Source organism: Helicoverpa armigera, chromosome 11 (assembly GCF_030705265.1).
Source record: "Helicoverpa armigera isolate CAAS_96S chromosome 11, ASM3070526v1, whole genome shotgun sequence".
Taxonomy (NCBI): Eukaryota; Metazoa; Arthropoda; class Insecta; order Lepidoptera; family Noctuidae; genus Helicoverpa; species Helicoverpa armigera.
The window spans coordinates 528197-659009 of record NC_087130.1 but is presented as its reverse complement, the minus strand read 5'-3'; the positions used below and the strand labels follow the sequence as shown (position 1 = coordinate 659009).

The 130813-nt window shown below is 36.8% G+C and overlaps 15 protein-coding genes across 23 annotated transcripts; 6 read left to right on the top strand and 9 right to left on the bottom strand.

Moving 5' to 3' along the window:
- Positions 1–55861: 55861 nt before the first annotated feature.
- On the bottom strand, positions 55862–58289 carry LOC110375982 (mitotic checkpoint protein BUB3). Its single transcript, XM_021334296.3, has 4 exons — positions 57924–58289; positions 57274–57498; positions 56926–57196; positions 55862–56810 (listed from the first exon to the last, which is right to left on the bottom strand). The coding sequence occupies exons 1-4, from the start codon at positions 58134–58136 to the stop codon at positions 56521–56523; spliced, it is 999 nt and encodes a 332-aa protein (XP_021189971.1). The 5' UTR covers positions 58137–58289; the 3' UTR covers positions 55862–56520.
- A 401-nt stretch (positions 58290–58690) lies between these two features.
- Positions 58691–67211, top strand: LOC110375973 (brefeldin A-inhibited guanine nucleotide-exchange protein 1). Of its 2 annotated transcripts, none has more exons than XM_021334284.3 (3): positions 58691–59091; positions 60821–65709; positions 66570–67211. In XM_021334284.3, the coding sequence occupies exons 1-3, from the start codon at positions 58968–58970 to the stop codon at positions 66708–66710; spliced, it is 5154 nt and encodes a 1717-aa protein (XP_021189959.3). In that variant the 5' UTR covers positions 58691–58967; the 3' UTR covers positions 66711–67211. The 2 variants fall into 2 exon arrangements, with proteins under 2 accessions (XP_021189959.3, XP_063892942.1); XM_064036872.1 differs by lacking the exon at positions 58691–59091 and adding an exon at positions 59282–59437.
- Positions 66795–69005, bottom strand: LOC110375976 (actin-related protein 2/3 complex subunit 1A-B). Its single transcript, XM_021334290.3, has 4 exons — positions 68851–69005; positions 68671–68764; positions 68508–68590; positions 66795–68270 (listed from the first exon to the last, which is right to left on the bottom strand). Exons 3-4 carry the CDS (start codon positions 68578–68580, stop codon positions 67219–67221), a joined length of 1125 nt encoding a protein of 374 aa, XP_021189965.3. The 5' UTR covers positions 68581–68590; positions 68671–68764; positions 68851–69005; the 3' UTR covers positions 66795–67218.
- Positions 69006–69178: 173 nt separating this feature from the next.
- LOC110375977 (translin-associated protein X) lies at positions 69179–70859 on the top strand. Its single transcript, XM_064036870.1, has 4 exons — positions 69179–69361; positions 69527–69764; positions 69941–70356; positions 70547–70859. Exons 1-4 carry the CDS (start codon positions 69349–69351, stop codon positions 70732–70734), a joined length of 855 nt encoding a protein of 284 aa, XP_063892940.1. The 5' UTR covers positions 69179–69348; the 3' UTR covers positions 70735–70859.
- A 1649-nt stretch (positions 70860–72508) lies between these two features.
- LOC110375975 (aprataxin and PNK-like factor) lies at positions 72509–76650 on the bottom strand. 2 transcript variants are annotated; one of them, XM_064036868.1, is made up of 7 exons: positions 76451–76650; positions 76177–76254; positions 75713–76088; positions 75250–75503; positions 74869–74966; positions 73198–73364; positions 72509–72781 (listed from the first exon to the last, which is right to left on the bottom strand). In XM_064036868.1, exons 1-7 carry the CDS (start codon positions 76544–76546, stop codon positions 72555–72557), a joined length of 1296 nt encoding a protein of 431 aa, XP_063892938.1. In that variant the 5' UTR covers positions 76547–76650; the 3' UTR covers positions 72509–72554. The 2 variants fall into 2 exon arrangements, with proteins under 2 accessions (XP_063892938.1, XP_063892939.1); XM_064036869.1 differs by lacking the exon at positions 72509–72781 and adding an exon at positions 72822–72985 and having other exon boundaries at positions 76451–76649.
- A 208-nt stretch (positions 76651–76858) lies between these two features.
- Positions 76859–79258, top strand: LOC110375978 (oxysterol-binding protein-related protein 11). Its single transcript, XM_021334292.3, has 5 exons — positions 76859–77146; positions 77976–78137; positions 78479–78576; positions 78787–78865; positions 79069–79258. Exons 1-5 carry the CDS (start codon positions 76961–76963, stop codon positions 79183–79185), a joined length of 642 nt encoding a protein of 213 aa, XP_021189967.1. The 5' UTR covers positions 76859–76960; the 3' UTR covers positions 79186–79258.
- Positions 79259–80387: 1129 nt separating this feature from the next.
- Positions 80388–80876, top strand: LOC110375980 (cytochrome c oxidase subunit 6B1). Its single transcript, XM_021334294.3, has 2 exons — positions 80388–80528; positions 80654–80876. The coding sequence occupies exons 1-2, from the start codon at positions 80464–80466 to the stop codon at positions 80817–80819; spliced, it is 231 nt and encodes a 76-aa protein (XP_021189969.1). The 5' UTR covers positions 80388–80463; the 3' UTR covers positions 80820–80876.
- A 201-nt stretch (positions 80877–81077) lies between these two features.
- On the bottom strand, positions 81078–84544 carry LOC110375979 (cytochrome c oxidase subunit 6B1). The gene is made up of 3 exons (XM_049850794.2): positions 84403–84544; positions 81916–81999; positions 81078–81342 (listed from the first exon to the last, which is right to left on the bottom strand). Exons 2-3 carry the CDS (start codon positions 81993–81995, stop codon positions 81174–81176), a joined length of 249 nt encoding a protein of 82 aa, XP_049706751.1. The 5' UTR covers positions 81996–81999; positions 84403–84544; the 3' UTR covers positions 81078–81173.
- On the bottom strand, positions 82019–84251 carry LOC110375974 (uncharacterized protein). Its single transcript, XM_021334286.3, has one exon. The coding sequence runs from the start codon at positions 84109–84111 to the stop codon at positions 82201–82203; it is 1911 nt and encodes a 636-aa protein (XP_021189961.3). The 5' UTR covers positions 84112–84251; the 3' UTR covers positions 82019–82200.
- Positions 84545–85110: 566 nt separating the features above from the next.
- LOC110375985 (histone-lysine N-methyltransferase E(z)) lies at positions 85111–98823 on the top strand. Of its 3 annotated transcripts, XM_064036759.1 has the most exons (19): positions 85111–85323; positions 85634–85817; positions 86076–86291; positions 87101–87243; positions 87389–87457; positions 87588–87665; positions 87828–87920; positions 88048–88196; positions 88489–88652; positions 90309–90409; positions 91581–91689; positions 92429–92524; positions 92757–92887; positions 93229–93377; positions 94964–95070; positions 95753–95942; positions 97236–97426; positions 97757–97922; positions 98483–98823. In XM_064036759.1, exons 1-19 carry the CDS (start codon positions 85249–85251, stop codon positions 98541–98543), a joined length of 2472 nt encoding a protein of 823 aa, XP_063892829.1. In that variant the 5' UTR covers positions 85111–85248; the 3' UTR covers positions 98544–98823. The 3 variants fall into 3 exon arrangements, with proteins under 3 accessions (XP_063892829.1, XP_063892830.1, XP_063892831.1); XM_064036760.1 differs by lacking the exon at positions 87828–87920; XM_064036761.1 differs by lacking the exons at positions 87588–87665; positions 87828–87920.
- Positions 98824–99201: 378 nt separating this feature from the next.
- LOC110375984 (FAD-linked sulfhydryl oxidase ALR) lies at positions 99202–101047 on the bottom strand. Its single transcript, XM_021334298.3, has 3 exons — positions 100697–101047; positions 99897–100090; positions 99202–99819 (listed from the first exon to the last, which is right to left on the bottom strand). Exons 1-3 carry the CDS (start codon positions 100805–100807, stop codon positions 99657–99659), a joined length of 468 nt encoding a protein of 155 aa, XP_021189973.1. The 5' UTR covers positions 100808–101047; the 3' UTR covers positions 99202–99656.
- A 532-nt stretch (positions 101048–101579) lies between these two features.
- LOC110375994 (cytosolic Fe-S cluster assembly factor Nubp1 homolog) lies at positions 101580–107181 on the bottom strand. Its single transcript, XM_049850815.2, has 9 exons — positions 106996–107181; positions 106840–106920; positions 105636–105796; positions 104223–104324; positions 103656–103746; positions 103162–103233; positions 102430–102623; positions 102004–102190; positions 101580–101805 (listed from the first exon to the last, which is right to left on the bottom strand). The coding sequence occupies exons 1-9, from the start codon at positions 107024–107026 to the stop codon at positions 101771–101773; spliced, it is 954 nt and encodes a 317-aa protein (XP_049706772.2). The 5' UTR covers positions 107027–107181; the 3' UTR covers positions 101580–101770.
- Positions 104682–110921, top strand: LOC110375962 (tektin-3). 2 transcript variants are annotated; one of them, XM_049850814.2, is made up of 11 exons: positions 104682–104804; positions 107691–107830; positions 107909–108160; positions 108312–108402; positions 108594–108735; positions 108879–108976; positions 109094–109213; positions 109408–109540; positions 109803–109933; positions 110210–110364; positions 110649–110921. In XM_049850814.2, exons 1-11 carry the CDS (start codon positions 104760–104762, stop codon positions 110857–110859), a joined length of 1518 nt encoding a protein of 505 aa, XP_049706771.1. In that variant the 5' UTR covers positions 104682–104759; the 3' UTR covers positions 110860–110921. The 2 variants fall into 2 exon arrangements, with proteins under 2 accessions (XP_049706771.1, XP_021189946.1); XM_021334271.3 differs by lacking the exon at positions 104682–104804 and adding an exon at positions 107449–107613.
- A 218-nt stretch (positions 110922–111139) lies between these two features.
- LOC110375961 (cytochrome c oxidase assembly protein COX11, mitochondrial) lies at positions 111140–112661 on the bottom strand. Its single transcript, XM_021334270.3, has 4 exons — positions 112300–112661; positions 111935–112090; positions 111662–111829; positions 111140–111496 (listed from the first exon to the last, which is right to left on the bottom strand). The coding sequence occupies exons 1-4, from the start codon at positions 112534–112536 to the stop codon at positions 111353–111355; spliced, it is 705 nt and encodes a 234-aa protein (XP_021189945.3). The 5' UTR covers positions 112537–112661; the 3' UTR covers positions 111140–111352.
- Positions 112662–117318: 4657 nt separating this feature from the next.
- Positions 117319–130366, bottom strand: LOC110375960 (longitudinals lacking protein, isoforms A/B/D/L). 4 transcript variants are annotated; one of them, XM_021334269.3, is made up of 6 exons: positions 130141–130361; positions 129430–129636; positions 128740–128997; positions 127195–127444; positions 126086–126157; positions 117319–119721 (listed from the first exon to the last, which is right to left on the bottom strand). In XM_021334269.3, the coding sequence occupies exons 2-6, from the start codon at positions 129601–129603 to the stop codon at positions 119363–119365; spliced, it is 1113 nt and encodes a 370-aa protein (XP_021189944.1). In that variant the 5' UTR covers positions 129604–129636; positions 130141–130361; the 3' UTR covers positions 117319–119362. The 4 variants fall into 4 exon arrangements, with proteins under 4 accessions (XP_021189944.1, XP_021189941.3, XP_021189942.3 ...); XM_021334266.3 differs by lacking the exon at positions 117319–119721 and adding an exon at positions 120486–122607 and having other exon boundaries at positions 130141–130366; XM_021334267.3 differs by lacking the exons at positions 117319–119721; positions 130141–130361 and adding exons at positions 120486–122607; positions 129776–130049.
- Between the last annotated feature and the right edge of the window lie 447 nt (positions 130367–130813).

Sequence of the window (130813 nt, the reverse complement as noted above, 5' to 3'; positions counted from 1 at the left end):
ATTTATTGAAGCCTATGCTAGGCTTTGTTTTATCCGAATGCGTGAATAAGTTTTCCAGTGCACGGATGAATCGCTGACAAAAGCCAATCAAATATACCGAGCCAACTTTTGTATCCTAACATTTATAATAATTTAAGCATTTAATCGTTGGAATGGTCCACGATACATCCTATATGATATTAATTTAAATCTTGGTATTCCTAGTATATTTGATGATCTCGTAAATTGATCAAAAGGGTATTAGACCACGATATTGGATAAGTGCAATATCACCTTAACAAGCTCGTGATGACACATAAAATCTTCATGTGACATTCAATTACAATGGAGTCTATAATTGGATGAATTATTTTAGTTGTAACGGTATTGTTGTCTTTGTAATTATCATCATCTCATCATCATCTCAGCCATAGAACGTCCACTGTTGAACATAGGCCTCCCCCTTTGATCTCCACAGATACCTGTTGGAAGCGACCTGCATCCAGCGTCTTCCGGCGACCTTTATAAGGTCGTCTGTCCACCTCGTTGGTGGACGTCCTACGCTGCGCTTGCTAGTCCGTGGTCTCCACTCCAACACTTTTCGGCCCCATCTGCCATCTGCTCTGCGAGCAATATGACCTGCCCATTGCCACTTCAACTTGCTAATCCGGTGGGCTATATCGGTGACTTTGGTTCGTCTACGGATCTCCTCGTTTCGGATTCGATCACGTAGAGAAACTCCGAGCATAGCCCTCTCCATAGCTCGTTGAGCGACTTTGAGCTTTGAGATGAGGCCGATAGTGAGAGACCACGTTTCGGTGCCGTAAGTCATCACTGGTAACACACATTGGTTGAAGACTTTCGTCTTGAGGCACTGAGGTATGTAGGACGAAAAGACATTGCGTAGTTTCCCGAACGCTGCCCAGCCGAGTTGGATTCGGCGGTTGACCTCTTTCTCGAAGTTGGACCTACCTAATTGGATTACTTGTCCTAGGTAGATATATGAGTCAACAACTTCGAGTACCGAGCTTCCAACAGAGACTGGGGTGGGCTCAACATGGACATTTGACATAATTTTCGTCTTGTCCATGTTCATTTTCAGGCCCACCCGTTGTGAAACTCGGTCGAGGCCATCGAGCATCATACTGAGTTCCTCCATCGACTTTGCCATGACTACGATGTCGTCGGCAAACCGAAGGTGAGTGATGTATTCGCCGTTGATGTTGATGCCAAGTCCTTGCCATTCCAGGATTATGAATGATTATAATCAAGTCAATCAATATTATTAGACATTAATTTGAAGGTATGTTTTGTGATTAGAGGAGTGAAATCGGACTGCCCTAGTAAACCTCTTTGGTCTAGAGCCTAGTCGCAGAGCGCGAGGGCACCATAGGGAAATGTCATCATGTCATCAATCATGTTCGGTCATCCAAAACAAAAAAAAATAAAGCCGCTACGGTTAAGTACTCGATTAAGTTAGGGACAATATAATAATGGCGTCCCAGCTGATTTTCGGCCATAGAGGCTGTTTTCATCTAACAAGATCAGCCAGCTGCGCAGGACATATTATAGTGCACAAGCAAGTCCGATGAAACGGCAATCCAAAATAGTAAGTACCAAATTGGGATATGTTTAATAGCAGGATAGAGGCTGATTCTGATAAAATCCTACATCAAAATTTTGTTAAAATTAACCCCATTGCGGTTACTACAAACTATAACTGACAACTGTACAGAAGAGTAAACATTGTATAACGGTAAAGGTGTGTTAAACAAATATTGTCACAAAGGTATAAAAACAAACGCTAGTAGCAGCAGATACAAATATGTTCGTAGTGCGCATGAATATTAATTCATTTGTTTTAATTGCTTACTTATCACAGCTCGCGTTGAAGTGTAGCCTCGGCCTTATGACCGTGGTGTGTCTTTGATTTCGTAACCAAAAGCTTCAGTCAAGCTTTGTAAATAACTTTACTATTTGTTAGATTAATGTTACAGTAAAACCAATACGACTGTTAATTATCAATTAATTCGAGCTAAATGGTAATAGAGTGGACTAATGAAATGCCTATAAAGAAAGAAAAAAGTTTACCTACAATAAAAAAAAAATATGGCAGTGATATGCAGAAATAGGCGGTCGCTCCATGTGATAAGATAATTTTTTCAGAAAACCCATTACAAAATATACTAGTATCTATCTATAATTAGACAGAGAAAAAATCTAATATTTAGCTAAATATCAAATATTCGAAATAACACGTCCTTACCGGAGAAACAAAAAGACAAGGCAACAGTCACGAAATAAATCATAATATATTATTCAACATTCACACCTAATAACTACTTAGAGTATTAAGTTTCAGAAAAAAACTACATAAGATTCGGAAAGGTACGTAAATATGTATTTCTAATTTATTTGTGGCAACTGACGTAATTTTGTATATCGACATACAAGTTTATATTCTTTCTGCCTAAATTCATGTTACAACATGATTGGTTAAAGGACCTAAGTAAACATTTGTTCTTGCCCTTATTTTCTTAAAAACCCTTCTTTACACACACACTTCTTAATACATTTTCTATCTCTCTAAAAAAAGCGAAAATAACTGTTGATTCCAACATTATGCGAAATGTTGTATAGGTACTGTAATGTAGTACAAAAACATACTAAAACTCACCATCATTATTAAGTTACTAAATTAACACTCTGTTCTATTATACCTAAGCTATTATAAAGGGGGTTTACATCAAACAAGCGAAAGATCATTCTAACCCACCTATCTTTCAGAGAGAACTACTAAAGAATGCTACGTCTGTTAACATTAAAAGAATCTAAGAAGTAAAATGCTGCGAGGGTATATATTCTCGTTCTAGTTCCTTATTTAATTGGTCTAAACGCACCCTGAACAAACTAGTGCCCAGCTGTGGCACAAACATCAAAGTTGCAGTTTTTCCTGACAGCGCACAGTGATTCACGCTCCATACAAAGGCGGCCATAAATACGAAACTCACAAATACTTTTAATTAATTCATTTTACACGTTGAAACATGTTAAGAGAAGTGTAAATTATTAAAATTTATAACATATCCACATTCATTAAAAAAAAATATCATTACTATTTAGGTGTAAAAATGTCTCGCAGTAATTTTGTTTTAGACGATAAACCTAGAACATGTCATACTGCGACTTTTAATGAAAAATCTATATAAATAATGGTTATTTATATTAAAAACAACCATAAAGGAATAAAATAAAACAACAAAAATACATGAACAACCTTTTTTGCAAATACACACAAAACACAAAATATACCAGAATACATTCAAGCTCAAAAGTATTTACTTCAAACAGATAACAAATCTAGTACAATTTTTGATAGTACACCTTTTGTTTTTGACAGGGAACTTTCGTAAACCTGTTAGGAAGGGATCTGAATGAAGAAGTTGATGGTTCAACTTTGTCAGACTTCTGAGATACATGTAACTCAATTCGCTCTACATCAATATTTTCAACTACATTCAGCCAATCTGAATATTTCTCTATGAACTTAGACCTACTACGATTTGATATTGCCCAATAATGAGAAATTCGTTTACATACATTCATAATTTTATTATTTAAAGTCTCTAGTTTGACATTTTCAATGTCATCCGAAAGGCACGATGTTTCTGTCAAAGTATTCAGGACATGTTTCATTTTTCATTTGGACTACCCTCTTTAGAGTGCCAAATGTCAAAAATAGTCGTCCTCGAAACAGAACATTTGAAAACTTTACCTAAAACAACATGAAAGCTGAACTTAAAATATAAAGTTTTTTTCTTTACTATGGACATGCATACTTTGACACTCCTTTAACCCAAGAAGGGGCAGAAAGATGCAGATGAAACTTATATGGTTTTATAAGAACATCCTCTTGATTCGAAAAACATTTGCCTCAAGTGCAGCACTGAGCAGCAAAAAGTTATAGGTCCAAATGAAATCAAAGTATACCAAACAAATCTACAAAAACGCTACCTTCAATAAAAAAATAAAATAAAATATTAAACGCATTAAAAAAAATAAAAAAGTAGTTGATAATAGAAGTACATACCTTGGTCTTGGACCTCCATACTATCAACATACGTAAACACTTGATTTGGAATAGTGACACTCAAAAACAAAGTGTTAAGTTTTGATGACTCGCACGTTGCGATAATTAGACTCGAGATGCGCTAACTTCCGATGCACAAAAGTGAATAATAAGTTGCCCTTATGACACTGGTATTTAGAGTTTTCGGAAGCTTCTTAACTTGTTAATCACTTAGTAAGTATGTAGATCTAATGGGGATGAGCCAATGACATTTTTCGATTTATGGCCTTAGAGTGAATCACTGTGCAGCGCAACATACCAATCGTTGCGGTAGGTCGCGTGCCAGATCATTATCAGGACACAGTTAATCAGTAAGAAATTCTTTCCTCCTTCATTCAATAGAGACTGCGCAGAATAAACAAGATTAGTTCAGTCTATTTGTACTTACATCTTATTTTTTGTACACATCGGTACCTTTAATTAAAGGGACTGCAACTGGTCCGTTCGTCGTCGTTCGTTCAAAGTTTCATTCATTCATTCATAAGCTTCCCTGGAAGTTGTTATGGAAACTGGATTCTAGTAATTACAAACTTCATTCAGATTATAAGCTTCGCGAAAATTATGCAACCATCAATACTAGATACAATTAACTCAATTAAGGCTGAACATAATAAAATACACATGATTTAAAAAAGAAATTAAAACAACCTGTAACTCATCCTAAAACGGTACATCAACAAAAACAAAAAATGACAAAGTACAGTACAAAATAAGGAGCACCTTAAAAACTGTCCAATAACGTTAATACTCTATAAATTGTTGATTATTAAAGAAAAACGCGTTTACTTCATGTAACAAAGACGAAAGTACCTACAGCGTGATCTATGACACTTGTCGACATAATTCAACGCCCCGCGGCGCACGCGCACCGCGCACACTCATTATTTTTAAAACATAGCTCACTTATACGGTGATATTGCTGCAAAAAGTTGCTATATATTGCTGTAAAAAGTCTTCAGTAAGGAAACTTAATGGCTGCCTGTTAAACGAGATTCCTCCTGCGCAGTCGCAGCCATTAATACGATTTTCGATTAACTGAATATGTTATTTTTTATGTAAGCATGTAAGGCGTATATTTCATTCATAAGTTTAAGATTAACGCCTTATTATGGACTGGTCTGGTGACGTCGTTTTGCGAAACATTTTGTTTGTGAGCGAAAATTGTTTGTTGTTCATGTTATTTAATTTGAATATTATGAACCTTGTAAAGAAGTTGACAGAACATCATCATCTATTTAGCCTTTTCCAACTATGTTGGGGTCGGCTTCTAATCTAACGCAGCAGAGGACCAGTCTTTGACATGGATCGACTGCCTACAATAGTCCGGACTCGAATCTAAAGCTTTCATTTATGGCTTAAAGTGTTAAACCATACTTTTTAATCAATACATACCTAGAACTCCTGATCACTGAATTAATCATTAAAATCACATAACATTACCGCTTCGATTTGCTGATCGACAAAACTATATCGCTTGACTTTATTCATTCATCGCTATGAAAACGGTTAAGAACACAATCATGTCTAGGCGATGTCACTATTACCTATATAGAATCAAAAGAATGTAGTCCATCAAATTGCATAATGCATTCCAGTATGACAAAGAATCAATTGACATCGCAAATAAACTTGGTATTTTCTTCTATGAACATACGTCATAAAACTGATGCACTTGGACAAATCGATTTTATTGTCACTCTGATATTGAACATTTATAAAATCACTGAACTAGAATGTCACTTGCCAAACGCAACATCAAGGGTCAAATAGATTAGAAGAATTAATCAGAAATGAATTCCCCTTTATTCCTTTTTATTAAGAGTTATAATTGTTGCTATTGACTCCACTACGTAGTCATTCGTCTGTATGAGTCTTGGTCGCTAATCATTCCACAGTATCAAACTCTGGACTTTGCGCTGTAGTTTACATTTCCACAACTTATGCCCTTACAGAAGATGTATATGTACATGTATACAGCTACAATCTTCCCAGTATTATTATGTCTGTCAAGAACAACTGTTTCCGAACATGACACATTGCTAGGCTACCACATTTTTGTACTATTACGACGAAATAATTCATTTTTAAAGAAACAAAACATGTTTAATCAGACACATTTAAGTGGCATCTAAGTAAGAAGAAGGATCATTAAAAACACAGTGGGACGTTAACCGGCTAGGCTAGGTCGGCTCCTAATTACGTATTCAACTACACAAAATGACCTATAACACGATTATATTGTGCGCTTTACTACTATTACACAAGTGGTTTCTACTTGCGTTAGGTATCGGCTGGGACCTGGATGTTGAGTACCTACTGGAAGTGCAGTATTCATTGTTTATGTGAGGACGAGAACGAGGGAGAAGGAAAAATACTTTTATTATTTGCGCTAAATAGTCTAATGAATTCTATTTATGTTTTTCTTTATTTTGCTTAAACTGCCTTACTGCTAGGTAAATACCCTCTTAACCTTCCATGTATTTATTTCTCTATTAGTCTTATTTATTTTGTGACGTAAGAAAAAGGTATCTTCTAGTGCAGTGAGGGGGCTCCTTGAATATCTCCTAATTTACACTAGGTGTACATTGGCAATTTCATGCTATATCTTATGGATTTTACCGATTTTTACGTTACTATCTTATGGATTCTACAGAACCGATTATTTAAGACATTTCTGTCCCAACATAGCATAAGCCGTGCCCATCCGTTTGTCATCCCAATTGATCTAGCCAATGTGGGCTTTCATCTTTGAAGCATCATCCTTGCGAGCTGACAGAATCTAAAGCTTGTCTTAGCAGAAGTTAGTTATAAGTTCACTATTATTTTCGTGAGCTAAATATTGTGATAGTATACCGATAATAATTTTTATTAAATTCATTGTTCTAACACTTCTAGCACGCTAGTCCGTTGTGCGGAGATGTGCTTGCTCGTAGTTGGGGTCAAGGCGCGCCGCTCACATCACACGCGACCCGGGCCGCTTCCAGACGCAACTGCGCCCAGCTACAACATCTACGTTTTGCTAATGGAAATCTCATAATGCTTAGTTATTGGGATGGGTCCTTGTTTTTGCTAGGATTTATAAGGGGTACTAATGGAACCCGATATTGAATATAGGTTCAGTTTGACTGTCAGCATTCTACAAAGCCTATATTGGCTCAAAAAAAGGCTCGGAGGATGATAGGCATTGTTGGATCAGCACTTGAAAAGTATTTGATTGTAGGTAACACTTCATTTGTGTCCCTTTATGTATGAAAATGTAGCATTATTTCATAAAGATTCATCAATACCTAAGGATATATGAAAAATATATAAAATTCTCCTCAAAATAGTTTTTCAACATAAGGTAAGCAAAAGCACCTGTTACCCTTGTCAAGTTGCTGTCAAACATATACTGGTCAATTCGATGCTATTTGGAACTTCACACATCTTTGCAAGCGTACTTAATTCAGTTCAATTCAAATTCTTTATTTCAGACTTATTTTGTCCATATTATAATACCATGTGACATACGCAAGCATCAATTAAATATCTTTTATTACTGAAATTATCAATTATCTGCGTTAACAAGATGCTAACATTACCCTCGCATGTCAATCATTCACACAATTAATTAGCCAAAAGCCAAAAACTCACGCACATCGGCTTAAATTAAAAACAGTAACAATATAAACGTTTCATTAACGGTTAGAAATAACAGTTACTGCTAATAACCGTCACAGTACTTATTGTAGTTTGTGTAAGCGTGAAAATTATTAATTACTTATGTGAAATTATTTATATGAGGACTAACTATGGGATAACTGATGTCCTCTTAGCCGATTATCGGCTACGATGGTTGTTCTCATGTAAGGAGATTGCCATTGTAAGCCAACTGCGCAGGACATATAATAGTGCACGAGCATTAGCGAAGACACAAGTGCACTCACTATTCCCTCACTCTCATAGCCTGATGGGATACCTAACTAATAACGACCGAGATGGGATAATGTTTTTGTTCGAGCTGTTATTAAGTTTTAGCATTAGCAAAATGTTAAAACTTAAATAACCAAATTGTAAACAATAAAAAACATGGGGTTTGTAATTTTGTTGTAACTAAAAACTTTTTAGCGAAAAACTGGTTGTCTATTATTATAGTGCAAAAATTGCAATTGGGTTACTAAGTCACTTTGCCTCAAAGCCATAATAAAAAATAATTTCCACTCCAAAGATCCCATAACTTTCATAAAAAGGAAGATAAATATATTTCCTGGAATCAACACAAGTAAGACAAACATATTTTTACTTCCATCTCGCAATATTATTCTTAAAATAAAGTAAATTGTCTGCTTTACCAGGATATAATTTAATAGTTTCTAATCAAGAAGCGGTGATGAAGTAACTCCTTTTAGGCAGGCGGTTAATAGCTTCATTCGGGAGATTGGTCCGGGAATCGAACTTGGGGCTTTATATGTCAGGCACTAACTAACACTATCCTTATGAGAGAGCTTTCAATAAGCCGACAAGTAATGACATTTGTAGCTTACTGACTTTATACTGCGGGTTCACTTGAATTTTATGTTAAACTACCTTAAAAATTGACATGACAAACTACCCTATAACCTTTCTCAGATATTAATCTATCTCTACAGACAGTTTCACACAAATCGATTCATCAGTTATATAGTAAAAAGCGTAACAAACAAACGAACTCACATTAGCATTTATAAGTTAGGAATCCTCAACCTATCACCTCTGTATACGGATGTGTGACGTCATTGCGCAAGCGCAGAATCATTGGAAATGGCACGCGACGTAATTAATACTGCTGGGGTCACGAACCGGGGTCACCTGGGGTCACTGGGGTCTACAGATTGGTTTTTCGGCCGATATTCCAATATACGTTTGTTGTGAAATGTTTTATGAATTGTGGGTAATTGCTATCAAAATTGTGGCGAAGTTTGTTAGCGAAATGGCGTCGGTAGGTTACGTTTGATGATTGTTGGTGGGTCTTGTAATTGGTAGTAGAAAGTGTGTAATATTGTTATTAATTTTAATGTTTTGTTTAATTGTTTACTTTGAATGGATGTGTATTTAAACAATTAAAAAAATCGAGAGTGTACCAACACAAAAAGCTTTTTCGTTATTATCAAGGGGAATGCATAAAGGAGTACATAAGGATTTACATAAGAGAAATACATAGAGGAATATTAGGACAAGGGAGTACATAGAGGTAACACTTAGAACCGCAACTAAGCCCAAACCATATCGACAACAGGATGTGTTAAAGTAAACAAGGGAATGGTCATCCCATCTCCACCTATCAAATTCTTCTAGCAAGTAAAGAGAAATAATTATAATCTGTCGTCTGCATCTGTTTATACGAAAGGGTATGGTTGCCCGAATAACTGGGTTGAGGGGGTCAAATAGGCAGTCGCTCCTTGTAAAACACTGATATTCAGCTGCATCCGGTTAGGCTGGAAGCCGACCGTATTATAGTTGTGAAAAGGCTCGTGAGATGTTGAAGATGATATCAAAAGAATATCGTAAAGGCTTGACTTAGCTGAATGTCTTCTATTCCTTATAGTTGTTTAGTTTATACCTATTAAAAACAGTCTTCTCTATATTTCTTAACTGGCGTCATCAAGTTCTTAAGTAAGTCACGGTTTTTTATTATCTTCCAGCACGTGCCGACATCCTACTAACATTCTAACCGTACCACATTCAAAACATAACAGACCATTTCAAATGTTAATTAAAAACAAGAAAACAACATTAAACCGCAGATAAATATACTACAACGCTAATATTTTATGTAAATATAACGCTTTTCTACAACTGTTGAATAAGAGTAAATTCCTAACATACTCGGATCATATTACTACCAGTTTGAACTTAAATGTTATTTTTATAGGTTAAGTTTGCCCAGTGGTTTAAAGTGATATATTGTTATGTGTTATACTACCAAAATATAAGGTATTCATTACATAAACTTGTATTTTTATTATTGATATTTTGTGGCTATTGATGGCTATGGGCTCGCGCTCTATTATTTGGTAATTTAACATGACTGACAAAATTTGGGTGGGCCGTAGAAATGTTTGGCTTTAAGATTTAGAGAAAAACAGGAGTGTTGTTTTTTACATATGGTGTAAACATGCTTAAATATTTATTTATTTCCTCTAAATTACTATTGTATAAAAAATCTTAATCTATGTTTAAATTTAAGTGATTGTTTGAAAAATCTTAACACCAAAAAAATTATATCCGATTGAATAAATCCTGTTCAATGTTTTTAATCCTTAAATCCATTGCGAACATTTTCACACAATTTTCAGTATTAAAACAGCAATATGCATACTAAATTATAAATCGAATCTAAAATCAACAAACAAGATAAAGAAAATCATACAAACCCAATAACGGTTGTACAAAACAGACTAACATCATAAAATAAATTGATAGTCTCGATCCATCAATACAGTAACATCGTGTAACTGAATCCCGCGGTATTGTGTCACCGACCCTGCACGAATTAGCCCGAAGTGCTCCGACCATGTTCGCGAAGGGTTATTACGGAATTCTAGTAGAAATATTGAAGATGGATTTTCAGAATATGTTGTTATTGTTCAGAGTATGTTGGATAAGTGACCCTAAACTTCACGATAGATAAAATGCAATAACAGAAAAATAAAAGATTTCGATAATTGAGCACCTCATCGTTTTTGAGAAGTCGGTTAAAAAATTTTGCGCGGCAAAACAAGAACTGTAGCCCTAATTACATTATTATGATGCAGTGGTAATGCAACTACCTAGTTTGGCATGTTTCGTAGGTGACAAACTTGGATTTACTCTCTTTTTTGCTATCCATCTGTGTGCATTCATTAGCCTACTGAGTTATTAAAAACGACTTATAATATTTACCCTTACATACCATTTACCCTAATAATATTTCCTCATCTTGAAGCGTGAACTAAAACAGCTCACTTTGAAGCCGTGAACAGCTCAATAGCTCAATCGGTCGTGATGCAGCTCGCTGTATTTATACAGTGTTTATCGAGAACGGCTGAGCATCTATTTGTTTCGCTAAACGATCTTAATGAGATGCTGGTAGACAGCCCGTGATGTATTGAGCGGGAATAGATTTATTTAAGAGAGGGATTTGTGATGATGCTGTTGTGAGCTCTGTTAATTTAATTTTGGTATGGCTTTTGGTGATAAATTGGGTGAGAAAAGGAGCACAGTCCTATAATATAGTTATCATTCACCTGTTTCTTTCTAATTTTCTTCGTCACCCCACCCCAAATGATTTACTAATGAGTATTTGTTTTTTTTCGTTTAGTTTGCGTTACTTTTATCTTCTAATTTAGCATAGCCAAAAATCGCGAAGAACTTTATTATCATAAACAGTTGCACATAATTATTTTATAGCCATTATTGTCGAATATTCGACTGAATCTTAAACCTAACCTTCATTCATATCTAAGTCACGATACAACATTTCTGCGAAAATACTGAGCAAAAAATATTATTTAATAACACACGCACCTACTTATTAAGCCAGTTATTAAACTAACACTCAAAAATTACGTCAGTCAGGATGATAAATGGGTATTACAAAACTTTAAAAAAATCGCACCCAATGTCATACTTTCAAGATTGTATGAAATAGCGAGTATTTCTCATAATAGGCGCTCTTCGAACCAATACGTTATATCTACGATTGTGTTCAATGGAGACATAGGTCACAGGTTCAGGGGGGAGCCGTAATGACTTATTCATGATCCTCAATCGTGAGCACCTGGCTCTATTTACACGATCAACTCATACCGTACATGGAATCGATATATCGTAACATCGATTTTTTTAATCGATTGTAATCGGTCCTTTGATGAAGATTTCGGCAATTAGTTTAGATCAAGGAGTGTCCGAGACGTGGAACTGTTTGGATGATCATCTTCCGCTAGTTAAGCAAATTTTAATAGCTTAACTATGGTTAATTGATGATTTTATTGACATAGTGCCGGCAGAATCACCATAACGATTTAATTGTGCAATCCATCAACCTCCCACCTTGTGATTACAAATTACTTAAATATAGCCCGAGGGGGTGACAAACGTTTGAAGATATAACAGATACAACACACACAGTTTCACATTACGCACAATTTACTACATTTGCTAATATATAACTGAAACTCACACTATTTTTTACAGTTTTAACCAAAAAACAACATCAGCACTGCGGCACCAATATCTGCCAGTAAAACTTTGATGGGAATGAAGATTTATAAAAATAGATAAATTTTATAAAAAAGTTTTGATTTTCTTTAAAACCATCGGGTCAACTATGGGACGACTGTTTTGTTTAGTCTGCAGTGTGCGGTTACTCTTAAGATATACTTGCATTTTCTTTCTGCCATAAACTCCTAACATGCTATCTTCGTTCCAATTTTTTTTATAAATCTATAAACAAAACAAATATTGATAAATCATTGATCAGGAACCAATCTATTAAAGTAATCAAGCGTTGTAAATTAATGAAGCTCTAATTGACGCTCGTTATGTTTCATACAAAATCTCTGTTTGTTTTCGATTCTTTCAATACGTATTTACATCGATATAATAAAACTAGCTTCCGCCAACGGTTTCACGAGCTAAGTTTTTGGACATCGCTCTAAATATTTCATAACAAACACTAATTCTGTCAAAAGTCCTGACGCACAGACAGAAAAATAAGACAGGGTCAAGCCACATACAGTAATAGTATATAATTAGATCCTTAACTATAGCTTTCTACGTGAGAACTTGTAATTGTCCACTACCATTTGTAAGAGTTATTAAATACTGGCTAATGACCTGACACCTACACGAAAGTTATACCTCTTTCTAATCCTAAATACGAATGTTCATGTATGACCTTTTAGTGGATGTTCTATGAGTATAATATGGGGTTTTCAGACTTTTTCCCAATTCTATCAGAATTTCTTCAGTCACTCTTTATGTTAGGAGTACGATTTATTGACCCTTTCGTACAATCTTGCAGTTCTGGCCTCAGTCCTATTCATTGTAATCGCCCGTAAAAGAATTAAAAGGTTTATGACCTCTTTTCATTAAATTCAGTAGCCTCAGGTCGGTTTTCCCTCATAAGTAAGAAAGTTTCTAGACTTCCAACTTTCAAGGGCTTACTCACTAGAAAGTCACGGTAAAAAAACTTTACAAACAAATAGTAGTACCCATTAATGTAAGGCAAGTATTTAAAAGTGGTAAACAAGGCTGTCCGTTTGTTTTTATCACTGCGCGTCCCGCTGCGCGTGCGCCGATCAGAGAGCCGGTATGACTTCGGTGACGTTAGGTTCGGTGCAGACTATCGACACTACGGAGAATAATCTGATTGTCTGTGTGACTTGTAGGTAAACAGTTCAATTTAAATACATATGTATAAATTGTTACCAAATGATGTGATTGTATATGAAAATATTTAAGGCATTATTATTATTTACACACTTCCTAGAAATGCAAAATTCACAGTTTACCATCTCATTTCTGTGTATTTGATGTATACAACACTAAAAAGTCAAAAAGAACATACAAACATCTAAAATCTCCTTCTTTGTGGGAAGTTAATTAAAAACAATTGAAAACTTACAAATTACCAAACTAACAAAGGTATAAATCTTTTCTAAACGATATACAATAAAGTTTCAGTAAATACATCCTTCTCTTTCATCATAAAACCTGTGAATAAGTCGTAGAATGTTAAACACGGCGGACATTATGAAGATATTGTGTAGTCGTAATTATAATTACTAGTGCTGTGACTACATGCACAGGGCGGGACGGGGACCGTAAGGCTTAGTTCACATGGAGATAGTGACGAAGATTTATGCTTTTGAAGGAAATATATATTTATTTATTTATTTATCTACATACATTTACCATTACCATTACATTTACCATTTGCGATAAATGTGCCTTAATTAACATATAAATTATTTATCATCATCATCATCCTCCGAGCCTTTTCCCAATCACGTTTGGGTCGGCTTCCAGTCTAACCGGATTCAGCTGAGTACCAGTGCTTTACAAGAAGCGACTGCCTATCTGACCTCCTCAACCCAGTTACCCGGGCAACCCGATACCACTTGGTTAGACTGGTATCAGACTTACTGGCTTCTGACTACCCGTAACGACTGCCAAGGATGTTCAATGACAGCCGGGACCTACGGTTTAACGTGCCATCCGAAACACAGCCAATGGTGTCTAAGATATACTTAGAAAGTACATACAAACTTAGAAAAGTTGCATTGGTACTTGCCTGACCTGGGATCGAACCCGCGCCCTCATACTTGAGAGGTTGGTCCTTTACCCACTAGGCCATTATTTATATTAATATGAAATAATATCTGCGGTTTCATCTGAAAAGGTTGGCTTAGATTGTGCTAAGTATGTGTTGACAAAATGAATGAGCAAATTAAACGTAATTGTTGTTTTAAATGGAATATTATTAGGTAGCTACTTACGAGTTTTAAGATTTGCCTGCTATAACTAATCTATCTATATTTCTTCATTTATTGCTCTATGAGTTTCAAAGCGACGGTAACTCTTTATTCTTTCGACCAATTCACAACTCTGATGCACACTGGCATTCAAAACGCTCAGAAAGATTTTTAAAGGAAACTCAGGGCTTTATTACATCGTCAGAACTCGGCTTTAATACCGTTAGAATAACCAATGGTAATGAAGACATCAAAACCTGGATGAATATTACGTTAAATAGTAAAATTAAATGTGCAAGTTAAGGTTTAGATAAATACAGGAGACTATCCGTGTTAATGCCTACACATGTAATAATTGTTATTAAAGTTAATATATGTACCTTATACGCTTAACCAAATCACATGTCTGCAATGTAAATTCGGTGCTTAAATTATCATGTTGATTTTCCTTTTCCTACACTTTTTTTCCTGCTTCGATTTTCCGCTTGAATGCGTAAGTTTATCCTCAAGTTTTGGCTAACATACATAGGCACATACATAGGCAATAAGCGTAGACTAAGAATAGGTATACCTACATTGTTTAAACAATACTTTTTTCAAAAACCACGTTAAGGACTACCGTTAACCAAAGTCTCTCGTGCTACCAAATCAAATTATGCGCACCCGCAAGGAAAGTATGACGCTAAACACGATAATTTTACATACAAAGCTACCGCCTCTACACGGACAAGTCAGTAACCTGCAGTTTAATCGCTAATTGTTCAGCCGTACAAATTACTAATACAGCGAACGAACTGACGGCATATCGCGTGTTAGAACTTCACGCATCTCAATTTCTCGCCATAGAAAGTTCTATCGACATTGAAATCGATTAAATGCCAATGGGAACGATTAAATTTCGCATCGATACTCACTACTCGATGTTTGTAATCCATTCGATTTGCGGGGATGAGGAAAACTGTTTGTGCGAATAATCGGCCGTGGCAGGTTAGTGCTACCTAGCAATTCGAAAGATACATAAAGCACTACGCAATTCGAGTAAGTTTATTTTCATTTGATGATTTCAATCACTTTTTTATTCAGTTTTGAATGCCTTTAAATCGCTTTTAACTGACCAAAATAAAATTATGCTCACGTCCAGATTCCAGATATAAATTGGAATTTGTAATTAGTCCAGATTGTAGTAATCCAGATATAATTTGTCTCTTTCCCACCTATGTACTCGACCGGAGTCTTTCAGAAAACAATCAAACTGCGTCATGAAGTAGAATACTTATGTCATAAAAATACTCGTAACAAAAAAATCCGAACATTTTGAATATCCTCTTCTTTGGGGAGTCGGTTAAAAACATAAGGTACCAACTATCCAAAGCATACTTAACTAGATTATTTGGGAGCGTTAACTAAACAGACATAACTCACTAGATCCGAAATGTTTATCTCACTCCGTTTAATGTGTTTTTTATTCATGAGTTCAGATTGAGTTATCAGCTACACTCGGTACTGCGTCATTAATCTAATCAGAGATGGCGTTAGTCGAATTGTTTAGTTATTTTTTTCAAATGACAAAGATTTTTTTGTTATTCATCACTATCCTTACCGGCTTATATTTGTGAAACTGCGATATAAATTAATGCTTAATCATAAATGAGAAATTAATTCTTCTGTGTGTATGACTATCACATCAAAACTACGGAATCCATTTAGTTTCATCATGATGCAAAGATAGTTGAGACAACCTGAGAAAGAAAGCAATTTTTCACCCGGTTTCGGTAACTACTGATTTTTGAGCTTTATTCATTTACGAATAAAAATAGAATTTCAGTTCCCGTCAAAATAATACCTATTACCGCTCCTAAGTAAGCTACTAATCTAAATGTACTAAGAAAATACTACTGTTCATGCACGAGGCATTAATTCGCTATCTTCATAGGAGCAAAGAACTTCATATTTGCGCAAAATTTTCACGCTAATATTTTTACCGTTGCTGATATGCATAGAAGTCAAACTCGTTGTGAAAAGTGGTACCTATTCAACCTGACGAAAATTAAAACGGCAAAATTTGAGTATACACACACCTGTGTCTATTATCACTGTAAAACACACGTGTACCTACGTTAATTCCCGTCAAAAAAGGAAACAAAAATTGAACCTTATGTGCTTCAATTCAAGGTTGAAAATTGCCTGAAGTAGTATGTTCCTATAGAGCCTTAACTATTACGCATTTATCTGTGTTTCAAAAATATCAAAACCGGGCGAGGTTTGTTAATTACAGCCACACTTACAAACATGCATTACACGCTTATCCGCGGCATTCACAATCTACAATTACTTTAACGCGAATCGCGATTTACAACGTGCTGAAAAAACTGAGATTAGCAATTGTTTTCATTTCATAAAGCACGCGATTAAGTAAGATTTTGAACGGGACTTATAGCATGTTCTGCTTTTATGGTTCTGTAGCAAATATTTAGAAATAACTCTTTCTCTCTGACTCTTTTCTCATTTCTGAAATAAAAGGGTTACACACACGCGAGGACTATGAAAATTCAAAGTTAACAAAACGCATAAATAACAATCCTTTAGCTAATTTGAATAATTATTCCAAAGCTCATTGAAGACTCTAATACTAAATTAAAATCAGCAGACAGGAGACAACGCCGCGAGGCAAGCCTATAATAATGTACAATTTATGGAAGAATACCTTATTTCAATAATTAACTGACTTCAGGTCATAGTTCACTGTACACACTATGAAGAAATTCCCTTTTTATCTTCGCGTGTCGTAATTTCTGATCTCGTTTCGTATGAGATATGGCCGCCATTTTTCTCTGAGCAAGCGCACCCGCCCGTCTTACTAATTGGCCGATGACGATATGTTTAAGTTGCTATAATGTATGGCACCATCGAAAGTTTAAGAGAAACTGCCCGTGACAGATGACCGGCAAACGTTATTATTTCTGATAGGTTTATTAATTTTTATTGGGGCTTTTATAGTTATGCAAGCTGGTCCTTATGAGGTTGATGGATTAAGCTGACATTTTGCACGAATAGCTAGCATATATCACCATTTGTTTATGTAGGTTGTGTTCTCAATTTTCTAAACAATAAGACAGAAGTTTGAAATGTCCAAATGCCAGCGGATTTTCCGAGTTTTCCAAAGACACATACCGGATGTCAAAAAACATGTACCGAGTTTCACGTGTCAGTGCTTGCATCGGTAGTTGTTAATTGTTTGATTGTCCATAAGACAGGCTAATCAGTTTTTTCGATATCCAAGTAGAACTACAGGAATTACAAAAGCTTCTAAAACTCAGGCTCAGCAAAATTTCTCTCAAAATACAGCAAGTCTGACTAGACCAGTGAAACAAGAACTTAGAAAGACGCCATCGATCAAATGATTACGCATAAACTGCCGACAAATTGGTTATGTCGAATGCTAATCTATCACTCCTAACATCTGACAACTGAGATCGAAACATCTTAGATTTATCGATAACGATATCGCAATGCGTTGCTGGAAAAACTGCCGATCTAAATATAGTTGCGATGTCAAAATAGTAAAGTGTATGTTTTATTTTTGGACCACTATTATGCAAAAACTTTGCCCTATGAAGGCTGCAGCCAAGTTAATTTTATAATGTTTTTCATGATCATTGTCATGACAAATTAAAAATAGTAGGCAGAATAAAGTGACATCATTGGTTTCAGATCTTGCCTTTGTTAAAATGATGTATTTGGACCCGAATGCCTGAATAATTTATACGAAAACTAGAAACAGCATCACCAGATAGATTCAATACTCTCTAACTTTTTGTCTTGAATACTAGATTTGTTATAGATACGAGTATGTAGTTGTATTACAGATTTTTTAGTCTATGTAGCTATTTTATATACAGACATCTGTTCTGAAGATGACACGCACGAAACTGATGGCATTAACTTTATTTTGAATATTGTAATGCCTATTCTTAACATTTGCATGTACAGATATTGCTAAAAAGCTACTGTAAGCTTCTAGTTAATTGTCAGTTGCGAGTGCGTGCCTAAACGTTTAAATACTAACATAAGCTAACTTCTATAATTATTGATTTCGTTGCAAATCTATGGAACACATTGATGTTCTATGAAGGAATTTGTAATTGACACGCCATTTAATTTTGTGGTACATAGCAACCGCAATACATGAGAAGATTCGTTTCGGTTACTTATTGTCATGTCACCATACAGCTCTATACTTTGAGTGCCTATTTCATAAATAATTTATTGGTTACATAACATTATACTTACATGTTATGTAAATGTTTGTAACCACGCCATTAGAGTTAAAAATATCAAAATATAAAATGAACAAGAAGTAGTCTCATAACACTTACAAAATCGTATTGTGTTGATTTCATTCCAAAAGCGTGATAAATGACACCAATTTACTGAAATTAGAGATAGGCTGTTTAAGAGCTCAGTATCTCGCATTTTTTCGAAACTCACGTACACAGTACCGTTCCACTTATTCCAATAATTTGTTCACACAAAACTGTCAGTCTGTGATCCCATTAATGGCTGACCTGTTCTTTGTGACCCAAGTGGACCATTACCTGAATATTTTCTAAGCCAATGGTAACAAAAGCGCCGTCTATTAAGGTACTAATGTCGCGTTGAAATGAATCATTATTTTTAGTGGCAACGCCGCCATATTGGGAGGTCAATTTCTCTCGAACAATAGGAGGTCAGGTCAGCTTCGCGCCAAAAACGGACAAAATGTCAACGGCGATCTAGAAAACAAGTCAAGTACGTATTTGTGCGGAGTAAATTGCCGCCAAGATGAATTAATCGCTGGTTTATACTCGAAGAAGGTTGGTATTGTCGGCTTGACAAATTGTGCAAGGCATACCTTAATGGATGGCCAGGATGAAATAATACTTTTTAAAAGTTACTGTTGATAAGATTCAATATTACGATACTGTATATTATTGGTGGCTAGCCAAAAGAGAACATGTGCATTTACTATGACCACCTTTGCCTGATTTGCTGCACTCAACACATACAAGATTTTTTCCCCTTTATTTTTTCCCATCTATCAAAACCGTATCACTCCTCCAACCCATAAACACATAACCCTTCATACCGGGTCCACTTGACCCCTGACAGTTGACAGGCGGTGTGCGCCCGCGCCTCGGGCCGCCCCACCCCGCGCTGAGAAAGCTGTGTCCTTTGCGCGCGCATTGACGGATCGCTCACATTATTACGTCGGTGCCATCAGCGGGTAATGAGCGTATAGAATCGTTTTATAGAACAGAGTGGTTGATTTGATATAGATTTTTCCTTTTTCTTCTGAAAAAATTGAGACCTAGGTACGTTGTCCCAAAGTCACTTTTAGACTTTAATGCTGAAAGCAATTGAAGATCGCTGATCCCATTTTTTGTTACATAGCACTGCATGCCTTATTCTTCCAAACTCTGTCTGACGCGTTCACACAATTCATCAATGGATGTTAGGTCGTCTCCTTTTTCTATATCCATCCAAATTCATGCTTACCTATTTTTTTTCTAAATACAGGATAAAGTTCAAACGAGTTCATAAAATTGAAACACATTTGTGAAAGTTTTCAGTTTGCTTACAGCAACATCCACAGACAACCTACATTTTTAACAACTTATACCAATTTTAAACTACGCTAGTTCTGCTTTTTCCGTTAAATCAAATAACCGTGGAGAAACTAAAAAGAAACATGTTGATCGTTCTTCCTAAATTGTGGTGATTTTTTAATTCTCCACGCTCCGGCCGAGGAAATTATACATCGGTCGTTGTTTTTTACTAAATTGTTGTAACAGGAACAAATCATATCCTGTTCAAATAAAAATATCAGTTACAGAACTTACAGATATCAATTTTAGTTACTTTTAGATTACATGGAACAAATAAGGTGATCACAATTAAGATTTGTATTATTTAATTAGGCATCTGTGCACGCAGTTTCTTATAACAGACAACCATTAAAATGAAAATGATGTACAGGGTAATTATGATACTGGTAAGTCTTAATATTATGTACATACTAAGACCTTTGTAACCTATAAACACGGATTAGCTTTGACTTTGACTAAGTTCCTAAATAACATAAACAAGAATATTTTACGAATTATAGTTGCATGTTACGGCTAAAGCCTAAAGTGCAACTACACCTAGGCCGGTTACGTTTAAGTGTAAACGGCCATATGCGGCTATACAATGTGTCCCGGGCATAAGTGACCGCCCGAAATTTTTTGAATATTTGTACAAAATTAAGGATAATTTCTTTTATATTTTTGAAAAAAATCATAAAAAAAAAAATTATTGTCAGGCCTGTTAATAACAGGCTTTGCTCTTTTTTTACCGAGTAGGAGTCAATTTCAACTGACTGTATTTTTGCATTTGTTTGAAATAGCAGCAAACATTGTCCTGAGCTATTGTAGGAAATATCATGTAGTTTATTAATAAATTAAAAGAAAGTGATATTAAGGGGGCATTTATTGGACTTATTTTGGAAAAACTGAAAAAAAGGCGTTATTTTCTTTGAATTTTTATTTTCTTTTTTTTCTAATAAATGTTTTATTACATTTTTGTTATGTTTGATAATTTTAATTGATAAACTATGATGTCGGCTAGTCAATAAAGAAAAAAGAATTTAAAAAGATGTAAAAACTTAGGAAATATCTTAAAAAAACTGCAGCACGTCACAGTATTTACTAAAAATCATTAAAAAAAAACCAAAGGCGGTAAGTCCCAAATATAAAGGAAATTATCCTTAATTTTGTACAAATATTCAAAAAATTTCGGGCGGTCACTTATCCCCGGGACACATTGTATAACCACAAAATAACTGAAACAAAATCTTTCAATAGCCTGTCGCCTCTGTACTTTACGTACTCTGTACATTTGTCGGTCACATCGCTTATCGGAAAAACGTCTTGCGGCCTGTTATCTTTTATAGGTTGGCCAAATTGTCGAGCGTTATTTATTAAAATGACGCTGTCGACCCGCCCGGTGAAACGGGCGACATTTTAGCGGCCGTCCCGGGACAGGCGAGTCTTGGATATTGACAAATTGAGATAACAACATGATACTGAGACCATATTTAGACGTAGTGACAAAGTATTTGATGTCGTAAATTGTGAAGAATATATTGATTTTAATACTCTACGTATGTACTTCATGTAGTACATAATAGGTATAGATATCCAAGTGGTAAATTCGCTTCATCTACAGATACACATGTCTGCATCTTTGAAGATAAAGTACTTTAATTTTTAATATAATACAATTTTATGTAAATGACTTCTTAAATTAATTGTTCCTTTAATTCAAAATAACACCCGAAATTAAATTATGTAAATCAAAAACATAATGTTTCAAGTAATTTGGCGTCATGTGAAGAGATGAAAAATATGTCCCTTAAAATGAGTCAGGTACCACAAGACATGGCAACAAATCAAGTTGGTCGTGTCTCAAGTCTTGGGGACGATCCTTCAACAATTACTTAAAGGTCGTGACCAAAATATACTCATAAATTGTTATCGAAACGAGGGCGAAGCATGCCGATGACAATTATCCGCTATTACGCGTCCATCGACGAACAACTCGCGAACATAATCCTGCAACTAATGTCTCAATTCAGCGGCCATGCTTGCTTCCACGGAGCTTGAATTTAGAACTGTTTTTCTAAACATAGTCTTTGCTGCCAGCATCAATAACTTTGTTGAACAATTTTAAAACATTCTCTTTTTACTATCACATTTTAGAATTATGTTCGTATTTTAAAAGTTGTAAAGTCTAAAATTATACAACAGAGGTTTATTGAGGTGATAAATTAAGTTGGTAATAAGAAAATAATATGGCGGTCCATCAGTTGCAGTTGCTCGCGTAAAAAGCTTCTAAACGATTGCAAATTGTTGCTAGTATTGGAATCGTTTCTGACTTAATGGGCGTATTTAGTTCGACAACTTTAGTACCGAAGTAAACTATAAAAACGGTTCTATTCTCTTTCCAGACAGAATTCAGGTCTTATCGGTAATTGCGTTTACACGAAAGTGCTTCTTTTATAAAGCTTATTTTAATTGGGTAGACATAAAATCTTCACAATATTAGCTTAAATCTTTTTAATGTTCCTTTTTGATACAAGGAAATATCTTGTAACTGTTTTAAATTACTTTTCTACGATTTCTGAATCGACATGGGAACTATCTTAGAATCGAAATTCCTAACCGATACAAGTGACAGTTTGTAAGAGCAATTAATTATACCGATGCTACATAAACATAGTTAACTAGACTCGATTTCCTAAATCAACAGTTACTTCATTAATCGATTCGTGGGAAAACTAAATACATTTAGATTTAAGTTTCAAAATAAATAGATCAAATTAAACATTTAGACATGGCGCGAACGCGTTTAATATTTTAAATAAGGAATAATGCGCGCGTTCCGAACGTTTCAAATACCACAAATTCAGTATGGCGTCAGTTTTGTTTTTTTAGGCAAAGGATTCCTGTCATTATGCCCATATATTATCTTCACGGGGCGCTCGACTTGAGATAAAATTGTTGGTAACAAATGTTTCACGTTGTGTTTGATAAATTCCAGTTGATTTTATTTTAGTTTTATTGGAGTATGACACCGTTAATTAAGCAACATATTTTAAGGTAATTTAAGGGTCGTTAAAGTAAACGATGTTTGTTCGTGTTTTATGTCGGGTGTTACACAGTTATGACACAATTTTATCTGTAAATAGTTCCGTTTGTAATTTTATGTTTGTTTAAGTAAGGGTTAGACTTGTTCTATAAAATTATGTTCAGTTTTAATAGAGCCAGTGCAAGCTTTAAACATTAGTTATGAAGGTTGTAAATAATTTTATTTCATATGTTATTGACGTAAAAAAGAGTAGACCTTGCGTCATAATAATACAAAGTGTCATTTAAGCTTAAAATAAATTAGCCAAATAAAACGTATTTTTAGAATAACAATGAAATCAGAGAAATACTAAAATATTGTAGATATATCACGGTCTGACACAAATAGTGATAGAAGTTAAAGTTCACAAGTAAATATATGCGGGCCCTGGGGCACTAATTACATAATTATTTTCTAGAATCGGTTGAGACCGTCTTTACCTAATAATATACAAACCGTATATAAATATCCTTGCCAAGTAATTATTATAGTGGGTGATTTGGTGGGCAATTATTATAAAACACTAGTTATATCCCGCGGATTTTCTCAAATGCACTTAACCTTAAAAATTAGTCCAAATATTCAAACAAAGAGGTTTAAAAGTTTTTCCCTACAAAAGTTTATCGAAATCGGTTCACCCATTTTACATTGAAATGGCCGCAAACAAAATTTTCATTGCATTTTCAATATTTTTTTGATTGAGCCAAGAATTTTTCAGCAAATGAACCTGAAATGATATTTTTTGTATTTTTTTTTACTTTTTAGATAAGTGTGTTTCTAAATACAGAAAAATCCCTTCTATATGGCCTACTCAGCCCTGGGTCACAACGGGCGCTATCTGTCGCGTAACTCACCGTCATATCTGGTGATCTGTGAACGACGCGCGCCCCGCGGCTCCGTCCATCCCCGCACTAAATTATATATATGTATATTGTTATTGCCCACCAACTAATGTAATTATTTTAAACTATACGATTTTAGAAGGAGGTGATATTATACTGAATTTTGTGGTTTTTGTTTGTGTTTTAGTTAATAGGTTTAGTGACAAAAAATTGGTGATGATTTGATGTTGGTGTAAAAAGTTTGGTGGTTTGATGTTTTCGGTTTATTGGCGATATTTATAATTGATATTGAAGCTAAGATTTTTCAAGAAAATATTCTGAGGACAAAAAAAATCAAATACATAATATCATCACAAATCATGTCACTGTCGCATTACAGTTTCAGTTATTATACTGAAACTCGTATTATTTTTTTCTAAATCTTTGTCAAACTGAACCGTTAGTATAGTTCTCATCTTTAAGATCCTCTGTTTCATCACTTCCACCCAGCTTGCTACTACATAATCTAACAGTAAACATACAAAAATGCTTCCGAAAACGTCTCCTCAACTACACCTTGCATCCCAATGCGTCGTCGTTTAATTTATGCCACCGTGCGCCCGCGCCGCGGTCCCGCACCACGCGGCCCAGTGGGGCACTTGTTACCCCGATTTATGAGCATACGACGCTCCGCATTTTATTGTCTCAAACCCAGTAATGTCCCCTTCACGAACAACTTTTATTATTTATTAATTGATTCAAAACCTCTCTTGTCGATTGAATAAAATTTTGTTTATTACTCCCCTTTTGAAACGACATTTTTGAGGTGTTTTTTTTTTCTTTTTAATTTATCAGATACAGCTTAATAGATTTGAAAAATGGGAATAGATGCGACGAGATATTTTTTTGATATCAACAAAATTATGGTCGTTCGTTAGAAATAGGTGCTTACTTTCTAAATAAGATGAAGAGGCTGAGGTTTGTCTTTTGTTACTGATAACGATCTGTTGTCAGACTCGGAATTTAATCAACTAATTACATATGCATGGATTTGAATAACTAATTCAAGAAATTATGGGCGCACCTTATGGGTCAACGTTTTCAGTCAAGTTTTATTGCCTCTTTTATAGACAAAAACAAATAATTCTAAAAAAAACTTGACATGTCACATTCGTCTAAAATAATTCAATTCATAAAAGAACAAGAGACAGATCCTATCGAAACAGCGAATACGCAAAATTGGTATCGCAATATTTTCCTCATTCATTCATGATTGCACCTGGCGTACTAGACGTGAGATAGTGATTTTTCCTAGAACCGTTCACAACGAAATCACTAGCTCCATCTAGCTCGGAGCTCCACAAAGCGTGCTCTGAAACATAAACGCGGTACATTTCACCACAAAATTGCTTCTATTTACTCTCGTTTAGGGTTAATCCGTGATTGCACGCCGGTTGCGCTGATGAGAGGTTGCAGTCGAGGGTTAAAAATAGTGCTCGCCCTAATTGATGACCCTTCACCTCGAGCGAAGATGTACGATCTCTAGATACGCTCTAAAAGGGAATAGGACCTGCCTGCGCGTGGTTAAAAAGACATGGAATATTTATGTTGGAACACGGCTGTAATTGTCAACGACTACAGAATAGGTACAAGTATTTACAGTTAATGCTTAAGTATCTACAAGAGAATAAGGATAATTTTTTGTTTCAATAGTGTGTACAGAATTCTCTTTTTGACAAAAAAATACCTGTACCTACCTAGTAGAAGACTCTGCCGCTCCCTATTTACATAGGTAGTGTGCTAATTATCACAATACTTTAAGAAAATTAAAAAAAAAATTGATTGTAGATTATGTAAGGCTATCTACATATTAAATAAATTCTTCTACTCACGGCATGAATCCCTAAAAACACATTGTCTCTTCTAGTTGTATTATGTAGGTCTGTGACACCGTCGTGCTCCAGATGTGAGCTCGTGTGAGTGATGTTATGATCGTGATGTATGTACTGCCACTAAACGTATAAAGTACTGGAAATATTCACTTTATCGGAAATTCTATTAAAACCCTTTATTCTATTAAACCAAGAATGTTAGGAAAAGATAGCATAGGTAGGCTTCGGGCAAAATTTCGATTCGCCAAACTGTACTTCAGTTTGGCGAATCGAAATTTTAATTAGTTAAAATAAATAAGGATTAGTTAAAACACTATCATAATGGAAAATAAATAAAATGTCAAGCCTTCTATACGATGACTTTGTAACATATGACCTATGTAAATAAATAAAGTAAATGCGCAATTTATCAATATTTTTGCCAATGAATGTTTATAGTTCGAGGTCTCTTAATAACACCTGGGTTAAAACATTATGCGGGTTATAGATTTATTTAGTATATTCATACTTAATGGGTATAATTATTATCTACTACATCGCAGTATTTATGTTGTTCAGTGTAAATGGGTGGCTATTAAACTCGTCGTTACATTGTAAGCTTTGTCTGTGATGGCCATATTGCACCTGCAATTCCGGTACTGCAGATGTATGAAACAATTAAATAAACATATGTCCAAATATATAGAGATATCATAGAAACAGTGAATTGCTATAAAATATTAGCTAAAAATCTAAAATACCGAAAACAGCAACATTGACTAGTGTCATATCGATACATTCTCGATTCCCACATCTTTTACACAAGTGATGTAATTCAGTTTTATCTCTCAATCGATAGATTTGTGTCTCACACGCGCTCGCAACTCGAAAATATTTCACCTCTAAATGAAATGCAAAAAAACAATTTATATCGATGAATAGTTTATCTGTCGATAAAACATTTGAACGAGAAAGACGTGAGATATGTCGTGTGGCCCAACGTTAATTACAAACACCAGGGCGACGGAAATGTAAAACAGAGTGAAAATATTAACATGTAATAAACAACTGCGCGCGCGCACATAAGTCCAATGGAACATCTCATTTATTCGAAGAGCACTGATTAAATAAACTCCGAATACTCATTAACATCGTGATCACACGATAAACTAAATCGTACCCATTAAAACATACTGCCCTATACGCATTAGTCGACTCGAAAAAAATCGATACCAAACAACCCGATTCGTCACGGCGTGTGATCGATTATACGTCTACTCCAATTAATCGTTGCTCGATTATGGCTGTATAATTATATAATAATAAATCGTTTTGCATTATAAAGTTATTGATCTAATAAATGCGGCCCGACTAAGGTTTTGAGGTGTTATTATTGGGGGTAATGTCTTCATTGCCTTTCATGCAAACCGACGCGTGATTGATGGCTGCCATATCGATAGAATATCGATAAATTCTTCTTACATATTAATATATTCAAAAATAACACCTTGAATAATTCCAACTGTTGTTAAATTTATAGCGTGCTATACCAAAAACGTATATCATAAACATGTTAATGTTTCGCGATAAAACGTTGCAGTACACCGTTCGTCAAGAGTATCGATATGTAAAGTGACGTGCCTATGCGCTGCAAACCGACACTGAGCGCTAATAATAATCTGTGTAATAACTATGATTAACGCAAGTTTAGCTTTACATTAGCTCGTGCGGTGGACGTTAAAAAGTAACGCCTTTGGAACACATTTTAAAAATCTTAGTCGAACGTCTCAGACGACGAAATTCACACGGTCAGTCAGTTTTATCGATGGTTTCAATCGATAACTTTCACAATCGATTTTCATTACACTCTTATAAACTAAAAAACCGTTATAGTTCGATGCGATGTAACACAATCGGGTCTTATTTAAACTGCAGATTTTTCTTGTTAGAAATTAGTGTGAACAATTTCTCAATGACCTTTGATCGCAATCCGATATCAAGCGATTTATCTGATACCAAATCGGCGATCGAACAAATTAAAATCATTAACAAAGCAATCCAATCCGTTGCGTTACCATTCACTATAAAGGCCGATAATTAAATATTTATTCGGTTCTATTAGGATCGATAGAACTGTTACACTGAATCGATTCGTCACTGTGGAAATGTTCAAATTGCTGCCCATAAAATACATAAAGCGCCGTGAAATACATTTGACAGACGAGCGAGAACAAAATCTATATTTGCTCTGTGATTATCTAGCTTCGTGAGTATTCCGCTTTATGTTTGTACATAGTTTAGTGATGCGAATTAGCATTACGTTGCTTTTACAATTACCGTTCAGTTTTCGCAAGTGGTTTTTAATTCTCAATCCAAATGAATTAGTGACGGCTGTTACTTCAGTCAATAACACCCAATATATGTGCACCAGTAGGTGTTTCAATTAAATTTAAACGATTCTCTGAGCTTAACAGCTGCTGAGTACATAATTTAGAATCCTCATTAGAATCGAAATAGTTTTTAATAAATCCAGCATATTCATTCGAAATTAAAATATTCACATTTGGGCGGCGACGCTGCGTGTAAACGCTAGTTAATTATAATAGACGATTTATCGATATAATTGAAAGCATTTATCTACACTCACACATCGGTATTGGTCCGTGTTCCCGTAAACCGTGATAAAAATCGATATATAATCGATATATCGATGGAATTTATTCGTCACGCGATCGTGATCGCCTGAGATTACTTAAATGCAACCTTTTGGCCACACGCTTTCTATACAAATAGTTTGAACACCGTATCAATTACAAACGCGCTGTTACATACATTCAGGAAATTGGAGTATGTATGTATGTGTGTAACTATGGTGATTTGTTGTTGTATAGAACGCACCATGTTTCTTTTATTGCTTTGAATTACATTAATACGTTTGTAGGAACCTTTTTAGTTTTATAGGTATTTGTTTAGTTAAAGCAATATCCGCAGTAGAATTTATTCTCGGTTTTTTTTAATACAAAGTAAAGGCTGAACATCTGAATAAAACACTTTACGTGGTCACAACTAAGACTTAACCAAGCCTTCACATACAATTCAGAAAATAACTTGAAAAAGAGCATTGTTTCGTAACATTTTAGCGTTGTTACCTTCTAAGAAGGTGTTCTTTCTTAGATATTTCGTAGTTTTATCTAAAATGATCGGATATGTAATCCAACTGGATAAAGAAAACCAAAAATATAATGACGATACACGATGACTAACGATATAAACTGAAGTTGATCAACAGTTAACAGACCGACGTGAACTCCGATAGTTTTGGTTGAAAACGTGTTGGTTTCACTAAAACTCGAGTTATGTGTGAACTGCACTTAGCGATATCGTGTTTATATCGACTCTGTCAATATTGTTTCGATAAAGCCTATAAGTATGGTTTTCCATTTACAGAGGCAGCAGAAAAAACTTTTTGATTTCAGTTTTTTTTATATCCTAGCTCTCTTCTGCGAGTACTATATACTTGTACGAATCTATCGGTATGTATCGACAGTCAAGATATATCAAGTGAAAAAGGGATATACTCATATATGTACAATGGGCAATATACTCATATATGTAATTTGGCAATTTTTTACTGCATAGTGATGGGGAAATCAAAAATTATTTTATCATTTGGTGGGATGTTACGGAAGAGTTTTGCATTTGTCAATCTCTCACTCTGATGAAACGATTTTGAAAATTATTTTCCCAATAGAAAGCTATGTTACTTGTGAGTTATAGGTATATCATATTTTCCCGGTTAAGGGAAGTAGTTAATTAAATTTACTTCTACTGATAACAATTTCCTCTGAAACAATTATTTGTGGAGGACTAATCTCAGCCAATTGTAGTTCTCTCACACAGTTTTACGCACTGTGCGTACCTTACACTCAAAGTAAACACATATCAGAATCAGTATGAATATCACCATCAAACCTGATCTCCCAGCTCAGTGATATCTCCATGATACCCCCCGCAGCAGCACGGTGGTGATGCAATTAGTGCAGTTAACCGGCGCCTGTTAACGCGAGATATCCGACGGATGCGATTCCGTCAACACCGACTTGTATACAACATAGGATTTTGAGATTTGTATTATCAAAGCTACTGTTATAAAGGTATAAAAAAAATAGATGTTTGTAGTTGATACTAAATATAAATGATAAAACCTCATAACCATTGCACACCTTATTAACCGGGTATAAACTATTCGTAAATATTTTTTTATGAAATACGCAGTTTTTTTACCTGGCAGTAAGGTAGAAATAGGAAAATTCTTAGAAATTTTGTTTCTCTCTCGCCAGTTAAAACATCGATAGTTCAAATAATGAACATGTGAAGTAGTGAAAATTCTTATGAAATCTTTTAGAGACAATTGTGAGGTACAATTTCCATAAACTTTTCGTACTTAAACAAACGGTTGTTAGCCATTTGCGATGAGGAAAAGCTGGCCTTAGATTGTTCGCAATTCTGTTGTATTTCGCTACGACCTAACAAATATTATGAAGTTCTCCGCGACCAATCAGTCCCCGTTATTCTACAGTTATTACGACATTTTTACACGCTTACGAACACACGGACATTCACAATATTATACAGAATCCACAGCCTTCAATCCGGCGGTGCATCAATTAACGCCATCCGATACAAGAGTGCACGAACCGTCACGATTATTATATTTAGTCATAAAAGGCCCGCAGTGAGACACGACAATTAATTTTTAAAAAAGAAACTCTCATATCTTAAATAAGTAATTGAACGACGCTAAATGTCAACTGTGACCAATTAAAAAAATTACATAATACCGTACGGTAAGTGTTCGCGTTACGGGACGCCTACGACACGGCGACGACTACCAATAAAATAAATCGCCACAATCGACACACAAACGACAATATCAATTAAAAAAATGATCAGCAATTACCTCGCGGCGGGTCGTCAAACATTGTGCGTCCGGATTTAAATACTAATCGACGTTTAATTTAAACGGGGATTCGATTAAATCGTACCGATTGTCGACGCCCGCTTATTTCGAGTGTATGTCTTAATTGCAACATCTTAGGAGAGGATCTTTTGGGGCCGTTTATCGGTAAGAGTCGGCCGCTTAATTAGTACGTATCCCGTGCGCATGCGTCGATGCAATCGCCGTCTCACCTCTCTATTCCTTATTTGAGACCGCGGCTTAGGGCGCTCCATCCCTTACGCTCATGAGCTTGTAGGGAAGGAGAGAGCAGGACGGCGGTACGTTTGTGTGTAGCGAGATAGCGATCGTGTCGGGCGCCGGCACCCAGCGTTCCTAATGCGTGTTTTAAATGTTTACTAATGAACACGATTATTTAAAGTGACATTTTCGGATTTCCCTCTCGGCCATTACAGATACTCGGTATAAAGTGGGGCCGCGCTTTATGCGCCCTGTACAATAAAATACAACAGTTTTATACATGTTGTCTATGGCGCGGCGTCGGGTGACATTCCGATGGACTCTGAAGGCAATAGAGATTGCTGATGGCCACTCGAACTCTGACATCGTCACAACTTATATGATTATTGGATGATTTTGAGTGAAATTATTGAGCTTTTATAGTGCATCAGTGTTGAGAGATTGACGTATTGGATTAACAGCCAAAACATGGTGTTTTACTACTCACTTATCTAAGCAATAACCATCTGACACGTAATGACAAAGATATAAATTCTAATCTCATATCGCAAGAATTTAAGAAGTTTGTTCATAGCTAATACACATGAGTAATGATTTAAGAACCCCTTCTGAAGATGCTTTAAAACATCAAATTGCGCAAATCCCATCAATTACAATATCATGGTTACTCCAAAGTTAATCTTACTTAAAGTTCTTTCCATTCGTTTTTTTTTCCAGTTTGTCAACATAATTTTTTTTCAGTTGAATCACACACAAGAACAGATTTCACAAAACTTCATCATCAACAAACTTTTATACATTGCCAAAAGAAATAAAATAAAGCCCAACAAAAACATAATGTTATGCAAATGTTGCGTGGGCGTTGTATCTAATTGGCGCTAAACCGGGCGGAGCCGCGGCGCGCGCTAGTCCCAAATTATAATTTATATAACCGCCTACCACTAACTTATGAAACTTACAATTGTTTCAACTTCGATTTTAGAATTGTGAAGAATGAACAAAAACTTTTCAATGCGATAAAATAATTAGTAGCGCTTGACACTATAATTTCTACAAAGGAAATCGGTATTGAAAAATGTTAAAAAAAACGTTATTTTGTAACCATCTGCTGTTTCAATTTCGAGGATTAATTTCCATTCTCACCTAATGCAGCTGGGTATAAGTGTTTTACATAGAGCTACTGACTATCTGACCTCCACATCCCGATAACTCTTGGTGTTCAGATATGGTTGTTAGGCTTTCTGTCTTCTGACTACCCGTTACGACTGCCAAAGGACAGCATATAATCAATAACAAGAGTTTTAAAACACAAACAAATGAGATTTAAAGCAATATTAATGAGTCAACGTGAAATAAATTATATTTTGCCCTCCGGGTCTCAAATTATTCAAAACCCAATTAGTAAATAAGTGCGGTCAATCTTGAAACTTTAACAAATTGCAATGAATTAATATATTGCACATTATCATTATGATAATTTGTTGTCTTTTTCCAAACGCAAACAAACAGGTAGATACTGGGTTCACAAATTACGATCCACGATTTAAAAAGCGAAAATATCGGATCAAATAGAGAAGATCGAATAAGATGCTGAGTTTGATTTCCTGGTGGAACAAAGCAGGAGACTTGGATACTGGTTGCATGAGTTCAAACTACACCATTTCTTGACAAAGGTAATTTTTCAATCTAATTTTCCCTTAATGGTGAAGAAAATTTGTTTCCCACTACCTTCTTTTACAGTTATCCGATATTTTGAACTGTAGCTTCTAAAACTTGACCATCCAGAACTTTAGTTTAACAAGGCGAAGGTTTAGGCCTCCCGCGGCGCCGAACAATAAATCCATAATATATGTCGAAACCTAAAGAAACGTAATAATAGCCACGCGTCGTTCACAAACCCGTGAAATATAAACAATACATTATACAGCCTCTTAATCAAGAACTTATTATATTGTGGTCAAGTGGGAACCTTTGACCGCGAAAGGGTTCTGTTCGAATTATTTTATGGTACTTAGAAAAAAGTTAAAAGGAAACTAGTCGATTGATTGATCGATTAACTGAAATCGCCGGCGTTATTGAGAAATAATACACATACGAGTATTCTATCAAGCCTTACTACACACGTTGGATCCCTATTCCTGATGTCACTTAATTGTAAATTATATTTTGAAAGACAAGTTCATTAACAAAAAATATTTACTGTAATTTATATTGAGATACTTGATTCTCTGCATTCGAAATTCTTTACTTTATCCCTATTCGACTTTTCAGTACTTGAACTACGTAACCCTAAAATGACAAAAAATCCAGGTCACATTATACAAACCGAAGATAAATTAAGCATAGTTTTTAGATAAAATATAGTTGCGTTAATAGTCATATTTGCATACGATCAACAATTAGGGGACCTCCCATCGGTTTACGGTTCAGAATTACGGTTTTACGGTAATTTGTATGTATATAGACGGTTTTAGACGGTTTTTAGTCGCGTGTCTCGCGCCGTTGTCTTAATGATAAAGATGATTATATATTAAATGATGCGGCACTGATTGTGTATTATATATTATATTAAATGATATATCGTTATGAGAAATTTTCTTTAAATGTAAACTTTAAGTTATGTGAGAGTCGAGTAATTAAAGTTTGGTTTGTTTGTGTTAAAAATTGGAATTGTAATTTTATGCAAAAGTTTTTAAATAATAAAAATATGATATAACCAGCAATGGGACAGTAGGTAAATACTAATACTAATACTAATTTTAAAAAATTGTACTTACTACTAGCACAGTATAAAGAACATACAGTAGGTCGACGCCTTTGATCTCGTGTAAAATGCCGACATCGTCTAGACAGTAACGCATAGGACAGGGTTGTCACGAGTAAACAATATTTGTGAAATTATTTATTTATTGCAGACCAACATCGATAGCAGTATTATAAATAAAACAATATTACATGATATTTAAATAATTCTTAATCCGCTCTTTACTGCATGTATTATTAAGGAGTTGAGTATGTCAATAAAAAATGCAAATTAGGCGTATACAAAGAGATTTAAAAATGAACTGATGCAGTCTTGGTAACTAGTTACTGTGACACTAACTGTACCTACTGTGATCGTGAAGTTTTTAAATAAATAAATAAGTCAATTGTTGACGTGACTTCACGGTTCGCCAAAGGACACGGCTTGAATTCTGCCCGTGACAGTTGTTTTTAAATCTCTTATAGCCTAAGTATACGAGGGATTTTTGTCCGCGGACTTTTTTCTCTTGGATTTCAAAAAGGATGGCTTTTTCGTAACCAGCACCCCAATTTAACTCAAAATTGACACCCATATCAAATTACAAGAAAATGACGTCCGCCATCTTGGATTTCAAAAAGAATGGCTTTTTCATAACCAGCACCCCAATTTAACTCAAAATTGACACCCATATCAAATTACAAGAAAATGACGTCCGCCATCTTGGATTTCAAAAAGAATGGCTTTTTCATAACCAGCACCCCAATTTAACGCAAAATTGACACCCATATCAAATTACAAGAAAATGACGTCCGCCATCTTGGATTTCAAAAAGAATGGCTTTTTCGTAACCAGCACCCCAATTTAATTCAAAATTGACACCCATATCAAATTGTAAGAAAATGACGTCCGCCATCTTGGATTTCAAAATGAATGGCTTTTTCGTAACCAGCACCCCAATTTAATTCAAAATTGACACCCATATCAAATTGTAAGAAAATGACGTCCGCCATCTTGGATTTCAAAAAGGCTGACTTTTACGTAACAAGCACTTCAATTAAACTTAAAACTGACATCCATTTCTTATTATAAAAATTACGTCCGATGAAACCGCAGATCTTTATTTATTTGAGATGAAGACTTGCAATCACTCACAGCACACGTCGCATGCACCATTTTAAATTAACTAAAAAAATATTATAAAAAAGAAACACGCGTTAGCCCTCAATGATAGATCCCAAACTACTAACATCATTTTGTTCGTAGTTTGGGAGCGGCCTACCCGCGTCTCGCCCCTCACACCCCGCACGATTGCCCTGTCTAGACGTCTTCGTCGGACGACTGTATGATTTTTAGACTGTGCTACTAGTGACTTGAGTAAAGTCGACATTTGTAATGAACTTTTATTTTTTAATATTTTACCTTTTTAATTGTTATCATTCTCAAAATAGATATCAATAGAATATTAATAGCCTAATGCCCTAATTGATATTACAAATACAAAATACACAATTCTACTTTAAATATGTATTTACTGTGACACACATTTTTACTTCAATACTAAAATATAACCTTACATTCACTCAGATGATCTCGTAAGCGCATACAATAGTACATAATGTAAAGTTATAGTACATAATATACTTATTTAAATGGTCTACAACCGTCATTAAATAGATTGTATAGCCTTGACACGAGAATATGTGCTACGCTGAAACTCGCGAAGAAAAGACATCAACGCGCTGAGTTTCAAATACTTAATTTTGTGTAGTATATGAAACTGAATAATGCAAACTTTTAATAGTTAAATATTGTTTTATTTGAATCTACGTAATGAGTAGTGATGTTTAATTGTGATATTAGAATTGAATAGTTATAAATTATTGGTTTGTTTTATAGTTAATTGTTCGTTGGGTCTTCGAATGATTGTTTAAATACGTTAGTGTGCCTTTGTAACATTAGAATAAGGATTTAATGTTAATTAATATAAATGATTGCTACTCATATTCTACACGCACGCGTGGGAAATCTATTTGACCCTTGGTCACAACAGCAGCAGCAATTACAGTAAGCACTTAGTTAAAAACAGCATTTTCATATTTCCACTTTGCATTCACTGGTGAACTTCCAACTATTTTACTGCATTTATATCAATTGAATAAATAAAACAGGAAACACGAAAGAAAACTCTAACAATTATGCTTCATACAAAAGACATCAACGCATATCACTTTACATCCTTTATTTTCTCTCAAAATTTTCATTCACAATTTTGTCCTAAAAAATCAGAAAATTAACCTTATTTAGCTTGGAAGCCCTAATATATGTACTATCCTACACACAGATTTTCCCTTTTACAATAACCTTCTTCTAACACGCGCAACATGATATAATATCTTCTCATAACACACAAAACATTAACATTCGATAGTGTTCCGATGGCTATCGACTATAAGCCATGTTCCTTCTAAGGCTTCTTGTTAGCCTATTAAATAATCGCTGTATGCACAAAACTGCATGTAACTGCATGTTAGTGCATGTTAGTGCATGCTAAGTACTTCCGTGTTGACGCTAATTGTAAGAAGTATTGTTATCTGAGCGATATCTGTTTTTTGCTGAGTTTATATAGGAAGAAGTTTTGTGCAGATATTTATATATTAACCTTAGTAATCTTAATATAATAAGAAATTCTTACTATGTATGATAATTGTGTGTTTATTACGCTTACACTCTGAAACGGCTGAACCGAAAATTTTAAATTTTTTAAATTATAGATAAAATTTGGTAATGCAATATATATATGGATTGTACCTTGAATACGACGATAGGAGATATTTATTATCCTAGTGCGGGAGTTGAAGCTAGTCGCTGGTGAAAAATAAGTGCAAAATAACTCTGTCTGTCTGTAATACTTTCCACCTCACAAATCTATTTTCATGAGTATCGTCTACTTAACATCCATTGAAAACGTGAGAAAAGATTATCTAACAGATTGACTCTGTTCCCGCTAATTTGAAACTATAATCAAGTACATGTACATAAAATAACAATTTGACTCCACATACACACATTACGATATTTTAATATATAATTTTATATCACAAACACTTTCTAAGGTTAGGATTACACGAACGGAATCAAAAAGAAAATAATCTAGCGTTTATCATAAATAACATTTAAAATTGATTATATTGAGTTCATATAATCGGTATATTTCCTTACATATTACCTACCGATATTGTTATCATATCAAACCAAGATAACATGGAGCTACCAACACCCTTATTGCTATATACATAAGGTTGAGTTTCCTCTAACTGGGTTGTAATCAAACAAACTTAACACAAAGTTACCGACGTCCTTATTTCTATACACATAAGGTTGAATTTTGTTTAAGTGGAGTGTAAAATAAAGTTTGTTTGAAATCAGTAGCGACATCCTATCCGAGTTATCGGATGCGTATGCGCAACAATTTGAACGTAATTTATGTTCAGTTCGATGCCAACCGTTACGAATAGGATCAGGTGAGCTATAAATATATGTTTTTTATATATTTTGTTAAGTTTGAATTTTCACAGAGCAGTGTAGGGTTGGCAGTTTTTCGTTTAAGTGATAAAGAAAAAGTTAATGTGAAGTAAGCAGCACTCTGCTATTGGTTTTTGGCAAGGGTAGTTAATAATTCTCTCTGGATTCCACTTATTGATCCCATTTTATTGATAGCCTTGTGAATAGGATCAAGACAGGAGAATAGAAGGAGATCTAAAAATAAAAGATAAAAAAATGTAATACATGTGACTATTTTATTTTCTATGCATATTTTTTACCTTATACATTTTCAGTAACGACAAATTGTTGAAAGTGAGATCAATAAAAGTGTTAAATCCAACCAAACAAAATTAGGTATCCTAATATAGTTTCACACGTGACAATTTTGAATAGAACGTATCATTCATGAAACATTCACACGTTATCACCAGTTAAAACCCCATAACACAAAACACTAGATTCCCATAAAGTGCACCTCCCATCAGTTACCCGGTAGCGAAGTAAAAATCATTTACTGTTAACATTATGTTCTTATGTTAATTCAATTATATTGCTAACGGTACTACTTCTACTATACTGTCACATGTGTTGCTGTGCAAGTGGAGAAATAAGTCAATTTTGAATAATACTTAATGTTACTAAATATATTTTTTTTTAATGACCAGTTGAAGTAATAAGTGCATTTGGAAATATAAATTAAAAATAAAGAGAAGTTTAAGACAATTTTTGGCACAGCTAAATTTTAAATAAACTAGAAGCAAGGTAAAGGATGAAAAGCATTTTTTAAGGGAAACTATAACGACTTTCATTTTTTAAGTTCATTTCATAAACAAATTAATTAATCTATTCTTTATTATAAGTTTACTAATAATAACAAAACATCGACATACACAAAGAATCGACATCCAAATCAGACCGCAATTTAGGAATCATACATTACACTAAACATCCATACATTTCACCACATACAAAACCCAGACAATCCCCCAAAAGCCTAACTGCAACATCTCCCCACAACATACACATTTATTGTCTCACATTGTTCGGGTGATGTAAAAATTGATTTTCAATGTTAAGTTTATAGCCACGTGCGTAGGCGTCATTGTATGCAGGGTCAAATATGGCAATAAATTGTCACATAGGAATGTAGTGTTAAAGAGCTTTCCGAATTTTATGATGGAACTGTTAACAGATATTGTCGATGTATGGGAGTGCCATTTGTTCGGAGCTTAAGCTCAGAAGTTGTCACGTTGGTTTGAAAATGGTTGAGTAGTTTCCAAATTCTCATGAGAATTAAGGTACGAGTGGTCTTTGAGGGAACTTGAGGTAAGCTTAATGCACTTCTGTGATACTCGAGATTCAAGTTGTGGTACGTGGTTTGACCTGAAAGCTTTGTTTCTTTATTTTAAGTGTTATATTATAAAAGAAAACCATAGGAAACCATTTAAAGTCCTAGAACCTAGCAAGAACTTTAAAGCTTAGTTTTAAGACGGTTTATTATTAGCCAATATTATTAAAGTGATGAAAAAAGACTTTTAAATGATGAAAAAAGAGTTCCAACTGCTTTTACCCTTATATCATAGAACCATTACCAATGGGAACCACCTTCACAATCTCCCCAAGCTACAAAATCTTCAGTCATCGTCCTCGCTTTACATTTCATCCCCTGATTAATTCTCCAGTACGATTGGTAGTAATTACCGTCTGCCTGTGCGCATACAGCATCCGTCTTCTTAATGCGTTAATAAGATATCTTGTTAAAACATTAATAAGAGACAATCTCATTTCGCGATCTCCGTATATCTGTATTATTAGTTCAAAAAATAAAATTAACTTGTACTTAATCTGTGAAGTTAAAGATTACGGACTTTAAGGCTTTGAGTTAAATGGATTGACCTTATCGTTAAGCCTGTCTTGTTTTTGGATGTGGACATCCTGTATCGAAATAATTGCAGTTTTTATAATTGCAAAGAGAAGAGCTTTCTTGAATTAAGTTTTAATGTTGATGAAATCGTCATTTAATCAGTCTATTTATACGAATCGTTTATTTCTTTACTGAAATCGAAGTATTCTTAGCGTGAAAAGTGAATCTTTTTTACGTGCTTGTATGATGATATATCCCTAATCAAAATTTATACCTGATTTACAATTCAAGTTCTCTAAAGCAATGCCGTAGTTTATGGTCCAACATTGACACAATTCTAAGGAGATTTACACGCGAACAGCCTGCAATCGATCACGGCGCTCGATCAAACAATATGCTGACATATTGACACATTAAGATCTCCGTCAAATTACAATTTTACAGCCGTGCGTGCGCGCAATAAAGGTGACAACACACTTTTCCTTTATTAACGAAATCCAACAATAACAAGGCGTCAAGCAATAAAATAGTAAAAAATCTCGCGAGTATCGACCTAATCCGCGACCAGCATCATTAGCACACAGATAGATTTACAATAGCCATAATCCTTTCTGAAACTTACTTCCATACACCAACATACATTTTTCGTGCCACCACTCAACTGTCAAAGAAAACCCACCCTTATAGCTTTGACCATTAAGTGCTACTAGTCTGTTTTATGACGGTAAAGTTACGTTGGCGTGATCTCGCCACCCAGGGCGCGCACTGCCTCTATAAATGCGTACAATTTACAACGTTCTTAAGTTGAAGTTGAAAAGTTGGTCTTGTTACGCGAACCTGTGAAGATAATGGGATATATAGGAAAAAATATTAAGAGGATATATAAAGCGAGGTAAGGTTTTATCTTTGAGATATTCGCGACTATGTGTGGGGTGTTTCTCTTAAGTTATACGAACTAAGTTTAAGTAATCTGATGGTATGCGGTGACATCGTTAGTTATTACTAAGCACAGCCTTGCAACTTATCTAAGCATTTATCTATCTTTAACTAAAATTAGAATGAAATTATACTCCCATGTTGTATTATTAGATAAATAAGACTCACTTTATCAAGGAACGTACTGAAACAAGTTTCCTTTTAGCAGAGTTTAGTGCAGTATTATTCTTAATGGTTTTGTCTTTACAAGTTAGAACTCTAATTAAAGATAGATCTTGTAAAATTGTTTCTTTTGGCGTATACCGTTATATGTAAAATTATTCATTTCAACAAGTGAGTGACCTGCGACCTATCGAGTGAGCCGCAGGTTTCAATCCCCTGTCACGCATAAGTATCAAAGTTTTCTCAAATCCACCACTATAACAATGACTGTTACTGACTGGCATTCGGGGACTCCGGCTTTACGTATCCCTTCACTCCCAGAACTTTCAGATTCGAAAGGCTTAGCAAAAGTTTCTAAAGCCTGAAAAGCGATTCCGACTCCGGAATCGAACCCTGGCCACCATGCATAGCAGTCAAACTGGCGTCCACTGCGACCGACGCGCCAGAATTATAAGTGTTAATATAACCCTTTTTGCCTAAGAAAATTTGTTTCAGTTTTCAAAGTTCCATTAGTAAGACTAATTAAAAGCAAAACTCATCATTACTGCATATACAACCTCTTTACTCTCGAACTCTATAAAGATACCATACATTACGAAGATTCTAGTCTACCACAACAAAGTATCCAAGCAACATTGTTCAAGTTATTTAGTATTTTGTTTTCTGTCTATTAAGATAGCTTCGTAACTCGCTCGTAAATCAGTAATGTTATCAAAATAACTTCGCTCGGAATGATAGATAGGACCCGGTTTATAGGGCAGCTTCTATCGTAGATAGTAAAAATATCGCTGCGAACATAAATGTTAAGAGTTTAGGAGCTAGTAAGTGCAGTATTATGGCGTCTAGAGTCCAGCAGATGAAGTGTATGAAAAAAAAATGTGGTAGAAATATTAACCAGTTGACATAGTACAGTGGTGATTTAAAATACTGAAAATTATAGATCTTGTGATTCCATGTACAATATACAATTCTCATGAATTGTCTCAGAAAACGTATAAAAATTCGTTCATTGTTTTTGAATTTACCGAAAACAAACTGACGTGGCGGGTGATATTGTTTATAATATTTAAAACTAGCTGACCCGGCGAACTTCGTACCGCCTAATTATTGGCAAATATGCCATATATAGATAAAGCATGACCACGTCATCACATCAGTTTTGTTTTAAAATTTACAACTGTTTTGTACCTTTATCAACCAAATGACCTATGAATAAAACCTCGGTTTTGTTTGCACTACTGATTAACATTTCAACATTGGGATTGTGTTATTAATTCATTAGCGAGTTTTAAAACCCGCTAGATTTAATGCAGAGCTTACTAATAGCGTCCTTTTGTATTTATGTTAATGTTTACCTCCTCACGTAGACGCGATATGACATAAAATTGAAATGGACTTTAGTTCCATCTGAACAACTGCAACTTTTAAATACATATTTCTTGTGTATAAAATACTAGAACTGCGTGCGTTTCCACTTTCTTATATACAAATTTTATTTTACGCATCTCGATAAAAAAATGTTTGTATCATCATCCTCCGAGCCTTTTTCCCAAACTATGTTGGGGTCGGCTTCCAGTCTAACCGGATTCAGCTGAGTACCAGTGCTTTACAAGAAGCGACTGCCTATCTGACCTCCTCAACCCAGTTACCCGGACAACCCGATACCCCTTGGATAGACTGGTGTCAGACTTACTGGCTTCTGACTACCCGTAACGACTGCCAAGGATGTTCAATGACAGCCGGGACCTACAGTTTAACGTGCCATCCGAAACACAGTCAATGGTGTCCAAGATATACTTAGAACTTTCTAAGTTCTAAGTATATTTGTACTTACATACAAACTTAGAAAAGTTGCATTGGTACTTGCCTGGCCTGGAATCGAACCCGCGCTCTCATACTCGAGAGGTTCTTTGCCCACTAGGCCACCACGACAAAAAAAAAATGTTTGTATAATATAATTTAATTAGAATGAAGGATGACAAGTTTTTGAGTTACAGAAAAAAAATCGACTTTTTATATTGGTTTAAGTTACAAAATATGAAAGTAATTACTTTGTCAATGCTAGGTGCTTGCCTTTTACATAAAGATATGTACACAATACGGTACAATCTAATTTTCCCATGTTCTAGTCACTGGAATATACCCATTTTTTTTCTCAAAGGAAATCCTATGTTAATTCCATATTGTGCCTTTAATATCTCAATCAGAAGTTGTCGTGTGGGTGCTAACAAATTTATTGATATGTTTACTCGATACGTGCATCCGCTCGCAAAAGGTACAGCATTATATGTTGTTCTCTATCGAGGTGTTAAAATATTCAATCAATGTCAATCTGAGCTACGTCAGAGGTTAGTTGCGTTCGTCATATCCTGGATTGGTTTCTATTCGAAAATATGTACATTATAATCCAAGTATTTCACAAGTTAGTACTACACTAAGTATTTCACAATCAATGGGATATTCATCACATCACTCATATACATTTAAGAGTACAATTAAAATATTGTAAGTTTCATCGACATGATTTCAGAATCGCTAGATGTGCCGTTAATAATCCTAACAAATTATTAGATAAATTAACTTAACTTAATTATTCTTCAACCAAAAGTCTAAAATAAGTCACGTTATACTAAGGTCCAATTGTGCTACAGTAAAGGAACCATTCACCAACCACTGTAGAATCTTATTTGTCACAAAATTCTACTGAATAACTTTTCAGTGTCGATAAGCCATTATGAGTCCTATAATGTTTCTACAACTTTTACAGCTGTAATATTCTATTGCGTATGCGCTCGAATCTTTCACCACAAGCCTTAGATAAACAACCAAACTAAAAATAGCCTTTTAGTTTACAACACAGATAATTAAAAGCATTTTCCGATAACAAAAAGTATTCCTCAACACCGTTGTCCAAACACATAAATTGAATTAATATTTTATGGCACCAATATTCCGTGATGTCACGTTGTAAAGCTAATTAGAGCTGAGTTGTCAGTGGTCGGTTTATGGCCGCCATTAGAGTAAAATGTCACCTATACATCGTGGATCATAAAGTTTTATCTGTTTGCACGTAGCACACAAATATTAAAGGTCACGATACGAGATTGACATTAATGTGTGCGCTTCCGTGAGGCTTATTTCCTGGGTTGCTGTAATGCTTTAAGTAATGCAGGTTGTGAATGTGATTTACAAGTCTTTGCGCTAATTTTAAAAAAAATAATGGAAATTAGACATGTACATACAAAATTATTTAAAACTGAAATACTTACTGATGCCCGTATGAATCAGTTCTGAAGTATTCAAAAAATGTGCACCAGCAGTTATTTATATAGCAAAAACAAAACTATATGAATCCACAAACGATAATATTCAACTATTTTATAATTAAGGAAACTTTTGTAAGTGCTATGTCGCATTAGATTAATTAGAAGCTATCTAATGTAATGGTAAAGTAACTGTGTGATATAAATAATAAAATTGTGTGAAACTTACACCCTGAACCACCCTCACAAACAGCCAACTAATAGTAAAGTATCAAATCTCTAATAAATACCCTGAAAGTCTCGAGTAGGGCGACCACACAATACGTCAAATTATTGAGACTATTCTATTAACCCCCGACGGCAGGCGCAGTAATTGTGCACACCACTTGTAATACCTCCAACACATTTGTCTAGGGGACACCCTGTGCAGATACTAGGGATGTGAAGTTTTAAACAGGTATTTTTATGACACTTTTTTACAGACTTCCAGCTGGTGTAGAAATGTAAGAAAACATATAAAAAACACATTGATTCACGCTTAAAATGACTCCAATTTTCTCTGAAAACTGAAAACTTCATGAAACCATGAAACTCATATAAGCTTAGATTTCCTTAATTACCCTTAACTTAAGCCGTCTTACCACAAAAACTTTTAAACGTCAGTTTATGCCATGTCTAAAAAAATGTCAAATTATGACGTTGACATATGGTTCATTTTGCAGCCAAAATTTTATTAGACAAGTGTAAAACAGGGTTTAAAGTTTCTGTAGTAAGGCCCATTATGTTTGCAACATCCAACCTCAACTTTACTTCAAAAAAACTCATAAAATAGATAAGTCACCCAGATGAATATGATGTTCCAAATCCAACAAATATCCAGCCAACATAAAAGGTCACTGAAACTACAATAAATTATAATATTCCCACAAAAATACATCACATACCATTACAGCTTAAATACATCATCTTCGCGATAACTGCTTAACTAAATCACCTTACCAATAAGCTCCCATCCCTACACGCTGCCGAAGACACTGAGCAATAACATCCTCCTACGAACGCGTATATTTAACACTATAAAACAATCCTTTAACCTCAATCAAGCGAAAACCACCCTTAGAGCAATAAAAATAAGAATAAATTCGAACGTAAAAATATCGTTGCTGGTAACACTCCAGATTCTGTCTGCCAATACCGCTGATTTAGACGAGAATCAACCTTATGATGTTGATATAATGGGTGGTATGACTGCAGAGGTAGTATGGTAATGCGTGCCGGTCAAAACAACCTGCCGCGCGCTGCTCAACATTTGATTTATTCGTACAAAAGCGAGTTGGTATTAATTCCGTCGCTATTTGTCATTGCACGTGAGAAAGTGCTTTATTGTAGGCACACAACGGGACATATTATTCAGCGGTTGTGACGTGCTATTCAGTTATTTATTGTTATTGTTGGACGATATTCAGTTGGTAGCAGTTACGTTGATGAATATTTAGAACGTTCTGTGAAGGCTTCTGAATATATCGCTCGTGTTTAACAAGGGCTGCGTAGCTTGGAATGGGTTTTGAGAATAATTGTAGGCAAAGGGTAATGTTGAGCTTGAGAAGATATTGTAATCGAACATTGGAAATTGAAATTGGGAAACCTTTTATATATTCAACTAAAAAGCTACATGATTTCCGAGTTGAACATCACAAAAGAAAATATTTTTACACCTGTACACAAAGATACCGTAACTTGTCGAAACACTTCATTAAACTCTTCATCAATTTCGAATCCTGCTAACCGCCCACACATAAAATCCGCTACTTAAAATTAAAAAGCAAGCACTTTCGCGCTCCCATCATCACACACTCGAGTATATTTTGTTGCGCCCACGCGTGAAAGCGCACGTTTTTATTTAAAACAATTGTTATAATATTTATTTTGTGAGTATTCATTAGATATTGAAGAGTTGAGAAGATGGGAAAGTTGGACGAGTGGCTGATTCGACACCCGCCTGTGTTTCGAGATCCACAAGTGTCTGTTCGAGATCGAGTAATAAGTGCGATTCCCAGGCGCGATGACTGGACGCGACTGAGCTTTACTACTGTGACTACGCTTCACTACTTTATAGCGGAATTCTGAGACATATTATTAGAGATATGATTCACTTTACAGAAATCGTGAACATATACTATTTCGATAAGTATTCCAAAAATCTTTACAAACATGAAGGTTTGAATAAGTCTACCTAAGTATAAAACAAACGTGACTTCCATTCAATGTCTTTAAACATTTGAGTGCAGATACACTGCAGAGTCATTTCGGGTTAAATATTATTGAGTAAAAATAAAGCTAGCGTCTTGGCATTTTACGAAGAATAATTTTTGAACCATTTCCCCACAATCCTGCCCAAAAATCAATAAGATTTGAATATGTCATGAGACTGGTTGTATTTAACAACCAGTCTCCACAAAACCATAAATCCATGGTCACCATAGCACTCAAGTTATGAGCCATTGTTGTTTTTGTCTCTACTCTAGCTTGTCTGTGCATTGTGAGATAATTTGTGGTGTTACAATAATATTCTGACAGAGCCGTCGAGAGCTCACGAGTACGTACGGTAGGAACCTATACGAATATATTAAATCTTAAGTATTGTGGAGAGATTTTATTACTTCATGATGTCGAAATTATATAACTTGGTTTAAGTACAGTATTGGAGAGGGTCTGCTCAGCAGAAGGGTTTAAATGCTAATGAAACTGCTTAACCTTAACCCAACTAGTTATGTATTTTGGGGAAGCCTTCTTTCTTTCTGGGAGCTGTGTAACCACTATTTTACACATAACGACTACCTATCTCACCTTCTCAACTACCGCGTAAAACAATACCTTTAATTTTCTTCTTACATTCTTAAATAAGTAATCATGGACTTGCGTTATTCGATCGAGGATGTCGAGGAGAGTTACTTATTTCCCCAAAAAAGTACGTTCAAAAATTCATGTTTTATCAATAGTAATGGCCTTCTACAAATGACCTACTGGCTGTCAAGAAAAAAGCTCTTCAACTTACCACAAATATGCAAATACAAGAAGCTAGCATCAAATTACAAGAACTACAAATTAATCATCAACTTAGCCTTACAAATATCACGAACAGCAAACAAGACCTGTAGTCTGACATTATGTAAATACGGATCTTTAATTTAAAGAACTTCTTAAATCTGAATTTCCAGGTGGACGAGAGCTCGTGAAAAAGGTCTATACAAACGCCTGCAGTACCAGACTTACCTACATCTGCCTATACGCTAAATGCCAGAAAAGAATGGGCCAGTAAAAAAATAATAAGTCTTGGGAAAAACCTAAACCTGTAAGAACATACGTGCACTCAAAAATCCCTTTAATAGGGTCCTCAACTTACTGTGAGATTGTTCGAAAATGTTACTATGGCCCTGGTGCATAAAGGTGGTCCCTGGTACACTGGTACTGGTACTTGGTGGGTCTTAGTCAGTAGGAGTCTAACACTCAATGATCCCACACAAAAAAATCCCCTCAGCTTTCATGTTCGGTATGGTCAGTCAGTAGTACATACATACGAAAGTACTTTATCATGAAATAAACATCACCTATTACTTTCCATTGAAAACGCGCACATTCCCACAGAAGGCTCCCACTAAATAATTTCGCCCACCTCTCGTAATCATGATATAGGTGTTACCTCTAATGAAGATACGGCCGGACAGTGACGCATTCATTACTGTAATGTGTTTCAATTAACGCGTTGCTTACCGTTGTTACTGACATCGAAGGAATCTTGGAGAATTTAAGTAGCTGGAGACGCCCTTTAGGCAGGACCAAGGCAGGCCAAAAGTGCCCCTCATACTTGAAGGTTTTTGCCCCTCGTTGAATTCTTTAAATTCTACGCGTCTACAGGCATTGTCCGGTTAAGCAGTAAACAGCCTCCTAGACTGAACTCCGAGATGCCATTAAAAGAAGGAGTAATTTTAGGCTTATGTTTGTAAATTTTTACATATGCATTCGTAACGATGTGATTGGAATTGCTTGAGTGAGCTATGACTATTACAGTTTTTCACAAAGTTTATGCTCAAGGCGGCTCCGGTAGTTTAACTGCTCTAAGCTAGGAATGCTTGGACGTATGTAAACACGTTGAAAACCGCGCTATCTGAGGCATATACTAATGATAACGTTTAGATACGGAGATGCGGTAGCTGCTAGATAACTATAAGTTGGTTTATTGTAGAGGTAATTAAAAATTGTAGGTAGGTAGGTATGTAAAGTGCTGGGTTAAGTATATTGCACAGGGCTTTTTGTGGTTTTATTTATTTATTTATTTATTTATTTATTTATTATCCCAAACAACATCTTCCGGGATCCAAGTCAACCTCTCCTGCTCGTGGTGCACCCTGCTATACAACAGACGAGGCTCTGGCGACCAACCCACCAACCGTGCACTGGACCAGCATGGTGGGACACGGTCCAAACCCCCATGAGTAACACACCCACAGTTCGGCCCCAAGTGCCCGGCGGCCCCAGTGGCCGAGCTGCCTCTGACGGAAGCCAGCCCGGCGCTGGGACCCGGGGCGTATACAATCTCCGGGCGAGATCGACACCCCGTCAAACAACCACGGCTAACGTTTTACTGGATACCGATAAGCTTGACGTCTTAACCTATAATGTCCGAACACTACTAAAAGACGAGCGCTTAATAGAACTGGAAAACTCTCTTAAAAACATCCGTTGGGACATTGTAGGTCTTTCAGAAGTGAGAAGGGAGGGAGAAATAACCGAAGAGAGGGATGATAGTATATTTTTTCACATTGGCACTGGGGGCGGTCTCCATGGAGTAGGTTTTTTGGTTGCCAAAAAGTGGAAAAATAACATCTTAGAATTCAGGGGCTATTCAGAGAGGATTGCAGTTCTTAAGTTCAGGTTAACACAAACCAAAACTTTAACACTAGTCCAGACGTATGCACCAACATCTGCCTACTCTGACGACGACGTTGAAGACTATTACGACCTGCTTAACAAGGCTTGCGATGACAACAGGGGCACGTTTAATATTGTCCTAGGCGACTTCAATGCCAAGATCGGTTTTCGACAAGAACAGGATAACGACCAAATAATCGGCCCACATGGCTTAGGAACTCGCAATGAGAGGGGCAATCGTCTTCTTCAGTTCGCCTTCGGCCAAATGTTGAGCATCAGCAACACCTTCTTTACAAAAAAGCCACAGCGTCGATGGACATGGATGTCTCCAGACGGTAGAACAAAAAACGAAATTGATTTTATATTATCTTCCTGCAAGCACCCAATAAAAGATGTTGGGATTATAAATAAAATAAAATTTTCTTCCGACCACCGACCTCTTCGAGCAAGACTAATATTTGACTTTAAAATTCATAGACAACAACTATTTTGCAAGCAAATAAAATCTTTAAGTAAACAAATCCTACTTGGCAACTGGGAAAACTTTGAATTAGATCTTAAAAATAGTTTCGATATACTGGACAATAGAACACATGACCCACAAGCACAATATGATACCATTAAAGAATGCATAAAAACAGCAACAAACAAAATAAAAACAAATAGGCAAAAAACAAATAAATTGAGTAAGGACACAATATCATTGATTAATAAAAGGACAGACACAGTTTGGCAAACAGATGAATACAGGAATTTGGACAAGCAAGTAAAAAGAAATATCCGCAAAGATATAAGAAATTATAGCACAAAATTAATCAAAACTGCTTTAGAGCGAGGTGGATCACTTAGATCGGCAAAAAATGGCATTTCTAGGAACAAAACATGGCTGACATGTCTGCGCGACAAAGATGGTGTTAAACAACATAGCAGAGATAAAATAACCCAAATATGTACTGAATTTTACAAAACTTTATATACAGATTCTTCACGACCCTCAGACCCTATTGAATACCTCTGCCCTGACACTATCCCACCCATCACTAGGGGCGAAATCGATATAGCTTTAAAAAGCCTCAAATATAGCAAAAGTCCTGGAGACGACGGTATCAGCACCGAGATACTGAAACTATTCAAAAGCACTTTAACACCCCACATCACAAAATTTTTCAACTCTATTTTGTATTCCGGTCAGATACCAAAACAATTTGCCCACTCCAATATCATTCTCCTCCACAAAAAAGGCGACAAATCCGAAATTAATAACTATAGACCTATAAGCCTAATCTCCCACCTATATAAATTGTTCATTAAAGTTATACATAACCGCATAAGAGGCCAACTAAACAAGCATCAACCAGTTGAACAGGCTGGATTTCGCCCTTCCTTCTCCACGACCGACCATCTCTTTACACTAAACCAGATAATAGAAAAATATAATGAGTACCACAAACCGTTGTACCTGGCTTTCGTGGATTATTCCAAGGCTTTTGACAGTCTCAAACACACGGCGATTTTTACATCCTTACGCGCACAAGAAATAAATGAGACATATATAAAGCTTCTGGAAGAAGTCTATAGGGCCAGCACTGCATCTATTAAAGTACTTTCCTCTGGTCCATCATTTTTAATAGAGAAGGGCGTAAAACAGGGTGATCCGCTCTCCCCTAATCTATTCACCTGTACACTAGAAGAAGTCTTCAGGAAGCTCACCGTGCCCTGGACATCTAAAGGCATCATCATCGGTAACAAAAGGCTGACAAATTTGCGGTTTGCTGACGATATCGTTCTTTTTGCGTCTACATCAGCAGAGCTCCAAGAAATGCTCCAAGACCTGAGCAGGGCAAGCCGAGAGGTTGGACTTCAAATGAACATGAGCAAGACACATACGATGACCAACAGCACGAAAGGTAATGTTGAGGTAGATGGGCAAGCTCTACACTATGTCGACGAGTACATCTACTTGGGCCAGTTAGTTTCCTTCGATAACAGGCAAGAGAAAGAAATCGATCGCCGCATCGAGAACGCCTGGAAGAGCTACTGGTCCATGAAGCACTACATGAAAGGGGACCTACCCCTTTCACTCAAACGAAAGTTAGTCGACATGTGTATCTTGCCCGTCCTAACCTATGGTGCGCAAACCTGGTCCCTCACCGAGTGTCAGAAGTCCAGGCTCAAGGTTTGCCAAAGAGCGATGGAACGTAGCCTCTTAGGTATTAGACGAACTGATCGTGTACGAAATACCGACATACGTTCCAAAACGGGAGTCGCTGATGTGGGCCGAAAGTCGGCAATATTAAAGTGGAACTGGGCCGGACACGTCAGCCGAATGCATCCGGAAAGATGGGCCACTATCGTCGCTCAGTGGACACCTCAGGATGGACACCGCAGGCGGGGTAGGCCCCGGAAGAGATGGCGTGACGACCTTGACGCCTATTGTCGAGACTGGTGGGCTCGGTCGAAAGATCGAGAAGTGTGGAAGCAAGATGGGGAGGCCTTTGCCCAGCAGTGGGACAGTATGGGCTAAAAATAAAATAAATAATAAATAAATATAAATTGTACCTAAAGACTCCATGGCTTCGCCATTACTTGTGTAGTATGAGTAGTTGGTTTTATCTTCTAAATTCATAAAAATAAAGTAGAACCTGTCAATATGCTTTGTAGATCGCTCTTTATACGTCCAATTCCAACACCCACGTCCATAAAACTTGAGATGATTTCTCTATAATAAAATCACAAGATCAAGTGCCTTGCGTGTGGGAAACGCAAACAGACAGACACTCGGTCAAACTCCGTGCTAATTCTATTTAAATTGTGTCTCGATGATGTATTGTGATGGCGACAAGTGTAGACACCCTTGGTAGTATGTTCAAAGACTACTTACGTGTGTGTTCACAGGTTTAGATCGTAGTCCAGATGAATTCTTAGCTGGAATAAAAAAATAGATTTTGTGAATTATAAAATCAAGGGTAATTATTGAAAACAGGATATTTTGAAGACTTCCTATGTAATGTAAAAGTCTGCACTGGTTACGTGGTACAAGCATGGGCCTTAAAAGAGTGTAAAACAGGACCTTTCGGGTGATCACTGATAAACTACCCACTATAAATGAAAAAAAAAAATGACAATTTAATTGACTCGGTCATAAATATAGACACACCCTAAATTAAATTATTACTACTACGTATATGAGGTTAATTGTATAAATATTCACCTACCTATGTTATTTATTAGCCATAACCCACTACTAAGTATATGACATTTAATAAAAGCGGGTCGTAGTTCGCGACTAAAGATAGCAATATATGGAAGAACGGTAATTACTAAGTACTTACATGTTGCTAATATCCAGTCTTCATTACTAGACCATCTTGTTCTTGGCTAATTAAGATGTTAAGCTTGCATCCTGTGTCTAGCCGATCACTTGTGTTTGGTACTTAACTTAATGATTAATTAATTGTCCACACGCGTTTTCATCCCCCCATCACGGAAATAGTTATTTGTGATACAAGGGTGCTTTTTATACGCGGGCTCAATTTTGATGACTGAGAAAGCGGAGGATTCTAAAATTGAAACACGAACGCGGCGAGTGTTTCAAAACTTCGAGTCCAGCGACGCCGAGGGAATCAAAAGAGCACAAGATGAAAACTTAACTCCGCTCCTAAGACGACCCACTGACCACTTATTGCACTCGAGTACAACACGTTACTTTTCATCCCCACTGACCGAGGAAATGATTAAATGAAAAAAAAATGGTGCACGCAAACCAAATGAACTGAGAAAAGTGCCATGAAGGTTATTCTGAGTTTTTCTAAATTCAAAAAGACATGAGCTGTGTTCCGTATCCTGTACTCGGGACGTCACGTCAACTCGTCTTACCCTGGCACTCCAGTACAATATGGCGTCGATTTGTGGCGCCCCGAACACACTGACATTAGTTTCGGAACACAGCACTGATATTCACAAACAGTCCAGACATGATGTTCTAAATTCAATTTACTGGAGAGGACTCGCTGAATGGGGATGAAAAGCTACGTGTTGTACTCGAGAGACAAGATGAGAGAGTCGCTTATCACTCAGGATTCTAATTTTTGAAAGACGGGCGCAGCGACTGTTTCAATTTTCCTTCGCTTAGGTACTCGGCCATGAAAATTGAGCATTCGGTTAAAAAACAACTTTGCAGTCTTGTATAACAAATAACAATTTTAAGCAAGTATTTTCGCCATACAATCTTCTGAACTCATAAACCTTTAAAAAAATTATTCCTTTTGTATAATTATGAGAAAGAACCTTCGAACTTCAGGACGACAATATCTCCACAGTTGAGAAAATTCAAGGAAATCTTGAAATGTAGCTAATCTAACATCTCAAGCAGACTATTTCTATCATTAGTCATTAGGTAGGTAATATATCACAAATGGACGATAAAAATGCTGTATCTAGGATGAGCAGATACGCAGGCCTCTCTGAGTCACAGGTCAGCCGCCCACGCGTGCTCCGTGGCGTGGCATAGGACGTAACTCCGCTTGCTTGGAGGAAACTGGTGGGAAATTAAAGAAAGCTATACTTAAGTTATTTTTCATGAACGCTAGTAGGTATAGTTTGGGTTTTAGCTCTATTATATTTCTAAAGGAGTTATCTAACTGCCCTTACGATCTGCAAATCGTAGCCGAAACAAGGTACAGATAGTTCAACTCAGATTTGCGCGCGGCCCTATGTGTGCGTCGGCTTGTAAATATACAACTTTCATTCGTGTGACAGTGACGTCGTCCGAGCATGACGTGTTCTTATCGCTTTTTGTTATGGGTACAGTCGTTTACGAAAATGCTAGTTATTCGCGGAGAAATTATTAAGGAGTCAGATAAAGCGTTTCAAAAAATAAAACGACATTCAAAGCTTTTTATTATTAAATATAGTTTTTCATTATTTTTTCATACGTCTTTTCAAATTGACATTGACAGTATCTAAGAATTGAATACTCCTTAAGTACATATTTTCTAGCTCGGGGTACGTGGACAATAAATAAAAGTGTGGACTAAGAATGTAAAAAGAGGTATAATCTAGTATAATAATGTAAACAAAATGTGTGGGGAATTTTAAAAAGTTATATTGCTTCGCATAATGTCGACCAAAATAACAAAATAATGAAACTCATAAATGAACGTTTAAGTCAAATTGATGAAGGGATGTGGCGTAATACTTGTCGAAATGTAGAAAAGAAAAAAGAAGAATACTATAGACATTTTGACATTGGAGTCAGAATTTATAAGTCTCCTTGGAGAGTAGCGAATCCGAAAATTCATCATTTGATTTTTCAAATAGCGATTCATAATCATTATAAATAAATAAACATTAAATTACGTAATAACTGTTTTTCTTTAAACCCCCGTATACAACCCCTAAATAACTGTATTGTACCCGACTGTACCTCTTGTCACGCACACAAAGTTACTGTATATGTACAAGGGTTACCCACACATAAGGCCGCGCGCACAACTGAGTTGAACTTACTATAGATACCTTGTTATATTTTTATTAGGTAGGTACGTAAAGTAAGGAATAATTTTCAATAGTTTACCATGCTTCTTTCAGATCACAAATCTCCAAAAGCAATTCAACACTGATTGAACAATGTAAAACCTACTGCGTGGAGAAAAACTAGACCTATCCTAAATCTTATTCAATACGTGTGAAGTTACATCCTCTGCATAGACTGCTCCACCTGACTTGACCGTCTGGTAAACAAAACTGGAATAAATTAATATAAGAGTACCGTATGGTTTTCGCGACTGATGGCCTAATGGGCGCGGTCACAATACACCACGCTATCAACGTCATGCTAAATAGTTTATTGCCTAGAAATTGAATTATTGTGATGCGAATTCGGTGTATTTTTGGATAGAATATGGTGATAAACTGCGGTGGGTGAACTTCTTAGATGGGTTTAATTTGCTTCCGAGAGTCACCACACATAGGTACCTAGATTGAACTTAGGCACATAACTTTTATACCTTGATGTTCACTAACATTGTCTATGGTAAACTAGCTAGAAGAGAGTCCATCACTCTATGGCTGCGAAAATGGGGGCAGAATGGGACGAACTCCCCTACATGAAAGTTTTTTTTGCATCGCTTTTGTTTTTTGTTTGGCAAACTATGATACCTCTCAGTAGCAACTTATTTACATTTATTTACAACAATTGGTCTGAAAGGATCTTATATGTATAGTTTCAGCTCGAAAAGCTATTAGGTACCTACTGCCCACACCTAAACTACGGTTTTAGGGTAACAGTAGCTAATTAAGCATAGCTGAAAAGCAATATCCCCCAGTTACCTAAACATTTAAGTAACTAACTACTAGCCAAACAGCTATAAATGCCAAGCCTATAATTTCTATTTAGACACCCATACTCGGCATAACTCACCTGACGCAAGCTCCTCGACTGCTTAATTAGTAAGTTAATAAAGCAACGAGTTAATTTCACATCACTTATTAAAACTTAACAATAAGGAGAGACGCTAAGATATCCGCGTTTAAATAAACAAATCCGAGTACCGTATTAGGCCCACACTTCCTCAATTAACAGGTACATGAAGGTAGCTACACTAGAACGCAATTACAAGTGCAGTAAACGTGCTCTGTAAACAACTAACTCTCGTTTGGTTTGACGCACCAAACGTTTATAATAACATCTTCTAAGAAACCTTTAGGTGGTCGCAAACATTAGCTTTGTTTGAGCGCCAATTTGGACTGGCCGGCCTTTCTCACTTGCCATCAAACTCTCTATTACAAAACATGCGAAACTCGACCTTATTCTTAAAGCTTTAAAGTTACAGTGGCCGCAAAAGAAAGCAGTATGTATGCTCTTAAATTTTAATTGCGAAACACAGCAGACGCACACGTCTTGTGTATTCGCGAATGTGTTAATTCAAAGCAATGCAGTATGCTTTTAATATGCACTTATATGGCGTGCACATTCCTTCACACTCTGTTGATAAAAGTGCACCTTTGTGCATAATACAAAGACGTGACCAATACAAAAAAGACAAACGTCAGAATTGAGAATGTCCTCCTTTTCGGGAAGTTGGTTAAAAATATCTGAGTCATTGCAATTGGTAGATCAAATAAATGTTGCTATGTTTTTATGATAAGGCGCATACAATGTTGCTAATCGATTCAATAGGGGGCGAATTGAAAAATTTTTCTCCAGGAGAAAAAAAAATGTGTCTCAAAAATAAAAGTAATGTTTTATAAAACTTAATTAGTTTTTATTGATCACTTAAAACTTAAATTTACCCTAATTGAACTGTGAGGTTCGGTCACAAGATCTAGTCGCCCGGCGTCTGGTCAGTCACGGCTTCAATCTAGTGTTTCACTGAACAAAATTGGTATTTACAAATCCATCAACATTCCTTCACGATATTCAGACAGTTATCTAAACTAATATAATGAAGAGGATTTTTTTTTTGTTTGTTCGTATCCTAAACGTTTGGAAACTACTGCACCAATTTGTAAAATTCTTTCACTGTTGGCAATATTTTATCCCAGTAAACAAATACGTCAAGTTACTCATAAAAGGACAATGTTTCAAGAAAATTCATGATTATGAAATGCAATAGTTCATAAAGCTTATCTAGATGAACACAAGATAAAATCCATATTACGAAATTTCAAATCATTCTCAACTTAAGCGTGGCAACAAAATTATTGTAGAGGAATTAATCTGTCAATTGATTCTATTAAAACCATATCAATCATGTAAACACTAGCTCCTCAACACAGAAATAAATCATTCGTTAAAATCATCAGTCAAAGTTCAGGAGACCAATTTCACACACATCTAAAACTACACACACTCAGAAAAACAGCCATTATTTAACAGATCGACCGGGCATATTCCACTTCTCATTTAGGCTTGGTTTCTTGATCCGTAACGTATCTTATGTAGATGGTATCTTCAGGTTTCGGGTCCTCAATTTGTGTCTCATCTAGTTGGGAGCACGCAATGGCTAAAGCTGATCCATCATGAGAGAAACTTAGTGAGGAGACAGCAGTGTTGTATCGATGGAATTGACACAATCTCTTCTTGTTGAAACCGTCCCAGATGTTTACGTAGCCATCGGAACCGCCTGTTGCGAATGTGTTGTACACTGAGTGGAAGCTTATTGCATTCACTGGGTAGATTTTTTCTAGACCTGTAAAAGATTTTCATGAAGTTAGTGGAGGATATGAAAATAACGATATTTTTTTAAATATCGTAAATATATCCATACTATGTACTGAGATGAATAGAATAGCAACGATACTTACCACCATCCTTGATCCGATGACACTTAAATGCATACTTCTTCTTCTGCACTTCTGGATTACTGTCAAGGTACTCCACAGCAACCCTGCCTTCAATGGAGCTGAGGACGTAACCCTGCTTGTTAGGGAACACTCGGATGCATCTTGTTTGGTACTTGAGGGACGATTCACGTCTCTGGTTGACGTGGCCCATGTTTCTTACGTCCCATACGAAGATCTTGCGACCTGATGTGCCTACCACGAATTTTTCGCCAACTATGCTCATTGTGTATACCTGGAACAGTGATAAATACTCTTTAATAATACAAATTGATTTAATTTTAAAAAATTAAATCAATTTGGGTATCTTACCCTCTCATTTCCTTGATTGTAAGTACCAACACAATTTGGTACTCGGCTGTCCCACATCTTAACAGTACCATCCCAGCTTCCAGTGAGGACGGCATTCACTTCAGAGGCAAACTCCACACAGCGGATTGCTCCCTTATGGTCACCGAGCACCGTCTCCATACTAGCGTTTAAATCATACATCTTGAGGGTCTGATCCAAGCCACCGCTGTATGTATGAACTGCATCCTGGAATCAGGTAAAATAGATAATGAAATACAAACGTTTGTAGGTGGCTTCCATAATTTTAGTGTTACTACAAGTTATTAAATTTAAAGCCCTCAGGGGATTAAACAATGAAGTAACCACTCCCCATATTGGATGATTGCCAAAATGAGTTCTTTCTACATAACCCATGGGATGTTACTATGATATTTTTGTTATGTGCTCCAGATAGGATTCAAAATGAGGTCGAAGCTAAGCGGTCAGAACGACTTCAATAAAATATAAAAAATAATGTAATTTGTAGGTTATGATATTTGTTTTTGTTTCTTCAGTATAACAATATGAACACAATGCACCGACTTCAGCTATTCAGTAAAGGGTCTAAATGCATCGGGACTTAGTAAGCCTAAATTCAAGTAATAAAGCTCATAAAAACAATAGATTTTTACCCGAAAGCAGACGTCCAAGACGGGCAGTTCATGGTTGTACTTATGGCGCTCCGTGTTGGATGTAACATCATATAGCCTCACGGAACAGTCCCATGACGATACCAGCAGGAACTGATTGGATTTCGGTGCGAATTTAACGCTCGATATAGCATCATCAGGTAAACTCTTCAATTTGAATTCGGTGCGGGACTCCGCGACCCGCGTCACTGTCATTGTGGAAGCAATTTTGTTGGTTAATATAAAAGATCACAAAGAATAAAAAATAGGTCTTCGTTTGCGAAGAATTTGACTATTTTTAACGTAAATAGCGGGTTAACCGCAAGCCAGAACGTCCGTCAGCGACACAACGGCAGATAAAAAAAAAATGACAAATGAATTGACGTTTATCAAAGTTTTAAAGAAGTTGTAGCAAAAACAAAACGAATATCAGAAAATCTTTTGTTGAATCAAAAATCGTCTTTCACTCAAATCGAGGCACCTCCAAAATCGTTATTGTTTAATTTCAAAACATAAAGTATATTATTTTTAATTTTATTAGTTGTTCGAGTAGATGACGTAATGCTGCTTAACAAAAACTATAAAAGCAATAAATGAGAACGCATCGAAATTCAATAACTAAAACTTCGCATAATTTCAGCTTAAAAAGCTCTGAAGAATATATATTACAATTAATTTATCATACTTTAATATTTGATAGGTAAACTTCTCTAGAAAATAACGAAAAACGCAATAAATCCAAACTTTTATAATCTGAAGTGATTGTGTAATCTGGTGACATTTACGAACGCACCTTAATAATTGACATGTTTGTGATGAGGTGTGAATCGTAGAAAGAAATCTCCGTCTCGCAGAAATGATTTCACAAAAATCTATAGTTCCCTAAAGTTTTGTGATGTTCTATTTGTGCTATCTCGCTACGAGTATACAGTAATACGATAACAATATAACAGTGCCTCAATAAGTAACATAAATGAATATAAAACCACCGTGCAACTAAGTCGGTTCCGATAGGAACGAATGGAGTGATCAACTTATGAAATAACGATGCAAACCAACTTGAAAACTAAAGAAATGTTTATAGTCAGAGCTCTAGAAAAGATATTGGCTGATAAGGACATTAAAAGGTCCTACCACAGCCAACTGAAGAAGTCCTGTGAAGTAGCTTTAGGTAAGACCTAGTGACATTTTAGAGCCTTCAATAATGTTATAGGATGTATATTTGTGTAGTACATGTGTTTATCACCTGGCACTAATTAAGTTAAAATGTACAATGCGATAGTTTTATTGTTATTGATAATTTATTAGATAGTGAATGTATTGACCTTGGTTTAAAAGTCGAAACCTACTTTACGTTATCATTTTGTTGTGGAGTGCTGTCGACATAGTGGCGAGGCTTGCAGTGGATCAAATGTCAGTGGTGTGAGTGGAACCAATACTGTGCACATGATCTGCAATGATCTAGTGTCACTATGTACGGACAATGTTCACAAATAAATACATTTTACTTATGTTGGGTGAGCATACAATCTCACAGTCACATGTAAAACTTTACAGACTACATTACATCACAACTGGCTATGCCTTATAAATCAACTGAGTATCCAATTAGTGTTAAAGCTCTAATAAAAATTATACTAAACATACGCAAATGTAGATATAACAAAAACCTGTTGTATTTACAATATTACATGCAATTAGAGAATAATATTTCATAGGAAAAATGCAGTCTGAAAAAAGTCCCTAAACCATAAACCTTGGGATTTAAAAGAAACCCATTGTTATTGTAATTATATCTTTGTATCATATTATGGACAAGTCTGTTCAACACTTTGATTGTGACAAAAACATTGTAGCCTTGTGTTTTAATGAATTTGTTTTTATAAATATGTTCACTCTGTCTAAGCTTGGACTTAACATTGTAATATACAATAACTTAGTATGCAATCAAACTTCCTGTGTTCTTATAGAATCGGCCATAAGTACTATATTATGCAAATAACTTCCATGTATGCATTGCTTTGACAGTTAATTTGTAATTTGATGCCACACAGAGGAAGACTAGACATTAATATTTATGCTCAATAAAACTTATATAACTGTTACATTTGCATGTGTGGGTGAATCTGGTTATGTCTTTGTTTTGTAGAATTAGTTTCATAATTGATAATCACTCAAGCAAAAATAAATTGGAATAATAACAAGATCAAAGTGTATGAAATTTTCTCTTTGATATGAATCTACTTAAAAACAGTTTGGATCTACTATATCAAGCATAAATTTGTATACTGAGTTTGAAGGATATTACTAATTAAAATTCTAAGAGTATCAAGTAAATAGTTATTAGCTGATAAAACTCATCAAACCCTGCAGACTCACTTTTACAGATATTTTCCTCTTCTGTAATTTTTTATATCTTCAATATCATACAATATATACCTTCATAGTGTGTATTTCTCAATAGTATGATGAAATAAAATGACAAATTATTAAATGTATGCAGAATGTGTAAAATTACATTGTATGGTTCCAAAAAAACTTTTTAATGTATGTTTCTAAGTTTGGAGGTCAGGAGTCATGTTCTACCCATTATGTCTTAATTGGTTTCAGTATTTTTATTTGTAGGCATTTCATGTTTATTTTAAAGTTTTATAATAACCTTCTACAGAGTTTTGATGCTAATTAGTATTATTTAAAATAGTATTTCCTCTTTCCTTTTAATTATCCTAGTTGGTACATGCCTAAATTTATCGCAACTGAAATTGAGGGCAAAGACTGGTTTTGTTTTAGATAACAGCTTATTGAATTTCTTTCACTTGTGTTAAATGTTATCTATTCATGTTGACATTCTCGTTTAAAACATTTTCAGTGCTTATTCAAACATTTTCTTTTCTTTACAGAGGAAATTAAAACTGAATTGAAGAATGGAGGTCAGCCTGAGTCATCAGAGAGCCCCACATCAGGCACCCTACCTCTGCCCAAAAATGACGCGTCAAACATTATCACAGCAGAGAAGTACTTCCTACCTTTCGAACTGGCGTGCCAGAGCAAGGCCGCCAGGATAGTTGTGACAGCTCTAGACTGCCTACAGAAACTTATTGCATATGGCCACCTTACTGGAAACATTCCCGACTCAACTACTCCAAGGAAGCTGCTCATTGATAGAATTGTCGAAACAATCTGCAGCTGTTTCACAGGACCACAAACTGATGAAGGAGTACAGCTTCAAATAATTAAAGCATTACTAACGGTCATCACAAGTCAACATGTCGAGGTACACGAGGGCACCGTGCTACTCGCCGTCAGAACATGTTATAACATCTACCTGGCTAGCAAAAACCTCATCAATCAAACCACAGCGAGAGCAACCCTGACACAGATGCTTAATGTTATTTTCACGAAAATGGAGAATCAAGCCATTGAAGCAGAAACAAACGGTAATGGTAATGGCAATACAGTAACAGAAGTACCACACAAAATCCCTAATGGTAATGTTGTGTCAGAGGAAACGCCTAACAATGCTACTGAAGAAGTTAAAGAAGTGGAGCAAACACATGTTGAGGAAGTAGACGAAGTATTAGAAGCTAAAATCATTGCTAAACAAATAGTAGATTCAGTTATAGATAATGCCATAAGTATCGCGTCTAAGAAAACATCTGAGGAGGATGTAACAAATAGTCCTGACAACAATGAAAACCCCTCAGATTCTCAAGATAGCGGTAGTGTTTCCCACGAGAGTAACGGCCAAGTGCCGACTGAAGCTACAATAACGAGAATACCCTCGCAAGAGAGTGTTGATGTTGCTTCAGAAAATGACAACTCAGTCACAGCCAAGTTCACGCATGTTTTACAGAAAGATGCTTTCTTAGTATTCAGAGCTCTCTGCAAGCTGTCTATGAAGCCTTTACCTGAAGGGACACCAGACCCTAAATCACATGAGCTAAGATCTAAAATTCTTTCTCTTCACCTTCTTTTATCTATCTTACAAAATGCTGGGCCTGTGTTCAGGAACAACGAGATGTTCATCACAGCCATCAAGCAGTATCTTTGCGTGGCGCTATCTAAAAATGGCGTCAGTTCCGTACCTGAAGTATTTGAGCTTTCTTTAGCTATTTTCCTGGCACTTCTGCAAAACTTTAAGGTGCACCTAAAGAAGCAAATTGAAGTCTTCTTCAAAGAGATCTTTATGAACATTCTGGAGACTTCAAGCTCGTCTTTCGAGCACAAGTGGATGGTCATCCAAGCGTTGACCAGGATCTGTGGAGATGCGCAGAGCGTCGTGGACATATACGTGAACTACGATTGTGATTTATCGGCAGCAAACTTGTTCCAACGTTTAGTCAATGATGTTTCTAAGATCGCCCAAGGAAGGCAGGCGTTAGAATTAGGCGCAACTCCAAACCAGGAAAAGTCTATGCGTATTCGTGGACTTGAATGCCTAGTCTCCATACTGAAATGTATGGTAGAATGGAGCAAAGAGCTCTATATCAATCCAAACCTACAAACTACATTGGGTGAGAGAACTGCGAAAGAAGATCATGACCATCACAGTATGAAATCCCATGGAGGATCTAGTCTTAGTCTAGTTTCCACAGGATCCAGCAATATTGGTAACAGAGAAACATTAGATTCTCCAGAACAATTCGAAGTATTAAAACAACAGAAAGAGGTTTGGGAAACAGGTATTGACTTATTCAACAGGAAACCAAAACGAGGAGTATCTTTCTTGCAAGAACAAGGTCTGTTGGGCACGTCCACGAAAGAAATCGCTGAATGGTTGTTAACGGACGAAAGATTAGACAAGACATTCATTGGGGAGTACTTAGGCGAAAATGAAGATCATTCCAAAGAAGTTATGTACTCTTATGTGGACTCAATGAACTTCGCGAGTATGGACATTGTTGCTGCTTTACGTCATTTCTTAGAAGGATTCCGGCTGCCAGGCGAGGCTCAGAAGATCGACAGGTTAATGGAAAAATTCGCGTCGCGCTACTGCGAGTGCAATCCTAACAACACGCTATTTATGAGCGCGGACACCGTTTACGTGCTAGCGTTTTCCATTATAATGCTTACAACAGATTTACATTCGCCACAAGTCAAGAATAAAATGACAAAAGAACAATACATCAAGTTGAATAGTGGCATCAGTGACAATAACGACCTGCCGCGTGAATATTTGTCTCAGATCTACGACGAAATCGCTGGTCACGAGATTAAAATGAAGAGTTCTTCGAAACCTGGTAAACATATGATCGCTAATGAGAAAAAGAGGAAACTTATCTGGAACATGGAGATGGACTTAATATCAACAGCTGCGAAGAACTTGATGGAATCTGTTTCGCACGTTCAGACACCGTTCACGACGGCGAAACACGTCGAACATGTTCGGCCTATGTTCAAGATGGCGTGGACACCTTTCCTTGCGGCCTTTTCGGTTGGCCTACAGGATTGCGATGATCCTGAAATCGCCTCGCTATGCTTAGATGGCATAAGGTGCGCTATCCGCATCGCTTGCATTTTCCACATGTCGCTTGAAAGAGACGCGTATGTCCAAGCTCTAGCGCGCTTCACCCTACTCACAGCTAACTCGCCCATAACAGAAATGAAAGCAAAGAATATTGACACCATAAAAACGTTGATCACAGTTGCTCACACGGACGGCAATTACTTGGGAACAAGTTGGTTGGATGTAGTCAAATGCATTTCTCAGTTAGAACTAGCGCAGCTTATAGGTACGGGAGTACGACCACAGTTCCTGTCAGGTTCCGGCATCAAGCCTCAGCCAGACTCGTTGAAGTTTAGTCTAATGTCGTTGGATCCGAGCGTCAAGGAACACATTGGAGAGACAAGCTCTCAGAGTGTCGTGGTAGCGGTAGATAGAATATTCACAGGATCCACGAGACTGGACGGTGACGCCATTGTAGACTTCGTCAAGGCACTATGTCAAGTATCCTTGGATGAACTGAGCCATCCCACCAATCCTCGAATGTTCTCACTGCAGAAGATTGTCGAAATATCGTATTACAACATGGGTCGTATCAGGCTGCAGTGGTCTCGAATATGGCAAGTGTTGGGAGATCACTTCAACAAGGTGGGCTGCAGCAGTAATGAAGACATCGCCTTCTTCGCAGTGGATTCTTTGAGACAACTGTCGATGAAGTTTATCGAAAAAGGCGAATTCGCTAATTTCAAATTCCAAAAAGATTTCTTGAGACCGTTTGAGCACATCATGAAGAAAAACAGCTCACCTACAATAAGAGACATGGTTGTCCGGTGTATCGCTCAGATGGTAAACTCTCAAGCCCCCAACATCAAATCAGGTTGGAAAAACATTTTCTCCGTATTCCACTTAGCTGCAAGCGATCAAGATGAGGCGATCGTTGACTTAGCATTCCAAACTACAGGTAAAATTATAAATGAGTTGTATGAAAGACAGTTCCCAGCGATGATAGACTCCTTCCAAGATGCTGTGAAATGCTTATCAGAGTTTGCTTGCAATGCGAAGTTCCCCGACACGTCTATGGAGGCCATACGCCTGGTGCGGTCGTGTGCGACGGCCGTCGGAGCGTCGCCGCAACTGTTCGCGGAGCACGCGGGGCTTGAGGGAGAGCCCGGAGCTCCTGAAGTAGACAGAGTTTGGCTCAGAGGGTGGTTCCCTCTGCTGTTCTCCTTATCGTGTGTCGTCAGCCGCTGCAAGCTAGACGTACGCACCCGAGGACTAACGGTCCTCTTCGAGATTATCAAAACTCACGGCGAGTCATTCCGTCCGCATTGGTGGAGAGACTTATTTAACATTCTGTTCAGAATCTTCGACAACATGAAGTTACCTGAACATCAGTTAGAGAAGAACGAGTGGATGACTACAACATGCAATCACGCGTTGTATGCCATCGTCGACGTCTTCACGCAATACTTTGACATTCTCGGTTCTTTATTGTTAGAGCAACTGTATGCGCAGCTGCACTGGTGCGTTCAACAGGACAACGAGCAGTTGGCGCGCTCCGGCACCAACTGCCTGGAGAATCTAGTCATTTCCAACGGCACCAAGTTCAACGAGGACACGTGGAACAACACGTGTCAGATCATGTTGGACATATTCAACAGCACGCTCCCGACCACGCTGCTCACGTGGAAACCAGACGACAACGAAGAAACCGACGTCCCTCAAGTACGACATGGGATCTTGAAGAAACCCCAAGGAGGAGACGAGATCAAATCCTCCAATCGAGTGTTCAACAGTCTCCTAATCAAATGCGTGGTACAGTTGGAGCTGATACAAACGATCGACAACATCGTGTTCTACCCCGCCACGTCGCGGAAGGAGGACGCCGAGACGTTGGCGCTGGCGGCCGCGGAGCTGACCGGCGGCACGCCCGGCACCGAGCAGGAATGTCAGCGTGAAGAACAAGGAATGTACCGACTGCTTAGCTCACCACATCTGCTGCGACTCGTAGAATGCCTCATGTGCAGTCACCGCTTCGCTAAAACGTTTAACACTAACAATGCGCAGAGGAATGTCTTGTGGAAAGCTAATTTCAAGGGCTCCGTGAAGCCCAACATGTTGAAACAGGAGACGCAGTCGTTAGCGTGTGTTCTGCGGATACTGTTCAAGATGTACAGTGATGAGACGCGCCGGGATCACTGGCCCGCGGTACAAAAGAGCCTCATCAGCATCTGCTGCGAGGCGCTGGAATACTTCGCCGGAGTGACGAGCGAAGCACACAGGGACGCGTGGACCTCCATCCTGCTGTTGATTCTCACCAGAATACTGAAGATGCCAGACGAAAGAGTAAGTACATATTAGTCAATGCCCTCCCTGTACTTAGCTTTTATCGATGATACAATTTAATGGAATTCGATTGTAGATGTTATCAGCTAAAACAATGATAGTGAATGGTCTGGTCACGTTTTGCAATGAGTCAAAAGTCTAGTTAGCTAATGATATAAATCGTTGAATGTATGTGTTTTTAAACTAGTCTACTATAGTTTAAAAACACATACATACATAAAATCCATGTTTTGTAGAAAGTGTAGGTATATTTTTTGCAGTTAGAAAACTTGTTTTCCGATAATATGTAAGAACTGTTGATTGAAAGTAAAGTTTTTATTTAGCATAATGTATCGCTGCCGTCACGCTTTTGTTGCTTTGTTTGATGAGCATAACTTATGGCAGCGAGCGACAAAAGACGCCTGAATACATTTCTTGCATTCTTTACAACTTATGACTCGTGAACCAATATTTACAGAAAAGTAGAAAAATATAAAAACATATTTTCTATCGATTCTGATTCGCCATAATATGTTTATGCAAAGTAAATCAATGCCTAATACATATGTTCACTGTGAAAGTTATACTTTCAGTTTCAGTTTCTCTAACTTGACCAAGAGATCACCTTGAAGTTATTTTTGTGGTTGTTGCAAAATAACTAGTTTACTGAATGTATGAGTTACTGATACAGTGTAGGCTAATAGAATAGTTTGTCAAACACGTCTTGTTCTCACAAAAGGTGTTCTATTTAATCCAATGTGGATTATAATTACGATTATAATACCCCTAATTAAGTTTATTGACACCAAGTTGACACAAATGAGATTATCGTGTAACGTTATCACATTGAGGTATGCAAACGAGCGTTTGTAATGTTCCAGTTTGCGGCTCATGTATCCAGCTACTACCCGCTGCTGTGTGAGATCACGTGCTTCGACCTGAAGCCGGAGCTGCGCTCGGTGCTGCGCCGGGTGTTCATCCGCATCGGGCCCGTGTTCAACATCGTCTCCAACGCCCACTAGCGACAACACTAACAAACAATATGGCCTTATAGTTCTCTAGGATAAAGTATGACTTTGATGTTAATGTTAAAAATAATACTTCGGTTGATTCCTTAAAATTTAATGTAATATTGACAGCAATCAGTACTTCAGTAGTATTAAAAGTGATCTATCATATTTTATAGGGTGTAGTAGTCTTATTTCTAATTTATATTATAAATTATTGATTTGATTATCAAGTTAAATTTTTAAATTGTATATTATAAAAGCATAGAAGTTGTATCTATAAATTATTATAGTTTATTCTGTATATTTGAAAGTTTTTACTGTCTGGGGAGCTGAATTCACTCACTGCTACTATTGCTTCGTATTTCTTCTAGCTAGACTGATCAGACTGTGATTGTGAAGTTTTACTTTCTCACGGCTTTCCATGTTTTTCATTTTTATTGGAGTGACTTCAGAACTCGCACGCAAACTGATTATTATATTATTCCTTAAAATAAAAATCATAAATTAACAGAAGTCTGATTTACACAATCTTCAATCCCTCAATAGACCTCTCCAAGGAGTCCAGATCCCAGATAACCAGTTGTCCATCCAGGCCAGTGGTGCTGAACTTGCGAGTGTTGGCCTTAGAGCCTTCAAAGATGCGGATGGAAGTGATAGCATTCTGGTGAATGGAATCCAAGAAAGTGTCATTTGTTTCTATGCGAGCTTGGCGATCCAGAGACTGGAATTTCTTCATGGCAGACAATCCTCCAGACTCCTTCCTCTGAGTATTATCCAATTTGGCAACAAACTTAATCTGACTACCTTCATGGCAGTACATTAATGGAATGCAGCTATGTCCTGCCACAACCAGAGAGTTGTTGGTCACCCAACTGCATCCCAAGAAAGGCAGGTATTCAGTCTTCATTTTTATGATAGCCTTTCCTTGAGTAGCATCAGCTACATTTATGGAGCTATCATGTCCCACCCATGCAACTTTATTCCCATCTGCTGAGAAAGACACACTGTGCACCCAGCCACCACCATTGGGGGAATTGGGAAACTCAGCCAACATTTGTCCCAATGGCAGCTTTGTACCCCAAACATTGGGGCCAGGTTGATCCTCAATATCCTTGATATAAGCTGAGTAAACTCTCACTTTGAAGTCGGCAGAGCCAGCAACCAACAGTATATTGTTTGGGTGCCAGTCAATGCTGGTCACAGTTGACCGAATGGGCTTCTTGATATGCTTGGACACCCACCAGTTGTTTTCCTTCTCAAAGTAGCAGATGGAGATTAGTCGAGCTCCAGATCCTACTGCAAACTTGTTCTCCATAGGTGACCACTTCACACATGTGGCAGCCCGGTTGATACGGAGCAGTACAAGGGTAGTTGTCCACTTGCCATCATCTCCCTGAGTCCAGACATATGCATTGCGGTCTACGGAGCAGGTGACAATGCGGTTGGTGTTTGGGGCCCAGTCAATGCCCATCACCTTCAAGTCATGCTCCACCAAGTTGTTGGTTTGCTTCCAATCATTCCCCTCTTTTTGGTAGATATGAACTTCATTGTTGTTTGGGGAAAATGCAATTTCTGTAATTGAAGAAAGGTTTGTTTTACTTTTTTGGTACTGGGATTCAGTTTGTATATATTCAGTGGGTGGGGATTTTAGCATAAGCAAGGTTCATTTTATTTTTATAAACTCAGCATGGGGTCTTCACTAAACAAAATACTGCACAAGGTTTTACTCTTCTCTCTGAATAATAAGAACATTAGGAAAGCCTTATCTGATAGATATCAACATAATTACGAGAACAGCAGTATACTTACGAGTTCTATCTTTATTCCACGCATGACAAGTCACCGGTGCACATGAGTCACCAAACGTGAGAGTTTGAGACATCTTTATCAATCTGAAACGCCCAATAGATGATCTATTAATACCAGAAAAAGCAATATCCAGTTAGTAATATCACTATTGTACAATTCTTACCTCAAGTTTCTGAGCAAACAGGAAAACAGTCACACCCAAACGATATCGGTTGATAAGCAGAAATTCGTGGACTCTGGGCAGTCGACACGAATTCCTGTAAATAGCACAATTTTATGTTCGTCATTTTCTTTTTATTAACACCAAAACAAGACGTTATTATTATGTTTTGCTTGTATTTACCTCTTTCTTTTAGGAAAAACGGAAACAAATCCGTACCGTACCCTCAAAAAAACGTAGGCGAACGAATGAAAATAAATCTGTCAAAGTCAATGAACAATGAATAAAATGTGAGTCATACGTATGGCAACATTCACAGCGTTTCGATTATTGAAAGTATCCAAAATAAACGGATATAAACATGCTTCTTGCGTCTGTTCGGAAGGTCATGTAATGTGCATCCTCTGTCTTTATAATTTCAATAAAAAATATTATTTTATCGGTTGTGTATGGGAGAGCCTTAAAATTGAAAGGTGTCTGACTGGTTGACACGGTTGACACTGTTCACTGTTGACAGGTTGACAGACAATAGAGCCAAAAAATAAATAAACTTGCGAACTGTCAGCGTATCTGAATTTAATAGTAAAGTTTTTAAGAATTAAAATAAATTCAACAGCGTGTTTGAAACATAGAATCCAGTCATAGTTACTAAATAAGCTTGGTATAGTCATAAAAGTAACCATGCCTGGCCCAGGTTCGTTGACTTCATTCATGACAAGTGCATATTTCACATTAAAGATGTTATTGATTATTATAGTATTTACACTGTACATGAGATGCAGTATTTTTACATACAATGCATCTTGTAAGCAGCTGGTTTTTCAACTCTGCTTAAAAGACGTAAAACCTTAAATTACAGGGAAGCACTTTCGTGGCAATCGTAAAGGTTCGAACCATTCAAATCCGCACACATTGGCATCTGTTGCGCGGGAAACTGCAGCCTCCTTGCCCGCTGACAGTCCCGTCCTGGCCATCTTCAAGGAAGCTGCTCGCAAACTGAACGAGCGACAGGACAGACACGAGCGACTCGTCAAATTGTCGCGCGACATCACCACAGAGAGCAAGAGAATCATATTCTTGTTGCATTCTCCTATGACGTGAGTTAGAGTTATATAGAAATTGCTCTCCACATGTCCCCAATATTTAATTTGTTACCCTCATAGCCCACATGCAATTTTTTTTCATACTTTTTAGAATAATCTCAAAATGAATTCTTTACAACCACAGATATTGATCACATAAAACCTTAGTTTTCCCATGTATACATTTTTAGAAAGGAATCTGAAGAGAAAACCCTAGCTGAAGCAAAGGAACGGATACAAAAGCTAACCAATGGCCTGATCAGAAGCATTGGCTTAGAGCTAGAGTACAGTCCAGCACACCTCCACTCCCGGGCAGTCACAGCTGGCTTCCAGGAGTTCATAGAAGCCAGGACACTGCTGTCCCTCATGACTGACAAGAGAATCATCACATACCCTGAAGTACAGAAAGAATTTGAGTATTACATTTTAGATGATGATTACCAACGGCCACTGGTCACCATGTTGCCAGAAACTGATTATATGTTGGGTCTGGCGGATCTCACTGGAGAGCTGATGAGGAAGGCTATCAACAGCATATCTAGTGGAGACAGCGATGAGTGCTTCCATGCCTGTCAAGTTGTCAGAGATCTTTATACTGGTTTTTTGGGTAAGGGATCACTAATGATTTTATTTAATTCTCCCTAGTGGAGACTAAATTGCTTATTCAATTCCAGTCCCCACTTGACAATTTATGTCTTATTGTAATCACACCTTCCAGTTTTCTTTCGTCATAAAAACCCATGTTACTCAAGTTACTATTCTCAATTTTTAAGGTATTTAAACAACTATGTTCCCAGGTATAACAGGCAGTCGTCTCCTAGTCCGCAAGTTGGCAACCACGCGCGCGAACGTGAACAAAGTGGAGATGGCGGTGTACGCGCTGCGAGTGCGCGGCGGCGAGGCGCCGGCGCCGCTGCTGGCCGCCGCCGCCAGCGCCGCCGACTGGGACGCGCCTGCGCTCTCCGATGACGAAGGATACTACTAAATACTCAAATCTGCCCGCCGAGGCTCTTTTGGAGTAAGGAGTTCCTTTTCCGAATGTGTTAAAAAAGAATTTGCGTCATCTATTAAAAGAAGAGAGGCTTACCTCCCCACTCAGAGACATTTAATGATTATGGGAACAAATATAATGACCACCATAAAATGCTTTGATACCCTAAGTTTTGCAACCAGAAATATCTACTGAACACCAGAAAAATAAAGTCTAAAAATGTAATAGTACCAGCTATTTTAGTCACGACTTCACTTTAAATTGTATTCGACCACCAAATTTAGTAAATGATCACCAACTCTTGACCACCAAATTAATGTATTATTTTTGCCTAAATAAGTCACTGTGATTGCCATAAAATGTAGGCTTATTACCAAATAAAGTATTATGATGCCATATTAAGTTATGTGTCCGGCTTGCAATGCATGCGTGAGTGTCAGTATGACGAGTGACAGGGGAAAATGGAAGAAAATGACATATTGCGCCGACGCCAAGTAAAATTGGGAACAGGGCAGGAGAAAGAAGAAGAAGAATGTGTTTCTCAATACACTCTTATCGCACTGTTTAGAGGCATGCAATAGACAATTTTCCACGCTAGTGCAGGAAAAGGGTCCCCATAACGTTATTTTATCAGGCCGAGCTTATTTTTTTGGAGTCAGTTTACTTAAACAGGATAGCAAGATGTAAAAACTTTTTTGATGATCATTTACTACTTTTGGTGATCATTTACTACTTTTGGGATAACAATGATTTTTTTGGACTCATTTTGCTTAAATAGGATAGCAGAATTTAAAAACTTTGGTTACAATCTTACTTTAAAATGGTGGTTTAATTTTGGTGATCATTTACTATTTTTGGCTTACGCATGATTTATTTTGGAGTAATTTCACTTAAATAGGATAGCAAAGTGTTAAAACTTTGGTGATAGTTTTACATTAAAATGCGAGTTTCATTTTGGTGATCATTTACTATTTTTGTTTGCTGTTTGTTACTATATCTGGTGATCAGTTAAACATAAGCCAATGATTATTACTTAAGTCACTCCTTAGTGACGGAATGTCATACAAATCCACTAACGAATGGCTTAAGTAACCATTAAATGTCTCTGAGTGGGGAGGTTAGGATTTCAATTTTTAATTACTTTTTAAACTTTTAATAGCAAGACCTATTTAAAAATATCTAGATTGTAATGTTTTTAAAAGTTTTTGATGTCTATCATAGTGCTGTGCAGTAGTTACTGCAAAGGATTTTAACCAACATTCCTTTTTGATAAGGTTGAAAACCAAATATCAGAATTCAACTTCGAAAAAATTATATGTGCGCCTTGAACATTACATTACCAAAGTAGGTAGGTTGGTTCAAGGTGCACATATTAATTCAATTTAGATTCAATGTATGTACCCATCTCAAAATGTAACCAATATCTATGTAAAACTTCAATCATTAGATTAAGCAGAAGTATAGTTGATTACAGTTAAAAAATATTCTAATATTGAATCTTTTGTCATACATAATGTCTGGACAGCCTTGAAACTTTAGCGCCGGGTATCCGGAGATTTATTAGAATAAGCTTCAATTATTAGAATATAATTTATTGATTTGCTTTATCGTGTTTTATTTCCTAGCAATATGATAGCAATAGAATCCTGTCTGTTCCCCAACACCCAAACTTTGAAACTGCACTTTTGAAGAGAAAACTGTACTCTGTTACATGCATTCACAATAATTATGGAATAGGTACAAGTAAATGTGAAAAAATACAAGTAACTCTTTGAAAAAATAACTGTAATTGATTCACTTCATGGTTGCATCTGTTATAAATCCTGTGAATAATCTTGGCTGTTCGTCACATTACTGTCAGGCTGCCATTCATCAGACTCATCTGTTTTGTATGGATCTTCGTCGCTAGCCGACTCCGCGCTGCTCCAACTCGCCCTTTGAATGGGCTTCCTTACTCTCTTCCCAGTCACAATAAGATTATCAAGTCTTTCTTCGTCATCAGACACAGAATCTTGTCTTTGCCTCCTTTTCCGTTTATTACCTGGTTAAATTAATCTTATTTTAAAAATAAAACACAACAATAACTTCTTTCATGATTCAACATTTAGTCCAATGGTTCAGAACTCGTAATCGTAATCAACACTGTCTCCGTCTGAGTCTTCTACTTGGAAGTGGTCATCGTAGAAGTTGACGGAATGTGCGTTTATGTAGAAAGTGTTGCCATGCCGTTGGACTACTTGCATACCTGTGGAATAGAATAAGCCATGGTTAATACCTGTTGGTATATGCATGTGGAAAATTAAAAAAATAGTAAAAAATGATGGAAAGCACTATCAGTGACCAAAAACGGTTGGTGAAGTTACATTTAGACGCCCTGAAGGCTGAAAACGCAGTGTTCAAATCCAATGACATGATCACATGAGAATATAGTGACCAAGAGCTGTAATACATGGATACCTGGTCGGGCGTGCGGCGGCTGCGTGCCGGGCGGGTGGTCGTGCGCGGCCCAGTGGCGCGGGTCGCGGCGGCGGCACGCGGCGCCGTACGGACACGTGCCGCGCGAGCCCGCGCCCCAGTCCGCGTCGCGAGGGTGCGAGAACTCGGACAAGTGCTGCGGGTTCCGTCTGAAAAAGTAGTAAAACATATACGCCTGGACTTTTGAATGAATTCGCATGCAGTTTGCAGCAATGAACACTTACAGTATCTAATTTATAACAGCAGAAAGCCGGTCCGGGTAACTCACTTATTCTGTTACAGTCGACTCTCGTTAATTCGAAACTCGAGGGACTCTTAAAATATTACGAATTATCGAGTTTTTGAAATATTTATTTATTTATTTAAAATACTTTTTGCACATTGTACAACGGCGGACTTAACGCCTTAGGCGTTCTCTGCCAGTCTACCTTTGGGTGGTGGTGAAATAGAAGTGGTAGGTGCAACACAATTTGAGCATCAGTGGAAGATAATAAAAATATATATTTATGCATATATAAACATAATATATATATATATAACTATATATATATACAACTGTATCCAGGAAATGGTTCGAAATTTGTGAGAGAAAATAAATAAAACTTCGAATTATTAAGTGTTGATCAATTATTATTTGTTAACTGCTATTTTATAACAATGTCAAAAGTTTAAAGACACGTTTGTGTGTCGGTAGGTATTCATAATGTGAATTAATTAATCTTTCGAAACAGCTCCGTCATACTGCTTCAAAACAGATTGCTGCTACTAAGACTGCTCTCTGACTCTAACTTACAATCTTTCCGCCTCTTTCTCTCTGCAACTTTGAATTCTCGAGTGTTGGACGACTAAGAATTCGAATTAACGCGTTGTTTTGTTATATAGCAATGCTTTTTTCGTTCGAATTACCAAGTGCATAAAAATGTATTGATTTAGTTCGAAATATAAAGAGATTTTGTAAGGAACTCGTGATAACTTTGAATTAACGAGAGGTTCAAAATATCGCAGGTTTGAATTAACAAGAGTTCAGTCCAATTATCTATACTAATATTATAAAGCTGAAGAGTTTGTTTGTTTGTTTGAACGCGCTAATCTCAAGAACTATTGGACCGATTTGAAAAATTCTTTCAGTGTTAGATAGCCCATTTATCGAGGAAGGCTATAGGCTACTTTTTATCCAGGGGCCCGATTCTCCTAATTTTACTTAAGCGACATACCAGTCACGTTCGACTCGATTCGACTGAGATCCGATCCCGACTCGATTACGATTGAAGCGTATGTGGCATTCCGCTATTTTTTCTTTGAAATAAACGTTTTTATCCTTTTCTGTCATTCAATAATGAATCATTTTGTCTGCTAATGATTTACGATTGCAAAATGATTGTACAGCAAACTACCGTATAGACCAAAATAGCAGACCAATCGCACACCAATCAAATGTCAATCGAATACGATTGGTCTTTTATTAGTAGCAGAATGCCCGATATAGTTAAAACTGCTATTGCGATCATATTGCGATTCGATTTCTATTCGATTTTGACATTATTAACTTAGGAGAATCGGGCCCCAGGTTCGTGCCGTGGATCCTACGAGATGTGGGTGAAACCGCTGACAGAAGCTAGTGTCTGAATAAATTATTTACAAGTAAATTCTTACCGATAACAGTTCTCTCCATATAAACATCGTTCTCTTAACCGTGGTTTTGGTTGTGCTGGCGACGCCACGTTAGGTTTCGTGTCTGTGTTTGATGAAGGCTAAAAAGAGCAATATTAGAATCATCAAAAATTTCATGAATTTATACAGCAATTATAAAAATTTATAAAAAGCCTTCGACCGCTCGCTATTCGCCATTAAATAAATTCGCTTCGCGCCTTCGCTATTAAATAAATTCAAGTTCATTCTCACCATTCAAAAAAATATTTCTCCTAAAAAGTAAGATAGAGGGATTTCCTTTACTGAAAGTTTATATGCAGCCTCAAAATAAAATATTATATTATATAATGCCAATGAAATGAAAGCTAAACTCTATATTCTTACTTGGTCATTACTCGGTCCTGCCGCATCGCCATCACTAACTCGTTCATTCTTCACTCTCTTCAAATCCACAGGACTGGTATCATTGGGACTGTGGTCTCTTTTAGCCGGGGACCTTGTTCCCACAGCAGGCAGGTTGATTGGTACTTTATAGTCTTCTGTGTCAGTGGAATCAGGCAAGTCGGGAGTAGGTGGAGCTATATCAGGTAGGTTGGAAGTTGTTGGGACGTCTGTTGGCTGATCTGGTTCTGGGGCAACTGAAATTAATTTATACTTCAATCTAGTGCTAAATTAGTTACTGTTAAAATGTGTGTGCTGCAGAATTTTTAAATTGATACCTAATTTGAAGTTATGTAACAGAAATCAGAAACAGTTTTTGGCAATTTAAGATTTCTGGTCTAAACGCATTATCCTAACAATAAATAAATTCTGTAATTATTTTTTTTGTAAATAAAAATTTGCTTACTCAACAATGAAGGTGAAGCTGATCTGGTACCATTAACTTCTTCAGAGTTCTGCTCAAAGACTAGTGGTTGTTCTTCACTAAAACGTAAAACTTCTTCTTCAGCAGTTGAACCATTTTCTGGGGGCACATTATCTTGTTCCTCAACTTCTTCATTCCAATTTATTACCGCTTCTTCTCCATTATGTATATCCTTGTCTGTTGTGTCAGGGGTAGCCGGGCTTGGAGTATCTGGATCAGGACAATGTAGGACTTCGTACCAAAAGTGGTCTGGTAAGAGGCCGAATTTGTCCCCATGGCATAAGAGAACTGTGCTGTCTTGCTGTAATAAGTGGGTTTCTACACTCTTCTTTATGTAGAAACATGGATTTTGGTGTAACTGAAAAGGACTTTTTTATTAAGTAATTTGTTTTGATAATGTTGGAATGTAAACAACATTTTGTTGTTGTTGTATAAGTGCGTCTTACCGATTTTAAGTTTACTGAATCAGTGGTCACTTCCAGTTCGGCATGGTTTCGTGAAACTCTCTTATCTGTGTCGTCATTCTGAACAGGGAAAATTCAAATTATAATGTCTGTTGGATGAGTCATAAATACAAACAACGTATCCCGCAATATAGAACATTATCTTAGTATATAATAACATTGTCTGACAAAATATTCTAAGTTTGATAACACTTCTCAGGGTCATTTTGATGAGAAATATAAGAAAAACTATGTTTTATTGAATAACGCAACTTACGTGAAGAAACTTCCCTCTCCCAATCACGTGTGTCCCGATCGCCAGTGGTATTTTACAAGGCGAAGGCGAATCAATTCGCACTAATTTGAAAACCATTATTAATATTTATGCCTCAATAATAAAATAATTAAAATGTGTACAGAATCCAGCGGCATTGGAATTTTGACAGAATAAACACAAAAACAACTCTCAAGTTTGACAGTTTACATTAATTTTGTTGTGAACAAAACGCTAACTAAAACTAATTTATTTTCTACGGCATTTTAAACATGAAGTCTAATCCTCTAATAAAATTTTAATATAAGCAAGTTTTGTTTAACTTCTCGGAAATCAAAATCAAATTATATTTAGTAAAAAATTACAATAAGTAAACTTAACTAAACGTAACAAAATCTGACTGATTTGTCACTTGGTGACGGATGTCAAAATCTCAGAAGAAAAATATCGAATTTTTACTCAAGTGTTTACGTATCTTTTCTGTGCTGTTGAGCTCTAGAGAGAAAGGATAAAATGATCAAAAATGCAGGTTCAGGCGAGCGTAGACCATTATCTGGTCAGTTATACAAATACACAAATGTTGTAAAGGGCTGGCAGCAACGTTGGTTTGCAGTGGACCCAGAAACTGGAGTTCTATCGTATTACCTCTTCGATGGACCTGGAGACACCATTCAACCTGGACAGCCAGCTAGGGGCGAAGTAAGAGAAGCATTTTTGATAATCAACTAACTACTAACTGATGAGTTTTTAACTGTACTTGTTTACATTAGTGTAAAGTTTTTTAGGGTTCCGTAGCCAAAATGGCAAAAACGGAACCCTTATAGTTTCGTCATGTCCGTCTGTCCGTCTGTCCGTCTGTCCGTCTGTCACAGCCGATTTACTCGGAAACTATAAGTACTACAGTGATGAAATTTGATGGGAATATGTGTTGTATGAACCGCTACAAAAATATGACACTAAATAGTAAAAAAAAGAATTGGGGGTGGGGCCCCCCATACATGTAACTGAGGGATGAAATTTTTTTTTTCGATGTACATACCCGTGTGGGGTATCAATGGAAAGGTCTTTTAAAATGATATAAAGTTTTCTAAAAAACATTTTTCTTAAAGTGAACGGTTTTTGAGATATCAGCTCTCAGAGTCGTAAAAAGTATGTCCCCCCCCTCTATTTTTATAACTACGGGGTATAAAATTCTAAAAAAAATAGAGGTGATGCATGCTAATTAACTCTTTCAACGATTTTTGGTTTGATCAAAGTATCTCTTATAGTTTTTGAGATAGGTTGATTTAACTGTAATTTACGGAACCCTTCGTGCACGAGTCCGACTCGCACTTGGCCGGTTTTTTAAATACTTACTTGTATGTCTATGAGTACATAATTATCTTCTCCGCTTTTTCTTACAAAATTATTAGCTGTAATACAAAGCCTATTGTTTCAAAGATAGTAAAGTAGCATTATTTGGGCTATAAGTATGTCATTTAGATTATTTTTTATAGATATATACTTTTATGCAAATGAATAATTTCAGGCGCATTTAGCAGCTGCAGTAATATGTCCGAGTGACGAGGACTCCCGTACGTTCACCATCAACTGTGCTTCCGGAGACATGCTCAAGCTGAGGGCCACTGATGCCAGGGCCCGGCAGGAGTGGGTCAATGGCCTCAGGGCTATTGCTGAAATACACACCAAGGTAGCTGATGTTCCACATTTACTTAGTCCCTGGTCTATGTGTAACATAGTTTTAAGACAATAAAAGCACAGAAATGAAGAATCATTTCTAAACAGTTAATATTAGATTTCTTATGAATCATTCTGAAGTTTTACATTTTGTTGTGTCATGTATTTTTTCAGATAAAACTTTTGAGCATTGCTTTTCAAAATCAAATCAAAGAATATTTGTGTCATTTGTTTGGTTCTATTCAATTTCTTTTCATATTACTCAAACATTACATAGCTTATACAATCCTTTGGTACTATGTTTATTGGTATACTTTGAATTCTTGTTATATGTTTTGATGGTGTATTTTCCAGGCCATGGGTGCCAACCCACCGCTGCAGCCAAGAGAACAGCTTGCAGTGCATGATGCAATGGCTTCAGCTAGGAACCAGCTTCAGGCTACAGAAATGAGGTAAGCATACATACTCATCAAATAACAACAAACATCTTTTTATATTTTTGACATATTCTGCCCACACCTATCATCATTCATGTTTTTGCTTGAAAGAGGTACAAAACCAAACATACATGTACTTAATATCACTAAGTTAGGATAATAAGATGTGTTGTTTTTTTTTTTATTGAAATTGCACTAAAATAACAATTGTTGTTAATTTTCCAGTGATGCAGCTCTAGCAAGGTGTATAGAATCAGCAGATTCACCATTCCCACACACAGACCCAGACTTATTACTGTTAAAAGTAAGTTTTTCTTTATACAATTATTTTTTCCCATCATTAAGATATATAGATAATTATCACTGTGGTATAGATTGCACACTTTTACCAATAAAACCTAAACCATGTAGTTGTTTTTTTTGTACTTAAAATTCACTTCATACTTCCCAAGGAGAGGAATACGAGCAATTATTTACAAGCCTATATATTTAAATTTTCTATTGCAGGCCACATCAGCAGCCAGCATGCAGTGCCTGTTACAATGTCTGGGCATTCTACACCGCCAGCAGCAGTATACCACCGTCAGCATTTCCAGTAAACATTCCGACAATGATCACCACTAGTCCATTCTTCGTATAGATAGGCGATTTACACACAACACCGCTCATTGGTGAATTTGAGTAGAATTCTTTAGTGGTGAAGTAAGGAAGGAATAGCGGATCTAGTGAAGTATTGGCTTTTAAGAAATACGCTAAACATGTCAGAACTGAAGAACTGCCCAACTGTGGGTTTGAACGGTTTGCATTTGTTTTCCCGCCACGAGCCTTCGCGGTGTCGTGTGATAATCGTCAATGCAATAGTAGCCTTAGATTGTGGAATAATACATTTGATTGACATTCAGGTTGTTGAACTTTAAATGCTGTAACAGGGTGTCTATCGCATCGACGGATGTTTAAACAATTAATTAATAAACTTCCTCCAGTTATATCTCTGAAACTATCAGTCCTAGCTGTAGCTAGCAAGTCGCCTAGTCGTCCCGATCATGACGAAATCCCATTGTTCATTTGAACGATGACGAGTTCGTAAATATTATTCCTCAATGTATTATTCATAGCTTAAAAAGACAAGCAATGTTAACATATCCTAATGTTTTCCTTCTAGCTATTAGCTATACATCGTTGGTGTCGTGAAAATTGTAAATATTTTATGTAATTACTATGTATTATGATTATTTTTAAATATAGATCTCTACACTATTGTATTTTTTAAATTTACACCATGGATACGCTGTTTTATCCAATGGATATTGTATGATTTTATAGGTACTTATGTTGGTTAATTAGTACCTACTTGAAAATAATAGCAAGAAATAAAGTCTTCTAATTGAATACATGAGTAATTTTTATTATAATATAGGCTTTTGCTCCTCCTGAACGATTCATCCCTTGTTTTGATGTTATTTGCTAAGTAATTATCTTGAGAAGGTTTAAAGTAGTAGATTGCATTCGAGCTATTTGGATTGCTATTAACTTTAATAGGCAGGCGCCAATCGTTACAACAGAAATGTCACCTCTAGCTATGATTATTGATCGCGTACAAGCGTTGGCTCGATGCCAACTACTGATAACACCTATGTAGGTCATAACATAACATCGGATGTTGATGTTAACGCGCATGAGATATTTAAAGTAATATAAACTCTGCTTACAAGGAAACAGAATATAGCTTGAAGATGGAGTCGCCATACCACGAAGGTTTTATTCAAATGAGTTCGAAAAACTAAAAAGCCAAGTGGATTGACAGTCAAATCTTTTGTGTGATCTTTTGTTTCAATGTCCTTACTGTATGGGACGTTTTTTTGATTATTTACATAGATTCTTTAAATTGACTAATTCCCCAAAATGTGTGACCAAGAATTTAGGACTCAGCGCATCGACCCACGGTATCCCAATCAAAATCAAACCAAGTAAGTCCGTAAAAACTGGTGATTTGAGTAAGTCTAGTATTTTTCAGGTCCTTGTATTTCATCTCCTGAATTTAAGAAAGACCAGTGAAAAAGAATCCAATAGTGTTCTGTATTATTAATTTCAGAGCTTGCTACGACAATTACTGCGACTTCCATAGATGCCAAAGGCTCCTGGGTGAAGTGGACGACTGCAGGATATTCAAGCGATACTTCGAGACGATCTGCCCCAACGAATGGATTTCGCACTGGGACGACCTCCGAGAGAGAGGTGCCTTCCCGGGACCACTTTGAGATGAAATTGTATTGTTTATATTTACATTGAAATTGACATTAAATTTTATAATGGCATTCAGTGTTTCTATGACTGTGTGGTTCTGATGTGATTGTGAGCGTTTTATCGTTCGTGTGTAGACTAGGTATATGTAGTAGGCAAGTTAGCAATATCCTGAGTTATGATAGTGTTAATTATATATTCCATATCCATTCCATATTATATATTCCATATTCTGCAAATAAAGAATTTGAATTTTAAGAAATTAAACAAGCAAATGGAATTAACGCATTTATTCCCTAAATCACATTGGGCCTAAGTAAAAATAAAACTCGCATAAATTAACAAGTCGGTGGCGACATTTTTGGAATACTTTAAATCCTTCCCGCGAAGGTGCCCTCGGCACGTTGGGTGTCCCACTTCTCGACCCATTCATTGGGGCAGAGGGACTTGAAGCAGCGCTGGAAGTAGTAGCATGGCTCGTACTTCTGGCCGCGCACCTTCTGGCAACGGTGGAAGTCCAGGTAGCTGGCGTAGCAGTACCTGCGAAAGGGACTTAGTTAGTTGTAAGTTTAATTTTAATTTTGTTTTGCTGTGCCCTACAGGGTCCACAATTGTACCTAGCTCTAAGCCATATTGTTACACCTATTTTATACATTGTGGAATGCAAATAAATAATATGAAAATATGAAAAAGATTGATCCATAATCCAAGTTGACCCATACGCGATTATTTGTTTAAGCTTTTATCATCAACTTTATTACTCTATAATAATGCGAAAATATTTTTTTTTTGTCCTATAGGGCGGCTCCGAAACTGCTGGGAAGTAGGATTATCCCAGAGTCACATAATGACGTAGGCTACATATATCCTGGAACGGTCAGCAGCGCGGAGATATGGCTAGTCTATAGCATATATTCTTTTAAGCTTTACTTACACGTTGATCTGTGGTGCATCGGTGTGAGAGTGGATAACCCTTTATCGTATAAATTCCTCGGCGTTGACGAATTATATGATTATGACCTCTATTACTTACGTAGAAGAGTCGTCCGTAGCATATCACGCCTCGTAGTTTGGACAGGACAGACACATACAAAATATGAAAGCTTACATTACCTTGTCTGGTTCTGGTTAGGGAACCGGGGGTCGAAAGGTGCGGTTTTGATGTCAGCGGGCGATTTGATCATCTCAGGCATGTTGCTGTAACGAAACAACCTAGTCATTGACATAATTCTTTATTCGTAATTTTTCATAATGAAATAAGATAAAGTCTGGCTTCTAAACAAACTAATATAATAAACACAGTTTATAGTAGAAAATAAAAATTGTTAATATATGTAAATACATTGCAGAGGTCACAATAAAAATCTTAATCCTATTCTTATTAAGTATGCTATGTTATTATTTCACAAGAGGTCTTGTTTTCCGCTCCTCTTCACATGATGTCTCTCTATATTTCTTTACTTCCTGCATATATAGCGACCATGCATCCTTAGGTGCACTATCTGCAGTTTGTTCATCAATAGCTTTAGCTTTCTTCACTAATCCAGTTTTAAGGACCCTTCCACCGCGCCTTTTCCCAATGAAAGGCAAAGCTGGCTTTTTTATTTCAGGTTTCTTTTCCGGTTCAGCCTTTTTAGTCACCTCCTGCATCTTTTTGAACATTTCTAAGAAACTTCCATCATTCTTGATAGGAATCGGACCAGGCTTCACCCTTGAAGATGAAGCCTGCATGGCTTGATCAGGGATCAGCAATTCAGCAAAATTAGGACCTTCCACTTCAGGTGGATCACCATATTCAATGTCATCAACGGTTGTTGATTCCACAGCACCAGGAGGGGGTTTCACTTCTTTAGGAGGAGTTTTAGATTCTTTTTCTTTCTCTTTTTCCTCCTGCCTGTTTCTGTGCATTTTCCAGAAACGTTTTCTATCTGCCACTGTAAACTGTCCTCGACGTTCATCAGACCCAGAGCGACTACGTGACCTAGAACTGTGGGATCTGGACCTAGATTTCGAGCCACCTGGGCTGACTGAATGTTTGCCTTTCGCCCTCGACTTCGACCGGCGTCGCGACGTCGATCGTGTTTTGCTAACCGAACGTCGTTTTGATCGACTTTTAGAGCGAGACTTTCGCTTCGTCTTTCGTTTAGATTTGGATGATCGGCGTGGTGGCGTAGATGAACCCGATGAATTGGAGGAGCGTGATCTCGAAGGGCGTGGACTCCTCGACGCTGAACGTCTGCGCTTCGAATGTCGCGGCGCAGGCGACATGGAGGGCGAGCGCGAACCTGACCTAGATCGAGATTTTGAACTCGATAACATTCTTCTGTATGTTTTTGGTGGTGTCAAAGAACTCTCCCTAAACTTTTTGGCTGTTGCTTCAGTCTTATCCTTATATTTTTTATGTTCTTTTGGTGGTGGTGTATGAGATGACTTTTCAGCTTTCTTATGAGCCTTAACATCCTTTTTTACTTTTCGTGGTGGTGTTGAAACTTTTCTAGATTTCTTGGAATGAGATTTACTTTCCTTACTTTTATGTTCACCTTCATGTGAAGAATTGCTCAATCTGGCAGCACTAGGTGTTCTATGAGGTCCAGCTTTACCGCAAGAGCCCGAAGAACTCCTGTCTCTTGCAGGTGTAGATTTTTTGTTAACATGAGTCTTGTTAGATTTTTTCTTATAAGACCTTTGAGATGTAGAAGAACTTGATGATACAGATCTCCTCTTTTTCTCTCTCTTTTGAGGTGATTGGGAATAAGAATGTGATCGAGAGCTAGATCGATCACTGGATGAATACTTCTTGTGTTTCGACGTTTTGCTCCTTGATCTACAATGACGACCTTCTTCGTAACTACTGTCTCTTTTCTTAGAATAAGCTTTCTCTCTTCGCTCATAAGGGGACACACTTCTAGAATTGCTTTTGTAAGACCTTCGACGTTGGTATCTCGGTGACTTATCAGCTGAACGACTTCTATCAGTTCTATCACGTTGTCGGGTAGGCATCTCGTAGGAGGCGTGTGGAGTTTGGTGTTGAAGAGGGTAGGTCCTGTTGTCTGGGTACTTCCCATAGTAGGTGCCATCGGTGCGCTGGTAAAAGTTAGAGTCGTAAGGGTAGCCGTAGGGAGGCGCGTACGCCTGGTAGTCGTAGGGCGGCGCGCCGTACTGGCTGTAGCTGACCCCGGTCCAGGGGTCGGTGGTGGGCATGGGCCGCGGCGGGGCGGCGGGCGCGTAGCCCGGCGCGCCCGCGTAGTCCGCCTCCGCGCCCGGCGGCCCGCCGTCCCACGCGCTGCCCGCGCCGCGATACGAGGACATACTTATCACAGTCCCCTCGCATAACCTGCGGCAGTTTGTAGGTGCGCACACACCTACAAACAGAACAACTTTTTGGTGTAGACAGCAGCTCTACATATACTTCGCTCGAGAGACACCCTCGTGCAGTGATTACATTTTTCATGTTTCGTTGATAAATAATTTTATGTCGTGAAACAACAAATTACGTAACCTGAAGACGGAGCGGAAAACCCGCCTCTGAAGCATGCGTTATAGTTAAAGCTGACAAAATTATACAAGAATATCTATGAAATACCTCTGTTACATGCTCACCTTTTTTGAAACTAGCTTGTTTCTGAAATATTTTATTTCAATAGAAAATGGCAGCCACACATTCGCTACTTGAAACCCATAAACAATATAGATTGATTAGTAGAGGTAGACATAACAGAATATCCATAAAAAGTTTTGTCTATGAATACCGTGCGCTCAATATGATATCTTCAAGAAAGGAATTGATGTTCCACAAAAACATAAAATAGCACTTTTCGACCGTCAGAAAACAAAAGACAGCCCCCAAAACGCCCACCCTTCACCACTTCCTATGTGTTTATGCTGGGAAGAAGTGGGGCAACAAACTCCCCAGCAACACATCTCTGTCTGTAGGTTAAAAGAACCTTTCAACAATTTATTGTATTTACATTTATATGCAAATTGAAATGTCATAAAGCCCGTTTTCCCCAACAATCTCTTAACGTTTCCCTGACTAAATGTCACTTAAAATAAGGGCTCCCCCAATACTTAAAGGCATAAAGGACACTTAAACTTTGGTGAAAACGAAATTCGTATTAAGTGTTCCCTTAAATGCTCTTAGGGAATCCCTAAATTTAGGTATTTGGTGGTGAAAATGGGCATAAGATTCTGTATAATATGTGCATTGAAGTATTTTGATCAAAGAGATGATTCCGTTCGATATTTGAGCGTACTGTACTGCAATTGTCAGTGAAGAACTGGAAAACACTGTACGAAACTGTCACCGGTCAAACTGTCAATCTGTCATGTCACCGGCGCGCCCTGGGTTGGAGGCGGAAAAGCTTTCTTTTTGTTTTAACTTGTCGAAGCCTTTCTAACTATTGTACTTAGAAGATCTGACGAAGCTTTGTAACTCGGTTATTGCTCATGAGTAAATCTAAGGTTTCTGCAGAATGGAAGAAGCGTGTGAAATCGGAATACATGAGGCTACGCCAAGTAAAGGTATGTTTAACGTAACTTTCATCGAACTAAACAAAGAAACATTTTACCGCGCCTTTTATTTTTTAGTTAGGGACACCGGTATAAAATTGCAAGAACCGTCCATAAGCATATATCACAATCGTGGGGGAATTCATAACCATCCGATGATATTTTTTCAATGTTATTAACGAAACATCTCGAATATGGCGCACGTTAATGATTGACTTTAGCGCCTTCTCACGGACAGTATTGACTAGCTTACCGAGTATTATTCTCGGCTGAAAAGTAGCTTCTGAATATAAATGTAACCCTAGCCAATACATTTTTTCAGCGTTTCAAACGCGTGGACGAAGTAAAGGTAGCATGGGCCCGCAACTTGAGAATTATGTCGGAGGCGGTGGAGGCTCATGACGCGGAAACAGCTGAGCAGCCGAGGAAGCCATTCTGGCCTCCGGCTGCACCTGTGCCCAATCACGAGAGCCTCATGAAGAGGGCTGAGGTCACTTACACTGATGGTAAATAAACATTTTTATTATTTGTTGAGATGTACTACTGTCATTTTTCTGTTACCTTTGATTTTAAAAGTGCAATCTATGTTGCCTTATGTGAATAAACTGTTCTGACTTACCTTTTGTATAAATTCATAATTCTGGTATGAAGTGAAGAAAAGTTCAAATAGTTTATTTATGATGGAACTAAAAATATATTTAATTTAATAACTTAGATGACATCCTATCTGCTCCAAAAAGTACAACTTAACCGTTTGTTCCCAGCTTCAGGCGTAGTAACAACCCAACAGGTCCCAATCAGAATAATAAACTCGGTGAACCCAATCCCCACCATGTACACCTGGGCCCCGACACAGAAGAACTTCATGGTGGAAGACGAGACCGTCCTGCACAACATCCCGTACATGGGCGATGAGGTGTTGGACCAGGATGGTACATTCATCGAGGAGCTCATAAAGAACTACGACGGGAAAGTGCATGGTACATCTGCTTAACATCATTACTCTTGTGTTTGTGGACTGTGTTTGTATGGCATTGTTGCAAGTTCATTTGGTACTACATATTCACTGTGATATGTCACTGTATAATGCATAACCAATTAAAGTTACTGTTTCAATGTTTCAAGTACATCATTCACTAAAAATGGGAAACTACTGTATGAATTTATTAGGATTCCATCTTAGAATCTACTTAATCTGAAAATTTGTATGCAATTCCAATAATTTTTTTGGTCTAATCAAAAAGCTTCAATAATAATATGTCCTAATCTTGGAGGTAAATTTTTTTCTTTTTTTTGTTCAATTTTGTTTTCTGTCTCAGTCCACAGACTCCCACATGAACTTAATACACATTGGTGTGTGGTGCACACATCTATGCTTTAAATATATTTAGAACAAAATAATTTTAAGTACTCTGAACCACAGACATGACCCTTATAAGTCCACTGAAAAAAAATGTCATGTTTCTGGTTCATAATTAAAAATAATGTTCATTTAAGTTAAGAAATAGCTTAATTCTTATGAGAATATTATAAGTATCAGTTTCTGTACACCTCATAGGCCTTTGCACTCACATGGTCACGCTTGTCGTGCTTTATAGACTATATTCATGCACCATTAGCTTTGTTAAACTCTTTTAGTCATTAATATAATATTATCAAAAAAAACAACATCAAAATCCAAAGCCAAAAAGTGGAAATAATTTGCTAAAATTGCACTTAAAATGTTGTACATTTACAAAAACATTTAAATACAAAAATATTTAAATGAAGTTCTTATATGTTTGTTCAGGTGACAAAGAAGGAGGTTTCATAGATGACCAGCTGTTCGTGGACTTGGTTCACGCGCTGATGACCTTCCAGACTAAGGAGGAAGTTGCAGAGGAGCGCAGGGACAGGGAGGCTCGGAACTCCAAGGAGGAGAAGGAGAGAGAGGTGAGTTGCACTTGGAGGATTACATCCTTCCTTTTTTTTAATGGGATATGAAGTGTCCAATTTTTACTATCGAAAATCCATCCATGGTTGTTCAAAGTCAATAATTTTCTTTGATTAGACAAAGTTTCTAAATTTTGCATTTCAGGCTAAAGAAAAAGCTGCAGAACGCAAAGACAGAGAAGCAAGAAACTCTAAAGAAGATAAGGAGAAAGGAGTAAGTAATAGGGATTATTTCATAACAGTTTCTAAAAGTTAAAGAAAAGAAAATAACGAGAAGCGGGAAGGATCTTCGTACTCGGAGAAGTAAGGATGTATGTTTTAATGATATGTGTAATAATGACCAGGTACTGACGACTAAGGACAAAACTGAAGAACGCAAGGATCGTGAGGCGCGGAACTCGAAGGAGGATAAGGAGAAAGCAGTAAGTAATACTATAAACTTCATAATTGCATGTAATGAACAATAGGTTCACTAAGGACGTTTTATATGAAGAAGGAGGAGGCAAAGGAGTTAAGAAGACGCTCGGAGCTTTAAGGAGGAGAAGTAAGGAGTTATGTTTTATTGATACATGTATACTGAACAGGTACCCACATTGATGCCCTTCCCTAAAGACGAATTATCTGAGGAGCTAAAGGAGCGGGAAACTCGGAACTCTAAGGAGGAAAAGGAGGTAGAGGTGAGACTTTGCTTTCAAATTGCTTATAAAAAAATCTGCGGGAAAATTACGGGCAGGTCAGAAACTTGCCTTGCAATAAACCAAGTAAAGTCTTGTGTATTTTAAATAATATTCTTATGATTTTCAGAAGGATTCGAGCAAGGATAAGGACAAAGAAGTGGTTAAAGAAGGCGACAAGAAAGTTATCAACGATAAGCAGTTTCCTATATTCACGATATTCCAAGCTATAAGTATTCAGTTCCCTGATAAGGGCACTGCACAGGAGTTGAGAGAAAAGTAAGTTTATGATAAATTAGTACATATTGCGATTTAGGATTTTCGATATAAAAAAAAAAAAAAACATTGAAAGTATATAATAATATTATGTTAAATTTTGAGATTTTAAAAATATTTCTGTGCTGCTATTTCTTTGGTCCCCTTCTAACTTCATTCACAATTTATGCACAAAAACTTTTCGTTATAGAAATATATTTACTGACTTCCTCAAAAAGGAAGAGGTTCTCAATTCAGATGTTTGTATTTTTTTGTTTGAATAATGAATAGCTCAAATATATTTTTATATCCCCAGATACATAGAACTGACATCCCGCAGCGATCCAAACGCCCTGCCTCCAGAATGCACTCCGAACATCGACGGCCCACTCGCCGAGTCGGTCTCGCGCGAACAGACCATGCACTCGTTCCACACGCTGTTCTGTCGCCGCTGCTTCAAGTACGACTGCTTCTTGCACCGTAAGTCTGTTCTCTGTTTGAATATTTGAATGTGTTCCATGTAGGTAGGAGGCAGGAAAGATGAGCGGAGATGTCATAAAGGAATATCTCTTAAGAAGGTAGCGTCGCTAAAATGCGGTTCTTCGTTGGACGAATAATGTTGTTTCCGCCTTGGCATTCTTAATTTTTTGTGATACCGAAAGTTGTTACCAGATGTCTCAAACGCCTTGTTAGTTCACTGGTAATCAACCGTTTTGGCAGTACCGTACGCATTTGACCTACCTGCATTATGGCATCTCCGCTCATCTTTCTTTACTCCGTGGTTCTACCGTAGATAGCCAGGTAGACTTTTTTTTTTTGTTGAAGATTTTATTGCCAGATATTTTGGTAGTTGATAGGTAGGTAAACTTTTTGGTGAATTACAATTGTGTTTCAAGGCTAAAATGACTAGAACACTACTACTACTCAAGTATTATATGCCTTATCAAAATATTTTACTCTGTTTTTATAGTAAGTATTGTATTTATGAGTTAAATTTCTATCAAATGCTCTGCTATTGGTTAGTTACTTATACAACATTATTGTTTGTTCATACTTATTTTATTCCTGTGTAGGAGATACTGATTTATACAGGAATAAATCTTTTTAAATCAAAAGAAAAACCTGCCTCACGAAACATAAAGTTGTATACAGTAAATGTTAGTAATTAATAATTATATAAGTACGATATATTAAGTATAAGTTAGCAAAATATCCTAGGGCTGACGATATTTGTTGTTCTGTTTGCCGGCAGGAAGTCAAACGGCAGGTAAGGCCGTACAGACAAACATTACCATCAATATTATTATAATTTATGCTATTGTTCTAAATTCCAACACTGTGAAAAAAAAAATATCCAAAAACCAAAGACTAGAGATGTATCCTTCTGAACTTTCCTGTGTCTTATGGTAATTTGGTGTTGCCAGCATCTTTACAAAATAAAATGGCTGAAAGGGTTAGGCTTTTTTATGTGAGATAACTGTCTAAAAAAATAGGTTGAATATTGAATCATACATCTCTAGTACTAAACCATTGCCCCGAAATTATTTTGCATCACTTTTACTGTCAATAAATTATTATTTTCCTATCACTTAATATCCCTTTGTATTTACACTGTAAACTTTTCATTATAAATACACAATCAAGTATTATACCTTTTAATTGTACTACTGTTATATTATTATTTGCTCATGTATCATTCATATTATGTTATTCATTTATGCAATAGAAATTACACACTTTTACACCCACTATTACTCAAAAAATACCCTTAAGCTTTTTTACAAAGAAAAGAAAATTTAAAAAGTCCATTATTTCGTCTTTTAGAATCACATAAATAGTTTCATTTATCAAACAGTATTTTTAAATCATCTATAATTGTTATTCCATCTCAAATATTTTAATATCATCATTTTTTTTATTACCAGATCAAAGAAATAATTCATTCAAGCTCAAGTTCACTGAAATCATAAAAATCTGTTTTTCTTAACACAACTGTTCAATTTGAAAATTAAACTTGAATATTCATAGTAAACAGTTGTTTTTATGAAAACTGACGTCTATGTTGTTAGTGAACTTGGGCCTACATAATTTGGAAGCTTAAATAACATAGTTCTTATATAAATGTAATGTTATCAGGTCTGCAAGCATGTCACCCAGGGCCCAACCTCACAAAGCGCAAGGGGCCTGATCTCAAGGCCTTCTCCGAACCCTGCGGGCCTAGCTGCTATATGATGCTTGTAAGTTGAATATTTGTTTAAATAAAACTACTTTTACGGATTTTATCGCGGTTATATTCATATTATTTAATCCGTAAAAGTAGTTTTACTTAGTCTTATTTGTATTACGGCCGCTATGTAACGGCACTGCTACCTATCCTAGGAAACCAAAGCATTGTAGTAATCTATAATAGTTGACATTAAACATAGTTGGGAAAAGGCTCGGAGGATGGACGTGGCTGGTTCAAGATTTAAATAAATAAATAAATAAAATAAGGGGTTAGGCAAAAGTGTTACTATAATGTCTGTTTGTCATTAAGAAGACAAAGTGTGGAGAAACCACTTATTTTAGAATTAGGACTGTGCTGTTCTTCTGTTTCTAAGTACAATAAAAAGGGACAAATGTTTTAACAGAGATATAATTTCAAATCAATTATAAAAAAATACAATAAATCATTTAAAAAATATGTGATTTTTAACAAATTATAATTATTAAGTTATAGTAAAATAGCTATCAGATGAACGCGAAAATCCAATATCTTGGAGCTGCATACGCAGTGGTGTGTGTAGTGTTCACGTTTTGATTTCTTTTTCTGGAAAAAAATAAATAAATATAAATCAATATTATTTAATGACTAGCATCCATCCGCATTTCGAGGGAATCACTGCCAAGTTTTATCAAAATTTATTGCCACTAGGTTCTCCGAAATTATCAATTTCTGAATGGATTTCTCGAGAAAACCTAGACACCGAGTGAAAACCGGCATTGAGCAAAGGTGGTGATTAACGCCTGATCTTTCTCTTTGTGAGAGGAGGCCTGTGAGTGTGACGTTAAAAAGGCTAATAATGATGATGATAAATGTTGTTTCCCATATTTTGTTAAGATGTATGTATCTTAATTACTGGGTAACTGGGTTGAGGAGGTCAGATAGGCAATCATTTCTTGTAAAACACTGGTATTCAGCTGCATCCGGTTAGACTGGAAGCCGACCCCAATATAGTTGGGAAAAGGCTCGGAAGATGATGATGATGTACCTACACGTTGGTCTAACTGTCGCAAGTGCGGCTGCTGAGCAGGAGGTCTCGGGTTCGATTCCCGAGTTGGGCCGAAATTGCTTTGTGTGTTTAGAAGACTAGTAAATAGAATAAGTACGGAGTTGTGGTGTACTGACTTTACCCGATATGATGCGAGGACGGAATGCGCGAGAAGCTGGCGCGCGAGGCGCTGGCGGGCGCCGCGCTCGACTCGCCCAACGACGCCTCCTCCGAGGATAGCAACGACAGCAACCGCTTCCACAAGGGTACGCACATCTTCGCATTTAATACAACTACACTTGTTTATTCAACCTGAAGAATTACCCGTTTTTTACCTCCCGTATACACTTTATTCAAAACTTAATTGCTGGATTTATACACCCCGTAATCACACTTTATCCGCAACTTTTATAAACGATGTTTTTTTAAACGCGAAACTCACTTTTCACTTAATATTTGCACCCGTAAAATTATTACCAGAGAAGTTGGTTTATGAAACTGTGTCGTACCGAATTACAATATTAAATGTTGGGTATTCTATTTTTGTGAATTGTACCTGGAAATTTATATTAATTACTTTCTCATTTGTTTAATAAGTAATTTTGTTTCATTTCAAGCACCAGGATATAAGAGTTTCTATTTACATCAAACTTTCCAATTTTTTTACTCGACAACCGTTATTGAATCTATATATTTTCAATCCAATACTTGATCATCGTACACGCGATGAAACAGCGGTAATATTGATATTAAATTATTATACAAATGGGTGTAAATAAACTTTTCTTTCATTCTTTGTAATATATGACATTGACAGAATTAGACATTGATTGACACATTCTCTTTTAAGAAGAATAAAAGAGTCCAAGAAGCTTTTATACAATGACATCTTCCAAGAAGGTTTGAGCTTGCTTGTGACTGAAGACCAATGTTAAGATTATGTAAATAGGTTTTTAATTTTCTTGTTTATATGATCTTTCCATTAACTCCTTATCATGATTTTAGGCAGCAATAGTAACTCAAGCAACAGCAACTGGAGTTCCAACGGTCACTTGAAGCAAGCAGGCGAGAGTTCTGCGGAACCCGCTTACAACGCATTAGGTAATTATCAAATATTTACAAGATCTTACATACTCAGATGCACGACCGTTTGTTTGCATTAGTAGTTACTACAGAACGTTCAATGTTCACATGCTCAGACTCCATTTTACAAGCAGACATTAATTATTGTTACTATTAATTAATTTCACAGCAGAATGCTTCAGCAAACTAACTTCACGTTTGCCAATGCAATGCTAAACAAAACTAAATCATTATTGTTTTATGTGTGCAGGTCTGTCAGTAGGCGATATCGAGTCGGAGTGGACGGGGTCTGACCAGTCGCTGTTTAGGGCTCTGCACAAGGTGTTCCCCGCTAATTACTGCGCCATCGCTCAGGTCATGCTGTCCAAGACTTGCCAACAAGTATATACTCATTTTTAATTGTAACTATAAGTAAATTAAAATATGATATGTTGTGTTGTATATTAGCTTCTACGGTTGACAGGACAATATGTACGATTTTGAGTCAATTTATTCAAGTACCACATGACTATAGTTTAAACTGCAATATACTTCAGTTTCAGCATATAGTTGTAAAAATTGGTTTCTCTTCAGACGTAAATAAATTATTGTGAGTTGATGCCAATTTTATCAATTAAATAGTAGCATATTGCTCGGGTAAATGATACGGGCAGTAAACACTGATACTCCAACCCAGTTGGAGAAAAAGCTAGGCGGATGATAAACCAGCTACTTCACACCAGGTGTATAATTACTGGATCCGCACGGGCGTGGAGGAGCTGGGCCCGGCGGCCGAGCTGACGCCGCCGCGCAAGAAGAAGAAGAAGCATCGCCTCTGGTCCGTGCACTGCCGCAAGATACAGCTCAAGAAGGACTCCGCCTCGCATCATGTGTGAGTAAAGATCATCATCATCTCAGCCATAGGACGTCCACTGCTGAACATAGGCCTCCCCCTTAGATCCCCACAGATACCTGTTGGAGGCGACCTGCATCCAGCCTCTTCCGGCGACCTTTATAAGGTCGTCTGTCCACCTTGGTGGACGTCCTCCAGCACTTTTCGACCCTATCGGCCATCCGCTCTGCGAGCAATATGGGCTGCCCATTGCCACTTCAACTTGCTAATCCGGTGGGCTATATCGGTGACTTTAGTTCGTCTACGGATCTCCTCATTTCGGATTCGATCACGTAGAGAAACACCGAGCATAGCCCTCTCCATAGCTCGTTGAGTTTGAGATGAGGCCGATAGTGAGAGGTTTCGGTGCCATAAATCATCACTGGTAACACACATTGGTTGTAGACTTTCGTCTTGAGGCACTGAGGTATGTCGGACGAAAAGACATTGCGTAGTTTCCCGAACGCTGCCCAGCCGAGTTGGATTCGGCGGTTGACCTCTTTCTCGTAGTTGGACCTACCTAATTGGACTACTTGTCCTAGGTAAATATACAAGGTGTTCATTTGCATTTGTGCCATACTTCAGGAGGAGGACATAAAATATGCTACGCACTGCTTTTTTTGTCATTGTAATGTCGTAGTATTTCAGAAGTAATCCAATTTTATGAATAATCATTGCGTGTGCTTTGTGTTTGCGTTTTTGTGAGGGCGCAGCACGGTTTTAGGGCCAGTAACACACGCGCCAAGTTTAAATACGGCTAGATGACATTGACGGAATTCCGAAAAAAAAAAACTACGTACCAATTTTTTTGTTGATTTGGGTCGAGAATCATTAGCATAATTACGTCCTTGAATATGGCACGGATGCAAATCAACAGCTTGTATGAGTCAACAACTTCGAGTACCGAGCTTCCAACAGAGACTGGGGTGGGCTGAACATGGACATTTGACATAATTTTCGTCTTGTCCATGTTCATTTTCAGGCCCACCCGTTGTGAAACTCGGTCGAGGCCATCGAGATTTTTTTTAAAGATTTTTTTGATCCTTGATAATATTTAGGAAAATATTCAAAATCTTTCTGTTCTTACCTCAATTGAATTTGGGTCAACGAAAGTTACAAAAGAATAAATATACCAATCGAACATAGTTTGTTATTTTTAACGTGCTTTTATTAGGTTTTCCTCAATGAAAAAAATAAATATGTAAGTTAATCAAAAGTAGGTAACTGCATTTTACTACATTACTATATTCCAAGGATGGTGGAGTTATGAAAATTAGCAGCTGTATGTAGTTCTGATGACGCTTCGATAATATGGTTTTGTCAAACTGATCTGATGATGAAGCCGGAAGATATGAACTGGAATTCATGATGGAAAATCGTATTATAACTGTGTTTGGACTTGTTAGAAAAGTCTTGTAATGATTTTTAAGTGTATGTATTTATGAAACGTGTTTTTTAACTTTTATTATCCTGTTAATCTTTTACACTAATTGTGCCTCACCACACTTTATGTTTCCAAAGTGGACTTTAAATATGATAATTGATGATTTCTTGTGCATTTATTAATGAGATGTATGTTTGTCTAGTTACAACTACACTCCGTGCGACCACCCGAACCAGCCATGCGACAACATGTGTCCGTGCCTGCAGTCGCAGAACTTCTGCGAGAAGTTCTGTCAGTGCAGCAGCGATTGTAAGTTTAACGTGTTATTATTTATTTATTAACCTATTACTGATTTACTCTTATAGTCGACGAATGAAAATCGACGAATATATTTTTTTGCAAATTAACATATGTTTTAAGATTTTAAAGTTTAATATGAGAAGAAGGTAGATATGCAAATTGAAATTGGTAGCCACTTGAGAATTTTGTTGTATGAAATTTAGTGCTGAAATCGGAATTTGATTTATAATTTTATATTCAATGTAATTTTGATCTCTCGCTGGTTGTGTCGGATTGCTGTTCTGTTGGATTATGAGAATGAATGGACAGCAAGTGCATGTGTGTCTGTGTAAATGATGGTGCAGTTTGTATGTCTTGTGCAGCTGATTGATTCCTTTTTATTCGATCAGTTGCGGTGGTTGAAATTGGCCTTGGACGCTGCACAATGTGTTGAGCATTGAAATAAGATTCAACTGTTTCTGTAACAATGAAATTTATTATAATAAACGAAACGGCATAGTGGTACAAGGGTGGTTTAGGCGGCTGTGAAAATTATTTGTGTACGTGTGTGGGCAGTGCGCTGTCTGGTGACGAAGTGCTTGCTTCCTGGCACTCCGTCGCTCGCGTCGCCGCCGTGGCCCCGCGTTGTATTGGACGCGTGCTATCGTGTAGCGGTTTAGACGCATTCACAATGTCATCATAATTGTTTTAGGCCAGAATCGTTTCCCTGGTTGTCGCTGCAAGGCGCAGTGCAACACGAAGCAGTGCCCGTGCTACCTCGGGGTCCGCGAGTGCGACCCCGACCTGTGCACGGCGTGCGGCGCGGACTCGCCGCACCTGCCCACGCGCCGCCAGCTCGCGCCCGCGCCGCCCGTCTACTGCAAGAACGTGTCCGTGCAGAGGTACGAACATTCATTACAGGCTGTAGCAGATGGAAAGACATAACTGTTGCTTGTGGAGCACCTGCCCGTGGGGTGGCGCGCCGCGCGCGTATATCGATTTTCAATCTCCGAATATATTAGTCTTACTACAAAAACTTAAACATCTGTTGAACATTTGTCTAAAAAAGTGAAACTGCAACAAGGACCACCTTATTTCAACGTCATAATATATAATTTTATTACACAAGTATTAAACAAAATTTAAAAGTTTTTATGACTAAATCGATGACAAAATAAACATAACTGCAGTCAACCGTAACTTCTAAGTCATCGAACTCATAACTAGATTGAAATCACACAAAGTCAAAGTCAAAGTCATTTATTATTTGCAAACATGGGTACAGGTACAGGTGTTAGGTTATAAAAGTTCTCCATATTCTACCGTCACATGGGCATGCAAATTATATAAAACAGTTTCAGAATTAATAGAAAAAAATAGAAACATATCATTCAAATAAAGTAATAATAAAAATTAATATAGTGATAAATAATTGACAACATACTGCAGAAATAATAATAAAAAGAGAAATAATTACAAATTATAATGTCAAATGGAATTAAATGTCAATATATAGGTAACGTTAATTAGTCAATGATTTATCATTCAGGAAGTCGTCAATTGCGTAGAAACATTTTTCAATCAGAATACTTTTTAAAATTTTAGTACAGGTAATTGTTTTATAGCATTAGGTATTTTATTATAAATGCGTGGGGCAATTCCAAAAAAGCTTTTTTTCATTAGTGCAGTATTACATTTCGGTTGACATAATTTATCGACATACTGAGATCGTGTTGGATTTTTTCTAGTTTCTGACAATTTCTGAAATAAGTTTGGATTATTTTTAACAAATAAAGCTGTTTCTAAAATATACAATTTTGTAGAAATGCCGTCATATCCAACAGTATTAGTATTTTTTAGATTAGTTATTATTTTTATTACGTCGTCAATTGTTCACACAGATCTCCCAATCAAGTAACAAATCCAAAAACGACAATAAACTAATTAATCCCAGCTATCATTTAAACATCTTTAACAGTCATTACAAGTAATCAGTAACTAGAAAATCTGACAACTAATTACCAATCTTAATCAAAATATCAGATTACCCAAGAAACTGAATTATGAAAAAGTAGAAAGACAATCGCTCCATATGCCACACTGGTACTCTATTGCTTCCAGTTAAACTAGAAACCAACCCATACTTAGCAAAAGACTAGGCAGATAATAATGACAACTCTTTTCATGATCTCCAGAGGTCTACACAAGCACTTACTCCTGGCGCCGAGCGACGTGGCGGGCTGGGGCATCTTCCTGAAGGACGCGGCGCACAAGAACGAGTTCATCTCCGAGTACTGCGGCGAGATCATCTCGCAGGACGAAGCTGACAGGCGCGGGAAGGTGTATGACAAGTACATGTGCTCGTTTCTGTTCAATCTTAATAACGGTAAGTTTATTTGTTGAAATTATTAACTTTAATGTGACTATATTTATCATCGTTGGAAAATATTTATCATCTATTTCCAAATAATTTGGTTTTGTTCAAAATTCAGTTATTACTACTCTATATGTAACATGTCTAAGCCTTAGCGATTAGCCATAGCGCAATGTATTTTGAGTTATTCAAATGCATTCATCAATCATTCTTTACAAGCGATTTTGCACTATAGCAACGAAAGCAATGTTTACAATACATACATAAGGGTATAAATTCCTGAGTATTTATAATATACTGCCAAATAAAACTTTTAATACTTCTTTCACTTCCATCCCTCAGATTTCGTGGTAGACGCGACTCGCAAAGGCAACAAGATCCGTTTCGCGAACCACTCCATCAACCCGAACTGCTACGCGAAGGTGATGATGGTGAACGGCGACCACCGCATCGGCATCTTCGCCAAGCGAGCCATACAGCCCGGGGAGGAACTGTTCTTCGATTACAGGTATACTGTGCTGAAAATTTTGACAAATAATAAAAAATGTAAATGTGAGTTGGTTTTGTACGCTTGTCTGTATTTGAAGTATCGAATCTACCATAATGAGCGATGCAGGCATGCCCAATATCCTAATTTAGTTACGACGTCACACTTATTCATTTTTGTGTACCACGTACGAGTTTCGTCGGTGGACACGTTTTGTGTAAATAAACTCCTGAATTCCTCTTATAGACTTCCATATGTCCTCACTTATGTACTGTCCCTGTGTTCTCTCCCTATGTGCTCCCTTCTGTCTCTGTATTTAATGGATGTGAATTTTCAAACAAATTAGTTTCCACAACCTTGTCTGCGAGCTGGATTCGTCCTTGAATATTTGTAATAGTTGTGCAAAAAGTATCGTTGTAACTACAAATACTGATTATTGCATCAGCTTATAATTTACCATGATTAACATGGTGATGAATTGCAAATAAGGATTTGTTAAAAAAAAACAGTTTTTTCGTCATATCTAACATTTTGTGAAGAAAACCTAAGAATTTGCAATTAAATACGCCTTATGTTTTCAGATATGGACCGACCGAGCAGCTCAAGTTCGTTGGCATTGAGCGGGAAATGGAATTCTTATGAGAGCAACCCAAATAGTCGTAGGACAGGCATCACGCTCCGACTAGTGTCAGCGAAACCTTGCCAACTTGTTCTGAAGACACTCAGTGTCAGTGATGTCGCAAACTACAGACTTACCCAACCCAACAGAGGGTAATGTTAAATTATGGACGTCTTTAGTTGTAAGCGTACGATAACCATTGTCTGTATGTTGGTGAATCTTTTCGTGTTACAAAATTATTGTAGAAATGTGAACTGATTATAACTTACTTTGTCTTTTTACAATAAACTATTTTTAATCATTTTTCTGTAGTTTAAAGTCATATACCTAATCGTAACTCATGCAATAATGCGAAATTATGGATACTACTGACTACTCTTGAGGCAAGACTCATTTGGCAAATGTATGATGTTATGTAGTTTCATCACAAAATGGTATTTTTGATCATGATGAGTTAATTTTTTTTACCATGACTTGACTATACTACATGTAGGATCCATTGATAAGTGTTAATTGGTCCCTATTGAATTTACCAAACCACCTTGTTTACTCAGATTAGATTACAAGAAATGCAAGCTCATGATAAGATATGCCTACTTTTATTGAATATGGGACATTATGTAACCAGTTACATTAATTCTAAGTTGTTGCTTTGGAGTTTCGTAAATAATACTCTTCACATGCTCAATAGAGTGTCATATTTTATTAATGTTAACAAATAGTAACAACAATAGGTACACTTTGACACACATATACAATTGTACAAAACTCATTTGAACTGCAATGTCTAATGAAAATCACAAGTTTCTTTAATACTACCATAAAATGCTTGAGGTGATCACATAGTGACTAAAACACTGAACTAATATTACTTACAACTCTCTATTATACTAGGCTTTCTCAAGTTCACAGACAAATGTGGAATTAGTGGTATGTCAATAACAAGCTCAGTAATATGCAACAAAGCATTTCTCAAAGGGTCTATAGTTGTAAATCTTTTACAAAGTTAAAATAAATATATTAAACTTTAATATCACATATCTGGGACCCAACTAAAAAACATCAATGATGTTATGTTAAGAGTAAAGAAACTCTCAATGCTCAATATTCAACATTTGTTCTGTGAAGACATGTTGTTAATCACAAGAGCCATCAACCCAGCCGTCTCTCCATCTCTCGTGTACCCTTGTGCAATCAAACACAGGCTTGCCAAGCTTAATGTTTACAGTATTGTGACGCTCACACAGCCATTTTGCTAGTGTGTCTTGGTTCTCTGTTCTTGGTGGGTGTTGCTTAATGCTGTAAAATATAAAACAGGTTAATAAGATCATCTGAAGGAGAGGTAAATTCACAAGTTATTGTTCAGCAATACATACTCAGCTTGGAAGTCAAGAGCACATGGTTCACACGGGTAGAACTGTGCGAAGATATTGAAGAATCTCGCCATATCTTCGGATTGCTTTTTCGTTGGTTTCTTAGGGTAGTACGATGCCATCGAGTGTAGGAATGCCCATGTTGATGTGCCGATTTCATCCTTGTCTAAAGGACAGTCCTTCGGCCGTGGCTTTGGCTAATGAAATACATATAAAAAAAGTTAACACAAATAAGCTGTTGACTGGTATAGGATTGTCCATTTAATATTTTACTTTAGTTTATTCTAATCATATATTAGCAATTGGACGTAGTTATGCAGAAACGTTCCAACCCACAAGTCACCTGAAATCGAGTTATTGTGATTGAACAGCCTAAAATTTAGCATATGGTTATCTAAACTCAATATAATTCAACAATAAAACCTCTAGTACCTTTACTAGTTAGAATAAAAAAGAATACAACTGAAACGCGTAAATGCTTATATCTCAAATTCAAGTTGAATTTGAGATTTAAGCATTTACGCGTACAGTGGGTTGGAACGTTTCTGCATAACTACGTCCAATTGAAACCTTTTTAACCCAACCGATTTAGAATTCAAGCTTTATCCAAATAGAATTTATTGTGACAATCAGCTGTTGCATCATTCTTTGATTGCCATGGAAACTATATCTGGCAGAAAAAGGAAACAGATTTGCAATACTGTGGGGAACAACCAGAACTCCTCTTGAACAACCCTCAAGTTGAGACGAGGTTACAGGAACAACTAGAAACTTCTATCTACAATTACGAAACATAACCTCACCTGTTTTGTAGGAGATGTGAAAGTCACTTTATTCTGACTTTTAGCCCAAGTCTTGAAGTCAGAACACGCCCTGCAGGGCTTATCTTCGTCATCTTCGGAGTGTGCAGGCATCTTTGTACAACGGAGGCTCCGCTGGTGCCCATGTAACGAACCCTACTATTGTGCAATATCAAAACTCGTGTGATGTAAACAAACTACATTACAACCGCTTTGGACACTTCTATCAAGACGAGTAATGTACACTGTCCTCTGAAACGAATAATTCAAGAATATATATAGTGAAATCGCCGGTTCAGAAATATTTTCAATTTGTGCTACATTTGTCAAACAAAATGATTATCGGTGTCAAATTGACACGTGAAGTTGACATTGTTGACAGAACCTTCCCAAGGGCTGCCATTAAAAATATTGTTTTTTTTATAACATTTTGTTGAATTGTCTGTGGTTTTGGATGTTATGGCCTGTTTGAATGCAGAAAAATATGTAGGTACATCAGGGTCACTGACCTCTATATTTACCACATTATAGAGGTCAGTGATCAGGGTACATACATGGTTCTGACAATACGGGCCAAGTCGCGGGCAAGAGGCAGTGAAAGTTCTTTTTTTGCTGTGTCGATAGTCGAACTTATTACAATTAGACAAGCAAAACTGATATTTTATTTGAATCAGCGGCATGAGTGTGGTAGTTTACTCCGAAATATCAACTGCACCGAGGTTTATTGTAAAATATGCGTAATATGGTACAGTCAACTTCAGATCAGTGGTAACAGTTTTATAGGAAACTCGTTCTTATTACCATAGAGTTAAGGTGCATGACAGTTACCACTGATGTGCGGTCTACCGTACCAATGTGTAGTGCCCATAAATAAAATTGAATCCAGTATAATTAACATAATGTATTTCTCATAAATAAACATGGACTCAGTTTAAATTAATCAATTTTAAATTAGTAAGTACCGTCAAATGTTATACCGATCACAAACACTGAGTTCTTTACAAAACAAAATTGACTAGGTCATATAATATGTAATTTATAAAAATTATAATAAGGCTCCGTTGGTGATTTGTAAGTTCAACTGGTAGTTTTTTCAACAGTGGCAACGACTTCTGCAACAAAAAGGTTAGATGTGAATAAGATTTCTTTACGTGAGTAGGGATGTAGGTAGAGGTATAAGTAATGTGTGTGTTTCTAACTAATGGATGTTTAGCTATGTTTATTCTGCCACTTCCTTCTTTTTGGGAAGTCGTTTAAAACGAGAGGGCAGGAAATAATGTAAAATGGCGTCTTATGAATAAGCTACTGACTGTCTACGATGTCCTTGAGCGCGGTGACGGCGGGCGAGGCGGGCAGTTCGGCGAGGAAGTCGCGGCCGTCGTCGCAGCAGCGCGCCAGGATGGGGTCGAGCGGGAGGCTGCCCAGCATCGGTACGGATAGATCTTTGCACATTTGTGCCGCGCCACCCGTTGTCGCGGGGAATATCTCGCTGCGGGTCTGAAATCATACAATAAAAAAAACTTTAAAATGTCAAATAAGGCGACGGTCGTAGAGTACTCAATATTGAACGCGGGACGTTTTTGATTTTAATTATTTCGTTCAAAATCAACAAACACAGGCCAACTTTCACGTTTCGTACGTTAAAACAAAAGCCACCCTTCACCACCTCCTAAAGTTTTTGCGACAAAGAGGCGCAACAAACTCGCCAACAATTAAACTAGATTTCTTCTACCCACCTTGCAGTTAGGACACACAAACAGCGACATGTTCTCAATGACCCCTATGACTGGCACGTTAAGTTTCTCGCAGAACTGCAGCTCCTTCCGCACGTCGAGCAGCGACACCTCCTGCGGCGTGGTGACCACCAGCGCGCCCGTCAGACCCGTCGCGCGCAGGTACTGCACCGCCGATATGTGCTCGTCAGATGTGCCTGACGAACAATACATTTATATCTATACTAATATTTTGTTACAGCTTTTTGGTCGTCCCACTGCTGGGCACAGGCCTCCTTTCACACGCAGAAAGATTGAGCGTCAATATAAATAAAGTCTTTGTTTGAATGCGTTAATCGGAGGAAGTTCTGGTCTGACTTGAAAAATTATTTCAGTGTTAGCCCAGTTATTAAGGAAGGCTTTATCCGGGTTTGTGCAGAGGGTCCCAAGGGACACGGGTGGCCACTGGCAGATAGTAGTTGAAAATAAAAATAACCTTACGAATTGAGAACCTCGTCCTTTTTTGGGAAATCGGGAAACCTAAAAGTTGACTTTTATTGCTTTTAGAAGTTGTTTTTTTTTTTGTATAAACTTTTTTATTGTCACATTAATTTACACGTTGTTAACATAATGATACACCAGTGCACTAAATACTGATATGATTACCACAAATTCCGGTTTATTTCGCATATTGTGGTTCAAAATAATGTAAACTAGACAATTATTAACAATATTTGAGAACAGAAAATTACTTACCAGGTGGCGTATCTATAAGCAGATAGTCCAGTTCTCCCCAATCCACTTCAGTTAGGAACTGTTTGATCATACCTGAAAGCAACGTTTTCATCAGTATAAAGTATCTCTCGCTCTATTTACCTTTTACCTAAATATCATGACGCTGAATAGTTTGTTTGCTTGATTGGAGATTTGAAAAAATCTTTTAGTGTTGGATTGTGCATTTATCGAGAAAGGTTGTATGCTACTTTTTCACAAACTTATAATAACTTCACTTGTAACTATATACCTACCTTTGTAAGAAAATCTTAGAATCTTAATTTGACCCACCCCCTTGATTAGGATTGAACACGCTCCGAGTTCTGATGACACTACATGACTAGCTTGTTTTTTTAGATTTTTATCTGTGTGTACGAAGTAGTTGCCACTGAACTGAACGCGACCGAAACTAGTCTGTATTTACCTAGCAAAAGCTAGTATTTACTTAGAATCTGTATAAAGTGTGTAATAATAACCGTTTTTCTTAGGTCCCCTCCATATAACCGCGTCGTCCGGTTTGCCCAGCAGGAAGCCGATTGACATCAGCGACAGATTGTCTGTCACGTACTGTGGACAGAAACCAGGTGTACTTAGTACTTGTCACGACAAACTACTGCGCTTATTACAGTTTATTTTATTTTTAATTATTTTGCTCCTTTTTTCAGGCAACTAGGGCTCATAAAAAAGTTTATTATATGTTAAAGTGTTACAATTACAGTCGAAAATGAAACTGCCCAGTGACCCTTTTAGTTTATTCGCTTTTAAGATTGCGTACCTTAAGGGTAAGGGTCTGTCTCATAAAATTTTTACAGACATTTACTGACAAGTGGTATTTAATAATTATTTTACGGGGCCCCCCCCATACAAAAAAATTATTTTTTGCTCGTTTCGCAGAACCGGAACCAATTGCGCGCGAGCCCGACTCGCACTTGGTCAGTTTTTCAAATGTAGCAATAAAGAGGAGATTTCAGATGTTTTAGTAACTTGTTAGATTTCGTTGTACAGCAATATAATATAAGGGTGCATTAGTTGTAAGTACTCACTACAGGTGACCAGCCCGAGCCTGAATTGTGGACCATTTCACCGTGCACTCCCATCACGCGCGGCTGACTGGGCCCGCAGATGTCAGTGTCCAGAATACCCACCTACAAATAGAAATCATTTCTGTTTAGAAACTACATCGAATCCTTTCTGAAGCTTTATTATAATGTCGTGATAAGGTTTACAAGAAAATAGTTTATATGAAAGTATATGTATGTGTACTAACCAGTACGTTTCAATATCATATTTGAAGGGAAATTATGTTTACTAAGGTTCGCCTTTAACGACTACAGTTACCTTACACTTGACAATAGATATAGGATCTCGTGTAAATATAGACGTGCATACCGGTAGTAATGCATCGACCGTAATAATTTACCCCATAAAACCTGACCTATATACGCACCACGAAGGTTGTACCAGTCGGTACCACCGTCTGGCTGAACCGTTGCGAAATCTTTGCCATCGTGCCTTCACAATCAATACACGTGTCTTCAGTGCCTTCCAGTATTTGAAAATAGAATCATATTGCCGCGAAAATGGATTTTGGAAACGCGTACGAGAGACGGTCAAGATATAATAGGGTAATGTTCAATTTGCGTACTATAATTTCTTGAAAATTAAGGTGATATCGAATGATTACTTGATTTTACAACATGACGTGGTTGATAAATAGCAAAGATCCAAGTAAGGTTTGTGTATTACGGATATCTATATGCATACAAGATGGCAGATATCCGCGAAATGAAAGTCTTTTTGTCACGGCAATTTGTCTAAGAAATGACATTATTTTATCATTTCAAAAGAACAACTGTATTTATTTTGGTGTTTATCAATAAGGTGACGTAAATACATAGGTGTGTTACTCTCACGTGCTTATCCACATAATTCTTGGTTCAAATAACTTACGATATTTTCAATACGAAGTCTAAGGGTTATCTGTGGGGTCAGACACGCCCCCTATCGGATGTCATAATAAATTACAGCATGCCACTAAATGAATTGAACTCAGAAGTCAATCAAGTGCATCAAAGTGCATTGCCATCAAGTTCACTGGCTTCTGATATATTAAGATTGATTAATACCTTATAAGTGTTTTCGAAAAAAATAATAGGGTAATTTTATGTAGTCAAAAGACAATATCGTACCATATGTTTAAATATGTAAGCATACCTACAGATAACTTCCCAAAATGACCAAACATTGATTGAATTATACAAGGTGGTTTTGTATTCTGTGGTATTTTGTAAAGTTGTAAGAAACAATTGTTGGTGAACCTAATAAAAAAAATATTACAAATCTACTACCAGCTGAATATTAGAGCTCAACCCATTTAGACCTACCTAAAATCAATGATTTACTTAGCACCCTACATTATCGCTTTAAAATATCTTAAAGGTTCAGGGTATACGTACATTAGCATCAGGGTATTTAGAAGCCAACGCGTGGCCGACCAGAGATGTGACGGTACTCTTGCCCACTCCGCCCTTGCCTGACAGGATCAAAATCTTGTGTTTCACATTGGCAAGACGTTGCTGGATGAGTGGGATTGCCGGGTCAGGGAGTGATGCATCCCCTGATAATAACAAAATTAACCTTTTTTTTTGTGATTTTTGAAAGTGAAATGGTTAATGCTTAGCTTTCTAAATAATAAAATGAAAAGGAAAGAAATATTTTGAGAATATTATTTTAACATGGAATTGTCTACTTCATTATAATAAAAAATCAATATTCCAACATTGGGATAAAAATTTTCAATACAGTACTTTATGCATACAGTGCATCTGCATTTTGAACTTCAAGATTCCATACTGCATTCAGAGTTTTCAGCTTTATGAGTATAGCTAACAATGAAAAGGTTATGCAAATACGGTTCTATGACTATCTCTTGACAATAAAACCTAACGTTCTATTGTTTATAAATGTTATGGCACTACAATATTACTAGGAAACCATACACTGCCAACACAATAAAAAGCAATGTTACATCAAATAAAATTACCATTGGCTTATGGTTTAAAACTTAACTAGAATTAGGCTTTACATAGGTTCCAATACTTTATTTATTTATCAGGATGTCATTTTCACACATAGATAAAAAAATTAAAGTCTCTCTTTTGCCCTATTGAAACTGTTTACACAACAAATGTTACCTTTGTAACAAAGATAAGTTAAGTGATGATAAAAATGCAAAACACTATTGCAAGTAAAATATTTACTCACCTGCATAAACAGATACAGTGATAAGAGATTTCAAACAGGATCTAAAAGTTATTGATTTTTATATTATCTCAAAATGTTATTAAAAACATTTTACATGTCATATTTTGCACACACGTACAACACCTTGAAGACAAATTCAAAGATTGTAAGAGTATATTATTACTATTTAGCGGACAACAATTTCTTGTCTACTTGGATGATAAAGCAAAAAACTGTAAATGAATGAATCTTTCCTTCTGAACAAGGACATGAACATACATATGGATAGTTAGATTTGTTAGATGGTACTAATAGTGGCTAAGTAATAGTTATTAAAGGATCAAGTTGCACAAACAATTGGCTAATAGAGTATCCATATATTTTCATATAGGTGTGTAAGCTATGTTTCATATTTACCTGATGCGCAAATGTTCTGGTTAGGGCACCCGGCGCACGCTGACGCTTTACCAGCTTCCTCACTTTGGGTACCAGGACAATCTAAAGCACGAAAAAAATATAAAAAATATATTTTTAGTACGAAAGTAAAAAAATATGTACAGGTTATTTACTTACGCTGAGGAGCATTGTCTGGCACACTTGTCATGTTTGAAATATCTGATGTTTGATCACAAGGCAATTACAATACACAAATGCAAAATCTAGAATGTAAATTGAATTTTAATGATAAAAAAAACCTCGGGCCTCAAAACACAGCCTGATAAACAAGTGACAAATGATGAACTGACATTGATTGAATGAAGTCTGACAGTTTAACATTGACAGAACAATGGGCAGTGGACGGTTGGCAGTACTGGTTTGAGTTTGCATGCGTTCACAATTATGATTTGGTTAATAAAAACGATTTTTACTGTATAAATAAACTTGATATTTACCAATGATACAAATATCCCATTTAAAATACCTAAATTATGTGTGATTTCTAATGTACAGCAAATGATAACTAAGAAGTATTTTTTATTGGGTGATATGAACGCATCATAGAATGAAAATATACGAAGGAAGTTTGAGAAAGTTATTATTGTGAGGTTGCCGATGATGCAGCGACACGAAAATTTTCAATTTTGAATTTTCCCTTTTTCTTTTCATAAATGATTAGCAATTTACCAAAATTTTCAACACGTTTTTGAATAATCCAATACCAATATGGCCAAGGAAGTTTCTATGTGCACGGTAAAATACGCACAATACCCCATTCATATATATTTTTTATAACTAGATTGTTTTTTCATCGGATCCAATTTTTCTAGCAACTGCAACAATGGAGCCCGGTAAAAGAGATCGCAGGCGCTCCCAGCGTGCCTCCACAAGTCGGCTACTGTTTCCACTCACCGAAGAAACACCCATGGCGGCCTATCATGGGCTACGAGGAGATCGAAGTGACTCCTATGTAAGATGCTTGCCCTTACTTATATCATCCCATATTTACCTTCAGAACACGCATATAATAATTACTTACTTTGTTCAGGCCGTCGCAGCCGATAACGAACACGATGGTGGATCCGTGTTACACGCCGGCTGGCATGGCAGCTGAGCCGCTGCGGTTCCCTAACTTGGTGACGGGGTTCGACCGCAGCCCCGAGCACGCGGCCCGCGCAGCTCTCTACACCCGCTACACGCAGTATGAGTGGAACCAAAACAGCATCAAGAACTACAATGAATCCGATGCTAAGAGGAACTTCTCTGAACGCGTTCGGAATGATATTATGAGGATGCTGCGGTAAGGGCTTCTTTGGACCACTACTAGATTTCGACTCTGGGCAACTGTTACCTACGTGTTATGCAGTAGAACGACTTTTATGTTGTACTTGCTCTTAGTGAGATAATCTACCTACTAATGGAATTTGTCAGTTAACTTGAGGCTTTTACAGGGAGACCGACGAGATCGGCACACAAGGACAGAGGGACTCTGGAAGGAGGATCGGTGAACGAATCACTGACACTACCTTCTGGAGGAACGAGGTAACCAACCCCTTCAAAAATTACTAGTCAAACTGACAAAAAGATTTATTCTGGTTTTCATTTCGGGTCTTAAATGTCGTTTTACATGTCATAAGCTCGCGAAAGAGGTCTGCGGCGAGAACTTTCGGGCCAAAAAAATGAACTTTGTGTCCGAGATTGCCTTAGTATCTGACAAATTTAGCCTTATTCAGGTGTCCATAGAAATGGAGCGCCTAGTATCGACTTGTGAAAAGCTAAACGACACTCGGAGGCAGCTCGAACGTGCCATTGCCGGCATTGAGGGACCGCTGCACATTGTACAGGAGTGTCTCTACCACAGGGAAAAGAGACAGGGTAAGTTATAGAAAATGAGGTAGGTACCCAATGTATTTCAAATTCGAAGCTTGGTTCAAAGTCACTGTTCTAAAGCTATGATTTGCTTACAAATCCCCAAATACCCGTTATGTTCCGAGTTAATTTCGCTCTTCCTATAACAGGTCTTGAGCAGGTGCACGACGCAGTGGAACAGTCCCTCCTCAAGGAGGTGGCCATTCTGCGCGAGTGCCAGGACAAGTTCCGCAATATGCTCGAAAAGGTACGATAGTCCTGCTAGATGTCTACGGCATTACAGAAAAACAAGAAGGTTCAAATGCCCTTTGGAAATAGTAAAATACTCCTTAGGGCTGGACTAATAGCATTGGGTAACTTACAGGTTCGTGCTCAGTCTAAGAACTGTCGCGCGACGCAGCACGAGCTGGAGACAGATATGCGCAACAAGGAGTACGCGCTCGGCATCGACTCCATGTGCCATCAGCTTAACAACTTCTCTAAGGTCAATTAAGTTTAATACTACTTTATTTTTAAGTCAGTTATTTTTTCTATGTTGTAGGAGCTACCTTACAATCTCCAAAAATCTTAAGAAGGCTTTATGAGTATTTGGTTGTCTCTGGAATCTATGTGGGTGTATACTTAGTTGCTAATGTTTTAAAAGATAGAATATGATCGGAAAATGGGTAACGTTCCCAGGGTCTGCAATTCTACGCGGGCATCGAGCGCTACGACCCGACGGTGTGCGACACGGCGCGCTGGGCGGCGGCGTCGGCCGCCACGCTGCAGCGCTCGCAGTCCGAGCGGGCCAAGGCCATACAGATGCTCTCAGGTACCATAGCGGCTCCGCTCCAGCTCCCCCACCACATACAACAACCCTGCAGAAACCTCTAACACTCCTGGACTGCTTGTTTCTTGCTACATAAGTCCCAATGTGTTCGAAATCTAAAGATGTGTTTAAACCTAAAGATTCTCTCCTTATACAAAGGGCATCAGGAATTTTCTGCACAATTTTAATAGGCCCCATAATGGTGATGATTTCTTGAAAAATAAACACTCCTCGTTCTTACAACGAGATATTTTGACCCCCACAGATACGGAGAACCTCATCAACGTGTCAGCGACGGAGATCTGGGATCAATGGAGCAACTCCAACAGCGCCTTCACGCGACGCATCGCGGAGACCATCGAGATCAAGAACAAGCTGCAACTGCATCTACATAAGGTAATCCTTTTTACCAGAATATCCTTGAAAGCCGTATGTTGAACTGATTCGTTGGTGAAGCAGTTTGCTGCAAATTTTGGAAACTTTTTTCTTGTTTAACTCTCCTCAATAACTCCTAAATAAGGACTACTATGAAGGTTGCCCCTAAGGTCCTAATAGCAGTGTTGCTAAAACTGACACAGGTTGGCTTGCTATATATTTAGGCAATCAAACCAAAACCTTTATAAGACCAGAACTTCTAATGGGTCAACTATTGCTTATTTCCGTGTACTCCAGATCCAGCAAGAGATCTTCGATATCGAGAAGACCCTAGAACTGCTGAACAAGGCGATCGAGGACAAGCTGCAGCCCATGAAGGTCGCACACACGCGGCTGCAGGCGCGGACCAACAGGCCGCATCTAGAGAAGTGCAGGGACGAGGCGCAGAACAGGTCAGATATTGTGTATTCAATTGAAAAATGAAATGATAATTAGGAGGGGATTTGTTACGCCGTGAGAAACAGGACACTTACGATATTTGATTTTATGTGCCTTTTTTGACCATGAACAGTGCTAGCCCAAGCGATCAAAAGAAGCTCCCCTTCATTATTGTCTACTCGTATAGTCAAAAGACCTTCAGTTGCCGTTATTTTAATTAAGTTTCTAGCTACTCTAGGCTCCCTTTACAAAGGATGCTTCAAGCTATGATATAAAAAAAAACATTTTCTTTCACCAGACTGATAAAAGAAGTATGCGACCTCCAAGAGACGATGGAGACTCTGCGCTCCAAGATAGCGACAGCAGAAGGCACGCACCAGACACTGCTGGGCGTCCGCGCGGGGCTGGAGGCCGAGCTGCGCAACAAGACCACCACGCTGTTCATCGACCGCGACCAGTGCATGGGCCTGCGCCGCGGGTACCCCGTCACTGCCGCCATCAAGTCTTAAGTGTTTTTTGCAATGGATATAGGGGGAAATTGTCAGTGCAGTCATTAAAGTTGTTAAAATGATTTTTGTGTTTTTTTTTTCCAACTTGGAAGTTGTTTTGGTTTGACTATTGTTTAACCCTTAAATTAATTAATGCACATTAATGACCATCTTTCGTGGCTTCGAATGGGTGAACATCAAATCTCAAATTATCTTCAAAATTATTTGGATATATTTATATGTCTAGAAATTCTATCAGTTTTATATTGAGGTAGGTACTGTGATAAAATAAGACGCAAAATTAAAATAAAGACCAACATTGCAATATTGTTGGCTTTCGTCTATTTCAATAGTAAAACTTAACAAAACTTGAAACCTTTCTGTACATTAAAGTACACTCCCTTGCATAATTCTCTTAACCATGTTTAATGGATTTTGTACATTTTGTTCTAATATCTATAGTTCATTATTTGCAAGTGAGCGTAAACATAATTAATTTCATTTACATACTATTCTACTTGACATATGAAGGCACAGGCAGTTTCATGCCTTCCTTAGCCTCAAAGAATGTGTATGACAACACAATCTCGTCTACAAACTCCATCTTTGGGTCATCAGTGAACTCAGGGTCGATATAGAAGAATACTGGCATGTCCACCTGAAAATCATCAATAGGGATTTCAGTTCTTATTCTATTCAGGTTAAATATTGGTATTCACCTGCATTTGTTAGGGAGAAACCTGATAGCAACAATGAGCTATGCAGCTGATTGATAATTAAATAAAACAAAGGAGGAAGTATACCTATTTATATAACCATTTACCTTCTCATGTGGGTTGAGCTGCTGTTCTTCAAAGCAGAAGCACTGTATCTTATTGAAGTACTGGCCGGCTTCGAAAGGGATCACATTGTAGGTACTGATACCCGTTACAGGCTTGTCTGTAGGATTCAGGGCTGTATAAAATGCTAAAGCTGTTTCACCTGGCACCACCTGCAATTTTAATATTTCAATACAGAACTTTCATATAGAATAGATTATGTGCACAGCTTCACCAATAAGTTCCAAGATCCATGAATAAAGGCTGATGAAACGTACAGTGATATCCATTTGTTGGGGCTTAAAATTCCACTGCATGGACGAGGCAGTGTCTGCATTGAACCGGATCTTGATAGGCCTGCTCTTAATTGCTGTCATATTACTGACATTGTTATCAGCTTCTGCTAGCCCCGTAGTCCCACCATAACTGTATGCCTGGAATATGTCAAATGTATTTCAGCAAAAATAAACCTTTCATAGTTTAATATGTAATTGTTGTGTGCATTGCTGTAGTTGTATGAGAGATGTCTCATTTATTTGTTACTTTACGAAGACTAAATTCACTCTCAATAGAGGCACCATGTAATGGGAAATTTAAATTAAAAGATAAAGCGATTATCTAACATAGGTTATCTATAGCTTACCTGACAAAATATCCTGTAAAGCGGTACAGCAGCATAACTTAATCCTACGGTCATAACACCGACAGCTATCATATAATTAAGTGTTGATTTTATCTTATGCTTCTGGTCATGGGCGCCGCGACTAATAAATAAACTAGGTTGTATCGGTCTTTTGGGAGCTAAAATTGGTGAATTTATTACAACATTATTCCTAAATGTATTTATGTAACACCGATTCATCCACACGAGACGATTCATTTTGATAGTTATTTTATCAGTCACACACAAGTTGTTATTATAAAATTATTTCATTTTACAAACGAAATCGTTAATAACTTGCAAAACATTCTCGCCATCCACTCAGCTCACAAATTAATATCACTGTCAATTTCAAATTGACATGTGTATGACAGTTGGCATTGACATTTCATATTGTTTGAAATCATTTTGAAATTAATGCATTTATTTCAAACGATTCTATATACATTGTGGAATGCAAATAAATAGAATGATATTATCAATATTTTCAAAAAAAGTCATTCATCAGTTTCATACTTTCATTTCCATAACGAAATAGTAAATAATTTGAATACTTACTAAAACTTTGCACATATTTTACTGTGTTAACACTGGGACACCGCCTTCAGCCAGTTTGTTTTTCAGAAATAGCAAAGAATATAGCGGGAAAATTCAAATCATTTTATGATGGTGCTACTGTGTAACTTCCATGATTGCAGTAATAATTCAATGGAATATAAAATTGTTTTAATAAGTAATGATTTCCTAAGTAAATTAACAAGTTGAAAAAGCTTTTATGGTAAAACAGAAAAACAGTGGAAGTGGAGTCAATTAATTAGGTAAGTACGCCATTACAAATATTGCCTGTTTACTACAGCACAGCACGAAAATAACACATTCGCTGTTCTATAATTTCAAATAAAACGTCCGTGTTCAATTAAAATTAATTAACGTTTAATATCACAATATTTTTAATACTTCCTCGCTTCCGTGGATCATCGTTTGTATTCTAATGCCACTAGTTTGTGTTTCGTCTTGATGTGTGCATCCGTATGGGTCTTTTGATACGCTTTGTATGTACAATCGAGAAATGGACATCTGAACATCGGTTCTTTGCCGCATTCGTACGTGACGTGTCTTCTATACGTACTTTTGTGCCTGTATTTCCGTTTACACTTCTCGCATTCGTAAGACATGTCGTATTGAGACCAATAGTTTTTTGTCTTCATTGGCATGATCGGCAACATGTTTTGCATCATTGATTTAAAGAAATCCACATCACCTGCAACAATGAGATAAGAATCTGATTCTTTTACGCACTATTGAGGTGATCATTGCTACGCCGATGAATGAACGCGCTAACTTTTTTCATTTAGTAATAGGAAAACATTTTTATTTGTGAGTTGGAACTTTTAAGATAACTTTCAAATATTTTTCATAATTTCAAGATTCAAAAAAGTTATATTTAAAACATTCACTGTGTCTTCTAAATTAAAAAAAAAATTAACGTTTAATTTTAATTAAGTTAACGCGTCCTTATAAGGGCTCCATGATATTGGCGGGTCATCTAACTTTTAGATACGAAATATTAAAACAAAACAGTCTAGACTGGTCCAACATGCCTTCTCAAAGAGGTAAATCTACAATGTGAAGGCAATTCACTTTATACCAATGTTAATTTTAATGGCAAATAAATGAATACCTACTGATGACTTGGTTCCAAATATTTCTTCATATAAAAGTATTGGTAGAAAGTGACTTATTAGTAGACTTAGGTGTTTGTTAGACAAACAAATAATGTATTGAATCAAGAACATTTATTCACATGCATAATCCAATTTAAAAAGAACAAACCAAACACACTCGACTTCACTGAAAACAAAATAAAATACTTCAAACATTAATAATAATTAACATTATTTTGTGCTGTTCTCACTAAGATGTGATAGCCACATTATTATCGAAATGAAGCTTAGTTCACTTTTAAAGGCATGTGGGTACACAATATTTTGGAACAAGAGAAAAATATTATATTGGAAATAATAGAATGTGTCATAGGTAGGTATATTCTACCAGTTGAAAGACACTTTTTGGAAAAATTCTTTGGCTATAAAATTATTAGAAAGGACCAAAATGGTCGTAACACTCATTTGTTGTAATTAACTGACTAAAATAATTGTGAGTGCCAGACAAACTACCACCGATTATGTTAATATCTAAACTAATTTGTTGGTGGGTCTATAGGTTAAACTTCGTAATAAAATATAAAATTCTAATCTATAGGTACTCGTACCATGAACACTCATTACAATACTCCTGATGGTACATTCAAATAATTTGTCAGCACCTCATGTGCATAAGTTTCACTTAAAACTTAACATTAAATAACCATAATAATTTACTTAACAATAGTATACAAAATAATTATTATTTAAGGCACTAATTTCTTATTATGGCTAAGAATCGACTGGAAGATTCTTTGGTTTATTTATAATATTGCATGATTCAAAATTTGAACTCTTTTAAGGTAACTTATTTAACAGTAACAAATGCAAATAATAAAATAAGACATTTTTAACAGAAATACTGTATCTGTATATCTATAATACATTGCTTCTGTCGCAAATTTTCTTGCAGTAATATATTTTCTTTGGTAACAAGGAACACACACTAAACAAACATTAATAACAAGAACAAGAAAATATAACAATCTATTAATATTATGCTCTACCTTTATAATATAAACGAAAAACACTAATGTCTTACGTATATACTGTTGTCTATCTTAAAGTAATGCTTCTGAACAGAATTAACATATTCTTCTAAACAAATGGGGTATAAAAAATCATAAAGCTGCCTTCTAAGCTACCGAGTTTCGTAGACAGGAACCCTAAAATAAATGTTAGTAATAATGCATCTAATTGTGACATAATACTTGTTATTGCTAACGTTATCATACATTATTATGTTGTTTCAAGTTTTGTCTTTCATATTATGCTAGGTACTGAAATTTACTACATAACATTCCCTAACTATTATTTCAAATTGAAATAATGTCGATTTCTAGTTATATTTAAATTTACAAGTGCGCCCCTAACGGTCAATCGTAGAAATAAATATAAGAATATATATGGCACAGGATTTAAAACAAAAATAAAAAGGATACATATATTTATTTATATTTAAATTGTATCCGTCAATTCATAGAGATTAGATATGTGTTCAGTCAAAATAGACTTCATCAAGCAGGTCAGGCTATCAAATATCAAAAATTCTATCTAGTTAAAAGTTGACCAAAAGAAGCGCCTTGTAATATATCGTAACTAAAACCAAAATAAGGCTTTCAAGAAAATGTAGGACAGCTGAGGGGCTCACACTCGAAAATAATCAGAATTTTCCAGACAAAATATCTCAAATAAAATGTATAGACATATTGCGAGCGCCTCTCACAAAATCCTAGAATCGGCATTGTTAATAGTGGGAATACAGCTGCACCGCGTTGAGTCTTGATTTTCCTTGTTCCGGTAATAACATGCGACATTTTAGTTAAATATAATTATGGATCGACGCGGCACAGCGACTCTGATCAACATAGGTAACTAAGTTTTATATACCTATGGATATTTAACTTAAATAAAGGCAAGATCTAGATTCGCAAGCCTACTCAATATTCTTTGGCACTGAAGATTGCACTGGATACAAAATAAAATTAATGTTGTCGGTTTTTTCTTTAAATTCTCACCAATCCCTTGATCTTTTTGTAGTCTTGAATTAAGTATAAGGTCCAGATGTTAGGCTTCATGGTAACAGTTACAGCTGTAACAGAAGAATTTTTAAACGTTATAATAGTTTTCAGTACTAATTTTCATTTAAAATTAAGATAGTCGAGAAATAAAATTTACAAAAAGTAGTGCGTTGGTATGGTGCTATTATGAGACAAAAATATATACCATGCGGCTACCTCGGACTAAAAAGCGAAAATTGGACGATTTGCATAGAAATTATGTGGTATGCTTTTATAATCTTATGAAAGCATAAATGGTTTCTATTCATTTGGGTCAAGATATTTTTATGGAAGTCGACAATTTAATTTTGTCAGTAGTCAAAAATAAGTAAAAAGTGCCGTTACATTTGGACTATTTGAAACGAAATACATATTAGTAGAAAACTAGAGAGCTTGATTGCTAAGAACAATGAACTAATTATGTAATTCCAAGAAAGACTTTCAAACGAAAGCACAGAGGTTAGGATATCGCGTTAGTAACATACGCAAACCGGTCTTGAAGTTAGTTAAATGAATAACAAATGTACTGACATTGCGGGCCTATAGCGGCGGGTCATTCTGACACGAAATCCACCTTCTCAGGCATATCTTTATGTAGATGGCGCTCGTGTAGCAACAAATTGTGTTTCTGATACGCTCGGTACACACAGTACGGGCACTTGAAGCTTGGCTGTTTTCTACACTCATACTTTATATGCCGCTGGAGTGAGCCCTTGTGCTTGTATTTGTTGCCGCAGTCGACGCATTCGTACAGTGTCCACCCAGCCTTACCGCTGCTCAACCCAGGCGTACCATAACTCAATATATAAGGAGTGTACAACTGTGCAACTGAAATTAAACGCAAATAAAAATAAATACGTGCACATAACAGCTACCACCGTGTAATGTGAAGCAAAGCCACCGATAGAAATGTGCTACCGTGTGAAAGCTTAGGAAAATGCACCATGTCTCCCATTAATTTGCTCATGTTCTACTGGTATTAATCTATACTAGCTCCCTTATAATCTATTTTAAATTAGCATGCAACCAGTTATGCATAGAACCATTAATTAGTTACAATAACTTGAATTCACTGAAATAAACAAGTTCAATGAATTCCCCATCCTACAATTTAATTACATGCACTTTCGAATTTTTTTTTTATCATAACTCAATGAAACAGAAACTTAATAGATCTCCCATCTCTTTCATTGAGTAAGAACCCAACCCGCGTCCTCACAAATATTGAAACAAATACGTACCAAGAATAGCAACTTTATTTAAAATACAAAAAAGGTTATAAAAAATACAATCAAATGCATTTTAATCACTGTAACTTCTTATTGACAGTAAATTGTATCTACAATAACTACAAAAATATTCTAGGTAGTAATTTCTTATAAATATAAGAGTAACTAGGTTTGTTCGTAACATCACTTGGGTCATGATACTGATACACAGAGCATGTCTTAGTAGACTCCTGAATTCCTGCCCTGCCTTTCATCTACTAACAGTATTTTTCCTTTATCACAGCTATTTGTGTATTATTGTGTATAAAATAAGTTGTATATGTTTTGTCAAGAGTATAACTTTGTATAACTACTATAGTCAATAAGCACTATCATTTAACCTTTTTGTATAAAATGGTTGACGTCGTATTACGGTTATTTTATCACAACCTAGAAATTTTGCAATAAGTTACGAGTCATTCTTGATTGTACCGAACGGAAATTAAATCTGAAACATTTTAACCCCTAATGACTAACTTTTGAAGGCACTTAGTTTTATACTGACAAGATTTATATGGTTGTACTTTGTGAATCTACATTTTGATTGTATGATGGTAACTCCAGCGGATAATAATCTAATGTGGTAGTTTGTTGGTAAATTCACTCGATTGTAACTCGGTGTGTCTCGCGTCAGTATATGTCTGTAAACGGTTGGCTAGAGCTACGACGGCATGAGTTTACATACATGCTACCACTGCCTATACTTAAAATAATTTCTAAATGGTAATGTATAAAATACTTATATCTATGTGGAAGATTAACGGGACTTCCCTGACATACCAACATGATTGTGCTTCACTCATTGTAACAACGCTGTAATGGCAGTGTCTAATTTCAAAAAAATCAACAATCAATTAAGGCTCTCTCCTGGCCTTAGATTTCTATAATAAATTGGCCCCAAATATAACATCCAATACAGAACTAACAGATATTCATCTCGAGGAACTAAAGAGTAACCAATCTTCACACATTTTACGACAGAAACATATCAAGCTTAAATTAAAAATAATATAAATGCATTAGATGTAAAGAGATCTAAAAATAAATTGAAATAAAAAAATTAACTTATGAGTATTACAATAATAATGGAACATGCATTTATGGCAAAGAACTAGTGCTTGCTAACTAAGCGAAAATAGCTTCATTTTCATTAAATCTATGATATACAATAGGCATAGAACTTATAAACGATCGTGTGTTCGTCAAGTACACCCGAATACAACATTATCAATCCCAATCATCACAACTCGACAAGCCGTGCCGCACAAATTGAATACAATTTGGCTTTTCTAATATCCAGTCATATATTTTTACTCGATGCTGTAACATAACTGACTCATAATTATCTATAAATTCTGATTTAGAAGATAGTAACTGCGATTGGTAACAATAAAATCCAAAACCACTTGTATTTACTCAAACTACCGCCTCAAATCTACGTACACGAAACCAGGAATGATAGTTTACAATATTAAATGCTGTACATAAAAAAATATAAAAGAGAGTAAAACCGTAACTATACAAAATCACTTTTCGACTTAACATTACTGGATAAATGCAATAGTTGCAAACACTGCTACAATCGTGTAACAGCGTGAATACTATTAGTAATTCGTCAATTTGTTCAAGTTTATTAAGGTATCTATATTTCGTCATCATAACTTCGATTGTTACGTTAATTACTCGATTAGGTAACGATTTAAGGCACTGTTTGTGACCTCACGAATGGCGATTATATCTAACGTGACTGTCTGACGCCACTATCACAAAAGAGATTTCATCACATTTATCACAATAGGGATAACTTGGGAATTTGTTAGAACTTCTCTATCTATATGTGTTGAATATTTTCAAATTTAACAAATACTAACGATCCGATAACGCCAAAATAGATATATCAAAAATGGTATCTAGTCAACTTTAATAGACAAATGATATGTAAAACCTAATATATCATCGTTCAACGTTCTTATTAAATATGGAGTATTTATTAAGTGACTAAGGCGTTCGCTCGCTATGTGCAGGCGTCGACGTTGTCCTGCTTGATGTACTGCTCGGGCTTCATGTGTACCTCGCGGTGCATGCGCTCCATGTGGCGCGCGATGTGCATCTTCTGCTTGGCGCGGTACACGCAGTAGGGGCACTGGAACTGCGGCTCCTTGCCGCACTCCCACTTCTGGTGGTTGCGCAGCGACGACTTGAGCTTGTACACGCGGCCGCAGTCGGGGCACGTGAAGCTGGGCTCGCCCGGCTGCGGCAGCGGCACGGGCGAGCGCAGGCCGGCGAAGGGCAGCGCCAGCCGCGCCGACCACTGGTCCCAGGACAGGCCGCCGATCCTGCTGAACGACACGTCCTCGGGCGCCGCGCCGCCGCCTGAAACGCGCACATCGTCATGAGGAGGGCTCAGTCGCGGCCGCGCACACAAACGCAACATTCAACATTCCCGTGAGGTTAACGACAGTTACAAGCAAAACATAAATACATGTTATATACATACTAAACATGATACATACGAGTAAATAGATGTGTAGGTATACATAGTATATATAAAGATAATATTCTACTGTGAGTGTCCACCGAGTGCTGTGATGAAAGCTTTGCAAAAAGGAAAAGTAAAAAAAAGAACATAAAAAGAAATAACGTTTATTTTTAAAATTGCGTCCTTCTAAATCGAGGATTCACTGTTTCACAATAAACTTTCTTGCTTACAGTGGTTTCTGAAGCGACTCACAAAATCTTTGAAAATACTAGGCATTTAAAGAAATCTCATGGTGTTACTGGAGCATTTTAGTCACACAGCTTTTGCCATTGTAATAAACATTTTGTTAATGAAATGTAGTCTCCCGACCCATGGGCTTTCTTGTCTACCTGAAATTATTAATTATATTAGTATGAACGAAAAAAGAAAAAGAAAAAAATGCAACATGCGCAAGTTGAGAACTCAAGCTGCAAGTGGGGTTTGATGTTTTTATTGACGACCATGCTTACATGCGTTTGTTAATCGACGAACAGATAAATATGCGTGACAAAATGACTTACCTAATAATAAGTTTGTACAGAACTAGTAACAAACGTGATACAAGTATCGTACTGGAAATGGCAAAAAAATCAAACGAAGCAAGGAAAACACATTTGGATCTGATATACTATAGCTATATTTGATTAAACTTTTCTACCAAGTAAACCCCAATATATTCATATAAAAATCACACTAATCGATAACTACTCCAATAACATTAACAAACAACATAATAACATCCAATTTATATAAATCCATACATCTGTACCTCATACCGCAATCGTAACATGATATGAAGGGAATATTGCATATATCAAAAACATTATTTTTCTATGCTTAGCAATGACTTGTTTCAACAACAAATAACATTCTTTATTTCTTATCATCACGTTAAAAATCTAATACTGACTTTGGTCAAATAGCTTTGTTATCCTAGTTTAACAAAAAATATCAACAGTCAATATGCTAAACGAAACATGAAAATATGTTATTGCATGTAAATATCAGTTAATATCAAGACAACACGCTTAAAACAAAAAATATAATTTTGAACACATTTTATATCCCAGTTCACCAAAAATTCAAACCAAAATATTGTAAAATATCAATAAATATGTTTTATAACTACAGGTAACATTGTAGGCACATTATTGATGAGCTTTTAACTAACTAATTCGCAAATATCCCCAATTTTGCTAAGAAACGCGGCAAATAAAATGACGAAGGTTCATACAAAATTGGGAACTTTGCGTTCATGAAGGACAAGAGTCCTCAAAAATTATCCTAAGAAATAAACAACATTAAAATAACTTTGGGTTTGCTACAAAGAAAGAAAGGAAGACAAGGTAAATGGTCCCATGTACTAATAACATAATGGAAGAAAACAATTTAAATAAATTATAAACATGAACAATAGGGTCGATATAGCGAGACTAACTACATATTAGTCGCGACATGTTATGTCGTCGCACATTATAAATAAATCTACCCGTGGTGGAAACTACCGTGGTTAATGTTACAGTGTTAATGTAATATCAACTAATTATTTAATATCATTGCACTAAATTATCAATTTGGAATTATTCCTTTCTAGGAATGATAGGTCATTAAAACTAAACAAATTCGAGTTAAATAATGGAAATTCCAAAATTTGGCTGCAGAGACCCTCTCGGGTTGCTAGTGATACAACATTAACGTCGTCATCACTTTGGATAGGATAAATCCTAAACACTAGTTTCCATTTGTCTAATATTTAAAATTACTGCGACCTTGGGTCATATTCTTCTGAATAAAATACTTAGGGTCAGTCTTAACTACCATTATAAACTCTAAAACAAAAACAACAAAATTAACACTAATGCCGTTAGGGAATGTGCACATTACAACTATTTCTTTAGTGTATAATAAAATGTCTTCAACAAAAAATAATGTAAATATAAATAAAATTATTGCAGTACCGATTTGGTTAGGTATCTACTTTGGTCTAAAGATTTTATATGTTTCTCTTAACTATAACTATATAGACGTTTTCTTATTCCGCCTAACTTTGTTGCTGGCGTAAATGTACCACTCGTTGTTGTGGTGCTTCCTAATGTGTACGCCTAGGTTGCCCCTCTGCTTGGCCTTGTAGGAGCAGTAGGGGCATTGGTGGGATGGGGCCTTGCCGCCGCACTCTACGTTCTCGTGGCGGCGCAGCGTGGACTTCCAGCGATACTTCTTGCCGCAGTGCTTGCACTCGAACTGGCGGCTCGCGTCGTCCGAGCTGTTGCCGTCTCTCTTCCAGTGGCCCTTCATGTCAGGTTTGGTATCGAAGCTGTCGTCGCCGTGGATGCTGCCCGAGTTGCCGGGGAAGCCTCCGTTACTGTCGTAGAAAGTGTCAGACTCTTCTGGCAGCACTATGTCGTCTGTATCATCGTATTCTGCGTCCGACTCTGTGTCGTCTTGCTTGATGGGCAACTTGTAGTCTAAGTTCTGTGGCACAGTGTTGTTGTTCTGCATGAACGCTTGCTGTAACAGATGCGCCTTTATGTTTTCGGGGATGGAGTTGAGCGTATCGAGTGGCATCTTGGGCATGTGCAAGGGCGACGCATATGGCGCGAGGTCTTTAGTGGCTCCGGGCTTCATGATGTTCGTGACCTGAATGCAGGAAGGCACGAGCGATACCAGCGACTGCGACTGCGCCTGCTGCACCGACAGCAGCGATAGCAGTGCCGACGGCAGGTGGCTATCCTTGTGTAACTCTGAAATACAATACATTAACGGTATTGCAAATAAAATAAGTTAAGCGGAACTACATACTGAGTCTTGTTAATTCTACCAAAGGCTAAAATAAAATTAAGGAACCAAAGAAATGCGTTATAATAAAAAAATATAAAAATAATAATTTCTGTTAGAAATTATAAAGGCGAAGCTTCTAAATTCATGCAAAACATGCACAATCCAAATAACAGAAACTGATTTTTAAAACTTATCTTCCCATAAGAACATTATCGGAATGGACTAGGTGAAATTTAACGGCTACAAAATTGAAAGTCTCATAACTCTTTAATTGTTTAATAGCTCAAAAAATATTGAATATCAATCATTTGTCAATACATAGGTAAACATGACGAATATAAAATTTAACTTCAATATTATCTAAAGGAAGATCAAATAGTTTTGTAGAAGTAATAAGGCACTAGTAAAGCACTGCGTAGGTAGACACGGGTTCACTTGAGGCCGGCGTGGCCGGGGTGCTTCTTGTCGATGTGCTTCTTGAGCTCGTTGCGGCGGTGCTTGCTGTAGGGGCAGTAGGGGCACTTGTACTGCGGGTCGCGGCCGCACTCCAGCGTCACGTGCCGCACCAGGTTCTTGCGAGCGTTATAGCATCTGTGACATTTCGAACACTTGTATTTCTTTTCAGTCTTATAGGGAGAACAGCTCATCATGCTGGAGCGCGTCGCCAGCGAGTAGGGAGACGAGGGTTTGCTCGGGGTTCGCTCGGGTGACGACTTAGGTGACGGCTTGGGCGACGGTTTCGGTGATAGTTTAGGTGATATTTTGGTCGTTAATTTAGGAGACAACTTGGGTGCCGGTTTAGGAGACAAGTTCTCCAATTTTTTATTTTCCTTGGTCTCCTCGGCCGCAGGAGGCACGGGCGGGGGCGGTGACTTGACGGTTTTCAATATCGCTAGTGTCGTGATGGTTTCGTTTTCTTTGCTACTACTTGTCACGATATTGTGTCGCGCCGACATGTTTTCACCTGCAATAAAAAAATCTAATACAGTCCAATTTTCAGCCATTGCAAGATGCGAGATAAACTTATAGATTCCATGTTCAAAAATAAATAAAAACCAAAATTATAATAACGAATCAAATATATTCAAAAAAGAAAAAATATGAAAGGGAAACTATATAACGTAATAGCAAGCGGCTATGGTAAACAAGTCAAAAAAAAAAACAATAATCTCATAATGGTATCCTAAACCACTACTGGCACTAAAAAACTTCAAAAGAACAAAATAATACTGTAACTGGAGTTCCCAAAAGGTAAACAAGTGTTAGTAACATCTTAACTAAACAAATCAGTTCTTAACAATTCATGGCAAAAGAGATCCAAGAGATCTTTCAAATAGAAAAAGTAACAAATCAAAAAATAATTTAAAAAATCAAGAAAATCTTCAAAAAAAAATGTCAATCGATTCTCGGTGATTGTTACTCCTTCCGATCCATCTGATCGGGATGTTTTTGAGCAATGTGCGTCATTAATGTTTTTTTTTGCGAGTATTTTTTGCCGCACTCACAGCTGAACTGCGGCCCACCGACACATTCGTACTTTTCATGTCTCAACTTATTCCTTCTGTACTTATAACGCTTCATCTTGCAAATGGAACATACGTATGAACGATCTTTATTATCATTTCTACGGGGCCCTCTCTTACTTGTGGTAAAATCCCCTCTTACTTGCTTTTTCGATCGTTTTTGTACTGTCACCAATTTTTTTTTCACAATTTTTCTCACTTTCTTTTTTATAGTTTTGGTACATCCATCTTCAGTCTTAATGACGTTGTTCTTAAAGTACCCACGGGTTAATGGAAAAGGAGTTTTTGCGTAATTATTGTTAATCATTTCTAGGAGTTCTGGAAGTGTAAATGAAAAGCGAGAATAAATTAAATACAAAGCAGTGGTGTGTTAGTAACTCATATAAATATGATTGTTCTGACGTCACAATGAGAGTAAGGCAAAATGCCGAGGCATCTGAAGTAATGTTGTGCTTACAAGCAGGTGTTGTTGTTATAGTAGAGTGCGTGCGGGAGATAGCGGAGACATCCGGCTAGCAATGTTGAGTGAGTGAGATGTGCCAGGTACAACTTATACTTGATTTTTATGTCCCGTGTTTATGTCCTGTAATCCGTGTAGTCTGGTGTCATAGCTTCAACATTTTGTTATTTTCAATTGTCCTATCAAGTAATTGCATCAGTATATTGAAAATGAAATGCGCATCCACTAGGAACTGGCAGTGTCTCACCATGCTTCCGATAATTTTGTTTACTCTTTTATATTTCTACCTAGTGAACATGCATAAAATAAACGAAAACATTTAACTGTTTTTAAATTTTGGCATGAATTGCTAAGAAAAGACGTCTGCAGTGAAATCACATGTGAATGCAAAAAAAAACGAAAATGTATAAAATAATAAATAAATAAGCCACATAACCATCAACTACGTGGACAGTGTAAATAAATCACATTTACCTTTTGTCGGGGCGCCGCGTGCAGACAGTCCAATCTTCTACAAACATCAATTCACACTGTGCTATAAAAATGATTTCCACGATATTTTTGTTTAGCGATGATAAACAAACTATATTTAAAAACCCAATAAAACATGGGCAAAGTGAGGTGTCGTGCTTATTAAAATAAATTGTACTACATATTTAATAACTATGTATAATATAATTGATAATAAATACGTAAAAATTACTTACCAATAAAATAAACCAGTCCACTCCAGTGTTAGACTATGAACGTGTTTATAGTAAATAGTTGCACTAATTGCCAATGTTAATTGCAACGTGTGCTCACTACGACAACATTACATTACTGAAGCATGCAACAATCTACATTCACTAAGTCCCATATCACAAACATAAGCGTAACAATTTGTGAAAAATATTAACGTAAACCTATACTTACCTTTTCAATTACCTCACCTTAAAGGCTACATGAATAAAACCTCATTACCAAAATTAAAACCTTTACCTGATGCACTGGAATAACTTTAAAATCTCATAACGTAATAAAATATAAAATTTGTAGTAATAAGATTAGTAGTTTATAATAATATTAGATACTAATTAATATAAGATTGGAGTTTCACATGTGAAAACACTAGCACTCTCATATCCACTGTCGTGAAAATATAATATTTATATATAACATAAATAGATTATTTTAAGCAATGACTGTTTGTCTAATTCAAATTATGGGAAGACATTGCGCATTTCATCCGTTCCTTGTATGTCTGGGACAATTAACTTTTCACATATTTTTGACAAGAATGAACTTTGAATAAATGAATTGCAACATAAAAAGTGAATTGTCCCAGAATATCATTTGAATCCCATGTGACATGTCGCGTTGTTCGTTTGAAGGTAAATAATAAACATCGAAAGCAGTGTCAACGCAACATGTTGCCTGAGCAGCACCGGGCGGCGGTGCGAGCACTGTGCGGCTTACCTTGCGACTCTCGCGCGCCGTCGCTCGAGTTCATTATGTCATCTTGAGATCGTTCCATGTGCCATTGGAAATCTGGAACCACAAAATGCCCACGTCAGTTCATATGCCCCAGGGACAACTGTGCCACACACTGACTATTACATTGTTAGGAAAATTCAACCGTAAACAATTTTAGTTTTTGTGATATCTGTACTGGTATCATTATTAATTTGTATACAATTAGTTTTAATCTAACTGTTGAAAACCATAACAATACAATGCTATGTCTGCATATCTGTTTTGTTATCTGTCATGATATAGACTTGACTTGGTTCAACAGAAATCTAGAAAGTATTTTTTGTGGTTAAAAAGAATACTTAATTCATTAGCATTCCATATGTTAAAGGCTTGAGACAAAAAACATACAAAAATATCTACTGTGTGAGAGTCCAGAGCACCAAATACATAAAATATGTACTAATGTTAATAATATAAAACCATTTTAAGTGTGGAAGTAGTTTCTTTCTGATTGATAGATTAAAATGTAGGACATATATGTGATTGTTTCAAAGATATGAATGAATAAATATTTGTGTTTGTCTTGTAAATAATTTCAGAAAGTTGAGAGATCTTCAAGTTTGAACATACATATTATACAAGGTCTCATAACAACTTTAAAGTGGAATAAATTTACTATTTTACTAGGCAGAATTAAGCCCAGAACTGAAGTCGTGAGTTTGATCCACGCCCATTGCAGTGTATCCACTCCAGAGTTTTGTAAACTTGTAACCAAAGTTTGTAAACTTAGTTCAATCGTGTCTCATGCTCTAGTAGACCAAAAAAATTTTGGTTGATATTTTGTCCTACATATTATTTAGATTTCAACCATTATGGAATGATAGTTTTCATGTAGACAGTAATTGAAGTAGTTAATTATAGTCTTTGTTATTTCTACTCAATCACTTTACAATAATATAAATATTTCAAACGATTCAATACCTACATCTTTTTTACAAATTTATAATAAAATGACTGGTTAATTTATATGAACTAAATTAATTTGGCTTAAAATGGAAAAGGAGACTTTTACTTTTTCCTGAGGTGATACAACAACATAATGTGACACTTACTGCGTACTACGTCGTTGTGTGCAACGGCGGGCTGTTCGTCGGGTTCGTCATCAAGTGTCAGGTCTTCCACGCCGTCTCGCTGCAGCTCCTCTTTGCAGGTGGCGGCGTCGTCGCCGTTGCCCTGCGCATTGTCATTGGGCGGCGGCAGCGGCGCGGCCGGCAACTCGTTCGACATGCGGCGCGCTTTCTTCCGACGACGTGTTGGACTTACTGACCCTTCACGGCTGCTGTCTATGCTACCGTCTCGGGCCTGGTGGCAAAGAATAACTCTTGTTATTTTTTTGTTAGGACAACCCCAACATAACTGGGAGAAGGCTAGGCAAATGGTGAATGTCGTACAAAAAGTTTTATCAGAAATTTTTGGATTTGCAATTCAAAGTAGTTATGAAACTTATTAGATTTCCCATAAGCCACAAGAGTACTTTAGGTAAATACCACAGTAATTTACTTATTTAGTCACACTTCCACCTTATTTTTAACAATAAAATTGTTATTTTACTACCCTCTTTTACATTTAGTATTTTGGCTCCATTATCTTTGATTCTTATATTTTAATACAATAACAATTTCTTCAAAATAAAGATGGATCTTATATGTCCACATTATTAGGGAAGTGAATGACATAACATTCAATTGAATAATACTTTATACACTTTCTATGCTCTTAGATGATCTCCCTGAAAGTTCTCTTTTTCTGGGCCATAATTGACAACTTACAAAGCAAAACCAAAGTAATGATTTGTTTTATATTATGCTATTTTATAATACGTTTTTAATATTATGCCAGTTTATTTTATTATGTAAAATTTGTATTTGTGGCTCAAAGAAAAGAAGTATATTAGATAACAACATAACTGATACATAGTGCTTTCAGAATTGTAGCTTGAGATATTGAAGTACTATGTCAACTTACTTATAACCATAATCTTAATTATAAGGTATAGGACAAACTAGTAATACTAATTGTGTCCGAGGCAGATTTCAACCGGCGGCTGTTCTAAGATATTACTTATTATAGAGCACAAGCATGTGAGTAGACATTGGTTCACTCTATTCTTTTACCACAAAACCATAAGAATACGAGGCAGTGTAGTACACTAATTAGTATCAATCCTATGATCCTAATATTAAATCCCAAAAGTTTACAATCTTTCTCAGAAACAATATACATTTTATTCTGGCAAGTTGTGGGTTCTACTGGATGGAACGCTCTACTATTGATTTAACATACTTAAGCTGTATTGCGTTACATTTCACTACATACTAAAATAAAACAGACACATCATGTTTTTACATGTGTTCAGCAGTCCAACTTTATCTCTTGTTGATGATTTGCACATAACAACATCTGCCAACACTCATGAGTGTGGTGCCAAGGTTTACCATTTTAATGTAACTATAACTTATTCTCATCTCTGCATATGACACACAACTTTTTGTCAACATTCCAAACATAACATGTAGGTATGTGCTAACAAAACATGTTCCTAATGTTTTCGTGGCTTTGTATTGAGATGTTTGAAATTACATATAGGTTAAACCAACCTGTGGTGGTGGTGAGGGGGCACGAGGCGGGTGTGCAGCAACAGCCTGCGCAGGGCGCGACGGTGGCCTTGAGGGTTTGTTGTCAGACAGCCCCTTGATCTGTAGGGACTCTGCGGCTTTGAGCAGTGCGGCCAACTGGTCTTGAGATATGTTGACCTCACCGCGGTACATGTAATCCATCATTGCCCTCAACTCAGCATATTTTACATCCTTGAGGATAATTATTGGATGCTTATCATACTGCTGTGATAATACACTCTGAAACAAAATCATCCAACCATTGTTCATATTGTTTACTTTTACTTCTATGCTATGTTTGTAAATAGTCTACTGAAAGTTAGTTTCAAATAACAATTCATTGTTAGAACTTCTATTCACAATCAATTTACATGAGACAAAAATCAATTAAATATAATTAGTTAATGCACCAAAACACTAGCATGTCATTAAGTTAACTACTGTTAATGGCATGATGTTAGGTAATGAATAATTGCAAGCAGGCGTTTAGAAAAAGTGGTACAGGCAACTTTCAGTTGCCAACTCATCTATGCACCTATGTACACTGCCTAATTGTTAATACATGAAAGCTAGAATGGAACAAGTGGTATGTTTATTAGAGCAAAACTGTATTGCCTAGCAAGTAACTTAGACACGATCGTAATTGACCTACATTATGAGGAGTGTACGTACCTCGAAATAGGGACTGCATGCCGACAGCACCACTTTGTGCGCCTTCAGCGTTTGACCCTCGGCAGCCAGGGTGCAGTCCACGTGCATACCCTTCTCGAGAAGAGTGTCGAAAACAGACACCAGCGTCGACTGATGGTTGTTCCACCTCAGGCAGAACTGTTGGTCGTCGTCCATGATGCCGTCTAGCCACTCGCCGCGCCCTCAGCCCTTTTAATGAGAAATTCAAGCAACGTCTAAACAAGGTCTAATAACACACGCAATAACTAGGCCATTAGGAAAACTTCACTATGACTACACAAACATTGGATTCTGAACGATTATCACTGCATAGCGTTAATTATCTCACCGAATCACTTCATACAATGAGATCACGCCCCAACTTAACTAAATTAACTTTATGGACCACATACGAGTCGTCGTAAGCGACGCGGCACAAAGAAAATGGCCGCTTTTCCAGCGCGACAAAAAATAAAATGGCGACGAAAATTCTAAGTTTTACTATTTTCTGGGCAAACTTTTCACGACACACATAAACTGTTCAAGTTCATCGCGGTGCCTTAGCACAACGAACATCAAAAAAGTTGAAAGTTAACAAAGAAACTTCTGAGAACTTTACTTCGAAAGTTCACGAGTGGAAATTTTCAAGATGAAAAGTCCTAGCAATAAGTAAGCCCTTATCGGAGCCGTAATGCTAAAGATTAAAATGCTTACCTTGACTATTGCATTAACTGATTTAACGTATTTTAACACTTTTACTTGTTTTAGGATTAATTGCCACTTTTATTTCAACACATTTGCACACCCGCCAGCTTTCTTGAATGAAATTGAAAACACTAAACTAAAACTATGCTATGTTGCAAGTTTAGAGAAAGGCACCTCTACAAAAATCCAAACGAAGTACAAGTTGGAAGCGACGCGAATGACCCAAAATAAGCTCCACAAATGTTGCCATTGGCAATAATTAGAAAGCTTGAAAACCAATAATTACGTTGTTTTAACTAATAATTAGCATGTAAATAACAACTGTAGATAAAATACTAAAGCTTTCAATTATATTTAAATTATTTATTCTTTTGTTATTGCTTACAAGTGTCACATAGAATTTAGGACACCTTGTCCTTGACCCACTTTTTGACGGCACATCTCGTGATTATACTTTACATTTTAATTTCTTAATAAAAATAAACTTTTTTCGTTTCGTTTGGTAATGTTATTGATTATAATAAATAACTGAAATCAGAAAACTAATGAATAAAATTTTCTGTGTAAAAGACATTTGTATGACTCGTAGCGCCATCTACTGGTTCTTGAGAAATGTACAATACACAACTTCACTTGATGGATTACCGCACCGCGTCGCGAGCATTTGATTTGAACATAAATA

Bases quoted from the DNA above. Each gene is read 5' to 3' on its own strand.
- LOC110375982 (XM_021334296.3), bottom strand. From the start codon at position 58,136: ATGACAGTGACGCGGGTCGCGGAGTCCCGCACCGAATTCAAATTGAAG. The intron at 57,499-57,923 runs GTAAAAATCTAT...ACCTGATTCCAG, and splicing joins TCTTGGACGTCTGCTTTCGG to GATGCAGTTCATACATACAG. The intron at 56,811-56,925 runs GTAAGTATCGTT...AATCTTTTACAG, and splicing joins TCATCGGATCAAGGATGGTG to GTCTAGAAAAAATCTACCCA.
- LOC110375973 (XM_021334284.3), top strand. From the start codon at position 58,968: ATGCAAACCAACTTGAAAACTAAAGAAATGTTTATAGTCAGAGCTCTA. The intron at 59,092-60,820 runs GTAAGACCTAGT...TTTTCTTTACAG, and splicing joins GTCCTGTGAAGTAGCTTTAG to AGGAAATTAAAACTGAATTG. The intron at 65,710-66,569 runs GTAAGTACATAT...GTAATGTTCCAG, and splicing joins TGAAGATGCCAGACGAAAGA to TTTGCGGCTCATGTATCCAG.
- LOC110375976 (XM_021334290.3), bottom strand. From the start codon at position 68,580: ATGTCTCAAACTCTCACGTTTGGTGACTCATGTGCACCGGTGACTTGT. The intron at 68,271-68,507 runs GTAAGTATACTG...CTTCAATTACAG, and splicing joins GTGGAATAAAGATAGAACTC to AAATTGCATTTTCCCCAAAC.
- LOC110375977 (XM_064036870.1), top strand. The intron at 69,765-69,940 runs GTGAGTTAGAGT...ATACATTTTTAG, and splicing joins TTGTTGCATTCTCCTATGAC to AAAGGAATCTGAAGAGAAAA. The intron at 70,357-70,546 runs GTAAGGGATCAC...CTATGTTCCCAG, and splicing joins TCTTTATACTGGTTTTTTGG to GTATAACAGGCAGTCGTCTC.
- LOC110375975 (XM_064036868.1), bottom strand. From the start codon at position 76,546: ATGGTTTTCAAATTAGTGCGAATTGATTCGCCTTCGCCTTGTAAAATA. The intron at 74,967-75,249 runs GTAAGAATATAG...TGCTCTTTTTAG, and splicing joins CAGGACCGAGTAATGACCAA to CCTTCATCAAACACAGACAC. The intron at 72,782-73,197 runs GTATCCATGTAT...TAATTTAACCAG, and splicing joins GCCGCCGCACGCCCGACCAG to GTAATAAACGGAAAAGGAGG.
- LOC110375978 (XM_021334292.3), top strand. From the start codon at position 76,961: ATGATCAAAAATGCAGGTTCAGGCGAGCGTAGACCATTATCTGGTCAG. The intron at 77,147-77,975 runs GTAAGAGAAGCA...GAATAATTTCAG, and splicing joins GACAGCCAGCTAGGGGCGAA to GCGCATTTAGCAGCTGCAGT. The intron at 78,866-79,068 runs GTAAGTTTTTCT...TTTCTATTGCAG, and splicing joins CAGACTTATTACTGTTAAAA to GCCACATCAGCAGCCAGCAT.
- LOC110375980 (XM_021334294.3), top strand. From the start codon at position 80,464: ATGTGTGACCAAGAATTTAGGACTCAGCGCATCGACCCACGGTATCCC. The intron at 80,529-80,653 runs GTAAGTCCGTAA...TATTAATTTCAG, and splicing joins CCCAATCAAAATCAAACCAA to AGCTTGCTACGACAATTACT.
- LOC110375979 (XM_049850794.2), bottom strand. From the start codon at position 81,995: ATGCCTGAGATGATCAAATCGCCCGCTGACATCAAAACCGCACCTTTC. The intron at 81,343-81,915 runs GTAATGTAAGCT...TCCCTTTCGCAG, and splicing joins CCTAACCAGAACCAGACAAG to GTACTGCTACGCCAGCTACC.
- LOC110375974 (XM_021334286.3), bottom strand. From the start codon at position 84,111: ATGTCCTCGTATCGCGGCGCGGGCAGCGCGTGGGACGGCGGGCCGCCG.
- LOC110375985 (XM_064036759.1), top strand. From the start codon at position 85,249: ATGAGTAAATCTAAGGTTTCTGCAGAATGGAAGAAGCGTGTGAAATCG. The intron at 85,818-86,075 runs GTAAATAAACAT...GTTTGTTCCCAG, and splicing joins TGAGGTCACTTACACTGATG to CTTCAGGCGTAGTAACAACC. The intron at 97,923-98,482 runs GTATACTGTGCT...TTATGTTTTCAG, and splicing joins GAACTGTTCTTCGATTACAG to ATATGGACCGACCGAGCAGC.
- LOC110375984 (XM_021334298.3), bottom strand. From the start codon at position 100,807: ATGCCTGCACACTCCGAAGATGACGAAGATAAGCCCTGCAGGGCGTGT. The intron at 100,091-100,696 runs GTGAGGTTATGT...GTATTTCATTAG, and splicing joins TCACATCTCCTACAAAACAG to CCAAAGCCACGGCCGAAGGA. The intron at 99,820-99,896 runs GTATGTATTGCT...TATATTTTACAG, and splicing joins GCTCTTGACTTCCAAGCTGA to CATTAAGCAACACCCACCAA.
- LOC110375962 (XM_049850814.2), top strand. From the start codon at position 104,760: ATGGATTTTGGAAACGCGTACGAGAGACGGTCAAGATATAATAGG. The intron at 108,403-108,593 runs GTAACCAACCCC...AGCCTTATTCAG, and splicing joins CTACCTTCTGGAGGAACGAG to GTGTCCATAGAAATGGAGCG. The intron at 109,214-109,407 runs GTCAATTAAGTT...TAACGTTCCCAG, and splicing joins AGCTTAACAACTTCTCTAAG to GGTCTGCAATTCTACGCGGG.
- LOC110375994 (XM_049850815.2), bottom strand. From the start codon at position 107,026: ATGACAAGTGTGCCAGACAATGCTCCTCAGC. The intron at 106,921-106,995 runs GTAAGTAAATAA...TTCGTGCTTTAG, and splicing joins GCCAGACAATGCTCCTCAGC to ATTGTCCTGGTACCCAAAGT. The intron at 101,806-102,003 runs GTCAGTAGCTTA...TTTTTGTTGCAG, and splicing joins GCTCAAGGACATCGTAGACA to AAGTCGTTGCCACTGTTGAA.
- LOC110375961 (XM_021334270.3), bottom strand. From the start codon at position 112,536: ATGAATCGTCTCGTGTGGATGAATCGGTGTTACATAAATACATTTAGG. The intron at 112,091-112,299 runs GTAAGCTATAGA...GACATATTCCAG, and splicing joins TTTACAGGATATTTTGTCAG to GCATACAGTTATGGTGGGAC. The intron at 111,830-111,934 runs GTACGTTTCATC...TTAAAATTGCAG, and splicing joins CCCAACAAATGGATATCACT to GTGGTGCCAGGTGAAACAGC.
- LOC110375960 (XM_021334266.3), bottom strand. From the start codon at position 129,603: ATGGACGACGACCAACAGTTCTGCCTGAGGTGGAACAACCATCAGTCG. The intron at 128,998-129,429 runs GTACGTACACTC...ATTTTGTTTCAG, and splicing joins CATGCAGTCCCTATTTCGAG to AGTGTATTATCACAGCAGTA. The intron at 127,445-128,739 runs GTTGGTTTAACC...CTTTGCCACCAG, and splicing joins CCCCCTCACCACCACCACAG to GCCCGAGACGGTAGCATAGA.